Source organism: Portunus trituberculatus, chromosome 27, assembly GCF_017591435.1.
Source record: "Portunus trituberculatus isolate SZX2019 chromosome 27, ASM1759143v1, whole genome shotgun sequence".
Taxonomy (NCBI): domain Eukaryota; kingdom Metazoa; phylum Arthropoda; class Malacostraca; order Decapoda; family Portunidae; genus Portunus; species Portunus trituberculatus.
Window position 1 is genome coordinate 14,031,434 of NC_059281.1, and position 125,968 is coordinate 14,157,401.

General features: G+C 40.8%; 10 protein-coding genes and 2 long non-coding RNA genes across 17 annotated transcripts in view; 8 read left to right on the forward strand and 4 right to left on the reverse strand.

Moving 5' to 3' along the window:
* Positions 1-1,931: 1,931 nt before the first annotated feature.
* Positions 1,932-6,203, reverse strand: LOC123509930 (DAN domain family member 5-like). Its single transcript, XM_045264557.1, has 3 exons — positions 5,945-6,203; positions 5,186-5,335; positions 1,932-4,729 (listed from the first exon to the last, which is right to left on the reverse strand). The coding sequence occupies exons 2-3, from the start codon at positions 5,319-5,321 to the stop codon at positions 4,560-4,562; spliced, it is 306 nt and encodes a 101-aa protein (XP_045120492.1). The 5' UTR covers positions 5,322-5,335; positions 5,945-6,203; the 3' UTR covers positions 1,932-4,559.
* Positions 6,078-9,597, reverse strand: LOC123509929. Its single transcript, XM_045264556.1, has 4 exons — positions 9,488-9,597; positions 8,440-8,590; positions 6,504-6,624; positions 6,078-6,219 (listed from the first exon to the last, which is right to left on the reverse strand). The coding sequence occupies exons 2-4, from the start codon at positions 8,584-8,586 to the stop codon at positions 6,101-6,103; spliced, it is 387 nt and encodes a 128-aa protein (XP_045120491.1). The 5' UTR covers positions 8,587-8,590; positions 9,488-9,597; the 3' UTR covers positions 6,078-6,100.
* Positions 8,570-9,393, forward strand: LOC123509466 (extensin-2-like). The gene is made up of 2 exons (XM_045263755.1): positions 8,570-8,619; positions 8,943-9,393. The coding sequence occupies exons 1-2, from the start codon at positions 8,570-8,572 to the stop codon at positions 9,391-9,393; spliced, it is 501 nt and encodes a 166-aa protein (XP_045119690.1).
* Positions 9,598-27,079: 17,482 nt separating the features above from the next.
* Positions 27,080-42,543, forward strand: LOC123509926 (serine/arginine repetitive matrix protein 2-like). Of its 2 annotated transcripts, XM_045264551.1 has the most exons (13): positions 27,080-28,852; positions 31,010-31,072; positions 32,047-32,193; positions 32,323-32,584; positions 32,848-32,900; positions 33,045-33,246; positions 33,379-33,630; positions 33,849-34,003; positions 34,306-35,549; positions 35,656-35,845; positions 36,177-36,325; positions 36,722-36,867; positions 37,095-42,543. In XM_045264551.1, the coding sequence occupies exons 1-13, from the start codon at positions 27,704-27,706 to the stop codon at positions 37,199-37,201; spliced, it is 4,119 nt and encodes a 1,372-aa protein (XP_045120486.1). In that variant the 5' UTR covers positions 27,080-27,703; the 3' UTR covers positions 37,202-42,543. The 2 variants fall into 2 exon arrangements, with proteins under 2 accessions (XP_045120486.1, XP_045120488.1); XM_045264553.1 differs by lacking the exon at positions 31,010-31,072 and having other exon boundaries at positions 27,081-28,852.
* An 841-nt stretch (positions 42,544-43,384) lies between these two features.
* LOC123509927 (gephyrin-like) lies at positions 43,385-59,549 on the reverse strand. The gene is given in 11 exon segments (XM_045264554.1): positions 43,385-44,087; positions 44,718-44,903; positions 45,040-45,314; positions 48,800-49,040; positions 49,273-49,837; positions 50,049-50,209; positions 50,404-50,483; positions 50,486-50,549; positions 50,693-50,837; positions 56,337-56,465; positions 59,133-59,549. Coding segments are annotated over 9 exon segments (1,926 nt in total). The 5' UTR covers positions 50,819-50,837; positions 56,337-56,465; positions 59,133-59,549; the 3' UTR covers positions 43,385-43,859.
* Positions 59,550-59,706: 157 nt separating this feature from the next.
* LOC123509928 (testis-expressed protein 10-like) lies at positions 59,707-69,634 on the forward strand. Its single transcript, XM_045264555.1, has 11 exons — positions 59,707-60,038; positions 62,969-63,175; positions 63,363-63,554; positions 63,951-64,148; positions 64,309-64,486; positions 64,724-64,833; positions 65,038-65,147; positions 65,611-65,750; positions 65,979-66,198; positions 66,513-66,667; positions 69,459-69,634. The coding sequence occupies exons 1-11, from the start codon at positions 59,844-59,846 to the stop codon at positions 69,539-69,541; spliced, it is 1,788 nt and encodes a 595-aa protein (XP_045120490.1). The 5' UTR covers positions 59,707-59,843; the 3' UTR covers positions 69,542-69,634.
* A 558-nt stretch (positions 69,635-70,192) lies between these two features.
* LOC123509493 (beta carbonic anhydrase 1-like) lies at positions 70,193-72,658 on the forward strand. The gene is made up of 5 exons (XM_045263805.1): positions 70,193-70,396; positions 70,707-70,791; positions 71,149-71,288; positions 71,538-71,699; positions 71,846-72,658. Exons 1-5 carry the CDS (start codon positions 70,298-70,300, stop codon positions 72,131-72,133), a joined length of 774 nt encoding a protein of 257 aa, XP_045119740.1. The 5' UTR covers positions 70,193-70,297; the 3' UTR covers positions 72,134-72,658.
* Positions 72,659-74,732: 2,074 nt separating this feature from the next.
* On the forward strand, positions 74,733-96,986 carry LOC123509393 (dual specificity mitogen-activated protein kinase kinase hemipterous-like). Of its 3 annotated transcripts, none has more exons than XM_045263686.1 (12): positions 74,733-75,100; positions 78,749-78,933; positions 79,116-79,229; positions 79,374-79,598; positions 79,831-80,010; positions 80,593-80,727; positions 81,010-81,098; positions 81,405-81,511; positions 81,818-83,054; positions 88,302-88,406; positions 92,533-92,742; positions 92,913-96,986. In XM_045263686.1, the coding sequence occupies exons 1-12, from the start codon at positions 74,908-74,910 to the stop codon at positions 92,998-93,000; spliced, it is 2,868 nt and encodes a 955-aa protein (XP_045119621.1). In that variant the 5' UTR covers positions 74,733-74,907; the 3' UTR covers positions 93,001-96,986. The 3 variants fall into 3 exon arrangements, with proteins under 3 accessions (XP_045119621.1, XP_045119619.1, XP_045119620.1); XM_045263685.1 differs by lacking the exon at positions 74,733-75,100 and adding an exon at positions 75,357-75,544; XM_045263684.1 differs by lacking the exon at positions 88,302-88,406 and having other exon boundaries at positions 74,869-75,100.
* A 1,099-nt stretch (positions 96,987-98,085) lies between these two features.
* Positions 98,086-107,907, forward strand: LOC123509386. Of its 3 annotated transcripts, none has more exons than XM_045263673.1 (15): positions 98,086-98,144; positions 98,926-99,018; positions 99,244-99,324; positions 99,646-100,168; positions 100,473-100,593; positions 100,816-100,896; positions 101,091-101,365; positions 101,562-101,811; positions 101,965-102,116; positions 102,376-102,530; positions 102,762-102,998; positions 103,211-103,446; positions 105,208-105,277; positions 105,538-105,651; positions 105,746-107,907. In XM_045263673.1, exons 2-15 carry the CDS (start codon positions 98,931-98,933, stop codon positions 105,844-105,846), a joined length of 2,484 nt encoding a protein of 827 aa, XP_045119608.1. In that variant the 5' UTR covers positions 98,086-98,144; positions 98,926-98,930; the 3' UTR covers positions 105,847-107,907. The 3 variants fall into 3 exon arrangements, with proteins under 3 accessions (XP_045119608.1, XP_045119607.1, XP_045119606.1); XM_045263672.1 differs by having other exon boundaries at positions 98,087-98,144; positions 100,470-100,593; XM_045263671.1 differs by lacking the exon at positions 98,086-98,144 and adding an exon at positions 98,154-98,498 and having other exon boundaries at positions 100,470-100,593.
* Positions 107,908-108,064: 157 nt separating this feature from the next.
* Positions 108,065-115,724, forward strand: LOC123509388 (fumarylacetoacetase-like). The gene is made up of 9 exons (XM_045263674.1): positions 108,065-108,966; positions 109,101-109,361; positions 110,731-110,841; positions 112,347-112,468; positions 112,603-112,743; positions 112,860-113,110; positions 113,246-113,452; positions 115,058-115,206; positions 115,416-115,724. The coding sequence occupies exons 2-9, from the start codon at positions 109,278-109,280 to the stop codon at positions 115,611-115,613; spliced, it is 1,263 nt and encodes a 420-aa protein (XP_045119609.1). The 5' UTR covers positions 108,065-108,966; positions 109,101-109,277; the 3' UTR covers positions 115,614-115,724.
* A 2,443-nt stretch (positions 115,725-118,167) lies between these two features.
* On the forward strand, positions 118,168-121,614 carry LOC123509389. The gene is made up of 4 exons (XR_006676187.1): positions 118,168-118,857; positions 120,188-120,319; positions 120,673-120,803; positions 121,041-121,614. It is a non-coding gene; the product is annotated as an uncharacterized LOC123509389 (long non-coding RNA).
* A 2,447-nt stretch (positions 121,615-124,061) lies between these two features.
* LOC123509765 overlaps positions 124,062-125,968 on the reverse strand; it is a 3,118-nt gene continuing 1,211 nt past the window's right edge. The window contains exon 2 of the long non-coding RNA XR_006676279.1: positions 124,062-125,968. This exon is cut by the window's right edge and continues 88 nt beyond it. This is a non-coding gene — a long non-coding RNA (uncharacterized LOC123509765).

Below are 125,968 nucleotides of genomic sequence, written 5' to 3' on the forward strand. Positions count from 1 at the left end.
ACGGTTCTAGAGGTAGATTAATAAGATTTCTACATTACTAACCGGAGAAACACTATTGAAAACCCCACTAATCATCTCTGTGGCCTTGGAAAATAATCGTGGTGAGAGAGCGTTTTTGAATAAAGAGTGCTCTAAGTAGGCTACGTACTAAAACAGCTTGTCTTTCCCTACCACCCACTCTGCACATTTGTTTACATATACACATTATGACACGAGTTTCAGTACTAGTGTTTGAATACAGTTTGTTCATGTATGAGTATTAGGATTACTGTGTATGTTAGTGTATATTTCATCTACTCGTATTGTTAAGACACCAAATTATTAACCCCTTCAGTACCGGGACACATTTTTACCTTGAGTTGTGTGTATGATTAGACCATTTTGTTGACATTAGGAAGGGTCTATGGAGGTCAGAAGATTAATGGCCACAGTGTTTGCTATTTTAATGCCCCACATGAGTTTCTGAAGCTGTATAAAATCGCCAAATAGTAAGCAGAATGAATATGGAAACGCGTCATGGTACTGAAAGGGTTAAGATTATTGTATGTTAGTGTTGAGTGTAGTGCATATTTTGTCTACACGTAATAAGACACCGAAATATTATGACTCGTATTATTTGGACGGCAAATTGTAAAGATTATTGTATTGTAATAAGACACATGAATATTAGGATTCGTATTGTTAGGACACCAAATTATTAGGATGTTTGTATATGTTAGTATTGATTTAAGTGTGTCTTTAATTTACACTCGTATTGTTAATCCCTTCAGTACTGGAACGCATTTTTAACACGAGTTTTGAGTAGTTAGACGATTTTATTGACATTAGGAAGGGTTTATGAAGGTCAGAAGATTAATAGCCAAAGTCTTCACTATTTCAACCTCCACATAAGTTTCTGAAGCTGTATAGAATCACCAAATAGTAAGCAGAATCAATATGAAAACGTGTCATGCTACTGAAGAGGTTAAGACACCAATGCAAGGAACCAACAAACAATGCCTGGAAAATATTACTAAAAAAATGAAAAAAAATAAACGTGACTGAAAAAATGACTTAATAGAAAGGGAAAGAAAAATTACGAGTATACAAGAGGAAGAATTATATATGATTATAACCACGATAATTACTTGCACGTGTAATTAGTATGCTGTGGTTGTAATCTTCTGTTGTGATATAAAATTGTCTAATCCTGATAAATGGTTCCCTCAGTGTGCAGACAGACAGACAGACAGACAGGTGAACACATATATATAGCTATAGAAAGGTGCAAAAGGATAGGGTTTGGGAAGAGAGAGAGAGAGAGAGAGAGAGAGAGAGAGAGAGAGAGAGAGAGAGAGAGAGAGAGAGAGAGAGAGAGAGAGAGAGAGAGAGAGAGAGAGAGAGAGAGATTAAAGCAAAAAATAGAAATTGACACTAAAACTGATCTGATAAAAAAGAAAATAATGACGTCAAACATATTATTCCTCTCTCTCTCTCTCTCTCTCTCTCTCTCTCTCTCTCTCTCTCTCTCTCTCTCTCTCTCTCTCTCTCTCTCTCTCTCTCTCTCTGTCTTTTTCTTCTCTCTCTCTTCTCTTTTTTTTGTCTTTGTCTTTTCTTTTTATTTTCTCTCTCTCTCTCTCTCTCTCTCTCTCTCTCTCTCTCTCTCTCTCTCTCTCTCTCTCTCTCTCTCTCTCTCTCTCTCTCTCTCTCTCTCTCTCTCTCTCTCTCTCTCTCTCTCTCCGGGGCTGGACTGCGCTCTCTATTGACCGTCAGCGCCACTAACACCTTTCACTTACGTCAGCTGTGTGGATTGCGTCACTCCTCTGCGTCATGCGGCCTCTTCTACACGCCTCGAGAGAGAGAGAGAGAGAGAGAGAGAGAGAGAGATGGACAGCAGTATGTTTTTTTCCCCTCTTTTTTTTCCAACAGGTGTAAAAATTAAAAAGGAAAAACAGTCTGGTGGTATAGTCTGATTATTATTATTATTATTATTCATCTCGTGCGTCATATTATAACAAGTTTTTCCACCCTGGTAGTGTTAAGCTCTTATTTTGTACTGTTATCTAGCGGGAGAGATTAAAACATTGCACTATACAGACCAGCACAGATAGGTAGGCATATTAAGCGTAGTATATGATTAAACCCTTCAGTACTATGATGAGTTTCCATATTCATTCTGCTTACTATTTGGTGATTTTATACAGCTTCAGAAACTTATATGGATTAGAATAGTGAAGACTGTTGCCATTAATCTTCTGACCTTCATAGACCCTTCCTAATGTCAATAAAATGGTCTAATCGTACACAAATCTCAAGGTAAAAATGTGTCCCAGTACTGAAGGGATTAAATTGTGGATCACTCACTCGTATGCATTGATTCAAACATTCAAGAGTAAATGATGATAACAAAACGCAGCAGAAAGCAAACCCACAAGCAAACACACAGCTATTCACAGGTAAAGAAACAGGTGCTGAGACGGAGAAACAGGTGAGTGAACTGACAGATGAATGTTTAGAGTTGTGAGGCGGTAAACAGTAAAACAGATAAACAGATTACAGTATTAAAAAAAAAAAGGGACGTTTAGTTAGTATGAGAGGTAGAAGAATAGAGATTAGTCACAGGTAATGACACAGGTGATTTACTGAGGCCAGACGGTGCACAGTAAATAGACGAAAAAAAAAATAATCGTTTAGTCAGCGTGAAAGGTAAAAATTTTCAGATATTCAAGAAAGATTAGAAAATAAGTGAATACTGCAAGGCGAAGAGTAAAGATAGAAAGACAGTTAAGAAAATCAGCCTAGGAAAATCAAATAATGAAAAGAAATAAAGAAATTACAGTAAGACGATGATTTTGGACAGATAAACACAAAGATAATAAGGAACGAAAGAAGAAAACACAAGGAAGAGAAGGATGTAAGACAATGTGTGCAGGCTGGGCAGGTGCAATACAAAAAAGATAATAAGAAGGAAAAGGAGAAAAAAAACATATGAAGAAAGAAATGTAAGAGGAAGATTGTGACTAAGTTATCGAAGAAGGATCTTTCTGTGTGTCCTCGAGCCAAGGATGGGAAGAGAGGAGGGAGGGAGGGAGGGAGGGAAGGAGAGGGAGGGAGAGGGAAGAGGAAAAGAGATTAAGCAAGGTGAAGGTGAGGAAAGAAGACGATGAAATGGACGCCACTCAAGACAAGGTGGAGAGTGACGAGTGGAAACGTGTGTGTGTGTGTGTGTGTGTGTGTGTGTGTGTGTGTGTGTGTGTGTGTGTGTGTGTGTGTGTGGATGAGATGTACTGATGAGAAATGAATTGAAAAACTATGTGGTGGAATTAAAGCTGCTCTTACAAATATATGTCAAGAGTGTTGCTTGAAATGTCTAAGGGAAGGTGTGTGGTAATGTGTGTGTGTGTGTGTGTGTGTACTGGAGCAGAGTGAGTAGCTATGATGAATATACAAAAAATTATCATGTTCCTTATGTTGTTGGTGGTGATGGTGGCGGTAGTGGTGGTGGTGATAGTGGTGGTGGTTTTGTTGTTGTTGTTGTTGTTGTTGTTGTTGTTGTTGTTGTTGTGGAGGCACACGTGCTTTTCTCTGCTTCACTGGCACACACTTCAGTTTGCAACACTGTCGGATGCTATTGTTCCCTTTGGTCCTCCTCGGAAATTGTATAATGATAATAAGTAAGGTAGTGATAATAACAATAACCTTTGGTCCGGCTATTTATACACCAGACTGGCCGGCTGAGACGCGCCATCCACACACACACACACACACACACACACACACACACACACACACACACACACACACACACGACCATACCAACAATAATAATAATGATAATAGCAATAATAATAATGATAATAATAATACTGATAGTAAAGCTGATAATGATGATGAGAATAAGAATATGAATGATAAGAAGAGAAGGAAAGAGAAATTGTAATAGTAGTAGCAATAGTAGTAGCAGCAGCAGAGATAACACTAGGAAAGCAATGTCCCTAATAAGCGAAACACACACACACACACACACACACACACACACACACACACACACGGGGCAGGAGAGCGTGGCGGAAGAGAGGGCTTCGCTGGCACTTCTCTCTGATCATCTGAAGCTAATGAGTGCCGTGGAGGGGGAAGGGTGCCAGTGCCAGTGGTGCCGCGAGCCGATGACGTAGTGGCCCTTGATGCTGCAGAGGTCAAGGGTCAATCGCTCCCTCCACAGCATCAGTGACCCCCGCCGCCCACTGTCCATCTCCCTTCCTCCCACCGCACTTGCCTCTTCTTCCCCTGGTCACGTGTTTCCCTCTGCTCAGGCCCTCTTTAAGTGGCACCCGAATGACGTCACTAGCAGGTGTGTGTGTGTGTGTGTGTGTCTGTGTACCTTGACGGCGTAATGCAGTCAGTCACCACACAAAAACAAAACGGAACCAGAGACTAGGTAGGCTACACAGGCAGGCCAGTCTCCAGTCCTTCACACTAGTATTAACCTGGCGCTGCTTTACTTAGCGTTACGTTATATACAGCGTTGTCTTGGGGAGCACAGGAGGGTTTGGCTGTGTTCCGTGTTCCTCATCAGTTCCTCAACGTGACGCTGGACGACACTTGGTACACTGACACTCCACCACGTTCTTGAAGTTCTTCTCGAAGGTGAATCCATCGTCACACACCAATGGGATGCGAAGAGTCTCCATTCGGGAAGGTTGGCAGCTCTTGCATTCGTGGCCTTGACTCCACATACCCTCCTTCCGTGCTGGAATATCGGGAACCACAGATAAAGACGAGAAATGCGATTATCAGTAAAGTACATGTTTAGTTAATTGTATTGATGGATTTGATGCGGTTTAAATAATGAGTAAGGACATTAAATTACGGTGTATGTAAGTTGATGAGATGTCTTGTTAATTGTTTTTAAGAATGTGCAATGGTACGGAGTGTAGGTAGTTAAAAATGAACAAAAAGAAAAATTAAGAAACAAACAACACACTGACGAAGATAAAACAAAAAATTGAGATAAATAAAAATAAAACTAGAAAAAGAGACACATTTCACTTACCAAAGAAGATGAAGAGAAAAACAAGAGTAATAACAACACCCTTACTAACAAAGGTAAAAAAAAATAGAAATAAATAAAACTTGAGAAAGACACATTTTACTTACCAAGAAGAAGATGAAGAGGAAATAAAAAGAGTAAAAACAACACACTTACTGACAAAGGTGCGTGTGTTACAGAAGCCGAGGCAGTAGCGGATGGGGGAGGTGATGGGGTAGCGGTTGGCACAGTGGCCGTGGTTGTAGGTGGTCATATAGAACATCCCGATCGTGGCGTGGTTGTCTGTCACCATCACGGAACACTCGCCTGTCCAACCAACAAGCAAAGTTAGGCATGTATTCTGAAACCCTTTGCCCTCTCACCATCACTGCTTTCCAAAGGCTCCAGTTGAAGATACTCGTGGTTTTAAGGGTTTTTATGGTTTTGGTGATTGATTGGCAAGATTCCCAGCTTATTAAAAGGAGGAACTGTCTTGAAAATTGTCGTAGTGAGAGGAGGAGGCTTTTCTGATTACGGAAGTTAGGTAAGTTATTGACGAGAGAGAGAGAGTAGTAGTAGTAGTACTTTCTATGTTATCAACTTATATGTAGTTTATCTTCAATCATTATGGAAGTTGTCGGTAGGAGTTATTGACGAGGTAGAGAGAGAGAGAGAGAGAGAGAGAGAGAGAGAGTAGTACTTTCTATGTTATCAACTTATATGTAGTTTATCTTCAATCATTATGCTTATTTTTACTTAGATCCAAAGTTTCTGAAAAGTGTATTCATATCTGAACCATCTGATCTGTACATTTGTTTTTTCTTTCCTTTCACCATCGTCTTTGAATCTATTACTGTCATCTTTTATCAATTTAGACACCATTCATTTACCTTACAGATACACATCAACTGCTTTGTATCTGAAGGTGCAACTCGCCTTTCTTTGGTCCTGTGCTGTCCTCATCCTCCTCTTCCTCCTCTTCCCGCCTCTTTGGCCTCCTTGCTGTTTCCAGTTTTGTCACCTCTTGTTCCTGCTCGATTTGGTCAGTTGCCTCCGTCCTTCCTTCCTTCTCATCATCCCTGGGGTTTTCTGTCACGTTGTCTCTGTCATTATCCTCTTCAATGTCATTTTGTGCTGTGGTGACTTCCTCCCTGCTGCGTTCCTCCTCTCTCTGCGCTCCCTCTTCCCAGACGGGCCATGCTCAGCGGTGCCTGTGTAAAATACATTAGTTAGGCTTAAAGAATTATGCGTTTTCTTAAATGGAAGTTGGTAGGTAAATTGAAGGGACACTAAATTATTTGTCGTTATGAAGAAGAAATCATAAAAAGATAAACCACAGCAAGAGAGAGAGTCAGACAGGCAGACAGACAGACAGATAGATAGACAGACCGACAGACAGACAGACACATAGAGACATCAGACATCAGAGAGAGAGAGAGAGAGAGAGAGATGAGAGAGATGAGGTAAAGGATATACGCAAAATTCTCTATCCTACCTTTGGGGTGTGGGGGAGGCAGCCAGGGGGCCTGTGGGGGGCCGGGAGGCTGCAATAGGGCCAAGATAGTATCCACCTTCTCCTCTAAGCTGGCCAGCGACGCGTTCACCTGCTGCGCCGACTGGAGAGAGAGAGAGAGAGAGAGAGAGAGAGAGAGAGAGAGAGAGATGTTATTACTTTTTTCTTTACTTTTATTTCATTTCTAGTAATTTTTCTTTGTGACATCTTTTATTGCCGGTAAGTTTACAGAATCAATGGAAATATTATGAGTTTCTTTTTCGTTTTATTTCACTTGTGCTTTACTCATACTCTTTTAATTGTTGTTGTTGTTGTTGTTTGATTTATCTATCTCTTGTTTTTTATGTATTTTTCTCTCATTTCCTTATCATGAAAACACACACTACTACTACTACTACTACTACTACTACTACTACTACTACTACTACTACTACTACATTAACCACGAAACTAACACTAACGCTGCTGCCATGTCCAAAAAACTTGATGGGCTTCTGAAAAATGCACGGCAGGGCGTCGGAACACTTGTCTGGCTTGTGTCTATAATGGGCGTCTTATCCTCGCGCTGGCTGAATGGAGTGACGATGGCAGGAAGGGAAGACTGTCAACAAGGCCATGGAGGGTTTAAGTTTAAGCTTTTGACTGTTATTTGGTACCATTTCCTTAACCGCTTCAGTACAGGGACGCATTTTTACCATGAGTTTTTATAGGATTAGACGATTTTATTTACATTAGGGAAGGTCTATGGGGGTCAGAAGATTAATAGCCGGAATCTTCACTATTTTAATACCCCACATTGGTTTCTGAAGCTGTATAAAATCACTGAATAGTAAGCAAAATGACTATGAAAACGCGTCATGGTACTGAAAGGGTTAAATTAATCACTTTGAGGCGTGTTTACTTACTCTACAGCCACTTACAATCTTTAAACTACGTAGAAATTGCGAAATATGCCATTTTTTTATCCCCTGCTTCTCTGTTAATGTTTGTAAAGATTGGGAACTTAAAGTGGCGTGCTCTCACAATGGCACGTGTATGTAGAGTTGCTTGGTGCCTGAGGGAGATGGCGAGAGATATGTTGTGGTGTAACTTTTAACCATCCACACAGCTGACTCAAGACTTTAGATAACAGTGCCCCGTAAGACCCGTTTGAACACTCGCATAGCTTAGAGACTTTGTATGGAATCCTCTTAGATAACTCAAGGTCGAATGCGGTTTGTGTTACACTTTCTTAGGCATGGCTTGTATTCAGAAATGCTTTGCTCCCTCACCACAATTGATTTTCGGATACCACAGAGATGATTAGCCATGGTTCTCAAGACTGTTTCCTTTGTTAATGATGTGGAAATTTTTTTAATCTATTACTTTAACCATAAAAACACTATTAATCCTGTTTTCATATTCATTCTGCTTACTATTTGGTGATTTTATAAAGCTTCAGAAACTTATGTGGGGATTAAAATAGTGAAGACTCTGGCCTGTAATCTTCTGACCTCCATAGACCCTTTCTAATGTAAATAAAACCGTCTAATCACACCCAAAACTCAAGGTATAAAAATAAAAGTCTCAATACTGAAGGAGTTAAGAGCCCGGTTGGCAAAGTGACGTGATGAAATCGAGACAAAGGAAGCCGTTCTGGATAACTAAAGGATTGCGTGGTGTGCGTCACTACAACTAAGCTCCGTATTCAGAAACGCTTGACTCTCTCACCACGACTATTTTCCAAGGCTACAAGGATGATTAGCGAGATTTTCAAGAGTGTTTCTCCACTTAATGATGCAGAAATCTTGTCACTCTGCCTTTAGAACCATAAAAAAAAACACCTTGAAAAACTCTTGTAAATTTAAAGAAAGCCTTTTGAAATAGTGGAGGTGAACCATAAAAGTGATTGAGATTACGAGCTTTATTAACTCTTTACCTGAAGTGTGGCGTTGGCGATGTTCTGTTTGTCCTCCGGCTTGAGGTTGCAGGAATAGGAGCCCCACGCCCTCACTTGCACCGCCAAGCACGCCACCACCACCACCACCATCGCCACCATCTTGCTCGCCATGTTCACGCCCTGCATCAACCTGTGCCAGCCAGGGAGAGACAGTCAGCGGTGTGTGGGTGACGGGAAGGCTGCCCCGCTGACTGACTGCAAACTACACACTCAAAGAGAAAGTTAACCCCTTCAGTACCATGACGCGTTTCCATATTCGTTCTGTTTACTATTTTGATGATTTTATACACCTTCAGAAACTTATGTGGCGGTTTAGAATAATGAAGACTGTGGCCATTAATCTTCTGGACTCCATAGACTCTTCGTAATGTCAATAAAATGGTCCAATCGTACACAAATCTCGAGGTGAAAATGCTTCCTAGTATTGAAGGGGTTAAGGAAGTGTGACAAGAAGTTATCCTAGTTCTTAATAACTTATGAAGTCTCACCACCACTCCACACCAGTTTATAAAGCCTCCAACACCATTCCACACACGTTTAAAGATCCCAGTACCACTCCACACCAATTTCAAAGCATCAGCACCACTCCACATCAGTTACAAAGCCTCAGCGCCACTCTACACCAGTTATAAATCCTCACCACCACTCCACATCAGATTTGAGCCTCCAGCACCACTCCACATCAGTTATAAAGCCTCAGCACCACTCCACATCAGATTTGAGCCTCCAGCACCACTCCACATCAGTTATAAAGCCTCAGCACCACTCCACATCAGATTTGAGCCTCCAGCACCACTCCACATCAGTTATAAAGCCTCAGCACCACTCCACATCAGATTTGAGCCTCCAGCACCTCTCCACATCAATTATAAAGCCTCAGCACTACTCCACATCAGTTATGAAAGCCTCAGCACCACTCCACACCAGATTTAAGGCCCCAGTACCAATCCACACCAACATAAAGCCCTCACCAGCACTCCACACTTTTTTTTTTTTTTTTTTAAGCCCCCAGTCGGCTATCACTCACGCTGTGCCGCTGTAGTAAGACAAGGGTCCTCAGTTGCTCAGCTCGCCGTGACTGGACCAGCTCTGGCCACTCGCTACGGCTTCCAGTGTTAAGTAAAGGCCTCTCTCCCCACCTCCCCTGCCATTCCCCTCCTCCCTTCATTTGCTCGAAGGAGGAAGGGCGCTATGTGGCTGCCCTGACTCATACACTGAAGGGGCGCGGATGGGGGGGCAAGAACAGACAGATAAGATGTTGGATGGTGAATAAATTGGTAGTATAGACCAGCGATTCCCAAACTTTCTCAGTGCGTGACCCCTTTCACCTGTACCAAACCTATCATGACCCCCACATTTTATAAGCCTTCTAAAAACCTACTAATGTTTTCAATGGCACAGATACATTCTAGATATTAATCACAGCAGAGAGGGCAATATGAATTATTTATTCATCTTTATCAATATCTATTAATGTCTATTGATAATGATTGATTTAATAATATATTCTAATGAGAAGGGTATACCTGATTTTATGCTACAAGCAAATCAATACACGGGTCTGTGTGGCTCAAGGCCCATTGCATGTCTGCTTTAGCGTTCAACCTGATTCGAGCCTTTAATTTGATCAGCAGGTGAGTCGAGAAACCACTTTCACAGAGGTTAAGTGGATGAGAAAGGAATGAAAACCTTCAGGGCAAGCTTAATGTAGTACGTACAGTTGGATCTTCCATGACCCCCGAAAAGACTCACGATCCCTTTGGTGGCCATGAGCCGCAGTTTGCCAACCACTGATACAGACAGACCGGCAGAATACAGAAATGTACTTTGAAGGCAAACAAATAGATAAGTACAGACAGACAGATTGACGGACTTAAGACAAGACATTAAGTAGCTAGAGAAAAAATAACTGAAGAAGTACGCAGAGAGAGAGAGAGAGAGAGAGAGAGGGAGGGGGGTAGATATACAAACATACTATACGGAAAAAAAAAGACGTAGAAAGGGAAAGTTTGATAAATAGAATAGAAAAACAAACAGCCAGACAGACAGACAGGCGGAAACACGTGACAAAACCTCACATGTTCTTCGTGATATAAGTAATCCATTTTTTTCCCCCGCGAGCAAATAGGATTAATGTGTGTGTGTGTGTGTGTGTGTGTGTGTGTGTGTGTGTGTGTGTGTGTGTGTGTGTGTGTGTGTGTGTGTGTGTGTGTGTGTGTGTGTGTGTGTGAGTGTGTGTGTGTGAGTGTTTGCTCGGTCTAACATATTTTCCTGCCATGAATAGTTCCTTAAAGAGAGAGAGAGAGAGAGAGAGAGAGAGTTTGAGGAGGGTATACTCTGGAACTCTCTGCCGCTTCTGTAATTCCACCTATATAGTACTTACCGAAACTCATTGAAGAGGGAGATTTTAAGACATTTATCCCATTATTATGGATAACTCTTTTGACACAGTTCGGAGACTGGCACCTGAGTGGGCCTTTAAACTCTTCAGTACCATGACACGTTTTCATAATTATTCTACTTACTACTAGGTACTTTTATACAGCTTCAGAAACTTATGTGAGGATTGAAATAGTGATGACTTTGGCTATTAATCTTCTGACCTCCATAGACCCTTCCTAATGTCAATAAAATCGTCTAATCACATCCAAAACTCAAGGTAAAAATGCGGCTCAGCACTGAAGGAGTTAATAGTAGTCTCTTGTTACCTATGGCCGGATTTTCCCCCCTTACATAAATAGAAACAGTAATAAAGATAATGATGATAATAATGATAATAATAATTCGCTGAGACAGGAGCCAGGAAGCCCTCAGGTGAATGTGCAAAGTAAGACGATAGCGCCACGTGACTGGAAGAGGCGTGGGTGTGTTAAGAAGGGTGTGTGTGGGAAGGGGGCGTGATTAGATGTGACCCCTTGACCTGACTCGACGCCCACACAGCCTGACTCACATACGGATGGAGGTGATTATGACAGTATGTGATGTGTCTGGTGTTGCCCTTCGTCTTTGGTGGTGACTGGACTATGTGGTCTCTCTCTCTCTCTCTCTCTCTCTCTCTCTCTCTCTCTCTCTCTCTCTCTCTCTCTCTCTCTCTCTCTCTCTCTCGCTTGCTCTCTCGCTTGTTTGGTGTTGCCCTTCGTCTTTGGTGATGACTGCACTTTGTGGTGTATGTTGCTCTCTCTCTCTCTCTCTCTCTCTCTCTCTCTCTCTCTCTCTCTCTCTCTCTCTAGTGTTTTTATTTTCTGGCTGTCCTCTTCCTTTATTATTATTATTGTTGTTGTTGTTGTTATTATTGCTGTTTATTATTGTTGTTGTTATTATTAATGCTTGGAGATGCACGATACACATTTAACTATTGTTGTTAGCTACCAGACATGAGGAATAAGTAAGAGAAAGGATAAATGATAAGTAAAGTAAAAATAAAAAAGAAAATTATTTACCTGTAATAAAATAGAGAACATATAAATAAGAGTAAAAATAAGAAAAAAGTGAAGTGGTTTACCTGTAACATAATAGAAAACACAAGGATAAGATGAAATGCAACAGAATAAAGAAAAAAAATAACAATTCCTTTTTATAATATATCACCATCCGTATTGTTCCCTGTTGCGTTAATTCTTGTTGCAGTCTCAAGTTCCTCGCATTCTAAACAAGACATTGGTAAGAATTGTGTCAGTTGATAGTCCGTTTTCTTTTTCACCAGCCTGTGTGATCCATTGCCCAACTGCTTCCCCGCTCCCCTCTACCCGCTCCTTCTCTCCACTACCAGTCACCACCACCCAGCACCTACCTAATCCCTTCCCAGCCTGCCTCCACATCCACGCCAACACCATGCGACACGTGGCGACACACACACACACACACACACACACACTTGCTTCTCTCGGGGGTGGATTAGTAGGAACATAAATAAACAAATAAACTCTTTAAGTAGCTTCCATGGTCAGCTAAGAATACAGTAGAGAGAGAGAGAGAGAGAGAGAGAACTACATGATAAATTAGGCTCCATAACATACGAAAACCCACGTGTTTGCTCTCTCTCTCTCTCTCTCTCTCTCTCTCTCTCTCTCTCTCTCTCTGTGTGTGTGTGTTTATTGTAGTTTATCTGACGTGTATAAATTTTGCCTTCGAAAGAATCTGTCCACGATGTTCTTTCTCTTAACATAGAATCCTAGGTAATATCTGATGTATTAGCTGAAACAAATCACAACATAGACAAGTTCTATAAAGCCTGTAATAGGTTTAGAGGGCTGCAACATGTATCAGAAAGAATTACTATAAAGCGGTCACACACACACACACACACACACACACAAACACCACTTCTATATGGCTGCCTCGAGGCTCCTGAAAGTGAGAGACAAACAGGATTAACAGTCAGTGTCCCCATGTGAGCGTCATCCTTAGAGGTGACATTCCTCCTTGATTAAAGGTGAAAATAAGCCGTAGCGGAAGTCTTGTTGAGTGGGTGCATTATGGTTTGCCTCTAGTCATAACCTGTTCCTTTTCCTGTCGCTGGATTTGGCGTCGTTCGCCACCTACATTTTGTGCCTGGCGCTTCCTCATCGTCTGCACGAGCGCTAGTGTTACGTACGTACATCTGTCCGCCTGGCACAGGGAAGGGGAGGGAAGGCCGCGAGCCATCCCATCGCCCCATGGTGGTCTACACTTGCTGCTAAGTATAACACATGCTACGGTACTAAAGTACTAATTTTATAATAATAAATATACACATGTACCGTCATTATTAAATACTCTTTTCAACCAGAATATTTGTTAATGATATATAATGTTGTTCGGCAGTACTATAAACAATTTCATATGTTGATGCACAAGAGTACAAAGCATTCATTGTCTCCAGTAGAATGTAGTTCACTATACAGTATTACAGGCACGTTATCAACAGTTATAATTTATCATATAAAATACACATTTATTAATTAGAAAAACATGACCATAGATCATGATAAGAATATCGCATCGTGTCATGATGCGCACATTTGTGAATGTGTATCCAGTTTTCCTCAATATATCAACTTATGCATATTTGCCAACAATTACTTTGAAAATTATTACTTAGAAATACATTGTTTATTTTTAATTATTTACAACAATCAAACAAGGTTTTTTTCATTTTGTTATAGAGAAGGATGAGGAGAATGGCCGGTAGAGGCGCTACTGTTTGTTGTGAGTGTGGCGGCCGCGTGTGTGGGAAGAGAATTTAGGCGCTTTCTCGTCACTGTGTGAGTATCGTCCTGCCACGCATATATTTGGCCTGAGAAAACACATCAGGGACGTATGATTGCTTACATTATGGTGACAATACTAAATGTATCACCACAGCTGCGAGAGACAATATTGGCCTGTCGTCTGCTCTCCGCATGGTGCCCATATTTTGCTTTGTTTTGACCAATATTGATTGTTAATGGGATATGTTGCTGGCAGTGTGCGTTCCTACAGGCAGGGCGATGTTTGGTGGTGAGTGAGTGTGGTGTGGCGTGGTGTGTGGTGGTGAGGGTGGTGGCGGTGTGTCGGGATCTGGGTGGCGGCGTGTGTTGTGGTGCTGTGGTGTGCTGTTCCCCGCCCACGTGTGTATATGTGTGTGTGTGGTTGTGCCCAGGGCATGGCGTGCAGGCTGGTGGCAGCGTGGTGTGTTACGTAGGATAAGGTGCTGTGGTGTGGCAGGTGGCAAGCAGGTGTGGTGATAATGGTGGTGGTGGTGGTGGTGGTGATTGGGGTGCGTGGTCGAGGATGCACTTGTTGAGTCTGGGGTGTGTGGCTGGAGGGGTGTGAGGTGTTGTGTGGTTTGTTGAGATAGTGGTGAGGTGTGAAGTGCAGTGTAGTGCCTAGTGGTGTTGACCTGTTGTCATATAATTTATTTCACCTGTGATATTTTTGTTAATTTATTGCTAAATTTCTTCATTTGAATCACTTGACATTTCTCAGTTTTATGTTTTGGTGTGATGTTAGATGATACATATAATCATATTAACTTGTATGTGATCTTTGTGTTGGTTTTATTTTGTGACTATGTATTTAGTTTGCTTTTTGGAGGGTGATGGCTGACTAGGCAGCAGGACCAGAGGAGGGAAGTGCTTCATATGAGATGTGATGATGAAAGGAAATTGATCTGGCAGTTGGTGTTTCTTTGTGTAAAATAACGCTTCATTTATATTTATTGTTTCTTTTACTGATTTTCAAACAGAGTGGTTGATGAGTGGAACGTTCTCAGTGGTCATGTAGTCAGGGCTGAGTCAATAGGGAGCTTTAAAAGAAGGTTAGATAAGTTCATGGATGGAGAAGATAGATGGAACTAGGTAGCTTAAGCACACAGGGACTGCCTCGTATGGGCCTGGTGGCCTCTTACAGCTTCCCTCTTTTCTTATGTTCTTATGTACCAATAACCTTGCTCAAGATACATAATTATGGTATGTGATGTGTTCTTAGGGCAACATACTGGTGTGCTTCTCAGGTGTGGTGGTAAGACTTGAAATGTTACCAGGTCAGTTGTTGCTAACCATTGTGCAATAGTCTACAAGTGGAATGAGTCACCAGGGGGAATGTTGTCACTAGTCAGATGTTGTCATTAGTACAGTAAATCACACATAAAGGCCAAAAATTATCTGTTCTCTTTTGAGTAATAATCAAGTGCATTTTGTATATAGTATTAGGTTTTTAATGTTTACAGTTTGATTTACATTTATCATGCTGTATTGGACCAAATGTAACTTGTATGATCTGCTAGAATGAATTCTAAGATATAGTTTGCTTAGTTTAGTATATCATCCAGACATGTGATGCGACCATTTCTTTCCAGGTTTGTGGTGTCCATGGGATGGAAGTCATAGACGTAGATCTGGGTTCCAGTGTTAATTATCTGCAGGTGAGTTGCCACACTTAAAAATGTACAAGTTATTCATGTGTGGCAGTTACCATCATATGTTTTGTCCATGGTGTACTGCATTACTCCCACACTTATTGTCATCTTTCTATCCTGTTTTTAGCATTTTATATATATATATATATATATATATATATATATATATATATATATATATATATATGTGTGTGTGTGTGTGTGTGTGTGTGTGCATGCATGCGTGCGTGTGTGTGTGTGTGTGTGTGTGTGTGTGTGTGTGTGTGTGTGCGTGTGCGTGAAATATTCTTTTCTTCATGTCCTTGTCCTCATGCTCACTTTGGGGTTTTATCAATAGGAAAATATTATGTATGTCACTAATTTTTTTGTTGCGTGACAGGACCTAACAGTGAGCAGCGATGGAAGCAACCTGCTGGACATCATTGACCAAAACATTCCCGGCTATCACAGAGTCACCAAGACCGACCCCTTCCAGGACCCCACAGATGATGAGCCGTAAGTGTGTGTGCTTGTGTGTCTGGACCGCTGTAGTGAAGCCTCCCCTCCTCTCTCTCTCTCTCTCTCTCTCTCTCTCTCTCTCTCTCTCTCTCTCTCTCTCTCTCTCTCTCTCTCTCTGTAAGATCATATTCTGTCAGTCATACTTAGTTTATTCTCTTTTACCTAATTTTCCATTACATTAGTTTTGTCTTCACTTGTTTTGCTGCTAATGTGTCTAATGACTTACACTCAATAAACAGTACATGCATCCAATCTAGAGAGTCCACATCTCAGTAATTACCACCATGTATACTTATGATTGATATAGACAGATAGCTCACTCCCTCTCTCCTCCCCGGCAGACTATGCATGCGGTGCCCCCAGCTGACCACGGCGGTGCTGGGGGCGTACCAAGGCAGTGATTCAGCCATGTGTGAGGCTGTCTCTTTGGATCTCTCCCCCATCACTGAGGATTTCCAGAAGATGTACAGTGACTGGCAGCAACACTTGGGCTCCCTGCAGGTAAATACTCCACCTCCTGCTGTCATGTTTTAACCAGCCTTAAGTTGTAGTTCAGCTAAGGGTTATTGATACATGCTGCACAGTTCCTGCTTTAGTAAAGAATGAAGTAGCAAGTTTTTGAGTATAGATTTTCAGAATTTGAAAGATGGTGAAATTCCTCTTCTCCCATTTATTTACCTGTATGCCCAGCCAGATGGGAGCAGGGGTAGATGTAATTAAGGTGGACCTGATAAAGGTTTTCTAAATAGGCTTTGTCACACCTGAGTTACTGGGGCTGTTAGTGTGTTTTGCCCTTGGGTTAGTGAGAGAGAGGCTCATATTCTCAAACACTTCTGTGCTTCACATCCACTATTTCAAAAAGCTTTATTTAAATTTACACATGTTTTTCAAGGTATTTTTATGGTTTTAGAGGCAGTGTAACAAGATTTTTACATTATTAACTGGAGAAACACTCTTGATAACCCAGATAACCCATCTCTGTAGCCTTTGAAAATAATTGTGGTGCAAGAGCAAAGTGTTTTAATACATGCCAGAGAGAGAGTGCAAATTTTGTTGCTTGGGATATACAAGTAAGGTCTGAGCATGGAATGAAAGTTGAAGGCAGTGTAAATGAGCTAGTTAGGAAATGCCTTGGTTATGATGGATACTGAGAGAAGTGAAGGTACATGTGGAATGCTTGTATGTCCTGTTAGGGAGGAGATTGGTTCAACAGTAACTGAGAGAATGAAGGTGTGTGTGGAATGTTTGGTATGTCCAGTTAGGGAGGAAATTGGTTCAACAGTAACTGAGAGAATGAAGGTGTGTGTGGAATGTTTGGTATGTCCAGTTAGGGAGGAGATTAGTTCAACAGTAACTGAGAGGAATGAAGGTGTGTGGAATGTTTGGTATTTCCAGTTAGGGAGAAGATTTGTTCAACAGTAACTGAGAGAATGAAGGTATGTGTGCAATGTTTGGTATGTCCAGTTAGGGAGGAGATTGGTCCAACAGTAACTGAGAGGAATAAAGGTGTGTGTGGAATGTTTGGTATGTCCAGTTAGGGAGGAAATTAGTTCAACAGTAACTGAGAGGAATGAAGGTTTGTGTGGAATGTTTGATATGTCCAGCTTGGGGTAATGAATGGTTGATGGAGTGGTGAATGCTGTGAGGCATGAAGTGCAGTACCTTGTGATGGTGTGATCTACAGGAGAGCAACATGATCAGCTGGTGCCCTAGTTGATTGTGTTACTCAGAATTGGTCCCATGTTGACACAATTGATGTTAAGGTAATCTGTATTAGTGGTCACAGAGTATGTAGTTTTGAGGTACAATTGTGTGCCATACAAGGAACTGTGTAGTACGGTATCAGTAACCCTAGTGTGGTGAGGTTATCACTGCTGCTGTAGGTAAGACTTGTTGTCACTGTGAGTCTGAATACCATCATACGCGCTGCTCTGTGTTGTGTGATGGGAGGAGCGACTCAGACACTGCTATCTGCTGCTCAGTACTTTGCCATGCACATGCTTGTGGTCTATGCACAGGAATGGAACTGGTGGTTATCTTTTCTTTAAATCTTAGCATTATGATAATATTGTAATTTGAGTATTTGTTTTATTCATTTTCTTTCTTTTTATTATTTTATTATTTGTGCTTAGACAGAAAGATTAAAATTAATATGCATTTTATAAGAAGGAAACTTTTTGAAAATTTTCAACATTTATTTTACATATGTATTTATTGGGAGTATTATAGAAAAAGTAAATTGTGCTGACCCGTAGGGCAAGGCAGATAATCCGTGCAATGCTGCCATATCTCTTATTACTTCAAGGAAAATGGAATAACTGTTCTTTATTCAGTTTAATGCATGGCTCTGCTAAAAAAAAACTTGGGGACAAGCCATGAAGATGCCATAGGTAAATTAAATACAGTAAAGGTGTTGGTTATAAAAGTAAAAATGAGGCTGATAATTTACCTAATATTTACTATTATGTCCTCTCGAGATACTCAGTGTAATATAATGAGTGAGGAAAAGAAACGCTGACAAAGTTGTGGTGGTGTGGTGCGTATCTTGTTTGCACTGGGATGAATCCTCTTCATTGTGGCTTCAGATATACCAACTGCATCTGCTGTCCTCTTCCTCACTTGATTTGTGGGTAAAAGTGATCCTTGCAAGCTTTTTCTTTTAAGAAGTATCTATTGATTCTGTAGACAAACTCCTTGGTTTGTCAGTACACAGTAAGACTGGGAAGCGTCAGTCTCTTCTTCCATCGTGGCGACCAGATGAGAAGTGAGTCAATTTGCACCTGTGTGGTGACCTGACTCCTCCTTTCCCCAGAAAAAATCCCGCCTCGGGTCGAATGGCAACGTCCTCCGTCCTGATATGCCATGTTGTCATACATGTCCATAAAATAACTTCATTTGATGTGGTGTATAACACTTATTTGTATCACCTGCTATTTAATGAAATAGTCAGAATATTCTTAGAATGCCATTTGTTGATAATACTTTGATTAAAGGACAATGAGTAGTATAGGCTGAATGTTTTGATTGGAAATCTGCCAGAATGGCGAACAGTACAATTTAGTTTTACTATAGTATGCCATAACTTTTGCTCAGTGGTATTAGTAACCTGTAAGGCAATAGATCTGAGAAGGAAATTAATAAAGACACACTTCTCAAGAAAGCTATTTGAAGTGCAGTTAACACTCAGTATACCTGAATGGGAGGCAGACATCCACTAGTATAAAGGAAAAGAATCACACTTTTAAGTACCCTAGAAAGAAAGCTAAGACAGAAACATCTCTATCTTTATTGCCACACTGCCTCACTATCCTTCCATCCTTGCCATTTATGTGTGTCTGGTCAAGGATGGAGGAGAGGCACAGCATGGCATTAATTAGTCAATATTTCTGCCTCAGCCTTCGTTTTTGGAGTGCCACAAGGAATAAATTTGTTACAGATGTTGACAAAGGTGACAATGATTGCAAGACCAGGAACCCAGCAAGGGGAAAATAAGTGAAAGAATTTAGTGATGTTATTCTCTCTCTCTCTCTCTCTCTCTCTCTCTCTCTCTCTCTCTCTCAGCATGGTATAGTTACCAAGTCTTAAAGAAAAACTTCATGTGTTGATGTTTGGACCTTCTTTGTATTCCTTTGTATTCTACTCTCGTAGCTGAAAAGATGGCGAGAGAAAGAGAGGGAGGGGTTGGGCACATAGTTGAGAGGAGCACATTCTTTTTAACACCTTCATTACTGGGATGCATTTTCACCACGAGTTTTGGGTGTGAGTAGACAATTTTATTTACTTTTGGAATGGTTTATGGAGGTCCGAAGATTAATGGCCAGAGTCTTCATTATTTTATTCCCCACATATGTTTCTGAAGTTGTATAAAATCACCAAATAGTAAGCAGAATGTATATGAAAACATGTCATAGCACTGAAGGAGTCAATCATCCTTCAATATGTGCATTGCCTTGTTTGTCTCCCTTCTGTAAGTCTCCACACATAAAGTAATGATGAACAGAGTGAAAAAATGGATAAGAACTAGAAGAAGGAAGATCACGAAGAAATTTATGTAATGTCTGTGGGTGTTTGTGGGGGATACGTGGAAATATCACTCAAAAACACTTAAGAAAACAGACTAATAATGTACAAACTCTCTCTCTCTCTCTCTCTCTCTCTCTCTCTCTCTCTCTCTCTCTCTCTCTCTCTCTCTCTCTCTCATAACTATTGGAACTGATAGTGGGCAAGAAAAATGTGTGGTATGGTTTATTTATACCTTATGGCAAAGTTTAATGATGTGAACAGCTGTGAAGGTTTGTGGTGTTCTTTATGCTTCATTACTCTTCTGAATCAAGCTGAAATTGTCCATTAAGAGTGTATAGACATGTTTAACGCCTTCAGTATTGGACTCATTTTTACTTTGAGATTTGTTTATGATTAGACCATTTTATTGACATTAGGGAAGGTCTGTGGAGGGCAGAAGATTAACAGCCACAGCCTTCACTATTTTAATCTCCACATGATTTTGTGAAGCTGTAGAAAATCACCAAATAGTAGCCAGAATGGATGTGGAAAAGGATCATGGTACTTAAGGGGTTGGATTGGTGATTTGGCTTATAGTACTTTAATATTATCCTCTGGTCAGCACTGGGTAGGACAAGATGTGAATTTTTTTTTTTATTTATCTATTTATTTTTCTATTTATTCATTTATGTTTATTTCATTTGATTTATTTTATTATTATTTTATTTCTTATTTTATTTTTTTTATTGGTTTATATTTTTTTCTGAACTTTGCACCACAGTAAATGACCGTAAGAGATTCCATGTTTGAGGGTGACTGACCTTCATTACTTGCCTAAATTAAGTGAGTGAGGAAGTCAAGGATGAACTGGCCCTGTTTTGCTATTCATCGTCAGGCCTCCACTCGCTCACAGCTTACACAACACAGGCTACAGAATTATTGGCATTTCATCTCACACCTTATCTAGATATACCATTAATTGACCAACCTACATGCAAGGAACAGCTATGGTGGGTTAACGCCTTCAGTACTGGAATGCATTTCTACCTTTAGTTTTTGCTATAATAAGACTATTTTATTGACATCAGGATGGGTCTGTGAAGGTCAAAAGATTAATGGCCACAATTTTCACTATCTTAATCCCGACATGAGTTTCTGAATCTATAAAATCACCAAATAATACGCAAAATGAATAGGAAAATACGTCATGGTATTGAAGGAGTAAAGAACATAAGACAAGAGGGAAGCTGCAAGAGACTGTTGGCCTACACGTGGCAGTCCCTTATGAGCAAAGCTACTTAATCCCATCTACCATCCCCATCCATAAATATATCTAATCTTTTAAAGCTCCCTATTGACTCAACACTAGCATGATTACTCAGTCCGTTCTATGCCTGACTGTGCAAGATTGGAAGTTTGGTCTCACACAGGAGGGAGGGGAGGGAGACAGGAGTGAGTTGGGCGTGGGCTTCCTTAGTGAATGGGAGAGTAGTGTCTTTGCCCCCTGCTGGGTACTGAACAATGTAGTAGTGCGGAGTTGGCACCGGCTTTACAATGAGTAGTGGGCAGTGCATTGAATCCGGTGGGCGGGGTTCAAGCTGGCTGAGAGGCGCGGAGTGGTGGCTGTTAGATAAGATTCGGGGCACGTTGGGTGGAGTGGATTACGTGGAGGGCGTGAGATGAGGTTATTGGTGGTGGTATATGGTAGCATAGGATTGACGCCCGTATGCAGAAACGCCTTTTCTTTTCACTACGACGATTTTGCAAGGCCACAGAGACAACTAGTCGGGTTTTCAAGTGTTTCTCCTTTTAAAAAACTAGAAATCTTGCCATTTTATCGCTAGAATAATAAAAATACTCTTAAAAACACGAGTGTCTTCAACTGGAGTCTTTGGCAAGCAGTGATGGTGAGAGAGCAAAGCGTTTCAGAATATGGGGCTGAGTGCAGTGGTTGTAATAATGGGTTGGGGGGAGGGTAAGGTGCGCAAGTAGTACCATTGCGTGCTGGCAGAGAGTAATGGTTGGCGGGCGTCCAGGCTACCTGTGAGAGGCGCCAGTATCCCCAGGCAGTGGTGTTTGGTGGAGCACGTACGCACATCACACGCCCATGTCCGCTCCTGTAGGTGGTTTGGTGAGGTTAGGAAGTGATACGTGTGTTCTGAGTGTGCCTAGAGATACGTAAACATGACTGTGTGTGTGTGTGTGTGTGTGTGTGCGTCGTGTGTCGTGTCCTAGCCTTATCAAGTGTCTGTCCTGCTTGGCCTGTATGGTGTGATGGTGTTTACGTCAGACGGTGTGATGGTGTTATTTTCTGCTAACATGAGCGTCTCGTGGTGATTAGGACTGATTGAGGGAGTCAGGGCGATGATGATGATAGTGATGTTACTATGAATAATAATTTTGTGCAGGTTGCATACTTATAATTTTCCTCCTCCTCCTCCTCCTCCTCCAATACATTTATCCACCACATAATTTATTCAGTAGCCATGGTGAGAAATGTACTGGCAATTTGGAGGCGTGTATGTTGAACCCAGCACCTCGGGGACTGGCATCTAAGTGGACCTTTTTGTTTGTTCGTTTTTCTTGCCCTTAGCCAGATTTCCCCTCTTATATAAGAAAAGAAAAAAAAAAAAGCCTGATGGAGCGTGGCGAGGCGAAGATTAGTGGAATTATACCCTTCAGTACCATGACGCGTTTCCTTATTCATTCTGCTTACCATTGGGTGAATTTATACACCTTCAGAAACATATGTTGGGGATTGAAATAGTGAAGACTGTGGCCATTAATCTTCTGACCTCCATAGACCCTTCGTAATATCAATGAAATGGTCTAATCGTACACAAATCTCGAGGTAATAATGCGACCCAGTACTGAAAGGGTTAATTATCGTCAGTGATGTGGCCAGATAGGGGAAGAGGGCGAGAGATAGCAATGTGATGTGTTCGGTGCCCGTGTGACCGAGTGAGGCGCCTGATCAGCTGTTGACAGGCTAAGGAAACGTTTGGTGGCCTTGTTCGTGTTGGCAGTGTGCGCCGCGGGTGAAGTGAGGCTACGAGGAGGGGGCTGGGGATGCTGTGTTCACCTTAGGCTTTACTGGTGGTGGTGTTGTGGCTTGGCCGATAAGGTGTTATCAGGGCCCTGGTGAAAAGAGTTGTGTGACGTCATGGAGTGTAATGAAGTGGTGGTGTACTTTCTTCGTCCCCTCCTCCCTCCGCACGCCGCGCCCCCCGGCTGGCTGGCTGGCTATCTTGGGAACAATGCCGGCAAGTGTCAGTACGTGGGCGGGGTGACCACGGCAGGGCAGGGCGCCGGGTTGATTTGCCCGGCAGGAAGTCAAGATGGTATTAACTCTTACTTGCCGTAGTGGAGGACCTCCCGTGGACACACACACACACACACACACACACACACACACACACACACACACACACACACACACACACACACACTGCTGTCTCGTCAGAGACTGCAGCAGATCAAAAAGTGAAACACACACACATACACGGCCCGGTAGCTCAGTGGTTAGAGCGCTGGCTTCACAAGCCAGATGACCGGGGTTCGATTCCCCGGCCGGGTGGAGATATTTGGGTGTGTCTCCTTTCACGTGTAGCCCCTGTTCACCTAGCAGTGAGTAGGTACGGGATGTAAATCGAGGAGTTGTGACCTTGTCCCGGTGTGTGGTGTGTGCCTGGTCTCAGACCTATCCCAAGATCGGAAATAATGAGTTCTGAGCTCGTTCCGTAGGGTAACGTCTGGCTGTCTCGTCAGCAGATCAAACAGTGAATTACACACTGCTGTTTCGTCAGAGACTGCAGCAGATCAAACAGTGAAACACACACACACACACACACACACAGTAGCAGTGTGTTCAGTGTGCATTTAGTCATGGCTGTATTTCTTGTTCCCTAGAGTTAGCTAAGATTATCACCTCATCCCACGAAGCCTCGACTCGCTCTCTTCTGCTTCACCTCCCTGAGTTTATGATGTACAGTATATTTGTGTCGCGGGACACCAAGCAGTGTTCCTTGGTGGCACGAGGTTAGGCAGTGACAGGCCTGCTCAAAGTCCACGGCTACATTGGGACCCTTGTATTTGTTCTGCCATCATCACTATCACCATCATCGGCCTTCAAAACTAAACCCTCCGCAAACGAGATATGGTTGAGGTGGTGTCAAGCCGCACAACGCCACGCTGGCTCGCTGTACCTCGGGCTGGGAACATCTGTGGTCTGCTTGGTGGAGCTTCGTGGCGGCACCTGTGTAGCCCCTCTAGTCGGTGAAAAACTCAGGCCCCTTGACCTCGCCAATGCACTGCTCCATTTGAAGGCCTTCCTATGTAAACCCATGTTATCCACTGTTATCTTATCTGATGCTGAGATGCGGCGTTGCGTTCCCCATATCTTGCCGGATTGGTTGCCGCCTGTCTTGTATACTTCATCCCCTTGACGAGGCTTAGCGTAGCACCAGCCGGAATAAGAATACCACCACCACCATCATCATCATCATCATCATCATCATCATCATAAGCCCTGGATGTGTTAAAACCCTTCATTGAAATCATTGAAATGTACTCGCATGTGTCCTGTCACCGTTTTCCACACTTCTCCCTCCCCATCGGCCACCTGCATTAGTCACCAGCTGCTGCCTGCATGATTCACCCACCTCGCAGCCTCCAGTGTTCCATTTGACGATATTTTTTGGCCTTTCCTCGCTCCCCTCTGAGTAATTGGTGGCGAATTCTGTGCCATTGCTGGGAGTGTCACTGAATCGCACCAATGGGAACACCGTGCTGAGTGAGCCTGAATCCTTAGTTTATCTCGCCTCAGACCAACAAGTTGATCAATGATAGTATTTCACTGAGATATGCAGAAGTATTGCTGTCCCCTTTGTGAATTGATAGATGATCCTGACTCAATAACTGGTCATGTATTGTGTGTTCCCTTGATCTTGGTGTTACAGAAAGTTGTGTTGGATGATGCCGAGGTGTTAGGAAAGGTGTGTGTGTGTGTGTGTGTGTGTGTGTGTGTGTGTGTGTGTGTGTGTGTGTGTGTGTGGCGGTAGGGCAAATGCTTCAAAGGGCTAGTAGGTGCATCGAGGGTGGTGGCACACCTGTTAGCCCACCTGTTCACATCCTCCTTGCCTCTATTTTTCCCTGTCCCTTGTGCGTAGATGTGCCTCCACGCTGGCCGGCGACACGTGTACAGTATGTGTGTGTGTGTGTGGAGAGAGAGAGAGAGAGAGAGAGAGAGAGACTAAATAAGCACAAGAAGATAACATGTAATGAGTATACGGAGATAACATTTAACACTGAGGATCACAATGAGATACACAATAGAACACATTAATACTTGCATATCACCTGACTTAATGAGACTTCTGGAGGCTTAGCGTGCTTATCAGCCACACATGCAGCGATAGGAGAGCTGAGCGATGTTCCTGCAGTGCTTGGGGTGGCTACTGTTGTATGTATCTACCCTGTCTCTACTGCTGTGTTGGTGGTTTGTTTTCCTACAGGTGTTCGGTTCTGGCCACAGTTGTTAGTCTAGTAGCTTCACAGGCAAAGAAACGATGTGGCTTAATCATACTTGGCGATTCAAATAACCTTACTCTTGAGACACTACATTCTAAAGAATCACACGAGTTTTAAAAGACTTATATTGCCTTTGTAGTGATATAAACAAGATTTCTTTACTATTAACAGGAGAGACAGTATTGGGAAACCGACTAATCATCTCTGTGGCCTTAAAAACACTCATGGTGAGAGAGTTTTATAAAGCAAGCAATGTAGCGATGAGTATACGAGAGACGGCCATTATTCCGTTATTTCTTCATCTAGCGGGAAAGGAGCAGTGATGGTGGTCTCAGTGTTAGCAAGTGTTCAGACCGCGTCATTGCTCCTCTGTTACACGATACCGCGGTGTGGATGTTGTGAGTATTGTGTGTGTGAACGAAATTTGTTGCAGAGGGGTTAGGTATTAGCTCTCTCTCTCTCTCTCTCTCTCTCTCTCTCTCTCTCTCTCTCTCTCTCTCTCTCTCTCTCTCTCTCTCTCTCTGCATATCTATTTTGAACGAAGATCTGGGCTATATTTTGAATGCCCTCTGTACACACACACACACACACACACACACACACACACACACACACACACACACACACACACACTTTATTGGATCGTATTCTGAAGGTTTTCATTGACGTAGGGAACATAGAAGAAAAAAAAATTATATCTACACAGTTCCGGGGTAAAAATTATTCGTGTGGTATTAGGAAGCGCTTTTTTTTTTTTTTTTTTATTTATTTGATACTTTTTTCTTTTTATTTTTTCTTTTATTTATTTATTTTATTTTTTATTTTTTTTTTTTTTTTCTACACCGTTGATAGTATGAAATATAATAGCAGTAACATGTCATTTGATTAGGTGCCAAGTCAAGTCAGAGGCCATACATTGATGACTAACCTGAACCCCTTCAATACTAGGTCACCTTTTTACTTTGAGATTTGCGTACGATAGAACCATTTTATTGACATTAGGAAGGGTCTATGGAGTTCAGAAGATTGATGGCCCCAGTCTTCACTATTTCAATCCCCCACGTGAGTTTCTGAAGCTGTATAAAATCACCAAATAGTAAGCAGAATGAATAAGGAAATGTGTCATGGTACTGAAGGGGTTAATGTTATTGTAAAGCTATTGTTTCTGTGTCTTGTGGCCAGTGGAGGCGCGAGGCTGCTGTTCACTATTGCTTCTCTTTATTTCTCTTGTCGCGGTGTGATGTCCTATGCGAGGTGTACTAGTGTCTTGAGGGTGGTGGGGAGGAGGGGCCGGCGGTGTTCATTAATGAGTAGTGTGTGTCATGTAAGTGATAGGAAAGTCCCCACACTAAAAGGCTTGATGGAATAGATTCTCTCTCTCTCTCTCTCTCTCTCTCTCTCTCTCTCTCTCTCTCTCTCTCTCTCTCTCTCTCTCTCTCTCTCTCTCTCGTTTTTATTTTGAACGAAGATCTTGACTGTATTCAGAATGTTCCCAGTATGCTCAACACACACACACTTGGGGAATAGTAAGAACGCAGTACACTTGTGTGTGCCTCGTCGCGTGTACACGTGTTTGTGTTTTGTTTACAAGAGAAGTGTCGTCACCAAGATGTAGACATTTGAAGAAATATTGTAAGGCGATAAGAAACTCGGATAAATAAAACATTGTGTATGTGTGGCGGGGAAGTTACTGTATGTGCAAGTGTGGAGGTGCAGCAGCAGCAGCAGCAGCAGTGGCGGTGGGTGTGGGGGCTGGACAGCTGGGAGTCTGGGAGGGAGGCGGTGTCTGGCAATGTTTACAGTTGATAGCGAGCGAGAGGAGAAGAGGAAAGGGACTGAACGCCTGCACCGCTACGCAGAAACCGTGTTTTATTCCTGCTAGGTTGACGTCACGAGGAAGTGCAGAAGGTGAACTAGGAAAAGCAGAAGAGAATATGTGTAGTCATAGAAAAGTCCGTACGTGGTGGGGCTGAATGAGGTGGCCCGATGTGACGCGGCTGAGAGATCAGCAACTGGAGGAGCGATGACTGCCTGAGCTGAATCAGGAATGTTTGCTGACCGGGCATGGTGTTATTGATTGCCACCACCACCACGAGACGGTGGCCAGCAGCACACGCACACAATTCATTCATTTACCGCGTCACGCTAGAAAGTGCAATTACGGAGTGTTTTGCCTTCGAGTCCAAGATGCTTTGTGCTTCATTGTTTACGGTGGCGAGTAAGTGAATCTCAGTCACAAACTAATATAGTAAGCAATACGCCAAAGACGGAGTTTGGAGTTTAAAGTTGTCGAAATTATTAGTGGCTGGAATATTGTTAAACATCCTCGCTACCAAAATGGTGCTTTGGAGAGAGAACGCGAACAGTCACTCTCGCATCAAGTCGCGGAGGAAGTGGTTCGATCACAGGACAAGCAGGCATTACTCTGATGCGAATAAAAGATCGACGAGTAGGCATCCTCAGGAAAAATGCAAGTCTCGGATTGTGAAAACAATGGAGGAAAGTGAGAGACTACAGAAAGAAATCAGGAAAATAGAGAAACAAAATTGTGCCCAGCAGAGGCGCCTTCAAGAACTCGAGAGACTAGTGATGCAGCTCACGCAAGGCAAGACCCCACAGATAGTGCCAGGCATTCCACCAAACACCTTTGCCCTTAACCCAGACACGCCCAGGATTGTGAGAGAAAAGCAAAGGAAAGAAATGGTTCCATCCCTAGCGCACTGTGAGAACCAAGCCTTGGGTTGCAGGACTGAGAAGGAAGATGCAATTCCCAGTGACCTTGTAAGTCTCATGGAAGAGTTTGATAGAAATGGTATTGAGAATGGTGTGTATGGGGTGACTCCTTCTCACAGTGTGTCTGATGCACAAGACACTGATCTGGAGCAGACGTTAGATGTGACAATGCCAAATGAGGAGGTTTGCAAAAGCACCTCACTTGAAGGTGTCCATTCGTCACCTCTGCCAGTTTTCATCACGCCAAGCTACCAAGATAGCGCCTCTGACAGTTACAGTACCAGATATTCCGAGGAGCCTCACCTGTTTCCTCAGCTGTGCTTCACAACTCCTGCCCTCCTTACCTTGGATGCCTTGAAGGAAACAGAGCAAAGAATAGATGAACTGGACAGTGATCATGTAAACCAAGATTTTGAGCACAGCAAATGGAATGTTGCCGTTTCCACAGTACCGATCAGGTCACCAAGAGATTGTTCAGTTGGCAGTGTACTGAGAAAAAATAACCCATTCTCAAACCTTCTAACGTGGCTCCAGCAAACCTCTAAACCCAGTGCAGCACAGCATAAAGCCTCAGAGAAAGGACGTCTTCATGCCACGGATCAGCATGACTCGTCGGTCTGTAATGAGCCACCAGGGAGTCGCAGCCCCGGCCAGGACAGCGTTACACAGCACGTGCACAGGTGGAGCCAGTCACTGAGGCTGCCTTTCCTTTCCCCGATGCCTGAGAGTCTATACAGTGACAAGGAACCAAGTGTGAGTCCTGCATTTGGAATTCCTGTTTATTTTTTCATGTATTTATATTTGTTTTCATTCTGTTTAGTATTTTCTTTTTATTGAGGAAGTAATTCATGTCTTTATGAAATTATCTCGATCTAATTTTCCTTAGCTTGCTCATTTTATTCATTTATGGGTAGTATACAGGGTGTAACACGAGTTTCTGCGGATACTGCCAGAGGTGAAAGTACAGGTTATTCTATGTTGAAAATATTCTTTATACATTTTGAAGCTTTGTTTAGCTGTGGCATGAACATCAAGTATATATGTCTTAGCAACAGATGCAACAGTGGAGAAACACTTTTTCCACATTGCTTTAAGTTATGCAAAATGGTTTGAACACATTCATTGTCTTGGAAGGGAACTGTGTGATGTGACTAACAACATCTATCAGCTCACAACCTTCTCTCTGATTGCCAGTATGGTTTCCGTAAAGGCAGATCTACTGGTGATCTTCTTACTTTCCTAACTGAATCTTGGTCATCCTCTTTTAGGGACTTTGGTGAAACCTTTGCTGTCGGCCTTGACATATCGAAAGCCTTCGATAGAGTCTGGCACAAATCTTTAATTTCTAAACTACCCTCCTACGGATTCTATCCTTCTCTCTGTACCTTCATCTCCAGTTTCCTTTCCGATCGTTCTATTGCTGCTGTAGTAGACGGTCACTGTTCTTCCCTAAAACTATCAACAGTGGTGTTCCACAGGGTTCTGTCCTATCACCCACTCTCTTTCTATTATTCATCAATGATCTCCTAAATCTGACTCAATGCCCTATCCACTCCTATGCTGATGATACCACCTGCATTATTCAACAGCGTTCAACAGACGCCCAACCCAACAACAATTAAATGACTCAAGGCGAGATGCTATAGGACGCCTAACTTCTGATCTTTCACTTGTTTCTGATTGGGGCAGAGAAAACCTGGTTTTGTTCAATGCCTCAAAACTCAATTTCTACAACTATCTACTCGACATAACCTTCCAGACAACTATCCTCTCTTCTTCAATAACACTCAACTTCCCTCTCCTCTACATTAAACACACTCGGTCTATCCTTCACTAAAAATCTAAACTGGAAATTTCACATCTCTACTCTTGCTAAATCAGCTTCCAAGAAGTTAGGTGTCCTATGGCGTCTTCGTCCATTTTTCTCTCCTCCCAGCTGCTTGCTCTGTACAAGGGCCTTATCCGCCCGTGTATGGAGTATGGCTCTCATGTCTGGGGATCCACACACAGCTTTACTAAACAAGGTGGAATCTAAAGCTTTTCGTCTTATCAACTCTTCTCCTCTAACTGACTGTCTTGATTCTTTAAGTCACCGCCGCAATGTTGCATCTTTATCTGTCTTCTACCGCTGTTTTCATGCTGTCTGCTCTTCTGAACTTGCTAACTGCATGCCTTCCCCTCCTGCGGCCTCGCTGCACAAGACTCTCTACTTCTTCTCATCCCTATTCTGTCCATCTTCCTAATGCAAGAGTTAACCAGTATCTTCACTCCTTCATTCCCTACACTGGTAAACTCTGGAACTCTCTACCTGTGTCTGTATTTCCACCTGCCTATGACTTAAACTCTTTCAAAAGAGGAGTGTCAAGACACCTCTTACGTTAACTGGACCCTCCTTTTAGATTTTTTTTGTTTTTTCTCTTTCTACTTTCTTCTTAACAGGGCCTGGCAACCAGCGGGATCTTTTTTTTTCCAACACTTTGTTTGCCCTTGGCCAGAGCCCTTGTAATGTAAAAAAAAAAAAAAAAAAAAAAAGCAGCTGATTTGTTGTTGACTTGGTTATCTATCAGATGGTATTGAGAAATTTATTGGTATCATTACAGTATTGATTTTCTATGTAGTGGTTACATAATGTAGCTGTGGCTTGGGTGTCTAGTGAAGGCTGAGGTGCAGGGATGGCTCCTGTATTGCTGAATAGGATTGCACTAATATTTATTTTTATGCTGCTGTGATTTTTTTGGGTAGTGTTAGATATTATAGTCTCATGTATCTAACCACTTATTTTGTATTTGTGTGGAATACCATTAGCTAGTTTTTGTGTGTAAAGTACTATTTGCATTTTTATGTGCTTGTGTGTCTGAGGACAGCTCTTGTGTGGTGGATCACCATCTAACAGCCATTAACTTTTTGCAGGCATCAGATGAAGATTTCTTTACTGAGTTGACGTTCAGTCTAGCTGAGAAGGCAAATGGAGAGGTAGTACTTGGTTGCATGTGTAACCTAGGCAGGGAAACATTTCCCTTTCTTGTGTTAAGTCTCTCTCTCTCTCTCTCTCTCTCTCTCTCTCTCTCTCTCTCTCTCTCTCTCTCTCTCTCTCTCTCTCTCTCTCGTTATCACCATCCAGAATGCAGGGTAAGTCAAGGTTGTCATGGAAGACCCTTTTAATTCTCTTTAAGTTCAGCTTCAGTTGCACATCGTACACACTGTATCTTTGCCCTTTTAATTGCATGCTTGTGTAAGCTTTATCTTCTTGTGTTGCTGTGATTATTTTTTCCCCCCAGTTATCTGTAGAAGCATCATGGGTACTGCCAGTTGTAATGTATTGATGAAAAGTGGCTTATTGAGGTTCAGGGAGAACAGATTCTGAACCCTGTATTTGCTTATTGAAATGTTCTTATTCATCACATATTTTCTTTTGAGCCTTTCCTTTCATGAAGTAGCTGCAAAGTAGCATTATTATCTTCTGAATCCACTTGCTTTTGCCAGTTCTGGTATTACAAGTAGCAGGTAAATGTATCACTTGCTTGTTAAGCTTCTTTTAAAGATTCATTGAAGTCAAGATGTGTAAGACCTTCATGTACAAATAATACACACAGGAATCTCTCACTGAATTAAGTGTCTCTCCTCAACTAGCCCTTATTCACTATGATGGTAGCATTTTATATACAGAGTTTGTAACTTATCACTACTTCCATTCCTTTCTGATTAATTTTATTGAAGATATTGGGAAGAGAGAGAGAGAAAAAAAGAGAAAGAAATTAAATACATGGTTGATAGATGTAATTCTCTCTCTCTCTCTCTCTCTCTCTCTCTCTCTCTCTCTCTCTCTCTCTCTCTCTCTCTCTCTCTCTCTCTCTCTCTTGTATTTGCATATTTTCCATTGAGTTCCAATGCCCATTCTTTGCTAACCAAGAGGTCCTAGCCCTCACTCTGTCTTGTCTTGCCTACAGACATCAGATGAGGAGGAGCTGGTGGTGGATGAGGCAGTGTCACATTCAGTGGCTGTGGGACGGCGGCAGCAGCAGAGAAGACAGCGGCAACGCAATGAGTCTGTGTGTTCTTTTGCTGGCCCCTGTGTGGCTCCTGACTTGCTACTGGTATGTAGACAGGAAGCATGCACTACTTAGTCATGAATTCTATTTATTTTATTCCTTCAAGTAGTCTTTTATCTCTGAAAGTAACTACATTTAATACTATAGATTTATGTAATGTCTCCTCTCCATCAGGCTCCAGACAGCGGGGGGACTGCCAGCCAGGTGAGGGAAGAGGACATCATGACAGAGATTGCTGGGGAGCTGGATTGTTCCATGTTGATTGAGGAACCAGCAGTACCATCACCAGTAAAGCAAGAGAAAGAAGAGAGATGGCAAATGAAAGAAGTGAAAGGCAAGAGGGGACCATCAACTATAAAACAAGAGGTGGAGTGCGATTTGGATTCCATAGATGTGAAAAGGGAGCCTTTAGAGGTGTCTCAAATATCCATACAAGGTGAGTGTTTGCTCTTTCATGGGGAGAAATAAAGCAACTTATTATTATTATCATCATCATCATCATCATTTCTTTTTTCTGTTTAGAGTGCTAGAAAAAGAGTTACAAGATTATGACCTGCTTGTAAGGAAATTGTTTTTTATTACTCCATGTGAATTTCAACCAAAGCAATGAAAAGTGAAAGTTTGGAAAAGCTTATTGCTGAATTAGATTTATACTTTAGAATTTCAGATATCATGACTGATGTTTTATTTTCTTGAAAGGTGTTGAAGACATCGAGTCTGACAAAGTTCAAAGACAAGCCAGTGATAAAGAGGTGAGTGACATTGGCAATTGGATGGCACATTTTGGGGTTATTGTGGAAGAGTTAGCGTCAATAGGTATCACAAGATGTAGAATTAGTGTACTTTCAGTGTTGTGTTGGTTGCTGCTTCATTAAGACCATTTGTGTCCTTAACAGGAGACCCAGCAACCTTCTCTAGCTACAGAGAGGAAGGACATGAAGCTTCCAGCTGGTTCTGTTGTGTTGGCCATGGTTGATGAGGCGGGCTCCCTGGTGCCCCTCCCTCAGTTTAAAGTGAACCCGCAAACTCTGACTGATGCCCTTGACCATACCCCAGAGGAAGATGTTGATGTTGAAACTGTTTCTGAGAAAACTCCAGGTATGTTTGTTACATTGTTGTATCACTAGTATTTGTTGAAAGAAATTTATATATTTGTATTCATTAGTCATTATCTTTGTTATAGGAAGTTAGGTATTTGTTTATGTAACTTTGATATATCATGTCTTTCAGTTCTTGAGGCTGGTGATCTAGCCAGCCTTCTTGCTCAGTTTGAGGCATCAGAGGCTGTCAACACTCCAGACAGTGACAGTCCTAGACCAGAGTGTGCAGCAGCTGGAGTAAACAAGGAAACAGGAGTGCCCACAGACAGCCTCCAGACCCCAAACACAGAGATCTCTCAACATAAGAAGACTTTGCAGGCCTCGCCCACGCACCAGAATATTAAGGATGCACTTCCTAAGGAAATTATTGAAAAGATAAAAGGTAGGTTTACTTTCTTATTTCAGTGTGTGCGTGCGTGTGTGCACTTGTATACCTCTCAGTGAGTGCAGTCTTCATTAAAAAGGAAAATCCTGTCTAAACTCGCATGCATATAGTAAACCATCAAGTATGACAGCAGTAATTATTTACAAGTTCAATGATACACCATAAAATGTATGTCTATGCATGTTTCACCATCATAAATTGCCACGGTTTTCCAGCATCAACTAAGCGGAAAAGCACACAGATGTTATCAGAGCCAGTCGCAGTGCGCAAGGGAAGGGGAGCCAAGACAAAGGACTCAAGCAGTTCCCACCGCACCAAAGGGAGCAGAGCACCAGCACAGCAGCCACAGCCACCAGCTGGACCTCAGCAGGTAGGAACCAAACTAGTTCCAGCTGAGGCATACTCCTGATTCCAAACAATTGGCAGAGATGGGTACTCTCTCTCTCTCTCTCTCTCTCTCTCTCTCTCTCTCTCTCTCTCTCTCTCTCTCTCTCTCTCTCTCTCTCTCTCAGTGTGTAACAACCTTTGAATGGTATCAGGATTCTCTCTCCTACTCTCCCCCTAGTTTGTAACATCCTTCAAGTGTAGGCTTGATTAAAATACTACACTCTTATTTAATGGATATTATACTCCCTTGTAGTATATATCACTTGGTGTTTCTTATATTCACAGAGCCAAAAGGACCAGAGAGTGCCACCACCTTTGGACCATGACTACTGCTGCTCCACTGACAAAACCAAGCGTGGTAATCGAACATCCTCAGATCGTTCGTTCAATAAGCTGCCAGAGTACTACACCACAATACCCACGAAAGATGGTGATGTCAAGAAATCTGGGACCACCTCCTCTGATGATGGACAAGATGATGTAGGGAAGAAAGACAGTGGCGTAGAGTCCGGTGATGTGAGTGATGCCAGTGTGGAAATCGAAGAACGCAAGAAAGAAAGTAAAGAATTCAAGATATCCCAGGATCCTACCAATACATCAGGCGAAAGGAAAAAGGGAGATAATGGTGACAAAGCAGATGTTTATAACAAATTGCCTGCCTATGTAACTGATATAAGCAATGTCAAACCCAGGGAGGAGGAGGTGCAGGAGGAGGCTGGCACTGAAGTGAAAGCTGAAGAGAAGGAGCCTGACATCCAAAAACAGCAGGAAACCAAGAAGCACAAACGGAAACTGAATCTCTCTGAATACCGGCAGAGAATTAAGAGTGCCCAGAACAGCAGGTGTCCCTCTCCTGCTTCCTCTACCACCAGCACTATTGCCAACAGTCCCCAACAAGCCACTGAGGCTGTTGAGGGGACACAAATCCCCACTCAGACCATGGCTGAGGAGCAGGATGTCCAGGACCCACCTCAGGAGCCTGAAACTGCTCCCAAAGAGGAAATGGAAGAAGGTGAGCTGGAGGGAGACTCTGAGCCTGAGATTCTGACCAGAGTGAATCCTGGCACTATAAACAATGAAGGCTCTTCAGAGGTCATTCCTGTACGTCCAGACTCCAAAATCAAGAATGGTGAAAACACACTAGGAAGCCTGGTGTTTTTCAAAAACTCATCCACCAAACCTGACACACACTGGAAGGCAGGATCCCACCAAGGCTTGTCCTCCAGAAGATGGTCATCTTCTAGCAGAAGCAGGAGTCGAAGTAGAAGTAGAAGTCACAGCAGGAGCCCAGTCCTCAACAAGAAGAGGCACTCTCACAGACACCACCGTTCTTCCCGCAGCAAGAGGAGGAGCTACAGGGGATCCCGTTCGTCACAGTCTCCCAGGCCATGGAGGAGGTGGTCAAGGTCACGCTCTCGTTCTAGGTCAAGAGGCAGTTCCTCTTCCTCATCCCACAGTCACAGTTACTCCAGCTCCAGATCTAGATCAAGGTCCCGCTCACGGTCCTGCTCTTCCAAGACCAGAGACAGGTGAGATCCCAACAACAACTAATAGGATAATAGAGTGGAGATATGTGTCATTCAAGACTAAAACAGTTATGTGTGTGACGGCCTTCATCAGTTCTCCTTTCTTCAGGTGGGGTTACTGGCGCTGGGGTTCAAGCAGGAAGAGACACTCGCCCAGTGGGTCACGGTCCGGCTCATCTCACTACAGAGGTGGACGGTCTCGGTCTCGGTCTCGGTCTCGGTCCCGATCACCTATTTGGAGGGGTGCAGGACACTCTCGCTCACCCTCCCGTAGCCTTTCCGGCAGGTCCAGGAGGCCGGTAAGTTGGAGGCTATTAGTAGGTTGGAAATATATAATGGGGAGTGTTTGTTTGAGGAAAGTAAAGTAATACATTAAGCTGTGTTTGGCAGCCATAAACAAACAATTATGTTGCCTTATGCTGCACATCAAAAAGTATGCAAATTTCTTTGGCGAAGGGTTTAGATAATTTAAGGAAATTGATATTCCAGTAAATGAAATATATAGATCTCAGCTTGACCTGTAAAATTAATCAGTTAGTCAGTGTTGGTGTCATACTATGTAAAGGATTGTGTGACATCTATGCGTGCATGTACACAGTTACATTGCAATTCTATCTTACTTTCCAACAGGAGGATGAGAACAGAGTGAAACAGGTGGAGGAACGGCGGGTGATATACATTGGCCGTATTTCTGAGGGGACCACCAAGGCAGAGTTACGGACACGTTTTGAGAAGTATGGTACCATTGTTGACATTAGTGTCCACTTCAGGGAACATGGGTACGTGTGTGCATCCTCTCATTCATATTCACATAAGTGTATAGTGGCTGTGTAGAGGTTGTTGAAGATGGTCAGTTAGAGGAGAGGAGTTAGATGAAAAGTTTTTAATTCCTTCTGTCTTAAATAACATGGAGTGAAATCCTCCCATACATGGACAGAGTTACCACTTGTGGGAGAGAAAAACTGGCAGAGACAGCTGCCGCCTTTTTCCGTTATTAATAGACTTTTAATGTGACTTGATTTATTAAAGTGTGTGGGATATATTTGACCATATTGATTTAACGATTTTCAGCAACCTTTCCTTTCACCTTTGCAATCAATTGCTGGAAACGGTAGTAGTGGTCTTATTGTTTACTGGCATTCCTATTGATATATCGGCTATTTTTGCACCCGTAGAGACAACTATGGCTTTGTCACGTACAAAAACCGGGATGAAGCCTACTGTGCAGTTGAACATGGAAACGACGATCCAAAACTTCCTCGTTATGACCTCTGCTTTGGGGGCCGACGGGCCTTCTGCAAGGTGTCCTACTCTGACCTGGGTAAGACTATAAATGATCACTATAGGAGGTGCAATAATGCTGAAAATAAAGCTTCAAGGAAAGGTTGTATGTGAGCTAGCTAAGAAGTGATCTACCTGAGATGATTATCCTTCTCTTTAAAAAAAACTTAATGGGCAAATAGTGGAGTGAACAATAACATGAATAAGATTTACAATTACAGAGTGTAACATGAGTTTCTGCACACATTGTATTTTATCTCCCACCAGATGCTGAGCCTGCTGAATCCTATGAAGGGGGACTAATTGCAAGACAAGCCGACCCATTAGACTTTGACTCCCTCCTGCGAGCAGCAATGAAGAGAAATATGCGATGACCTTGGTGCTGCATAGTCTTTTTCTCTTTAGCGTTGATGTTTATTAGTTGACCAATGACTTGTGTTTGTAGTACCTTTTGTCTCTCACCCTTAGGGGTTTCCTGTAATGCAGCAGTTTATCAGATAACAAAGGACATCTTCATCTCTTGAAGGTAATCAAATTCTGTATTATTTAATAATTCTGGTTATCATCATCAACTATTCTAGTTTGCTATTTTAAATATTTGTTCCATTATCTTCAACTAAAACTATTGCCAAAATTATGACAGCAAAGTTTTAGGTCTTCTTTCAAGTGGGTGAACACCACAGACCCAGAAAGGTCGTAGTGTACATAATCTTAAAGCTTTACAATGAACATTATGGGAATTAGATATTTGGTGTTGCTCAAAACTCTTGAAATTTTTTTTATTATTATTGTTCATAATTGAATTTTCTTTAATTCATAAGTAATTAAGCACACTTTGTTCTATTTGCATCTTTGAATTGTTTTGTGAGGCAAGATAACTAACTAACTGCTACCTACCTAGATATTGTGATAATTTGTATCTCTTCTGTCCATCCTACAGGCTGATTTCACAGAACAGTGACTATATTGTGCTTTTTTTCCTGTGGTGCTGTATTTGGTGGGATGTATTTTATAAGTAAGAAAAGAAAAATAGCACAGTCAATCTTTGTCCCCTTGCAGCCACACACGTGTGATGTGAAGAGTGAATGATACCAGTTTGTTGATTTACACTTATGAGTGTAATACGTTCTTAATTGGCTCTTTCATCTGGAGCATTTATAGCCTATCAAACATTATTACCAGGTTACATTGGTCTGAATACTGCATTGTTTGGAATACACAATTGCCTTAGGCTAGGCTGATCTGGAGAGCACACCCCTGCTTCCTACCTTTCACCAAGACAACTGAATGGTGAGTATTCTTGCTGCTTGCCAGTATATATATATATATATATATATATATATATATATATATATATATATATATATATATATATATATATATATATAATACACGGTGGATTCAATACTTGAACTTAATTAATTCCAGATGGCTGTTCGAGTGTCAAGTTCGACTAGCAATACCTATAAATCAGGTTATTCGTTCTGATCTTAGCAATTTTAAAAAATTTTCAATGTAATTTTTTTTTTTTAATTTGATTTGTACATACTGTAAGTGAAGGTTGGTGATGTATAACATAGAAGAGGAAAAGAGAAGGGTGGAGAGGGTAAGGTTGTCAGAGGACAAGTCACCATCCATGAAAACATCTGGTGTGATTACTGTAAACCCACTAGTGGAGGGATGTGGCTCACTAATCTTTGCACTTTCACTAGATTCCTTATTTTCACCTCTAAAGGCTTATTAAAGTTTCTAAATGAAAAACTACCAACAGAACACAGAAGAATGTGGTTTTTGTCAAGACTGCGGCAGGACTAGGGATGCGCACCGGTTTATCGGGTAATATGGTATCAGAACGGGACAATAGTGGTGTTGGAGAGGGAGAGTCCAGAGCTTTGTTTACAACCATGTGTGCGGCCATTCAATTACCAGATATTTTCACCACTAATAAGCCTTTGGAGTTAATGTAAGTTTATAAATGAAAAATTACAGACAAAACGCACGAATGTTATTCTGAAGACCGCAGCAGTACAACTGGCAGAGGGTGAGGGAGAGGATAAGGAGCCTTTGTTTACATGTGGACATTTGACTATCATGTATTTTTTTAAGTATTAAATCGAACTTTTGTGTTCAAGTATTGAAAAGTTAGACCATTAAGATGTCTCCACTATATATATATTGGCAGCTGAACAGAAAGCGGGGGAGGCAGAGGCCTTGACTTCCAAATCATCGAGGCCTGTAGATACTCAACAGTTGAGTTCACTAATGGAGAATTGTGGTCCACAAACACTTATGACAACTACACTCACTGCAGCTCTTTCCAGCCTCTTGGGGAATCACAGTCCCTGCCAGAGACTCTTAAGTATTAGTATTTGTCATTTAAAGAGAGCTTGTGAACAAAGATGTCAAAAATTCTGTACATAGTAATCTGCTTCAATAATGCCAAATGTTACTCATTACTCTGGTTAGAATAATTTAATGCAGTCTCGTCAAGAGTGTTAATATCGTTTCAGTTACTTGTACGACATAAGTTGAATTTTGTCAGTTTTTATATTTGAAGTGGCCTGATTCTGCCATATGACGTGATGATGTGCCATAGGGAGTTGTTACTGTTTCTTGTTGAAGAGTGGGTGCAGCAGTGCACCTTGATATTGAGAGTATGTACAGGTTCATCTGTGACTGGTTTTGTACCATAGTTTTACAATATTTAGTGAGTGAGAGAATGACAAGTAGCCACATACTTATGCACATAATTTCCTCTATAATTAACACTTTAAAGCTTCAAAACTAAAGTAAGATGTGATAAAGCTCGTGATAAATGGTATGCTTGTTTTTATAATGGGCAGTTTTAAGAATTATTTGGAACAGATAGCATAAACTTGCAAGGAATGTTAGTTTTCATTGAAGGGAAATCTTACCATATACAGTTCTAAGTAGAGAAGGTTAGAGCACAAGTCATGCAGCTAAGACATGTTTCCAGATGATTATTAAGTAGCAGATTTAGCAATGCTTAATTTACATCTGCACTAAAGTCTTTAAACACTGTACATAATCAGGCATGTCGTCTTTAATACAAATTACAATAAACAAAATTTCCACATGACAATTTTAGTAGTGGTACAACGTCAAATGTTCTAGGCATCAGAGGGCAACTCCAATACTAGTGGGGGTTTTTGGCTTAAAAGCACATAGAGGAAAACAAAGTCCAAACACTGATATGGTTTGCTCATCTGCATTAAACTCCCAATATAGTGTATAGCTTTCTTTAAAAAAAAAGTAATGGAACACTAACTTTGGTTAAATAATATAAAATGGCTTGGTGACTGACTGTTGCTGGAGCAGATATCACATGTTAAGAGATTCAGTGTTTGTGGCACAGAACAGTATCACATAGACAGCAAGACTAATCTGGCTAAAGTAATAAATTTATTGTAGTCTGGTTAGAGAAGTAATTATTATATTTATTTTGAGCCTTTGTTGCCAGTTTTACAACTTTACATCTATATTGTTGAATATATAATGCTTGAAACACTTGAGTTAGGGTTAGAGGTTAATTCTAAATTCAAACAAATCAAGAAAGGCTGCATCTGACCACACACCATTCTAGATATAAAAGTTAACACTATCATCCTTCCCTGCCACTGATTACAAAAATGTGGCATAACTGTAATAGAGTATGGCAAACAAGGCATTAAAATTTCACTGTAGCATAACTAATTTAGTAAACAAGGCTTAAATTGAAATCAATAGTGAGCCTGTAATATTATATTAACTATTACCTGAATATGTAGCAGATGGTGTAAGGCCATTCTGATGATATTAATCCTGACAAACTTTTAATTTTATTTTATTAATTTCCATTCTCATAATAACTGCAAATTTGGATGAACTTCCGTACTGAGTGATTGTATTTCGGGTTTTTGAACTTTGACTACAAGACTTTTTTAAGATTAAGTTCTGAAGAAATATATTGAAGGGAAGGTGAAGGCAAGTAACCCCCTCTTCATGGGTTTGTTGCTGTTGAAACTAGTAACATAATTCATTCAGAGTTAAATTGTTATTGTGATGTACATGAGTAAGTGACTACTGTACTGTACATGATAGCATTTTAAGGCCACATGAAGATATTAATTATTGCATATTACCCTTGAAGGAGTTGATTTTGTTACTTTTATACTTTTTTCAGAATACTTTTTGCCTGTAAGAAGGCACCATGAATACCTAACGATGGATGCTGTGTGCACCATTACTCTCATGTTGCTGTAGTGTATCTTATGCTTCTCAAACAGGCTGCCTCTGGCTGTGAAGTGTTTGGATTAATCAGGTGGGCTGTGTAGTGACATTGAGAGGCCTAAGGTTGTGAAGCCTGTGGGAGATGGAAGTGCCTACCTTTGATTATCAAAAGATGTGGATATTTATTTATAAATGTTTCATGGTTTGCTAATGGTAGGAACATAGGCAGTTTGTCTGCATTCATTTATTGCATGCCTTACTTTAATTTCTTGAATGGTATAGTCGTACTACCAAAAAGGAAATATGTAATAATATAGGAAAAACCTAAGACATTTGATTTTTATTTCTTCAAAATTTATTCTAATGTCAAATTATCTTCACTCAGTTCAAATTTGAATTCATAAATTCTGAATCTTAAATCCACCTCATATGAAGAGCCCCATGCAATAGGGGCCAACATGCCACTATTGTAGTTTTGAAAGGTTTAGGGTTAACTTTGAACAATTGTAGCACATAGAAAAAGGCGTAACTATAAAGTATCATACATCAATGGAAAGCCTATACTGTGAGTTTACCTGAAAGAAAGAAATAAACCAAAAACCCACAAAAAGAAAAAATGGGTTTCCTTGGATTGCTGCCCAAATCAGACCACAGGTAACTGGTACTATGAATATAGCTATCAAAATTTTGTGGGTTTTTACAATGTTGTGTCAGTAATAAAGGCATTATTCATTGACACCATCACTGTTGGGCATATTACTTAACAATGAATGTGTAAGTTGCTTATGTGGTGCTGGATGGAAGGATGGAGAGGTTAATAATAATAAATCCAGGACTAAAGAACACTAAATGAGATGATAAGATGAGTGCATGTACACAGCACAGACTGAGACTCATGGTTGCCACACCACTAATTGGTCGAGAGTGGGGCGTGGTATCCCAACCATGCTCACATTAGCTGCCTGCCTATGTTAGTTGAACTCTATTGCCCACTAAAACTTGATCCATCTAGTTATTTCTAGCTGCTTTCTATACACCAAAGTTAGCAACGCTCAGCCTGGTGTAGCTCTGCTATAAGGACGATTATTGAAATTTGATTTTCACCACATTTCATCAATAGTTGGTCTGGTGGAAAACACAAAGAGCTCAATTTTGGTGGTGGTGGTGGTGTTGACCCCTATCGCACAAGGCTCCTCATATACTCTGATGGTTATTCCATTTCAATTTTGTACACCTATTTTTGTATATTTTTTAAACCAATGACAAAACAGTCATCCTCAGTTAAGAGACTAAGGTGGAAATTATTGTATGATAAAAGTATTATTGTTTGTTGTTATGGGTGTAAAGGAAAAGCCTTGAAATGCTTTGTTTCTACTGAAAACTGCTTCAGTGACTCGTATAAGTGTGACGAGTGTTCCTGTGTTGTATAATAGCAGGGTCTTGCTTTCAAGGCAGGGTGGTCAAATAAAGATTGTATATACAAACATATCAGTGTTTCTCTTCCTATCCTTTAAGGGGCTGCCGTGGTACAGTGGAACCACGTGTGGTCTAAGGGATCTCCAAGCGCACGGGTTCAAATCCTGTCCACGGTCCGAGTGGAGGTTGGGCTTTCTCACTCGGGACAAAGGTTTCCTAGCGGGTGGGCTTTGAGATAGGAGAAACCCCAAAAAGTATCCCCTTTAGCCCATAAATTCCCGTGAAAAGCCCACATGATATAAATAGGAAGAACACAGATGTTTAAATTATGTACATCTGTTTTTAAAAACAGACGTGCACACTGATGCCTTAGACAACACTGATTAACAACAGTGAGTGGTCCCCCAGCAGAAGGCACTGCACTTGCACACATACCATACACATCCTTCCTGGGTACCCATACCTCACCTCTCACTTCCTTTGCCTTCATAGTACAAGGGAAGCTTCTGCTGTATGATATTCAAGTTTCAGGTTACTAAATTATGTTATAAGAGTAAGGCCACAAATTATTTATGAAGTGAAAAATTATATCATATACCAACTCAAACAACAGTTTCTTCCACTTCAGTATGATGAACACTTAAGTGTAAATATTTTGAGGTAGTATCAAGACTGAAACATTTAACGTATGACAATGGGTTATCTTTAAGCTCACCACTGCAGAATAGAACCCAAATGATATTGACAAGGATCATGACAAGAGAACGAGCGAGAAGACAAGAATCTTTCTAGGAAGTGCAGCTTCAGAGTCATTATTAAGACTATGATGATTTAAGACTGTTAAGGCAATGCAACAGTTACCTATATCATCCAATTACTATTATTAAAGTAAGGAATTTTTAAATTCAATGACTTGCAAGGAAAAGTTTAGTAATTTGGTCACAGAAAATTGTTTCTTTCAACTAATATATTCAATGTATCAACTTGGTAATCTATCATCTTGAATCCTGATCAATCCTATACACATCAAAATAAGTATCTTCTACCTACTTGTACATTAAGCCAAGTTAAAACATGTATGACAACAGTGTAAAATACATAATTGCAATTCAATGGCTATGAATTCAAGAATTGGAAAAATGGTTTTATCTTCAAGATAAAATTTTTTGCACACTACAATAAAGATAAAACAAATAATTACTCATGTATCTAGACTACTTAGTCTTCATAAACTATAAACAAATGCAATATGATTATACATATACAAATAACATTAAACACTTACCACTCGGCAGAGGCAACCGGCACAGGAGACGTGTGGTCTGGCAGTAACAAGCAACATCTGCAGCACCATGAACTCATTGAACCTGAGGAGTCTGTTTGTGTCTACATATTTAGAAGAATAACTTCCACTGTTGATCCCTCGACCAAACTCTTGTTTTCTGCGCTAGCAGGAGGCAGCTTAAGTAAAGCTTGAGCTGAAGCCATGGAGAGGAGGCGAGAGGAAAGCTGATTGCCTGTTGAGTATGCAAGTGGGACTTCTCCTCCTGGCTGCCACGACAGAAAAGCTCTATGGTATTCAGGCCGTGGATCCAGCTGCATTGTTTCAGCCAGCTGCAATTTCAGAAGTGTTTGCAGTAAGACCAGGTAACTTGTAAAGTATGAAACCAGGTAACTTGTAAAGTTAATAAAAGCAGTTAAAGCATTAATGAGTTGAAACAAATAGTTACAGCACAGTTTTAATGAATGAGCATTAGAGCAACATAATGAATACCTAGATACTGTAAAACATGGTCTAGAACAGGGGTTCCCAACCAGTGGGTCGCAACCCCCTGGAGGTTCGTGAAGCCTTGCCAGAAGTAGCTTGGGATAATATTAATTTTGTCAATTACATTTTTTTTTTTTTTTTTTTTCCCGGTGCAAAACAAAACATGTGCTACATTAGTTCAGTGTCATTAAGTGATATGGGTGTATGTATGCATGCCTGTGAGTAAATGTGATAGTAAGACCTGAGTAGGGAGGGGATCACATGGGTTTCAAACTTTTAGGTAAGGGGTCGCGAGTGCCAAAAGGCTGGGAACCACTGGTCTAGAGTAATCAGAGAATAAGCAGAAGAGGGGAAGATTAGGAGAGGAGACCACTTATGAATTGATGGTAAGTATACAAGAAAAGCTTAATCGCAAGAGTATCTGAAAAGTGTGTGGATCAAGAAGAAACCACAAGACAACCAAACAAGGCACATACCTTAGCTTTGATGCAAATGTTCTCACACACAGCCCTCCCGCTCATTTTGCGACACAGAGGCAGAAGATAAAGGACAGAAGTGACAGCAGCAGAGACTGGATTGCCAGGAAGACCAATGATCAATTTCTTCTTGTTATGGTAATGACAGGTGGCAAAGGTGGTAGGCTTTCCTGGCTTCATGAACACCTTTAAACATGAAAAAATTGAAGAAATAGATCATGTTAAGTGGTTTTCTCCATAATGATCTTAACAATGAAGCTTTACAAAATGGTTATCATATCAAATAGAAAATAACAGGAGAAAGAGAAATATAAACAGATACCTGAGCAAAATGGATCTGAGCTTCAAAATCAGAGAGAAGCACAGGCCTTAACATATCCCTTTCTCCCATGGACACTCCCCCAGAGGTAACTAGAATATCAGCATGACTAAAGGCACTCCTTAGACTCTTGAGCAGCGCTGTGGGCTGATCCCGTGCAATTCCAGCATCAAGCACAGGGAAGCCATGCTGTTGCAGAAGTGACATAATGGTGGTCTTGTTGCTGTCTCTAATGTGACCTTCTCGAAGAGCCTCGCCTGGCTCCTGCAGCTCATTACCTGCAGTTAGAAATTTGTAGTGTCAAAGCAATTAATACATGAAGTTCATTCAAGTAATTTAGCCAAGGGCCAAAAAAAAAAGGAAAGATTAAAAAAGGGCCCACTTGAGTACTGGCTCTCTACAAAGGGAAAAACGTCAGCCAAAATTAAGGAGCAAAATGGCTCGATACCTCCCTCTTAAAAGAAGACAAGTTGTAGAAAGTCGGAAATACAGATGCAGGGAGGGAGTGCCAGAGTTTACCAGTGAAAGGTATGAATGATTGAGAGTACTGGTTAACTCGTGTTAGAGAGTTGGACAGAATAGGGATGAAAGAAAGAAGAAAGCCTTGTGCAGCGAGGCCACAGGAGGAGGGAGGCATGCAGTTAGCAAGATCAGTAGAACAGTTAGCATGAAAATAGCGATAAAAGATAGAAAGAGATGCAACATTTCGGCGGTGAGAAAGAGGCTGAAGACAGTTAGTCAGAGGAGGGAGTTGATGAGACAAAAAGCTTTTGATTCCACCCTATCTAGTAAAACTGTGTGACTGGAACCCCCAAACATGCGAAGAGTACTCCATACAGGGGCGGATAAGGCCCTTATACAGAGTAAGCAGTTGGAAGGGTGAGAAAAACTGGCGGAGACGCCTCAGAACACCTAACTTCATAGAAGCTGTTTTAGCAAGAGATGAGATGTGAAGTTTCCAGTTAAGATTATGAGCAAATTACAGACCGAGAATATTCATTGTAGAAGAGGAGACAGTTGAGTGTCATTGAAGAAGAGGGATAGTTGTCTGGAAGGTTGTGTCGAGTTGATAGATGGAGGAATTGAGTTTTGAGGCATTGAAAACTAGATTTTCTCTGCCCCAATCGGAAATCTTAGAAAGATCGGAAGTCAGGCGTTCTGTGGCGTCCCTGCGTGATCTGTTGACTTCCTGAAGGGTTGGTCATCTCTGAAAGGACGTGGAAAGATGTAGGGTGGTATCATCAGCGTAGGAGTGGATAGGGCAAGAAGTTTGGTTAAGAAGGTCATTAATGAATAATAGAAAGAGAGTGGGTGACAGGACAGAACCCTGAGGAACACCACTATTAATAGATTTAGGAGAAGAACAGTGGCCGTCTACCACAGCAGCAATAGAACGGTCGGAAAGGAAACTTGAGATAAAGTTGCAGAGAGAAGGATAGAAGCCGTAGGAGGGCAGTTTTGAAATCAAAGCTTTATGCCAGACTCTATCAAAAGCTTTTGATATGTCTAACGCTACAGCAAAAGTTTCACCGAAATCTCTAAAAGAGGATGACCAAGACTCAGTAAGGAAAGCCAGAAGATCACCAGTAGAGCGACCTTGACGGAAGCCATACTGGCGATCAGACAGAAGATTGTGAAGTGACAGATGTTTGAGAATCTTCCTATTCAGGATAGATTCAAAAACTTTAGACAAGCAAGAGATTAAAGCTATAGGACGGTAGTTTGAGGGTTAGAACGGTCACCCTTTTTAGGAACAGGCTGAATGTAGGCAAACTTCCAGCAGGAAGGAAAGGTAGAAGTCGATAGACAAAGTTGGAAGAGTTTGGCCAGGCAAGGTGCAAGCACAGGAAGCACAGTTTTTGAGAACAATAGGAGGGACCCCATCAGGTCCATAAGCCTTCCGAGGGTTTAGGCCAGCAAGGGCATGGAAAACATCATTACGAAGAATTTTAATTGTAGACATGAAATAGTCAGAGGGAGGAGGAGAGGAGGACAAGCCCAGAATCATCCAAGGTGGAGTTGTGAGCAAAGGTTTGAGAGAAGAGTTCAGCTTTAGAGACAGAAGAGATGGCAGTGGTGCCATCAGGATGAAATAAAGGAGGAAAGATGAAGAAGTGAAGTTATTTGAGATGTTTTTGGCTAGATGCCAGAAGTCTCGAGGGAGTTTGAGTTTGAAAGATTTTGACATTTTCTATTTATGAAGGAGTGTTTGGCAAGTTGAAGAACAGACTTGGCATGATTCCGGCAGAGATATAAAGTGCATGAGATTCAGGAGATGGAAGGCTCAAGTACCTTTTGTGGGCAACCTCTCTATCATGTATAGCACGAGAACAGGCTGAGTTAAACCAAGGTTTAGAAGGTTTAGGTTGAGAAAAGAATGAGGAATGTACGCCTCCATGCCAGATACTATCACCTCTGTTATGCGTTCAGCACAAAGAGATGGGTCTCTGACACGGAAGCAGTAATCATTCCAGGAAAATCAGCATAATACCTCCTCAGGTCCCCCAACTGGCAGAGGCAAAACGCCATAGGCACCTTCACTTTGGGGATCCTGTGGAGGGATTGGAGAAATAGGACAAGATACAGAAATGAGATTGTGATCGGAGGAGCCCAACGGAGATGAAAGGGTGACAGCATAAGCAGAAGGATTAGAGGTGAGGAAGAGATCAAGAATGTTGGGCGTGTCTCCAAGACGGTCAGGAATACGAGTAGGGTGTTGCACCAGTTGCTCTAGGTCATGGAGGATAGCAAAGTTGAAGGCTAGTTCACCAGGATGGTCAGTGAAGGGAGATGAAAGCCAAAGCTGGTGGTGAACATTGAAATCTCCAAGAATGGAAATCTCAGCGAAAGGGTAGAGGGACAGAATGTGCTCCACTTTGGAAGTTAAGTAGTCGAAGAATTTACTATAGTCAGAAGAGTTAGGGAGAGATAAACAGCACAGATGAATTTAGTTTGAGAGTGACTGCTGAGTCGAAGCCAGATGGTGGAAAACTCAGAAGATTCAAGAGCGTGGGCACGAGAGCAAGTTAAGTCGTTGCGTACATAGATGCAACATCCAGCTTTGTAACGAAAATGAGAATCGAGAAAGTAGGAGAGAACAAAGAAGGGGCTACTGTCAGTTGCCTCAGACAGTTGTGTTTCGGTGTGGAAAAGAAGATGAGGTTTAGTAGAGGAGGTGGTGGTGTTCCACAGATTGAAAATTACATCTAAGGCTGCAAATGTTGCAGAAGTTAATGTAGAAAAAGTTGAGGAAGGTGTCAAGGCATTTGTGGTCGTCACTGAGAAAGGCGTCTGACCTGGGGACATTTTTGGTCCCTCCCCAGAAGGGGACTCCGAGGCATGGTTTCATTTAAATTTTGATTTTCAAGTGAAGGGTGTATGTGTGGTAAGTGCATGTAGTTTTGTGTGAAGAAGAAGAGTTGTCTTTAGAGGGTAAGCTGTGACTACCCCTTTGAGTTGTGAAACACAAAGGGAAATGTTCAGCGAGATCACAACTAGCTTCAATGGAAGGTTCACAGCATCCCCTGAACTAGTGCTATTAGAACTCGCTGGGAGTAAGCTGGCCCTCTTCCCTATGTAAAAAAAGGTGTCTACTCTCCTTGAATAACCTTTAGGCAGTAATTAACAAACTATACAAAAAAAACAGCAATTAATACATATGGGTGAATCTTGTACTCTGTTGCATTTTTGTATGGTGAGAAATACAGTATTCATCATAACAAATGACTCAAAAGCATCTCAAACTGAAAACAGAAAATAATACCAGTTGAAAGGACTGCCACCACAGGTTTTCTGACTACCAAAACATTGGTGACACCAACAGTGGCCAAGAGTCCCATCTCAGATGGTCCAAGGAGAGTGCCTTGGGACAGGATCTTCTCCCCAACTCTGATGTCACACCCAAGTGGTCGAATATCCTGTCCAGTATGAGGAGTCTTCAGGATCTTGATCTCTAACTCAGTGCAGCCATCCTCAGCTTCTATAGTTACCTCTGTGTCCTCCACCTGAGGAACACACCCACTGATAAGATCTAATTCCATAATATCAGACTGAAGACATTACCCACATGTGTAATATGCCCATCTCCACCAGCATCTTCCATTACCCCAAGTCGTCTGACAATTGATACTTGACTATATGATACAAAATCAACCATTAAGTGTTAACTGACTATAATTTTCATTCCTTTTACCAATTTTTCTGGTAGAACATGCCACCAAGAACAGAAAACATCACCTGCACCACAGCGTCAGCTCCAGGAGGGACAGGGGCACCGGTGCTCACCCGCATACACACACCACTGGTCACTGCCTTCATCTCAGGACTACATCCTGCAGTTGAATCTCCCATCACTGCACGCAGCCCAGCTCCATCAGCAGCCAAGACTGCATATCCATCCTTTATTGAAGCAGGAAATGGTGGCAGTGGATCTTTGGCATGAATGTCTTCAGCCAGAACAAATCCTAGGGCATTCTTAGTGGAGAGGTTCTCTGTCATGCATTGTTCTGCTTGTGACAGAACAGTCTCTACAGCTTGAGAAACTGAAATCATTGGGTAAGGAGACTTCCTTGGGCGGCGAGATACACGTGAGACATCAGCCTTAGACTCTGCATTTTCTTGGTGGTGATGACAGTGGTGATGGTGGTGGTGGTGACCACAAGAATGGTGGTGATGGTGATGGTGGACCCCAGTAGATCCACACTTCACACCTTCAGACTGAAGCACATTGTGTGTGGCTTCCACCTCATCCTTCCACCCCATCATCAGGCTCACTGCATGTGGGATGGCTGGAGAAATAAATCTGTTGAAGGTTTGAATTATATTATTTATCACAGCTCATAAAGAATACAACCAATGCATGCTTTTGAAATGGTACTTTCTAAGGTGGTAATCATCCCTCTAATACACATGGCACACTACCTAATAACACTAGAGCTATTGGGACATGGAAAAGGGATCTTAAGTGATGTAATGTAACTATGAAAATTTACACACAGAAGAGTTTGCTTTACCTAAGACACTCCTCTGAACCCTTTCTGCTTCCCGGAAGAGTGGCTATGAGGGTCTTTCCCCGCATGCCACACACAGGCCGCGACAGCATAGCCAGTGGCGTGACTTTCAGGGATTCTGTCAGCATGCATGTGGTGAGCCCTGGGGCCTCCTTTTCTATCACCTGCACCCAACCAACAGAGTAAGGGAAGCAGTACATAGAGGCACCCATAAAAACAACAAATAAAATAAGTGAAAAACCTTAAAGTGATAAGAACTTAAGTAATCAAATAAAAACCATTTTGGACAATGTGAGAATGAAATGAATGACCTCAATTATTTCTTTTATGCTTCCAATTACAGGAGTTGTTTTCTTACTTTCCTGACAGCTTCAGGAGTCACATCTCGCTCAGCAAATCCCGTCCCTCCAGTGGTGAGGATGAGATGCACCTCCTCTTACACCATTCCTTCAGCTTGTCCTCAATCAGTGCACAGTCATCAGAGACACAACAGTACTTGCTCACCTAAGTAAATCATCATCAACCACAAAATTTTACATTCACAAAATGTCAGCAAGAGTCAAATATTGAGTTGAAGCATCCACAAGTTTAGGAAAAAAGACCACACCAAAGGATTACCCAAGCATATGAAGGCCACATTTTTTTACCTTCCCTTTGAAGAGTGTGCCGCCATCCACCAAGGCCTTGAGGTTAGCCCCACCTTCATCCTGAGCTTCACCACGAGAGCAGCGGTCACTCACAGTCAATACCCCAACCTTAATCACTCTTGGCATATTGGAGCAAATCTGTAAGCTAAACACAAACTGATATCAGCATGGCTTGTTTCATCAATTGTGGATCTGTTTCTATATTTGTAATTCACTTCAATCACAAAAAAATTTCCCTGAAGAAAAATTTACCCAATTTTAATGCAATAATAGAAGTTAAACTGAATAACTATCAAACAGTAAAAGAAAAAGATGAAATGAATACCTATGTGTGTGTGCAAGCTAAGAGTATTTCTATAAGTATACTTCACAACACAGTGACTCAGACCATGCCTAATGGACCTGCAGTAAGCCAACTCATCCAATTAACAGATTTAGTGTCCCTGCAACAACACTCTGGTCGGCAAGAAAAGCACAGAGGAACAAGAAAACCTCATCAACAGCTGGCAAGGAAAGCAAAGAGGAATGGGCAAACCTCATCAGCCAGAGGGGGTTGGCACCATATTTGCACTGTAATCACATTGGGATCCAAGGACAGGGTACTCAGCTTCACCCAATAGGTACATCCCAGACAATGCCAGAGACATTACTCATCCCTGGGTTAATGGATTACACCAAGGATAAAGCAAATGCCCCCCCACAACCCTTAACTTGTCAGGATAGAGAACCTGACTGGCCAAGCGGTAAAAGTAAAGAATAGGACCTCCCCCTTTTCCTCCATCCACCCCCCCACCTGCCCCAATTATTATTATTATTATTATGAGGTCAATGAAGGCGACCCACTGGAAAGCATAACTGCATAAACCCAAAGGCCCAGTGGGCGGCACCTCACCGATAAGTGAAAGGAAGTAACAGGAATGAACAACAGAATAGGAAGATTGGTAGAGATCTAAGAGGTAGTGAGTTCAGAGAGAAGAAAGGTATTCACACGTTTTTAAATGCTTCAATGTTACTAGAATTAACAATCTCGTTGGGAATTGTATTCCAGAGTCTAGCAGATACTGGGATAAAACACCGGGAAAATTGTGAAGTATTACATCGATTCACAGACAAGGAACGGTCATTCATGATCAAGGATTGTCTTGTAGCACGTGCTGGTAGTGAAGGGCAGGCAAATGACAATGCAACGGGTGGTTGGAATTAGACATGATTTTGAAGAAATAGGACAATGATCCAACCAAACGACGATGCCGAAGATTAATCTCAAGATTAGGAAGAAGAAATTTAATCTGGTTGAATGCTCTATCTAAAAGCTTTAAGTGAGACTCTGCTGCAGAGATCCACACAGAGTGACAATATTCAAAATGAGGCAGTATGAAAGAGTAAAAGCAATTTCTTACAATATCATCAGAGGAATATATCCGCCTACATTTGCGTAACAAACCAACTTTACATGAGACTGATGATGCAAGTGAACGCAAGTGCAACTCAAAAGTAAGTTTGGGATCAAGGGTGACTCCGAGTAACTTCAGAGACGAACAATTAGGAATAGGTACTTCGTTGACAACAATATCAGGGTGAACTGGGAAAGGTGTCCTTGATCTGCTAATAACCATACTATGGGATTTACTCGGGTTCAGTTTCATACCCCACCGATCACACCATGACAGAATCCTTGAAACATCTTGAGTGAGTACATTAGCGACTCTCTGCCTATCCTGTGGGGAAGGAATTGTCGCATATATAGTGGTGTCATCAGCATAAGCAACCATATTAGATTCAATCCCACACCACATGTCAGATGTATAAATAATAAAAGAAGAGGTCCCAGAACACTTCCCTGCGGAACACCGGATACAACTGGACTAAAAGAACTAAGGCAGCCATCAACAGTCACACGCTGCCTTCGACTCGTTAGGAACTCTGACAGAACTTGATGGACGCGGCCACCAATACCAATAGATCTAACTTTCGATAAAAGGGCTCTATGATTAACACGATCAAATGCAGAACTAAAATCAAGTGAAATTACTCTAGATTCATGACCAGCATCAAGGGCAGCTTGCATGTCGTGCGTTATGCAAACGAGAGCATCAGAAGTACTGAGACCTTTTCTAAAACCAAACTGACTAGATGGCAACAAATTATTAATATCTAAAAAACGATTGAGACGCTTGGCCAGCAGGCGCTCAAAAATCTTAGATAACACCGGGGTTATGGAAATGGGTCTATAGTCACCGGGGTGAATGGAGGATGAAGATCCCTTTGGAATAGGGGTAACATTTGCAGTACGCCAGCATACCGGAAAAGAACCCTTACGAAAAAGAGCTCTAAAAATAACTGCCAATTTTGGAGCGAGAGGAGAAGCAATCTTTTTGTAAAAAAGAGGCAGAAAACCCAAAGGATCACAACCCCCGAATGAGTCTAACTCATTAAGATATCTTAAGATTTCGGAGGACTTAAAGGCAATGGAGTGTAATTTAATGTCCTGGGGACAAGACGGCGGCAGATCAAACTCTTCATCACTTTGTTTCGAGTTAAAACGGAAGCTAAAAGATTGGCTTTGTCCTTAGAATTATGGCAGATTGAACCGTCAGTACATGACAGAGGAGGTAAACTTGAGTCCACACCAAAGAGTGATTGCTTTAAAGCTGACCACCATGAGTGTGGTTGGGAGGTGCCAATCAGAACATTTTTAAGGTGTTCATTGTACTCATCCTGTGCGCTAGAATATGTACGTTGGGCAAATAAACGCAGACGAACGTAATTTTCCCATGATTCAGGTGAACGCAGTCGGGACCATTCACAATAAGCAACCTGTTTTCCACGCTGAGCACGCCTGCAGTCATCATTAAACCAGGCACTGTCCTTGCGACGACTTCGAATTATTTTAGAAGGAATTCTTCTTTCACTAATGTTAAGTAAAACACTGTTAAGGGAATCAATTGGACTATCAGAATGTAAAATTTCCCGCCATACAATGTTGTTAAAATCGGCAATGACACCAGTCCAATTGGCTCGTGACTTTAGAAATACTTTCCGCGATATTGGCTCGTCCGGAATAGGAAATGAAGTTTGAATATTGAAAGACAAGCCAGAGTGGTCTGTGCTACCAAGGGGAGGGACGACCTGCAAAGTTACTGCAGAGGGGCGTCTGTAAAAGAAGATCAAGGCAATTACCCGAGACGTGAGTTGGGCTATGAACGATCTGCTCACAACCGGTGAGGTTACTAAAATCTAGAGCAGCCCGACCATGTTGATTTGTTTGAGAAACGGAGTTCAACCAATCCTGATGATGTGCATTAACATCACCAACAAAAACAAAGGAAGCTTTAGGGTCTGATTCTTGAATAGATGCCATAGAATTTAGCAAACAGTCATAAATAGAATCATCAAGATCGGGATTTCTATATACAGAGAAGATATAGTAGTTATTAAAACGACTGCAAATTTTAACCAGCATCATTTCATGACAGCCACACTCAAATTTGGTAATGCGTGAAGCGCTGCATGCTGGACGTAAGTATATACACATCCCCCGAGCTCTAGGGATAGAATCACGCCTCAGAAGAAGAGGCCTCTTGAAATTAGGAATCAGAATCTCAGAAACATGCCTGAAGCTCGAAACAAGAGTCTCTGAACAAAAATTATATCATATTTGGAGGACGCAACTGCAACGTCTTGCAAGTTGGCCTTTAGGCCCCGAATATTAATGTATAAGGCCTTACAACAGTTATTACGAGGACCGGGATTAGGGTGAACATCACCACTAAGGGTAATGAGGAAAATTAAATAAAAATGAAACTCCATAAAAAAGAGAAAACACAGCGGAATAAAAGGTCCACCTGGAGGAGCCGCAACACCAGGCAAGGCAATTATTATGGTATACCCCAGGTCGCCAATTACATGGGGGACCTGACAGTAGCAGTGGCAAAAGAAAAGAAGGAAAAAATCGCTGCCACCATTCATCCCTTTGTCCTGCCTACACAACGTGGGATTGCGAGAAAGAAAGGGAAAGAAGAAGAAAAAAAAAAAAAAAAAAAAAAAAAAAGTTCTGGGTCGCATCAACCATAACATAACATAACATAAATAATAGGATAACAAAGGGCCACCAGGGCCCATCTAGGTTATCCTGTATCAGTCGCACAGCGACCTCGTCATCAGTACTTAAAGATACACTTACAAGTACACAATACATTATATACTAATTCTAAATATTTGGCCCATTAACAGGGCTAAGTCCTGCAGCGAAATCCTCTACAATTTGTGGTCCCCATACATGGGGATCATGTCTTATTTAACTATAGTAAATTTCTTATAAAACTATCATGCAGTGCTATACATAATTATAAATCTAATAAATTTAAGTGCTTATCTAATCTGTTTTTAAACATTGTCAAACTAGTGCTATTTACAACCGTCTCTGGCAATGCATTCCAGAAGTCTACCACCTATGACTAAAGAAATATTTTCTTATATCTAACCTGCAGCCTTGCTTTCTAATCTTCCTGCCATGATTTCTAGTCCTATTTCCTCCTCTAAGGTAAAGAAAGATCTCACATCTATGTAGTTTGTATCTGAGAACATTTTAAATAACTCTATCATATCCCTCTTATACATCTCCTCTCAAATGAAAACATGTTTAATTCCTTTAATCTATCTCTATACTCCAGGCGCTTTAATGCTGGTATCATCCTAGTTGCTCTTCTCTGAACTGCTTCTAACATGTTGATATCCTGCCTATAGTGGGGTGACCAGGCCTGTATGCAATACTCTAAATGGGGCCTAACATAGGAATTATATAAGCTACGCACCACTTCCTTACTTTTATAACTAACATTTCTATTTATAAAACCCAGGATCCTATTTGCCCTATTTCTTGCTTCTAAACATTGCTTTGAAAATTTCATAGTCCTGTCTATCACTACTCCTAAATCCTTTCCTTCCTCTACTGCCTCTAGCCAACATCCCTCCATCTCATAGTTAAAGTTTGTGTTGTCTTTACCTAAATGCATAACCTGACACTTATCAGAATTAAACTCCATCTGCCACCTGTCTGCCCATGCTATCAGCCTGTCCAGGTCTCGTTGTATTCTGTAATTGTCCTTTTCACCCTGTACTGCACATGCTATCTTAGTATCATCTGCAAACTTTGATACTTTGCTACTAATTCCTATATCTAAATCGTTAATGTACACCAAGAAAAGAAGAGGTCCTAGCACTGATCCTTGGGGTACCCCACTAACCACTTCCTTCCACTCAGACATTGCCCCATTTAATACTACTCTCTGTTTCCTATCAGAAAGCCATTCACTAATCCAATCAACTAACCTACCCCCTATCCCATGTAGTCTCAATTTGTACACTAGCCTCCTATGCGGTACCTTATCAAACGCCTTGCTAAAATCTAGATATATAACATCTATGCTATTTCCATCATCTAACTCCTTGGTAATATATTCTAAGATATCGAGCAAATTTGTAAGACAGGACCTCCCTGATCTAAAGCCATGTTGGGTATCTCTAATTAATCTATTCTCATTTAAATGCTCCCAAATACTACCCTTAATGATTTTCTCTAGTATCTTACATACTATACTAGTTAAACTGATCGGTCTATAATTATTCGCATCATCCTTCCTACCTTTTTTAAATATTGGAGTAACATTAGCTAACTTCCAGTCCTGAGGTATCTCAGCAAACCAGAGGGAGGAGAAGTGGCACAGAGACTGAAGGTCGGATGCACGACTGTGGAATCTCTGCAAACCCACTCCTATGAAATAGAAAATAGAGAAAGGAAGGAGGAATGTAGAGAATAGCTCGGGCAAAGTTTTATGACCTCACACCCTGGGAGAGGCCAACCACCCACAGGGTGGGGTTGTAAGGTTACCACCCGTGAAAATAGCTTACAGATATACTATAAACTATTTAAGGTACACCTCATGTTTGTTACCTGAGTGAAGCAACAAACACTAGGTGGTGGATGATGGGCGCCCCCACCTACCACCAATATGTACCACTAAAGCCTTCCAAACCCACTTTTAAAACCTACAAGCCTCCCCACCAGTTAAAAAGAGAGCGAAACAGATTATGGTCATCATACAAATTACAAAGGGCTACACATGGTCGCTCGCCCCTCAAGCTCAAATTGCTTTAAATAATTTCAATCATGTTAATTCTCAATTCAGAAACTTCAACATTATTTCCCAAAAAGAACATGAAGAGGCTCTTATAAAAAACTTGTGTCATAACCCTAAAGCTCCGCACCAGTATGTGCGCAAGAAAAAAGTTTGTGCCCGACAGTAGGTCCTTTAAAGTTAACAGATAGATCATTAACTACTGACTGTTATCAGATGGCTGAGTTATTTGCTGACAGTTTTGCCTCTGTTTTGAGAACAAAACTTGTATCCTGCTCCTCACCAACATAGCGACTCCCAAATTGCACATATTGACATACAACAGGAAGACATTCGTCAGAAACTCTCTCTACTAGACCCTAACTCCAGTATGGGCCCGGATGGTATTCACCCTCAACTGTTAAAGTCTTGCCCAAATCTAACTTTTCCACTCTTTCTTATTTTTAAGAAGTCAATGTCAACAGGCATACTTCCTAGGAAGTGGAAAGTATCTCAAATTACCCCTATTTTCAAAAAAGGCTCCCGCCATCAGCCGTTAAACTATAGACCAATAAGCCTAACATCAGTGTGTTGCAAGACTCTTGAACGCATAGTGGTTGACGGTCTTACAGAATATCTTAATAGTAATGGCATTTTATCTACAGACCAGTTTGGCTTCAGGAGTGGGAGATCAACTAAGGACCAACTACTGCTTACTTACAACTCTATCACATCATGGCTAGACAGTGGATATACAGTAGACTTAATTCTGTTTGATTTTTCTAAAGCATTTGATGTTGTCAACCACACTATTCTCCTACAAAAACTTTCCTGTCTTGGCATCTCTGGTGTCCTCCTACAGTGGATCAAAGACTTCCTCACTCAGCGAACAATATCTGTCTCTGTTACAGGCGTCCCAAGCAGTCACAGGTTAATCCCCAGTGGAGTACCCCAGGGTTCAGTTCTCGGTCCTTTACTTTTTATTATCTATGTAAACCACTTACCGTCTTACATAAAGAGTGATTGCAAAATATTTGCTGACGATCTAAAGATTTATCTGCCCATTCGTAACTTGCCGCACACCCACACAGTTGTTGACATATCTAACTGCCAACGTGATAATAGAATATCAAACTCCTGGGGGCTTTCTTTAAATATAGATAAGTGTGTCACACTGAGATTCAACAGAGGCACTTTTCCAGAGCAAGACATAGGCCCATATAACACCTACTCACTCAATAGTACAGATATACAAAAGGTTAATGCCCACAAGGATCTTGGTGTACTGGTTGACACTTCTTTACACTTCCACATGCACATAAAAACTACAGTTAACAAGGCTGCAGGTCTGGCAGCAAATTTACTAAAAGCAACTATTTGTAGATCACAGAATTTTATGCTAAATCTGTTTATTACACATGTAAGACCACTACTAGAATACTGTTCATGCCTATGGAACACATGTTATCTTGGAGACCTAAAGATGCTAGAAAGTGTTCAGAGGTCGTGGACTCGACACATAGACGGAATGACTGGACTGTCCTACAAAGAGCGTTTGTTAGCTCTTGACCTCTACTCTGTACGTGGACGCCTTACTCGTGCTGACATAATAAAGTACTGGAAGATCTTCCACTCTGAGTGTTCTATCTCTCCCGAAGATTTATTCATCACAACACCACATGCACATACTCGTGGACACCGTTTTAAATTAGCTCACCAGTACAGTTCAGTGGATCTTAGATCTCGATTTTCTCATTCCGGTGTGTCTGTTTATGGAATTCTTTGCCTGACCATGTTGTTGCTCTGAACTCGCTGCCATCCTTCAAATCAGCCCTTCACAGTCATTTAGGCGACATTCTGTACGACTTTGTGGAGTAATATGCATACACACATGTGCTGCTGTTTGCTGCACAATAATATATCCTGCATTTCTGAACAGTTTCAATGGGTACACATTCCAGTCCACTCACAGTTTGTTACAATCATCCAGTAATCTACATCTAAAGTTGACAGGCGTACCCATTTTCCTAGCTACCTTTTTCCTACTCTTCATTGTATTTTTCTGGTTTGGGAGCTAAGGGTGGCTAACCAGGTGAGTAAACAACCTCCAAACATTACACTATCCCACCCAATATTCGTCATCACTAATGAAAAACAATACAGCAACCTATCAAACCTCGTTCCTTTCATGCTGCACCCGCCGTCATTAGCCCCTAAGACACACTATAATTCTTCAGTCATGGCAAAATTCAACAATCCTCGCATGCTAACCACTAGTGAAGACGCCACAACACATCAATGAATAGTAGTAAAGCTATCCTTACCTCGAGAAACAGCAGATCTTCACACACCTAACAGTTGCGATAAGGTGAAGTGTCAATGATGATAAGACACAAATGGTCTGTGATCAGGAAGGAGGACCAGAGATGGACTTGTCCCCTTGAATGTCATCAGTTGACAGGGTAGGACCGGCAGGTGCCAGCCCAGCTGAACTCGGCTGTGACAACCGCTCGGTAATTGTTACTAAAGAGAATTATATAGACAGCCTGCTAAAGAGAATTATTTAGACCACCTGGGAAAGAATTATATACACGGCTTGTGACTAAAAATTGCGTAGGTTACAAAAGAAAGAGAATTAATTAAATAGACCTGCTAAATTATATTACATAGATCACCAACAATAGAGAATTACATATATCACCAACCATAGAGAATTACATAAATTTGCTGAAGAGAATTGCGTTACATAGACCATAGAAAATTATATAGACACATTACCCAAGAATACAGAAACATACAATAGATGTGATGGAAAAAATAAATATACTGGAAATCAGAAATAACCGTGCAACAAATCAAACAAAAGAATGAAGCATGATGAAGCAAGAGTGAAGAAATAAGGAAGAAGGGGAAGGTTGCAGCGGCGAGTGGCGACACGTGAGCCAGCAGAAGGTGTCAACAAAGCGTGAGTGGCCCGGTGCTGCCTTTCAAGTTCTCCCTGTGCCTGTGTCTGTGCCCTCGCCTGGCGCCTCACGATGACGAAGAGTGCCAGGGCCAAGAAAGCCAAGAAGGCAGACTTCGCTAAGGTAAAACTGAAGGTTGGCAAGAGACTGAAGAAGGCGCAGAATGAGACGAGGGCTGAATTCAAGGCTCGTAAGATCACCCTGAAGGAGCAGCTGACGAGAAAAAGTGAGGAGGAGTTACTCACAAGGAAGAAGCGTAACATTAAGGTGAGGGATATAAAGACATGATGGTAAACGTATGTTGTTAAGCATAGTACTCTTGCTCACCTGTCATCCACGTGTTTCTCAAATCTTTCTTACTCAAAAGCTCAGAGTTTCTCAGAGATGATTTGAGTAAGGTTATAAAAAAAAGTAAAAGACAGGCAGAGATAAAACTAGCTAGAGCTGGGAGTAAAGATCCCAAAAAATTATATAGTTATTACAAGGTCAGTGATAAAAGAAATAAGGATAGGATTGGACCACTCAGAAAAGATGGTGTAGTAGTGGATCAAAATGAAGACATAGTAGAATTATTGAATGAACAATTTTCTTCAGTATTTACTAGGAAAGAATAGGAAATCCTGTTACAAACAGTGCGAGTAGTTTAAGAGCTTTAGAAAATATTGATATAAAACCGGGAATTATTAGGAAATTTATTCTTGAACTAGACGATAGGAAAGCCAGTGGTCCTGATGAGCTACATGCCAGAGTACTTAGGGAGGGTGTAGACAGTATTTCTGAAGCACTTAAGTTAATCTTTGAAAGATCACTTAGGTTTGCTGAGATACCTCAGGACTGGAAGTTAGCTAATGTTACTCCAATATTTAAAAAGGTAGGAAGGATGATGCGAATAATTATAGACCGATCAGTTTAACTAGTATAGTATGTAAGATACTAGAGAAAATCATTAAGGGTAGTATTTGGGAGCATTTAAATGAGAATAGATTAATTAGAGATACCCAACATGGCTTTAGATCAGGGAGGTCCTGTCTTACAAATTTGCTCGATATCTTAGAATATATTACCAAGGAGTTAGATGATGGAAATAGCATAGATGTTATATATCTAGATTTTAGCAAGGCGTTTGATAAGGTACCGCATAGGAGGCTAGTGTACAAATTGAGACTACATGGGATAGGGGTAGGTTAGTTGATTGGATTAGTGAATGGCTTTCTGATAGGAAACAGAGAGTAGTATTAAATGGGGCAATGTCTGAGTGGAAGGAAGTGGTTAGTGGGGTACCCCAAGGATCAGTGCTAGGACCTCTTCTTTTCTTGGTGTACATTAACGATTTAGATATAGGAATTAGTAGCAAAGTATCAAAGTTTGCAGATGATACTAAGATAGCATGTGCAGTACAGGGTGAAAAGGACAATTACAGAATACAACGAGACCTGGACAGGCTGATAGCATGGGCAGACAGGTGGCAGATGGAGTTTAATTCTGATAAGTGTCAGGTTATGCATTTAGGTAAAGACAACACAAACTTTAACTATGAGATGGAGGGATGTTGGCTAGAGGCAGTAGAGGAAGGAAAGGATTTAGGAGTAGTGATAGACAGGACTATGAAATTTTCAAAGCAATGTTTAGAAGCAAGAAATAGGGCAAATAGGATCCTGGGTTTTATAAATAGAAATGTTAGTTATAAAAGTAAGGAAGTGGTGCGTAGCTTATATAATTCCTATGTTAGGCCCCATTTAGAGTATTGCATACAGGCCTGGTCACCCCACTATAGGCAGGATATCAACATGTTAGAAGCAGTTCAGAGAAGAGCAACTAGGATGATACCAGCATTAAAGCGCCTGGAGTATAGAGATAGATTAAAGGAATTAAACATGTTTTCATTTGAGAGGAGATGTATAAGAGGGATATGATAGAGTTATTTAAAATGTTCTCAGATACAAACTACATAGATGTGAGATCTTTCTTTACCTTAGAGGAGGGAAATAGGACTAGAAATCATGGCAGGAAGATTAGAAAGCAAGGCTGCAGGTTAGATATAAGAAAATATTTCTTTAGTCATAGAGTGGTAGACTTCTGGAATGCATTGCCAGAGACGGTTGTAAATAGCACTAGTTTGACAATGTTTAAAAACAGATTAGATAAGCACTTAAATTTATTAGATTTATAATTATGTATAGCACTGCATGATAGTTTTTATAAGAAATTTACTATAGTTAAATAAGACATGATCCCCATGTATGGGGACCACAAATTGTAGAGGATTTCGCTGCAGGACTTAGCCCTGTTAATGGGCCAAATATTTAGAATTAGTATATAATGTATTGTGTACTTGTAAGTGTATCTTTAAGTACTGATTACGAGGTCGCTGTGCGACTGATACAGGATAACCTAGATGGGCCCTGGTGGCCCTTTGTTATCCTATTATTTATGTTATGTTATGTTATGTTATATTGATTTTACAATAATGAAAGAAGCAACAGGTGATTGGGTAGAGGTATGCTGGCAGATGGTGGTGGTGATGGGTGCAAGTATGCTGGCAGATGTTGGTGGTGATGGGTGCAAGTATGCTGGCAGGTGGTGGTGGTGGTAATGGGTGCAAGTATGCTGGCAGGTGGTGGTGGTGGTAATGGGTGCAAGTATGCTGGCAGGTAGTGGTGGTGGTAATGGGTGCAAGTATGCTGGCAGGTGGTGGTGGTGGTAATGGGTGCAAGTATGCTGGCAGGTAGTGGTGGTGGTAATGGGTGCAAGTATGCTGGCAGGTGGTGGTGGTGATGGGTGCAAGTATGCTGGCAGGTGGTGGTGGTGGTAATGGGTGCAAGTATGCTGGCAGGTGGTGGTGGTGGTAATGGGTGCAAGTATGCTGGCAGGTAGTGGTGGTGGTAATGGGTGCAAGTATGCTGGCAGGTGGTGGTGGTGATGGGTGCAAGTATGCTGGCAGGTGGTGGTGGTGATGGGTGCAAGTATGCTGGCAGGTGGTGGTGGTGGTAATGGGTGCAAGTATGCTGGCAGGTGGTGGTGGTGGTGGGTAGAAGAATGTTGGGAGGGTGTACAGGTGCTGCCCTAACCAAATTCTTCCTGCATTGGTGTTAGACTTAGAAGTTAGGTAGGTTGTTAACTGGGTAATTGTTTATAATATGTCCACATTCCAGACACCAAGAATACTATAGCATACTTACTTTGCTCTTACTTAACAGGATCTCTTGACCTGTGTGGGCAACACCAACACTTATGTGCGGCAAGATGGCCTCAATGGCTTGTTGGAGTTGGTGAAGAACAATGAGATGGAGGTGCTGCTGCCCAAGCTATCCCAGATTATCAGTGGCGTGGCACCATGTGTGTTTGACATTGACGTACTCATCCGATCAGCCACCATCAAGTTCATTGAAACATTACTACTGAAGGTAACCAGAAACAACTACAGTATAGCATATTCTCAGTTTTCGCAGGAAATTAGCAAATATGTGGATGTGGATGCTTGAATACTGTTTCATCAAGACATATGTGCTCATTCAGCTTATTTTACTAGTAGATAATCAAATATAGGTAAGGAGCATGTTAATAATTTTTATTTCTTTCCACCATGGCCAGGTTGGCAGTCATGTTGAGCCATACTTTAGTGTGCTGGCAACCCATCTGTCATGTGCCATGGTACACCTCAATACTGGGGTGCAGGCTGACTCTTTGCGCCTCATAAACCTCTTTGTTAGACACACCCCGACACTCCTTGCTCGTCATGCCAACACTCTCATCAATAACTTTATCAATCTCATCTCCAGGAAGGTACGTGGTTGGTATTAGGAACTCTATTGGAGTATTAGAGTGACTTTGTAATGGAACTAATAACAGTTTTCATAGTTACTGTCTTGTGTTGGTAAGAGGAAATGAATTAGCAGCCTTGGTATTGATTACACTAATGGAAGAGTGTGGTCCCATGCAAAGAATTTGACAGTACATTGAAATCCATGGAAACTGAGACAATTTTACCAAAGTACCAGTGGTTGGGACTTGAATGAACTCCTATTTAAGTATAGGTAGTACTTCTCTTTGCTTAGTTCAATAGTTGAGATTAGTATTATAATACTTTGATTTATTGAGTGATTTTTAGGCACCATAAGGATTGGTTTACATAACATTATTGTAGCATGTACTATACTGGGGTGTTGTCTATCATTACAGGCACTCATCTCACAGACGGGTCCAAGCAAGAGGGAAATGTGTGTGGATTTCACTCGCATGCTACACACTAACCCAAGCAATAGACTCACCACACACAAAGGACATGTGGAGCTCCTGCAGGAATTGTCGGGATTCCTGGAGGTCGTACTGAAGGAGCAAGGTCAAGTAGAGGAACAGGTGCCCCTAACAATGTGGGAGGTGAGCTAAGTGATATAATGTCATTATATCCACAAGTGTATTCATCACAGAACATGTATACCATTGTTACTTAAAATGTTAGGCCAGAAAAATTGTTTTTGCTTACACATAAATGCATTTGCCTCTGAAGGGGTTGACAGGCATGGTATTCTTTTCACAGCGATTGATGGCTGGCAGTTTGGCACCCACAGGTTGGGACAGCACAAGTCGAGACACCATGCAAAACACTTGGCTCTTCTCAGACCCACAACAGCTGAAAAAGTTTGTCCAGGATGTTGTTCCCTTACTGTTTCAAGTGTGGGCTGAGGTGGATCCCAAGAACCATGAGGGAATGGAAGGTTAGCAGTAGATGGATAAGTTTGTGTGATGTTAGTGATACATTACATGCATTACTTGAATAAGTTTGAGTACATATGGAAGTGTTCCACTTTTTCTGGGTTCATGCCTTTTGTTATTAATAATGCTAAATATATCAGTGTATACATCAACAGACTTCATGTAGTCTTTCTTATGCTTTCATGTTCATGTTTTTTTTTTTTTTTTTTTTTTTTTTTTTTTTTTTTTGTATATTCCAGAGGATAATCTACTGAGTGAGGAGGGAGTGAAAGCTCTGGCTTCCATCGTGAACATCATTGCTCATCTGATGAACATCACCCAATTGTGCACCAAGCAGCAGCCTAAAGAGGTCAGACTAAGACATACTGCCTGTTTCATAGTAGCCAAATATTGGAGGAAGAGATCATGAAATTTTCAGGCAGAATTTTTCTATTTTCTAGTATGTATTATGAGAATTTTGCTTTTCACTTTCCTCCATATTTACATGAATTGTAAGTAGGTAGGTACCCATATAGTTTATGTTTCTCACTTCACTAATCTTGAACATCTGCAGTGTGATTGGTTTGTTTGGCAACTTAACTCCCAGTACATGTCCAAGATAATGTCCGGCTTTCCATACTACCGTCATACAAGTCGAATGAAGATCAAGAAAAAGAAAAACAAGTAAGTATGACCAATACATACTGTCCATTGTAATGCAAGGACTCATTGCCATTGTAGAATATGTATTTGTCTTTTTATTTAGGCTTTAGGTTTGTGAAAGGTACATTGCCTAAAATATAACCCTTTTTCTCAGATGTAAACCAATATGTGACTGTATATTTTTTTTTTTTTTTTTTTTTTTTTCTTTTCTTTTCTTTCTCTCTCTCTCTCTCTCTCTCTCTCTCTCTCTCTCTCTCCATGGCATATATATCATTGCTATCCCTTGGGAAAATAATATAATTCATCACTGAGCTATATAATGGCCAGGCATTTATATTCTTTCTCTATATAATATTCAGTAGATGTTTGCAAGCCAAAAAAAAATCTGGCAGAAATTTTAAATTCAGCCAACAGAATGGAGATCAAGTATATATACCACCCACCCTTTAGCAGTTAAGATAACAGCTTGTCTTCTTGTTGGCAGACCAACTGACAAGGCAGAGGAGAATGTGGATGAACACGGCATCAGACATTGTATCCAACTCAATGTAACGTTGGCATCCCTGGCCACACAGCTCTCTCCCTCCAATCACTTCCAAGAGAAGGCTATTACTTTTATGTCAAGTAAGTCCTGCATGCCTAAGGTACAGAAGCTCCATCCATATTCTTTTATTGTACACATATAATTTACACTATTTGCCCCTTTGTTCTGTTGTGTGAAGTTTATGAACCATTCTGTCATGCCCAGGACATCACAGACATCATTCTTTATTTTTATCTATTTATTTACTTATATTTATTTTTATGATTTTTTTTGCTTTGACTATCTTGGTTTGTTTGTGTGTGTTACAGAGGTGCTGTTAGACAAGACTCATGATGGTGAGTACAACATGGGTGCAGTGGTCAAAGTCTTACTGCACCTCCTGCCCCAAGCTGATGAGCAGGAGGCAGAGTCACTGGTAAGCAGTGTATTCACCTGCTACAAGCGTCTTCGTCCCCTTAGAAAGGACCGTACTCTCCTCCTTCAAGTGTTACTGGCTGCCACACACATCACAAACCCCACCATATGGAAGTAAGTCAACATTTATAACATATTGTAACCAGTGAGATATATTAACTATCTATAATTGACTATACTATACATAACCTTTATAGTGCAGTCATTTTTTCTATTTGTATACCAGGTAGATAGTTCCACATATGATGGTTTAGACAAGGCACTACACACTCACACTTACTTATAACATTCAGACTCATATCCCATTAGAAGAGGAACAGAATGATCAGTTGTAGTGTTTCTGTTGCTTTTCCTGTTTCCTGGTTGTTTCTTACATACCGACTGAAGTGTGTGGGAAGAGGCAGAGTTAACAGCATTGCTCCTCTTAGATGCAGGAGTGTGGAGTCATGGGTGAAGCAGATGGTGGAGGAGCTAGCACATGTAGAGGTGCAAGAGGGAGTCTTGGAGACAGCTATCACTCTCAGGCTACAGAACAACACCTGTCTCAACCGCCTTCTTGCAGTACACAGGCAGCAGATAATGGGTAGGTCTTGCTATCTATCCCCATGTTATGCCACCTTACACTGCTGGTCAGAGCAGAAGGCGTGAAAGGGACCACAACTTCTGCTCGGACCAAATTTGATTCATCCCTTCTTAACCCCTAAACATCCGGCGTTATTCGCTTTATGTCACTATCTGACAACTCTGCAGCTCTAGTAGTCAAAGTAGATGATATGTTTCCTTAGTCAACATTCGCCTTTGGATCATGTGCTTGAATTTGAATTTTCTTTCATCCCCCCTCACGGCCCCTTTTTGTGGATGCGTGAGCTTACCATTGTGCCTTGTTATTACCTATTAGGAGACCTTGGAAACTAATTGGCAAGGCCTAAATCTCAGACATTTGTGCCTCAGTGAGGGAGAATAAGTCAAATCAAGAAATTGCTACGAACACTTCTTCAATAACACTCAACTTCCCCTCTCCTCTACATTAAACACACTCGGTCTATCCTTCACTAAAAATCTAAACTGGAAATTTCACATCTCTACTCTTGCTAAATCAGCTTCCAAGAAGTTAGGTGTCCTGTGGCGTCTTCGTCCATTTTTCTCTCCCTCCCAGCTGCTTGCTCTGTACAGGGCCTTATCCGCCCGTGTATGGAGTATGGCTCTCATGTCTGGGGATCCACACACAGCTTTACTAAACAAGGTGGAATCTAAAGCTTTTCGTCTTATCAACTCTTCTCCTCTAACTGACTGTCTTGATTCTTTAAGTCACCGCCGCAATGTTGCATCTTTATCTGTCTTCTACCGCTGTTTTCATGCTGTCTGCTCTTCTGAACTTGCTAACTGCATGCCTTCCCCTCCTGCGGCCTCGCTGCACAAGACTCTCTACTTCTTCTCATCCCTATTCTGTCCATCTTCCTAATGCAAGAGTTAACCAGTATCTTCACTCCTTCATTCCCTACACTGGTAAACTCTGGAACTCTCTACCTGTGTCTGTATTTCCACCTGCCTATGACTTAAACTCTTTCAAAAGAGGAGTGTCAAGACACCTCTTACGTTAACTGGACCCTCCTTTTAGATTTTTTTGTTTTTTCTCTTTCTCCTACTTTCCTCTTAACAGGGCCTGGCAACCAGCGGGATTTTTTTTTTCCAACACTTTGTTTTCCCTTGGCCAGTGCCCTTGTAATGTTAAAAAAAAAAAAAAAAAAAAAAAAAAGCTCTCAGAATTGTTCAATGTTGGACCAAAATTTATCGTGAGGGAAGAAGAGACGCTTCGCCACCACCTTATAACCCTGAAGGGCGTAAGCACAGTGTGACCCAGAGAACTCTGAACGTTATTCAAAGACAGCTTGAGGCTGACCCTCACATACATAGCAATGAACTTAAGGCCAGGAACCTTCTTTACTGGCTAGGTGATTGAAAGAAGTGTGAAAGGCGACATGTGATACCGGAGTTGCCGTGCAGTTTCAAAACCTTGCTTCACACAATGGTCACCATAACAGAAGGCTTGCATTTTGTGTCTCAGCACAAAGATTGGGACTTAGGTAAGTGGCGTAGAGTACTCTGGTCAGATGGGGTAAGCTTTCAGGTTAAAGACAACCAGAGAAACTATGTGTACCGCAGACCCGGTAGTAACCATCACGATCCACGCTACACAACACCCACATTAAAAACCAGATTCTTTGATGGTGTGGGGTTGTTTTTCTTACTATGGTCTTGAAAAATTAGTGTTTTTGTCTAAGAATGTTCGTATGAACCAAAATAACTACTTTGATCTAATTCTAGATGAGTTAGATGAGTGTATGGAAAAGTGCAATGCTGATACCTTCATGCAAGATGGTACACTGTGCCATACGGCAAACTTAATTGTTGACTGGTTTGATTTCTGCAATGTCAGCCTTTTAAAACCTTGGCCCACAAATTCGCCAGACCTTAACCCTATAGAAAATCTCTGAGCGTACATAAAACTGAAGCTAAAGGAGAGAGATACCTCCTCCCTCCCACGCCTCCAAGCCACTATTCAGGACATATGGGACAATATTGATGCTCAGTATCTCCACCACTTGGGTGATTCACTTCCCAAGAGACTTGAAAAGGGCAAGAAGGCATGAGGGCACCCTATCAATTACTAGTTTAGGTGAATACCCTCATTGAAACATATTTTCTGTGTCATTAATCTCCTTCACAGGATGTCACAGGTATCATGCCTTCCACTCTGACCAGCAGTGTATTTCAAACATTTAGGCGTCATGATATTAGCCCAGGTGAACCATTAAGATACATGGCAGCATAGAACAGGATAGACATGGGAGATGCAGTGTTCTGTCCGGCCCTTTGCTGTGTTGCCTGTCTCAGTGTGTGCTTGGCCTTACTTTAGGTTGTCTTTTATCTGCTTTTAATGGAGCTTCATTTTGTGTGCTGCTGATTGTGTCTTGATACTTCCCATTTAGAATTGATTCCCTTAAGAATGTTTTGATATACATGATATTGTACCATTGAAGCTAGTGTGAGAATACCATAGTTCAAGTGGATTTAGGTTGACCTTGGCTGTTCCATCATTTAATGTAATATGATGAAGGCAAGGCAAGATAGGAAGGAGGATGGGCAGACACTGTGAAGAGAGTGTTAGATGCATAATGGATGTCTAGAGTAAAGAAGAATGGCTGTACATTTTAAGACATAAGAGGAAAGAAGTTTTGATTGCATGGATGGAGATGCAGTCAAGACATGTATGTTGATATTATGATACATGTTGAAGAAGTTATTGATGTTTGTGTTTGAATTATGTGAACTGAAGAATGCATTGAGTTTAACAGTTTCTTGTTTCTCATCAGAAAACCTGCAGCAGAGGGAGGTGCCAGGAATGACTAAGAGTGCTGTTTCCAAAAGATTGCAACTCTTATTGAAAGATACATGAGACTGAAGTGTTTTTAACTAGTCTTGTGCCATCTTGGAATTGGAACATAACTAAGTTATTTTTTTATAATTAATAAAATCTTGTTTTAATGAATATTTGGTCATCTGATTACCTCCTATGTTAGCAATGGAGAACAGGATAGATTAGATTGAAGTGAGCTCCTTTTTTTTTGTGAATTATGATAGTTTGGACTGCATTAAGAATGGTAAAATATTTAGCTTTCCTGAAAATAATGATATATATAATATATATATATATATATATATATATATATATATATATATATATATATATATATATATATATATATATATATATATATATATATATATATATATATATATATATATATTCTGATAAGAGAAGAAATGCAATAATAAACAAAATACAAGTGCAGTCTAATTGAATGAAGGGACAGAAGAAAATAAAACAATGACAGGAAGATGAAGGAAAAATGAGTGAAGAAGAGGAGAATGAGCAGTTATATTTAGAGGAAAAGGAGCAGGAGAAACAAAATAAAGTAAATGTATAAGTGAAGCTTAGCATAAAAAAAAGAGAATGGATAAGTAACAAATAATGAAACGGGCAATTGATTAGATATAAAGTATTAACATGGACGACGAAGAAGAGGAGGAGGAGGAGAAGCGCGTCGTCTGCTTTGAGGCCGCGATCAGCTGGTGGTGTGGTGCAGACGGGACCAGACGCGGGTGCTGTTCTTCCTCTTCCCTTTCCTTCTCTTCCTCCCAGCAGGCCACCATGGGGATGACACGCATACTGCAGGGCATCATGAGGTACAGGAACACGTACAGGGAAAGAATGGTGAAGCAGTTTGAAGTGGTGCGGGATGATCCACATGTAAGTAACGAATAACTGATTGACTGTCTGTGGGTATGGGATCTTCAAGGTTGCTGGCTTCACACTCTCTCTCTCTCTCTCTCTCTCTCTCTCTCTCTCTCTCTCTCTCTCTCTCTCTCTATCTGTTGTGGTCACGTTTTTACTGTGTAGCTTAGCACGTTTGAGATAACCACTTCTCTATAAGATGTGGCTTATTACACAATATTTATTTTTTTATACGAAAATAACTACTTTTTTTTTATATTTAGTTAGTGACTATTTATTTTATGAAGCCTTTTTAATTACTGTGCTGTTTGTTGCATCATTTCAGCCCAAAGCGGTGTTCTTCACGTGTATTGACAGTCGCATGCTGCCCACCAGATTCACACAGACCAATGTTGGAGATATGTTCATTGGTAAGTGGTAGTGCTTTAGTGTACAGCAGGACACTTAAGGCTTACATCTGGCCACTCAAACCTTTGTCATCTCTTGGTTCAGTAAAATATATCGGTTTTTAATCTTTGTCTAATTGCCCAAATATCTCTTTGTTAATTAAGGAAGATGTAGTGTTATCCTGCTCCTCACTAAACACCAAACAAGATCCCAGTTAATGCTGTTGTTTTACTGTACTTTGTTCACACTTCCCACATAGGGTACGTGTACAGTGTTGCTTACATTTGTATCTTATGTATATATGTATGTAGTTTATTGGTGTGTCCTAAGCAACATTGGAATATTCTTGTAAATAATATGTTTCGTGGCCCTTTCCTCAGTGCGTAATGCTGGGAACCTGGTGCCTCATGCCAACCTGAGTGGACACGAGGAGATCACTACAGAGCCCGCCGCGCTTGAGCTGGGGTGTGTCATCAACGGCATCAAGCACGTCATTGTTTGTGGTCACTCAGACTGCAAGGTGTGCATGTTGTCTTGAATTTGTCATGTTTTCTGTGGAGATATCCATATTCCATTCTTTTAACAACCTCACTTATTCATTACAGATTTCTTATAGTTATCATTATGTATATGCTTTTTTCACTGGTTTTATTGAGTTTGGAAAGCAGATTCTATATTTGTATTTGATGGGTATATTTCTTTTGTCATATTTTTTATTTAATTGCATGTACATCAAGATATAAACATAATTACAACTCTGATAACACAGGCTATGAACATGTTGCACATGATGCGCAACAGTGACCGCACACTGCAAGAAATGCTCAAGTTGTCCCCGCTCAAGGCATGGCTGGTGCGTCATGGCCACTCATCCATCGTCAAGTTTGCTCAACTGGAAGTGTCTGATTTCCAAGCCCCATTAGTGTTTCAGGTAACGGAATACTGTCTTTTAAGTAACCTTGCAACACTTCACTGCTGAGTATATGTTATGTACACATCTACATACAACACAGATGCACAACTGCCCACACACCCTCTCATCAACACTCACAGAAGCACTTTGTTTTGGCTTGACAGGCTGAGACTCCAATGAGGCGCTTTGTTGCATACATTGACCCTGACAATCGCTTCAGTGTGGAGGACAAGCTATCTCAAGTCAACACTCTCCAGCAGCTGCAGAACATTGCCAGCTACAACTTTATGAGAGAGGGCCTCTTGAGAAACCGGGTCTACATCCATGCTCTCTGGTTTGACATCTACACGGGTGACATCTACTACTTCTCACGGCAACAGAAGATGTTTGTTGACATCAATGAGACCAACATAGAGAAGCTTCTTGATGAGGTTCTGAAATATTACACATAGTATAAAACTTCCCTGTGCTGGCCATTCCCTGGGTGACACAGCTGGGGCATTAGAAATAAACATATTTAGATTTTTTTTGCATATAAGCACATAAGTAACATAGATATTTTTATCATAGATGTGTATTTTTTTACTTAGTACTTGTACATTTTTTATTTCATAGTACATTTAGTGTTTCCAAAGATGTGCAGATATTCTTGTTATTTTAGAATGGTTTGTAGAATTTGAATATGTTTGTCCATGTTACTGATAGAAAGCTTTGATGAAATAAGTTGAAGTGGATCAGTAACAGATTTATTTAATATTTTGTTTAATTTTATTTTCAATATTTTTTATATTGAATGACTAACATAGTGTAGCTGAAATGAAGTCTTGGGCTTCCACAAAGAGCACCGTCAGTTTGAAGTTTAGTTGGCCCTGAATGAACAAGATTTGACATACAATGCAATTTTGTGATAACATTCAACACAACACTGAATGATTAGAAAAAAATTGAAGCACATGTTTATATTTTGTAACAAAGGTTGTGTGTGTTTCACTGTTTGATCTGCTGCAGTCTCTGATGAGACAGCCAGACGTTACCCTACGGAACGAGCTCAAAGCTCATTATTTCCGATCTTCGGATAGGCCTGAGACCAGGCACACACCACACACCAGGACAACAAGGTCACTACTCCTCGATTTACATCCCGTACCTACTTACTGCTAGGTGAACAGGGGCTACACGTGAAAGGAGACACACCCAAATATCTCCACCCGGCCGTGTGTGTGTGTTTGTATAGATACATTAACAAATATTTGCACAATTTCCACAGGAGACATTCCTTGTGTGTTTCTCACCAGACAGTTTTCTTTGTCTGCTTTATAGCACTGCCAAGTCACAAAATTCTCTCTCTCTCTCTCTCTCTCTCTCTCTCTCTCTCTCTCTCTCTCTCTCTCTCTCTCTCTCTCTCTCTCTCTCTCTCTCTCTCTCTCTCTCTCTCTCTCTCTCTCCAGTATATGAAATGCAGTCAGGTAATATGTTCGGTGTGGCATATTAAAAATCTCGGTATTTATATCCTTATTTTGTACTGTTGAGAAATACTTAACCATTCACTACTAAAAGTACAAGTCCAGACCAGTATTAAGTACAAGACACATTGTTATTCTTGGGCCAGGCAGTAGACACACACAGTAGTCAATGAGTGTGTGGAGTGTGTCTTGCATGTTAAGTAGGTAGAGAAAGGAAGTAGAGATGGTAGGATGGAGAGATAGGAGATTACAAATTAAGAGAGAGAGAGAAAGGGAGAGAATATAAACTTGAAATTAAAGCTAATAAGAGAGAACATTTCAAGCTTTCTCAATGGCAGCCTATCTATTGTACTAACTACCTCAAAGCACAATGTGTTGCAGTTTTCCACTTATGTTTTCATGATCTGAACACATGTAAAATTCTTGCATCTTTCCACATGGCAGCAACTGTTTTTTGCTGCCTCCTACATCAGCTACAGTGTGCAGATGACAGGGAGAATGTGAGTGTGAGTTATCTGTCTGTTTCATGTTCAAGTTGTGTATGATTAACTAACCAGAACCCTTGCAGTAATTATGATTCGTTTATACTGTGTGCAATATGTCTAATACATTATATAGCTTTTATCCGGTAGAATTTTCTTTTCACCTATAGAAATCTGGGAAATGATGAAGAAAGGCGTAAGAACACTGGAAATAGTAATAAATGCGTTATAAATGGGATAGTTAGAAGGCTTTGTAGCACCAAATTTAATAGAAAATTAAAGGCCCTCGATACTGCGTACGGTGTTACTATAAGAGATAGAAAACTCAGCGCACCATATAAGAAAAACAGTACTTCCGCAAGACGCAAGAAAGTAAAAAGGGCGTAAAAAAAAAAAAAAAAAAAAAAGCTGCCTATGATGAGAGTTGAGAAATAAATGAGCTACCGGGTTATCACCCGGAAATATTAGTCGCATGCATGTATATATCCTTATATCTACGTTTTGTGAGGAATGGGATAATAAAGTAAAGCGCGGTGAGATAAAAGTCGATATATAATAGGTCCTTTCCGTTCCTGGCAGTGGTACAAGGATATATCGATTGGATGGCCGTATTGGTGACCCTGGCTATGGGGAGGCGTAGGGTGTGGTGAAATAGGTGTTGGGAGACAAGATGGAGATATACGAGGTCAGACATTCCTCGGCACGAACATACATTGATAGGTTCTTTGCTTTATTAACGATACTATAAGGAACTTTCGATAGCGTGCTTGTAATGAAGGTTGATATATAGAATAGGCCTACACGTTTTGGGGAAAAGGGAATATTAATAAATTATGTGCTATTGGCGTGGAAATATCGATCATTTGGCAGTATTGAAGGCTCTGCATAGGTCTATACATTTTCAGGTGTAACTCAAGGTGATAATAGGAGATCGAAAGGATAAGAGGAAAATTATGGATCCTTAGCATTGATTACGATACAACAAGAGAATATCGACCGTGTGGTTAAATTGGAGATCCTGCATATACGTTTTGGGAAAGCGTGAGCTGCAGTTTGGAGTAAAATAAGGCGTAGTGAGATAAAACATAAACTTATGGATCCTCGGGGTTATTTGGTGTTACTACAAGGAAATACCGATCTCCTGATAGGATAGAAGGCCCTAGATATAAGTTTTGGGAAGTGGCAGGTGTGGTAAGGTGTATTAAGGTGATAATAGTTGGAGAGGCGAAGTGGGAGAGGTGGGAGAGGTGCAGATGGCGCGGTGTGAGGGGCAGGCAACAGATGGCGCTCACTCTCACCTCACTCCAAAGGAAAACAAAAATGGCGACGCTAAGTTCGCTTCAAGACAGATTGCAGGGTCTTGGAACGCGACTACAGGCTGAGAATGAAGCCAAGTCCCGCGAAAGGATGGCGCCTGGCTTCAATCTGGAGCTGACGAGGGAGAGGCCCGGGTCAGAGAGGAGACCCAAGCCCGGTGAGTCCCAGAAAGGTCCTTGTTTTGGTCCTGTGGGTCCTGAGACAGCCACAGGGACACTTATATATTTTGCGTCTTTTTCACCCTACAGTGGGAATTCCTTAGCTCGTGCCATATTTTCTGGTGGTGGGTGGTGGTGGGGGTGTTGTGGCCAGCGGATGGTGTGATGGGGTGTGGGGAAGGGCGTGTGGTAGGTGTGGTGTGTGGTATGGGTCGAGCAGTCACATGACGGGACACCCAGGGCACCCACACCACAGCTGGCCTAGGGTGCGGGGTAAGGCGTAGTAGGCGAGTTTGGCGGCTGAGGTTGCGCTTGTCAAGATGTGTTTGCTGCGTAGGTGTGTGTGATAGGAATAATAGCTACAGTAGTTCCAGAGCAGCCCTATCCAAGCTGTCACTGGAGAAGGTGAATGCCACAGTGCTGGTAGATGCTGATTGTCATGTGTAAGTTACTGAGGCTGTGCTTGTCCTGGTGGTTTTGTCATGTATGCTTCAGCGAGAGTTGTGTGACTAGAACATTGGCTAATATTCCCAGAGCAGCCCTGTCTGAGGTCACAGGCAGGTGAACAGATGGTAAATGTCAAGATGTGTTTGATATAGGAGCTCTAGAGATCAGCTAGGAATTAAATATAATTAGGGTTTATACCATTGTATACCACCAGAATAGAACTACATTAGGGTACCACCTCACTCCCCCCAGTTACCTTATTTGGGGAAGTTAGTCCCATATATAACTGCCATTGAGGCAGAGGTATAGAGTACTTCACAACCATACAGTGTGGATGCTTCTCCTCCTATCCTCAATATGAGTTCGGGGAATGCCATTCGTCACAATCCCTAGTGTGGACACCACTTTATTATTACCCTCCCTGTGGAAAAGCAGAGGCTATTGGAGGATTGAATCATGATACATAAACAGCAGTATTAAGAGGGACATCAGCCAGCCGGATGCACTGGCCAATACCCACTGATTTCAGTGGGAAATAGATTTCTAGTGTGCGTCCAATTTGGGTTTCTTCTGAATCATGGAATGGATTAAGGACATATTTATTGCTTTATTCTTATTATTTTTCCACTGAAATGTGAAAATAATGCCAGAAAGATTTTTATTGTTTGATAAGATAAGCCACCACAAGAACCTCAAAGAATTAATACCAGTACATGCTGAGATTACAATAATACAATTCAATCCTATTTTGAGTACATGATCTGTTACATGTGTGTTGACATACATTAAATCAGAATTGTTTTCTGTTGGTTTCTTGATCAGCCTTGTGTAGTGTCGACTGGGGAAAATCGGACCGTCCAACGAATCGGTACAATTCGGACCGCCTCATTCTTATTTATAATAAATTCATATATAAATTTCTTTTTGAAGTTTTGAGCATTTCACGATAGAAAGTAACTATTTTCACATTTCTTGTGCAGGTTTGATAAAAAAAAAATTGATACAGGAAAGAAATTACAATGATATGACTGAAAGCACTGAATCGTAGCCAAAAAAAAGTGCAGCAAAGTTTGTTTACCAAATCAGCGGTTTTGGCGAACTTTGTTGTGGCGGTCAGACGCGGCTAACTATCCTCTTCCAAATTGATGATTATAGAGTGTTTTACCTCTACTTTAACATGATTTCATCAGCAATACTTTATTTAGCTTTGTTTTCTCACAATTAACGCTCACTTTTTGGTTTAATTTACCCCAGTAAGGAAAATGCGGCGGGGAAATCGAACCGGTAGTTTTTAGTGCGCAATTGTTTATATTTTGAGAATATGCATTAACATATTGCCATGTGCCATCTTTGGCTTATGAAGGGGATTGCTTAGACTCATTATATACCCAATAATTATTATTAGGGTAATTTAAGGAAATTTTTAATGAAGACTATAAGCCTATAAAGGACTTCAAAAAGCTAGGAATTATCCGCTCACACACTCTCTACAGGCTAGTGAGCGATAGCGAGCTCAATAATGTATAGAAAAATTAATGTGGAAACCAATGAGCAGTATTTTTATACCAAAATTCAGCTTCCTGTTGCTCGCTAGCCTGCAGAGTGGGAAGGAAAATTAACGTGACAAGTCTTTTGACACCATGAGCCTATACCCTGTTTTTACTCAGCTGATCCTCTTTCGTCTGCTAGGAGTGCCCATTAGTAATATATATGCATATAATCTGCTTATTATATGCTTATGTATCACTTCATAGGGACCTTATAAAAGTACCTTTCACATTCAGAATAAATAATCTTCTTACTGAATACAATAACTTCAAGTGTTACACCAAAACATTGGCTAAAGTAGCCAAGTAAATGAGTAGGCTATGTAGCCTATGAGTAACAGTTTTTTTGTTCTACACTGTTTCTTGCCATTGATTTTGTTATTTTGAATGTGAAAGGCTCAATGTTTATGAAATAAAACTTTATTTTTTTGAGGAATTGTATCCATTTATATATATATATATATATATATATATATATATATATATATATATATATATATATATATTTTTTTTTTTTTTATCATTTATAAAGCGTGGTTCAAATTACCCCATGGGTGGTTCAGTTTACCCTGGTGGGGCGGTTCACATTACCCCATTTTTTTTTATAACTGAACCACACATTACTTCAAAGCTGAAGAATCTGCTATGAATTATTTATTTATTTTTTTTTTATTTATTATTTTTTTTCATTTATTTATTTTTTTGTTAGTGATTTAAAGGCAATAACTTGCTTATGTTTTCATAAAATTTTTGTAAGTTTATCTTAATAAATGTGGGAACAGTATCAAAGTTTGTCAAAACCTGTTCCAAATTATCCCAGTCGACACTATGTTAAGTGGTGTCGTGCTGTTTGATGTAATGTTGTTACGTTTCTATATTACTGGAACAATGAAGAACATTTCTGTGATGTACAACACCTTCCTCTGACCATAGATTAGTACCAAGTAAGTATTTATGCTAGCTAGAAATTGTCTTGTTGGTTGGAATACTGTTGTTAGACTTTGTATCCTTTGCTAACAGATGATACTACACAGACATCACCATCTGCACACTGCTGACAATTCAGGGAATGCAGGTTTACTTTGTTGGGGAAAGTTTCTGCTTTCATATGTCATGACAAATGAAATGGTAAAGCTGCAGCAAAATGTTTCACAATGTTATTGCATCTTATCAGAAAGATCTTTATAGATAGTAAGACTTGGATTGGTTATCATACCTGAAATCAAAGGATGTTGGTATTGTTTGAGGCTTAAATGTGTGTGTGTGTGTGTGTGTGTGTGGTTTCCATTTTATAGAATAAGAATTGTGTGCGAAGAAAGCTTGCACAGATAGGAAATTAGTGGTTGTATTACCTGAAGGAGGTAACTTGTCTCTGGCAAAGTAGTGGAGATACTGAGAAGGTGGTTCCCACACTTCTCACTCTTTTCTTAGGTCTCTTTTCAACACCTAGGAACTATGTGATAATATTCTTTTGAAAAGCTTACTTTGAGAGGACCATTGGTCCCTCATTTATGATCCATTTTATTCTGATATCACAGGGAGAGCAGCAGTGCAATGAAGTCCTCATAATTGTGGCATGCAAGGAAAGTAATATATCAGCCCTGATAATCTGTAAATAACCATAGTAATAAACCTTTTTTTTTTTTTTTTCAGCATTGACGATAGATAACAAACTTCCCATGCGTCCCAACACTATCTCTGGGCGACAGAGGGAACGACCAAAAATAGAACTTCCGCTGTTGTTTGAGCCCCGACAACAACAGTCTGACCTGCCTGAGCTGGATGCACATGTCAAGGAGATCACCAGAAAAAATGGCAACCTGGTCATAGAAAGCAAGGTAAGTGTTCTGGTGGTGACAATTCACTGAATGCCTCTCCCTCCATTCTTAAGATACATTCATATGTTTGCCTCACAAAAAAATCTTTACCAGTATTTTCTCTCTTCGCTATTTGTCAACTTAATATGTCTAATATGTTGCAATCAGAAAATATGTGTCTACATCAGTGTGTTTCATTGCAGAGTTATAAGAGTTCAATAGAGGACATGGAGTACATTTCCGAGCTAGGCAATGGCACCTCTGGTAATGTGGTAAAGATGCTCCACAAGTCCTCCAAGAAGGTCATAGCAGTCAAGGTTAGTTTGTACTCTGTTATTCCAGATTGTATCAATTGCTGCCCATCTCAAAGAATAGTTGGGATGGTTGGTTTTGATGTTATCCACTTTATTATTTTGAGATTTAGTTTTTAGTTGCTGTCTTCTTTTTTTCTTTCTCAACAGCAAATGCGGAGATCAGGCAACTTGGAGGAAACCAAGCGGGTTTTCTTTGACCTGGAGGTGGTGCTCAAATCTGACTGTCCCTTCATTGTGCAGTGCCTCGGCTGCTTCATCACAGACTCAGACGTGTGGATCTGTATGGAGCTTATGGCCACTTGCCTCGACAAACTTACCAAAAGATATAAGAAACCCATCCCAGAACCTATCCTAGGGAAGATCTCTGTGGCGGTGAGTTACGTCTAACTTGCAAAACAGAGCTATCAAATCATTTATGTTTTGAGGTGGTCAGAGTATACAACAGGGAAGATATGTATATTTCAGATTTGTGCCATCATATTCATAGTGACAGGAAATATTTACATTTTAAAATACTTAAATCACACAAAAATATTGCAGTGTGGATGAATCAGAAACAAACCATTTATTTGGTCATTTCCTCTATAGTTAATTTTTCTTTCAGACATTAAAAGCCCTAAATTACCTCAAGGAGTCACATGGGGTCATCCATCGGGACGTTAAGCCCTCTAACATCCTTCTGGATGAGCGAGGAAACATCAAACTCTGTGACTTTGGCATCTCAGGGAGACTAGTTGACTCAAAGGCCAAGACTCGGAGTGCTGGCTGTGCTGCATACATGGCGGTGAGTGGCGGCCTTGACTGCCCATTCCTAACTTAAGTTCAGCTAAATGAAGGATTGAACAAAGTACAGAACAAAAAAGGAAACTATCACTATCTAGTGTTAATAAAACTTTTGGTATTCCAATGTAGCACAGCATGATTTGATTAATTCCAAAGGGCTCTGCATTTAATGAAACATGAATTTAGGTAATGACATGAGAGACAGACTGTTGGTATGACTGAAGCACCTGTGTAGAGAGCGTTGGCTCTGAGTGGAGCAGGTGTGACTGTGTGGAGGATGACATTGTGTGGCTAGGGAATGAACCAGGGTATCCTCCTATTATTTGTATAAGATGAAATTTTGAAGGCAACATTTGCATTTCTCATGACAAGTGTTTGGTAAGCAGCAGTATTTAATTATTTATTTTATTTATTTTTTATGTATTTTTTTTATTAATCTATTTTTTAATTAATATTTTTCATTTATTTATTTATTTATTTATTTTTTATTTATTTATTTATTCATTCATTCATTCATTCATTCATTCATTCATTTTTTTTTTTTTTTTTTTATTTATTTATTTATTTTTTTTTTCCCTGCCAGCCTGAACGGATAGACCCACCAGACCCTAACAAGCCAGACTACGACATCCGGGCAGATGTGTGGAGCCTTGGCATTACGCTTGTTGAGCTTGCCACTGGCCAGTTTCCGTACAAAGACTGTCGTAATGACTTTGAGGTAAGTACTGCACTACATCAATTCCTGATGATTATTTTCTATGTACTTGGTTCAGATTTGTCTCCCTTCAAGCTGTAATTCCTTGCCTTGTTCATCTATCAGAGATTAAGTGCTAGAAATAAGGAGAGGGGGTATGACATTGCAGCTCAGTGGGATGGAAGGCTAGGAATCCTCTCTTCTTGTACAAATGTGTGTGGTTTAACAAGAACAGAGCACCAAGATCCCCCCTGCCTGAGATATAGATTAAAGAATGTTGTGTAATGCTGACCTCTCTCTTCACAGGTGCTCACCAAAGTTCTTCAGGATGATCCCCCGTCCCTACCAAAAGATGGCACTTTCAGCTCAGAATTCTGTGACTTTGTAAATGACTGGTGGGTAGATTGAATTTTAATTGTTGTAGATACAGTTTTTATCTCAGTTCATATTTGATTTTTAATAGAATTTTATTACTGTATCAGCTGGTGGCATAATCTTGAATATTTTGTGCATGCAGTAGAGATTATGCTTTGTTGATTTAATATGTTGTAGAGTTGACAAAATGACATGAAATAAGACAGATATCATACCTGTAATTGTACTGTATGGTGTTGTGTCAGAAGTACTTTTTGCATTGAAACCATTTCTTTTCCTTGTCTCACTGTGTATATTGAAAGACGCTCCTTTTCTCTGTCTTCCAGCTTAATCAAGGAATATCGCCTACGACCAAAATATAAGAAACTTCTCGACTATGCTTTTATCAAAAAATATGAACAGAAGAAAGTTGACGTTTCAGCGTGGTTTGCAGGTAAGTCTGGCTCTCCTGGGTGGTGGTGGTGGTGCTGGTATTTTTTCCTTTATGTATATTTTGGAGGGAGTTTCCAGCTTCTTCACTCTTTACCTCTTACTTGCATTCAAATATAAGCTAAGTTGTTATTTTATCTTTAAAAAAATGTCTATGATCTATGCTGTATTCATTGGAATTAAAAATTCTTTCTAAATTGCTACTGGAATTAAATAAAGAACATGTGCTAATAATCTTGGAGAAGACGACTTAATGATGCACAAACAGTATTTACGAAATATATACCGAACTGCGTTATTTATTTTTCAGACGTGTGTCGCGCTACGGATCAAAAAGTGCGCAACTCCCCACAAAGAGTAAGTATATTTTCTTCCCCACTACTCTCCAGGGCTTCTCGGTCCACTAGTCGACCACCAAGTGTCCCCAGCAGTGGTGGAGGGGGAGGTGGTGGTGGTGGTAGTGGTGGGGGTGATGCCACTCTTCCACCTCCCCCAGTTGCACCCAGAAGAAGAAGCCGCACCCCCGAGGCCCACAGCCACGACCGCCTCAACCACCACCCACAGCAGCAGCAGCCGCAACAGCACCATTCATCCCCGTCACACCAGCAACAAAATCAGATTCAGCATCAAACGGAAGAAAAATCACATCCCTCCCCACAAAAATATCATCTTCCACATCACTTAGAAAACAGACAAAGGGAGCAAGAGCACCAAAAACAAAGACATCATCATCATCATAGACATAAGCATCAGAATAGTGATGATGATGGTGATGGTGGTGGTAGTGGTGGTGGTGGTGGTGGTGTTAATAGTCCTAGCAGACTCTGTGATGGAAATAGCAGCAGCTGTTGCAGCAGCAGTTGTAGCAGCAGCAACGGCAGCAGCAACGGCAGCAGCAGTGATGGCAATGGCGTGGTTAGTCGCTCCCAGCTTCCAGCATCTCCCAGTCTGACCCGTGCCGTATCTGCTTCGCCATCTCGCTCTGGACCCCCTATATCCCCTGCCCCCTCCCGGGCACTCTCCACCTCTCCACTCCCAAGGACTGTGCTCCCCTCTGCCCACCCTCCCCATTCATACCATGGAGTCAGTCATACAGGGTCCTTCCCTCAGCCCCCTCTCTCAGCCCCCCACCAGTATGCTGTCCCGCCCACCACACAGTCCTTCTCACCATTCAATTACTCACCCCGGCCTTACTCTCATGTGTACAGTCAGTACAGTAACCCGTACACCCAGGTGTTGCCTCCTCGGTCCAGTCACAGTAGTTTTTATAACAGTGGGTGTGGTAGTGTGCGGGACAGCCGGGGTAGTCAGGGTAGCTGTAGCGGTAGCACTCAGTCGTCCAGCTCAGGGACTACCAGTACAACAAACACGACCTGCAGTGGGGCAGGCACCAGCGGCTCCGTCCGGGAGATGGCCTGCAGCTGGCCTACGCCTGGAGGCCAGCGGGAGGCCTGGGGCAGCTGTGCCAGTAGTCAAGGGGGGTCAGCCACCACTACCTCTGTCTCCCAAACTCCTCCCATGCACAGGAAAACACCTGAGCCTGTAAGGTAGGTGCCCTCAGCTCCCCACCCTCCAATCCTGTGGTGCTTGAGTCCAAGACCACCAAGAGCCTAGAGACAGATCCGTTTTCCTCACATTAAAACTTTGATATACAAACTTGAAAATTAAATAATTAATTGCCTGAATATCAAATTAAGTGAAATGTTAGTAATGGAATTTGGATCTATTTCAAAACAATACCAACTGCATCTTTCTTATACCTCATCACACACCGTTCTGATGTGACAGGAATCATTGTACAACATCTTGGTAATCAAAATTTCATTCTGATAAGTTATAAGGAATTGTGAAGTATTTCACAGAGTGCATTGAGATATCAATGTTTTTTACTGCTTATATTTTATATCACATTATTTTTCTCCAAAGTTTATTTCAAACATGTAATTTATATTATATTGATCACTAATAATCAATTTGAGACACACATTAAGTACTTCAGTATTGAATGACAGTAACTTGCATAAACATTGAATGAAGTACCATTTTTTTGTGTTTGAAATGTTGCGGGAATTAGCGTTGCTAGAGGTGTGTGAAGAGGTGAGAGAAGCAGGTGTGTAGTGGTTCAAGCTGCCACACCTGATGGAACTGTGCTAACATTTGTGATCCTTCCTCTTTTCATCTTGATAGATCAGTCAATTGATTTCCCTCAAAAGTTATTATACATGTGTATTCTATTTTTTACACAATAGATATTCATAGTTAAAGTTTTGAAACTTTTAAAAGTACCTGAGTATTTTTGCACTTCGACATTCCTAAAAATTACGTAACAACTTTTGTTTTGTGGGAAATTTATTGATGCTGATGAACTGTGGTACTCCATTAATAATTCACTAATCATTTTCCTTGGCATGGTGGTTCAAGAATACATTTCAAAGAAGTTGCATACTAAAGGAATCAATATAAACCACTACTAGTACTTTTTTTACTAAGCACCTACCAGTGTATACAAGATGAATGAACACAATGGGAAGTACTTTTGAATCATCCATGCCTATGCTGATCTGGTGTTAACGAGTACTTTAATAATCATAAGAAATATCAACAACCATAACAGCTCCTGGGGAACAAGATCAGATCATTACAAATTCACATGACTCACTAGAAACAAAATTTGGTGCAGTAGTCTTCATGCCAGACCAGGTGTGTGTGAACCTCTCCCAGGTGACCACAGCTGGCTGGGCTGTGGTTGTGGTGATATGCCTCTGCCTGGGTGGTGCTTGATGCCTGAAGGTAGCTCCCTCCAACCCCCCACACTCACCTGTCCACACATACATGTACATCATCCACACACATAAACACACACACAGTTTTTATGTTGTGTGCATGGAAAAGGAATGGAGATGTAGAATTGTCATCCCACAGAGAAAAAATGTTTATGAGTTAGCTATATGAGTGTGTGTGACATATTAGTATGAGTAGTTCTCCAGATTAAGGAAGAGCTGAACATGAACTGAATTACTGATTTGCTCTGATTGAAATTGTAAATAGGATCTAACACTACACCCAAATAAAACATAACATTATGGGAACAATTTTGATAGTTCTGAGGAAGTCAGGATAAAATCTAACATCAGTAACTTAAAATATTCCACTTTTGCACTGAGAAGATCATTGGCACATCCACAAAGTTATGCCATTTATCAGTTCACAGTAAACAAGTAAATTCTTTTTGTTAATTTGGTCCAGACACAACCCAAAGAGAAATTTTCTGTACCACATATGTATCCAAAGATAATATAGTCCTAACCTTAGAAGCAAGAGGGAAAGAAAAGAACACCTCACAGCTGCACAAGTGTAACACCTCTCTCATGTTTATGCCTGCTTTGACACCACACATTCTTGTCTGTGCCTTTACCTTCATTGCATGTGATGTGAAATGTAATGCCCTTTTGCATGGTTTGTTTACTTGTTAGAACCTTGTGTCCACCAGTTCTTACCAACTAAATATTAACTTGTCCTGATATACTAATGAAAGTCAAGATGAATGTCAACTTTTGTTCTAAAACTAACTGCTTGAAAGTCGTTATATTAGATTCTCAATTACAAATTATCATAGTATTAGAATTCTGGACATGCTAAATTTAATTGCAGACTTTATGTACTGAGATGGCAACCTTCTTGTTAAGGACCACTGCTGAGTCTCAATCAAAGTCAGACCTGCATCACTTGCCACAGCTGGAATGAGTGTGTGTCCTCCTGGGCAGCACATTAGCACAGTTGTAGTAAGGGTGCAAGAAAAATTTGGCTGTCCTAGATATCATTGATTTCAGCTACCAAATGTTTTTAGTTATATTTTTACTTTGGAATGGAATGTCATCACCAGTGTGTAGAAATAATGAGAAGTGAAGTAGTGACATTAAACTGAACACCCAAGACAAGGTTCTAACTGCTGTACTTTGGTGTGTGCTGCTGTAGTAGATGCACTGTGGGGCTTCCTGGGGCTGCCAAGGGGCCACACCTGCACAGTAGTTTTGCTCTTCCCCAGCCAGCCACACACCTGCTGCTCCCTACCTCTACACCACCCAGTGCCAAATGGATCCCAGTTCCCTTGCAGACAGCCATGATGTACAGTACATGTTGAGTAGATCAGTATTCAAGGGAAGAAACACCTTTGAGTATTGGCTGATGCAGGTATCAACCCTGAAGCTCAGTTTTACATGTCTGTCTTCATACATAAGGGAGAGAGAAGAGGAGAGGGAAGTGGTGGCTGGCAGGGATGAGGCCAACACGTGTACTGTAGCTCTAGGTAACCTAAGCCGATGCTTGAAGTAGCCAGCAAGTCACACATTGAGTCCATCGCCCACAACTCTGCAGCAGCTGTAGTAGTGCCTCATCCTCAAGACACCGGCTGGAACAGATGTGCTGTTGTAGAGATGACCATAGGATGTTGTAGAATGAAGTGTATATGTGTGCAGTGTGCTAGAGCCTAAGACTTGTAATACTCCATCAGCATTATTTATCAGAATAACAATGATTTTTCATTTGAATATGCACTGATGTGTGCGTGTATGTGTGTGTATCATCTCACCCTCCATAAGTTGAGCCAAGAAACAAATTATGTATTCTCACAAACTTATCATCATATCCTCAGTGACCTGAAGCACCAAATGTTGCCAGTGTCTATTTCAAGCTGTCAGAAGATTCCACCTGAGGCTGATCCTGTAGTGTAGTGTAATCAGGACTTTATAATGGTGCTTCTGAGGATGTTTATTCATGTGTATGACTGAACAGTTGCCCAAGGTAATGATCTCGTAAAGAGTGTTCCTGACAGAGAGGGAGTGTCCAGCAACTCTCCATCCATCACAATCCTGGCAGTTCATTGGTCCACATATTGATTCACAAACTTGATTATATCAGTACTTGGGGAAACTGCTGACACAAACTTGTATATTATGGAGGGTGAGACTTGCACAATATTAGCATCAGTGTGAGTGTTTCTGTGCTGGACAAAGGTTATTAATGCCAAGGAACAAAGGAACAAGTCATAAGCTCTATTTGAAGATTTAATGGCAGTTTTGGTCTATTTGTTTCTGCATATACTGCAAGATGTTCATTTTGGTTTGTCTCCCTTTGTGTGATTTTATTTTTTTTTTTTATTTATTTTTTTTTTTTTTTTGTGCTTGTAGTATTTTGTGTTTGTTTTTATGTACAGGTCTCTCTCTCTCTCTCTCTCTCTCTCTCTCTCTCTCTCTCTCTCTCTCTCTCTCTCTCTCTCTCTCTCTCTCTCTCTCTCTCTCTCTCTCTCTCTCTCTCTCTCTCTCTCTCTCTCTCTCTCTCCAAAACTGGATAAATAAAGCTTAAGTGGTACAAACCTGACAAACCTTGCCATATTGCCACATATAGGAGCAAATCATTCATTTCTACGAATCTTTAATAGTAATTTCAAGGAATGAAAAAGAAATCTTGGGAAAGTAGTTTCCTACTGTGTGTTGCTGCAATGACATTTACAAAATCTGTTCATAAAAGATCCAATCTTAGTATGGCTTACTGAAAGCTGATGTATCACCAGATATCAATGATAATAGGGTACAATACCTTTTAATAATTGGCTGTGTCAATGGTGCACACTGCAGCATTATCATGTCTTCTAAATCTTCAAAGGAAGGAGAATTTAAGACCATCAAGTCCCCAGGTGTTTGTTTCTGTCCTAGTTTTACTTCATCCTCTTATCAGTGTATCTCAGGTGTTTGGAACAGACAGATGGAGTGATACTGTGATTGGCAAGAGTTTACTGTATGGTTCTGCACTGCTTAGACTTGTAGCTGCCACCTTCCTCTTATTTATACCTTCCCACTGTCCCATATCTCTGCATCCTAGCTTGGTTGTGATTGAGTATTGCCTTTATTCTGAGGCAACATTGGTTGACTGTAACCAAGCACTTGATTCTGTATATTTATATTGAGTTGTTATCATGTTTTGTTTTTGTTGTGGTTTTGGTTGGCATTGACATGTAGACCTCAAAGTACTATATTTATGTCAATGCCTGTGACAGGCGTGCTGGTAGTCACATGTGTGGTATTTGCAGGTGTGCTCTACATAAGTTCTCCCTCTTCACCTTCCACCCTTCTTTCACTGGGGGCACGACCTCAGTGGTGTTCTGTCCCTGCCTTATGGGGAACTCCTCTGCATCAGCCGTACCATCCAGGCTTGAGGTTATTTATCACACATATCTTAGTCACAGTGTTCCACATGCACCACACACACTATAATAAAAGTGCTAGAAAGCTTTCTCAAGAAAAGCATGTAATGTAGTCAGAGTTTTTTCTGTGCTGTAATTCCCTGCACAGATAAATTTTTTGACAGGCACAGTTCAACTAATTGAAACATTTTTCTAATGACCTTAACTTATATAACATTTAGCTTGATTTTTTATATCTTTGGTAAGGATTCCTGGTATCTGGAGAATTTTCATTAACCAATAGGAATGTGCATGGAGCTAGAAATCTCTCCTTTTGATGCAGCATTTCTTTAGTGTGGTGATGAGCCTCCTAGGTGTCTCAGGGTGTCACTGTGGGTCCTGGTGTGCGGGATGCTTGGCCTTGGATGCGTTTGAGTAGTAGTCACATAGGTGTTAGTCTTATCTCACTGGGAAGGGGCAAGGCTTTGTGGGGCACCTTAAGATCATGCTGGTCCAGGTGTGCAAGGCGTCCTTGGCCAGAGCACCTCAGACCTGCACTCCACCCATGGGTGTGTGCGTGTCTGTCATGCCGCATGTGGTGGTGTCGTGTTTTTAGGTTCAACCCCGAGCCGTGGGCTCCCCGCGGCCGCTTTGCTCAGCCCGCCCACTCCCACCACTTCCGCTCACACTCCACTGACCTCACCACAAGGGGCCTCCCCAGGTACGTATGTCCCCACTACCGCCACCCAAGGACCCTCATCTTTCCTCCCTCACAGCTTCCTCTCTTGCAGTGTCTGGAGTCTCTGGCCACATTTGTTTGTGTCATGAGACAAGTATTTGTATTAAGTTGCATTCCATTGGTTAGTGAATGCTTCAGAAGTTGTAGTGCATCCCTTTGTGTGTTACCCTCCACCTCCTGCCCCTACCATGCTCCCCAACTCAGGATTAAAGTACCTTTTTTAGATTTTTTAGCACTTATACACTAGCATGGTCAAAGCTATAACTATTCATATTTTTTAATGCATCGGAAGATATTGAGATAGTCCTGTTTAAATTGCGTTCATGCTATAGGAATGCTTCTCCTGATATTCTATAGTGCTTAATTAGAAATATTTTTTAGGGGATGGAGAGTTTGGTGTGTGTGGGTGCACAGCTCCAGCATGAGGAGTGCTCAGGCTTCCAGCATGGCACAGGCTGTACAGGTTGAATATTTCTATTTGGAATGTTTATGTTGAACATAAGCACCATGTCATCTTTGTCACTTTATTAATGTTGTAATGTTGGGTGTGTGATTTCTTTTTAGGTATGATGGGGATGAGTTTGGAGACTCCATTGATGATGGAGCAGATACAATATGTAAAGCATTGATGTCTTTTCTAGACGGAATGAATAGAAAATTAAATTTGGGCAACTCCATTAAAACTGGAGTTTATCTTGCCAATAAGATTATTAAATTTTCAAAGATAATTTTCTTATTTTGGAAAAATTTACCAATTAGAATCTTGTATAATACAAGAGAACTATGATGAAAAGATCATATAAAAGCAAGAGTTAAGTAGACAATTTCCTGACTATATGTGTTGAAAATATTCATAGTTGATTGCTTTCCCACTCTGTGGCCATGGTAGTTACCTTAGTGAGTGCAGCTATGCTTTTCCTCTTCTTAAATTGACTGGTGAATGAGTATCAAGGGCAGTATTTGAGTAAGGCTACCTTTGGTCTTTGGATGACACAGTAGTCGCAGATGTTGGATGAATGTACGTTGTAATACCACAGGTGTAGAGACTCGGTTCACTGAGATGAGCAGTGCAGCTTTTCGCTGGACAGTAGATTTGGTGTACTAAAGGGAACACCTAAATTTTTCTCTTTAGGAGCTGACACCAGACTTCTCTAACTGAACTATATTCAACTATTACTATCTGTAGAATCTTCATATTCCATGAATTCTTCAAATGGTGTAGAAGATGCATGGTGGAGGTTCTGATTTGTTTTATGAAGTGGTTCAGAGAGTTTGGTAGCTACAGACACATGACACTCGAGTAAAACTCTTGTATTGGGTGAAGTCTCTTGTGAGAAAGATTCTCCTGTGACAGAGTGTGATGAGCTTGTGACAAAGCTTCTTGATATATGTACTCTGATGAAAATTTTAACCTGCTATTGAAATATCTTCAGAAATAGATTCATCATATCCACATCACTGAATATGAGGCCTTTTCCCATGTGCCCTCCTTGGTCTTCTTGTGTGAGCTGCTGTGGTGGCAAGTTTGTTAGTGATGAGCATTGGTTATCTTACTCCTTAGAAACATAAATGTGATTGGATGGTCATGGGTGGGATTTTGAATGTGTGCATTTGTGTGAGGTAATCATACTCTCAGCTTGATTAATCTTGGAAATATATAATACAGGCCAGCGATAATTTTTTACCTCAGTATTTCCAGACTTCTAATGCTAAGCCAGGTGAACACTGTATGGGGAGTGTGTGAGTGTATGTGTGGATGAGAGGTGTGTGCTTGTCACTGTGATGGATGGATGTTGGTGGTGACTGATAATGATGCCAGGATGTCAATGAGTTTGTTTGTTGACTCCCACTGCCACAGAAATAGTACTTGTATTTTGTGTATTAAATGTTCACAGAGTTTATCACAAAGTACATATTTTTATTAGTGTATTATTGATAATTAGATTTTCTTTTTCTTAGTTATATTCTATATCTATTTGTTTCAGGGATGAGAAAATTGTTATTTTCACAAAAAAGACAAGTATTTAAAAGATTCTGTGTATTAGTGGACTTCTCTTAGGTTATAATGCTGAAAGTTATTTATTTATTTTTTCAGATAGTATATCTGTTTTGTGTAAAATGATTGGTTTTATTTAGATATTTAGACTATTTTGTTTATTTTTGTATGGGGAGAAATTGAAGTATTGTTTGATCTATTTTTTGTAGTACTCCATGTCTTTGTATATATGTACATTATTTGATGCAGCAGAGTGTTGTTGCATTAGAGTCCAGCTGCATGCACAGGGAGGAAGAACTTTTGTTCTTTTAAACCACTTTTTAATTTTTTTTATTTATTTTTTTTATTTTTTATTTTTTTCCAAACATTCCTTGTTTTTAAATTTTTAAGATATGAAATATTATAGATATAATTTGACAGTGAGGTTTTTTTATTTTGTATAGACTGATATAATTCTTGTAATGAGCAGAAGTTAAGTGGATGTATAAGCCAAATGTTACTATAATAGTATTGTTTTTTTATAGAAAAGACAGCAGTGGCCTTGAGTTGACCAATAAATAAGTGTGTGAGTCACCAGGAGTGATGAGTAGGTGGGAGGCAGAGTGGCAGTATAAAATGGCTCCATTTCTATTTGACTATTGCAGTTGTTGAAATTTATGTTTTCACTTTTATTTTAGTGACTGCAGTTTCTGTTTATATTTGTCCTTTTTAGTCTGGAGCCTATTTATTAGATGTTGGTAAGGCAGTTCAGCATGGCTTGCCATATTTACATCTCACTTAGAAGAAAGTTTTAACTGAATACTGTTATGCAAAATTTTTTAAAATTGTGTTGATTTTACATGATTATTTTTGTTGATAAGTCAGTCATATTTTATTGAAATTTCCTAAAGAAGCACTGTGTGTTGGGAGTGGCATGTTTCCTGTGTCTTTGAGAACCAGTTTGACCACACTGCTCCACCCGTTCTGCTTGACTCCTCAATACCCTGGCCTGCTACATGTGTCCCTGAATAGCATGCCAGGACTACCTTGTACTGTAAAGCGTAGGAAGCTACTCTTGTTTTATACATTTGTATGTAGTGTGTCCAAAGGAAACCTTATACATGTGTTATCACTCAGTAATGCATCAAAGGTCACACTCACATGTATTTGGTTGTCCTAATCCCCTCAGTCCTGAGCTTGCACCAAAGAACATAATTTTTCTGTATAGTACACATTTATTATTTTGTTAGTATAGTAGTTTTTGATTAGTTTGATGCAATTATTCTTTAGAAGGAAAATCCTATGTTTGCAGGTGCAAATATTTTTTAGTGGTTGTGTATGTTCCCTGAGATGTTTGGATTCTGTATGTATCATTGCTGTGATTGCTGTGAGGCTTGTACATTCCTTGAACTGGTGTTTGCTCAGAGCCACAGCAGATCTCAGGTGATCCTGCTTGTCTTGACTCTTGCTTGCAAGTTATCAAAAGTCAGTTTTCTATGTTGGCCTATGATTCATACTCAAGGCAAAATTATATTTTAACATTTTACCTGATATGATTGAATGATTCTTATGATATGATAATGACATTCCATTCCATATCTAGTCAATAGCATAATGTATATTGTATGTTACAAAATTATTTTGTTAATTTTCTTGTCTGGGTGAATTTTCTGTTCTTTTGATAATGAAAGTGTCTGCATGACCAGTAAAGTTATGCACTTATAGACTGCAAGCCAGTACGTATATTACTTTGTTCGTAGTTGTGATTCGTAAAAGAAAATTGCAGACTCAAGAATTTTTTCATTTTATATATTGATTACAAAACAAATTTTACTTAATTCATCTTGTATATAAGACAACTATGCTAAATATCCATTTGGATTAAGAAAACATGTTTTGCTCTTGTCAGAAATGAAAAATCTTCTTTACTACTTTCATTATAGATATATGGACACCATAAGTTTATTCAAGAGTTAAAAGAGTAGATTTTTAAAGACTTTCAACTTAAATGTGATTTCAAGTATCGTAGATCAGAAATTTTAGTTAAAATGATAATTAATAGTTAGGTTAAAGTAGTTAAGGAGGATATGATGTTTATATTACTTGTGTGACTCCTTCTTTCTGCCCACACAGCTCCCGGTACCCTCCAACCTACCTGCCCCCCCATGTGTCCCCCCTCGTCTCTCGAAGGAAGGTGGAGAACAGAACAGCAGCCACCACAACAGCAAACGGCAGCAGCCACAACCACAGTCATCCAAGCCAAGTGTCAACAGCAGCACCGTTACCCGGCTCTAGTGCTGGCCTGCCCCCAGCCCCCCCCAGCCTCACTACCCCACACTATAGGTCAGTTTGTCAACTTAGCTACATATTTTTCCTGTGCTCATATCACTCCCATATCTTCAACATCTTTATCCTCAGGTTCCCAAAAAATCTTAGAACTTCTCAATGAAATTAATGTCTTCCTCATAAATACAGGATTAAGAATTCCACCTATCATGATTTCCTTTGTGCAGGTACACTCAGGAAGCATATTACAACAGCCGACCTTACTACACACCTGAACCACAGCGCAGAATATTTCCCCGGCTGGGCAATCCATGACCCCGAAGGGTGGATCCCAAAGAGGCCTCCCGCCCTGTCTGCCAGCCCCATCATCTCCTCAGCAGCCACAAGCGAACAGGGTAGAGCCTCTGGACCAGGCTCTCAGACCTCTTGTTCCAGGGGGGGAGGGAGAATGGCCAGACAGCACCACTACAGGCCTCGACCCAGCACTCTCTTGCACCCTGTAACCAGCTAGTCACTTGCCCGGTGTTACTTTTTATTTTGATTTTTTATTTATTGTATTTTATCTTTTTTTCTGGTAATGTGGTGTAACTTGTGGTATATGTACATTATGGGCTGTACACCCATGATAATGTCCACTGCTGCACCTTAGTGGTTGGCGCCTCCCTCCCAGAGGTGTTGGGCAGACCCAGTCTGTGATGGCCAACCCAGAGTGGGTGCCATTCTGACCACAACATTTCTGGCCAAGAGCAACTAAATCCAGATGTAATGAGGAGACAGATAACCACAGTACCTGAATTAATACATGAGTTCAGTAGACTTTAAATACAAAGTCATGAAATAAAAACACATTACTAAAATTTCAGCATAAATATTCTCTTATACTAAGAAGAGAGAACTCCATTATATAGTTATAATATTGAACCCTTTCAATTGTTTCATCCTCGTGGAGATGATATTGGAATGGTTGATAGAAAGAAAGCATCCCCAGATTCTTAGTATTAGTTATTGCAATTTGTATAATTCAGTGGGAAGATAAGGTTTAAAATATTAATTGTGAAGACATTTCCAATTATACTGCATGACAGTGGCACTTTAAAATTGCACCTAATTTTCATGATGTGCAGGAGTGGTTGGGCTGGCAGGTCACTGGGACTTGTGGGTTGTGATTCCCGGTAGGAGAAGCTGGTGAGGGGTGTGGGGGAGGAGGGAATGTGAAGCTGGTGGCTCTTCTTTTCTTTTCTTTTTTCCTCCTCACAAAGCCTTATTCTCCGGCATTATGAGGCTCAGTTCATCCCTTGTTCAACATTGGTAGGATCTGTGAGACTCCAGGAGAAGCTTTCTAGGAAAAAAATGTAAAGGGAAACCTCCTCCAGACATACCTTTGCTAGACATGGAACACTTGAGAGTTCAAATGAACGTTTACCTCAGTTATTTGTGAATTACTGTGCCTTTCACATGGATATCACCTGTTGGGCTGTGCTTGTAGAGGTCAGGCAGCAGCTGGGTCACTGCTCCACCTCTGCCTGCTCGCCTCTCCTGGGCCAGAAGTGAAAATGAAGTCAGTGCTGCGCAGCACCCACCTGGCGCACCACCTGGCCAATGATGGCTCTGCTAGTCTGGTACTGTTACCTGTGGACAGCCTTCATCATACTTGTACCTCTGCTTTTAATACTTGAAAAATAGTTACTCTTATTTGAAAGTGATAATAAGGTCTTCATGTAGATAACTCATGATATATTTTTAACTGGAATTTAAATCTATATTAAGAATATGAAAACAGTGATGCTTACAGATAAGTTAAATTAAAATATTTTTCTGTAAGTGCAGTGCAAAATGTCTTAAATCATGCATGGTGATTTTTCCTAAACTTGTATCATATAGGAAGAATTTGATATGTATCAGTAAAATGGCAACACTTGCCATGCTGCTCTGTGATGGATGTGCTGGAGTTTGTTGTGGAAATGATTGTTCTCAACATCTAAAGTCATCCTTTGGTCACAATATATGATTCCAAAGTTGTTATTTTCTCCTTGCGTCTGTGATGCTGCCTCATTGGCTAAGTTTGGATGCATTGATTTTATGTAGTGTCTTATCTCTCCAGTAGATATTTCCTTTTTGGGAAGAAGTATGATCACACACTGCAGCAGCAGTAGCATCATGTACTCTGTCTTGCCAGAGTAGAGAGCCAGCAAATACAATATCTCCCCTGATGAAACTTAGCTTTGCAAAAAAAATAAATAAATAAAAAAAATAAAAAAATAAAAAAATAAATAAAAATAAAAAAATTCATGATAATCTAACTAATTTCTATTTTATTACCAATATGACATTAATCTGGTGTCATTGCTAGGCCTTATACTAGCCAGGATGTTAGAAGAGCTCATTTTATCCCCACACACAGACGTCCAAGGAATAAAGCCTGCAAAAGTGCCTCAGGTAGTGAAGACATTGGCTTTTGATGACCACATCACATAGAAAACTAGGATTCTCTTCAAAGCACATCAAGGAGTGTTAACTAGTATTCATCATCAGCCTTGTTTAGTACCTATTGAAATGTACTGTACATAGTTTTGTTCATGTTAACTTCATTTAGCACAGGTTGTGACAGTGGAGGGTTGGGCTGGCCTCTCATTACCTTCCATGTCTTGTCTGTTGGCTCTCACCTCTTGGCTCTCAGTGTTGATCATTTCTTCTTGTCATGTCTTTATATGAGCACAAATTTTTTTTTGCTCCCATATTTTGTAGTTGTGTAGGGGAAGAAATTATTGTATAGGTATCCTCACAAAATTTCCTTTTAAAGATTGTACTCTTGTTTGTGTTCAAATACTATGTAATATTGGGTATGTAACACTGTTGTCATCAGGTAATTAGTAGTCTTCAGAAGTACCATTTCATCTCAACCCACATTCTATCAGTTCTGTTGTTTGTCACCAAAACTTTTTTTTCTTTCTTTCTTTATTTATTTATTTATTTTTTTTTTTTTTCTTTCAGCAATTATGTCTTAACTTATTTTGATTGTGGTGAAGTTTTCATGTTGATATTTTTCACTTTGGTTATAATTGTTAGTTTCTTTGATGATAGCAAGAGGTACACTTCATCCACCTTATAATAAGGGAAAATGTTGCAGTGTGCAGCACCCAGTCAGGCATCATAGCAGCACCAGCAGGCAGCAGAGTGGGTCTTGAATCTGCTTCACCTCTGGCCACTGAGTTGAAGAACCTCCTTTCAAAATATCTACTTGCCTTTACCTTTCACACGAGACCAGCTGCCTGGCTCTGGGCTACAAGTATACCCTGTGCCCCCACAGGCTCTCACAGTCATGCTGCTGTTCACTTTCATGTGTGAATTATTATGCAGCACCATCATCCTTTTTAAAACTCATAAATTTACTCTTGATTCTCTTAGATGTAAATGTGTGGGATGTTATTACATTATCATCAATAATCCAATTTTCTCTATTAAGATGGGAGACCTAGGACATTCAATTGAGCCAAATGGTAAAACAGATTGTCACATTCACTTTCCATTCAAGGTATGACATTCTCATTCCACAAAGCCACATGTGCCTGTCTAGTTTTTCTGGGTCCTGAGCAAGTACAGGGTTCAGTTCCAGGTTTCTGTGACCTTTTTGTTCTTTCTTAATTACAAACTAAAAGAGGAAGCAGAATATGAAACTCTCACCTTCTTCTGATACTTACATATAGGATCACACGAGGCTGCTTGCACGACAAAACTAGTAGTCCATAGGGTCACCAAGTCCTGACACTATATCAGTTTATTACATGGCATAAATATTTCCTCTCTCTTTAGAAACTCCAGTCACTAGTTAAGAATAGAAGCTTGGCAGAGCTCAGTGACCAGAGAAAGGCAGCTTTGTGATCCACTTCTTGCCATCAATTTATTCATCAAAATCTGTTATACACATTGTTTTGGCATATAGTTCATGGCTTCCATGGATCCAGCCACTTCAGGAAGTCACAAACATAAAACTGGATCTGTTGTTGTCGTTCCGTTTACATGGATTTTATCGGTTGTGCATTTCGTGTGGTGGCCTCCCGCCCACCAGCCAGGACCTGACCCTCAATAAGTATTATTATCCGAGGCTCAGTTGGCGGCCCACACACTCACCACTCTTCTTGAGGGTTGTATGTATGTATGTACGTACGTTTGTATGTATGTATGTTTGTATATTTTGCATGAGTGGCATAGTATTCCAGTGCTAAAGTTTGTTTTATTTATAACAATGTGTATATGATGTAAAAAATAATATTAGTTATGATAATAATAAAATATTAATTAATTACAGGCTATTTTCATGACGGCAATCAGAAGTTTGACTAATGAAATAGGTACTATTAGCTGGAAGCAGGCTTTGGGAGAAAGTTTCGGTGAATTCTTGGAAGTGCAGTGTGATACAGGCAACTTGCATACCATCCTCGAGTCGGTGTGACAGCCCTGTCATATGTCATCTCGCTCAGAGGCACGCTAGCTGATACGCAGCGTGTATTGAGCGTGACGGCATCGCTTATGAAAGGTATGGTATCCATTCACATTAAAGGACCAATCAATGCCAGACAGTTTATAGCACATTTCAGCGTCGGCTGGCGAGTTGAGCCGTTCATTTCCCTGCTGGTGGAGGTTTTACAATTCTCTGGCAACCTCTTGTGATGTGGATCTCGTAGTGTTTTTCGACATATGGCAAACCACACAATCAAGTGCGCCGTACACGCGCGACACTCAAGCAGCTTAAGTCATGTGAAATTTGACCATCTTGCAGCTAATTGTTATAGATATTCTGAATGTAGAAGATAACTAGAATTCTTAGATCGATTACTCTCTCTCTCTCTCTCTGTGTGTGTGACCCTTTTTTTTATATATTTTTCTCAAAAAATGTATGGCAGTTCTCATAAAATATATATATATATATATATATATATATATATATATATATATATATATATATATATATATATACATCTGTGTGTGTGTGTGTGTGTGTGTGTGTGAGAACCTCGCCGCTCGCACCGTCACCGACGGACGACGTAGTGGCATTGCTCGTGGCTGCCTACTGGGGTTGTCTTGCTCGACGCGGTGCTTCTCGGCCTATGAAGGATAAGAATATCAAACAAATATAAATCAATATTTCACAGTTAGATAAGCGTCATCACTAAATGATCGAAAATATACATAATTTAAATAGATTGTAGAGCTCAGCAACTCTTACGCAGTTATGTTCTTCCGGTATTTACTTAATTATACAGTCAGTAGTAAATTGGGATACATTCAAGTATATTTCCGGTATCTTTTTTTCATTAAGCAAAGCTACAGTTTTATTTAAGATAAGTACGGTTGTAAATGCAAGGTATGGGAACTTTACTGCGTGAACCGCGGCGGCCGAGGACCGAATGTGTGGTCTGTCGAGGTGATCAGCACGCCACATCCTGGACCTGCCACAGCTGGTGAGTCCCGACCACCACCCTCACCTGCCAGCTGGTGCACGGGGCCTGGGGGCGCACCTTGTGCCATGCGTGAGGCCCAGGCACCAAGACGAGTTTGTGGTGGGAACTGTGCCCTACGGAGGCGTGGCGGGGAAGGGAGGGCAGGTCATGGGGCCGCGGGGCCGGGGGCAGGCCATGGTGAGGCGGGGCGCAGAATGAGATGGTGGTGGAGGTGGTTGTGACAGCAGGTAATTGCTGTCACCACACGTGTTATATTCTGGCCAATGTGTGGTGAGGTGTAAATATGGTGGTGACAGTGGGACAGGACCACGGGCTTATGGCTGTCGGTGTCCTGTCTATTGGTGGAACAATAAGGTAATGAGCCAGATGTAGTTATAGGCTATTTCAATGTTTTATGATGGTAGAAGCCTGAGACCTGAACACTAGTACCGTTTCAAGGTGAAAGATGAACTAGAGAAGACTCTCTCTCTCTCTCTCTCTCTCTCTCTCTCTCTCTCTCTCTCTCTCTCTCTCTCTCTCTCTGCAGGTTACTATCTTTGCATTCCTCATGAAAGTAATGTTAGAGAGAAGGATCATGCTAGACGGCAGCTGTGATCAAGTATAATCTACTGGCTTACAGTAATATTTTATTTTAGTATAGATAAAAACCAGGTTGCCATTGGTTAACAAGTTTATTTTGTGACATGTCAAGGAGTCCTTTTGGGTGTACTTGTCTAGTGTGTTCTTTAAGCCATGAAGGATTTCAGAGGTAATCATTATCACTCAGGCTTCTCTCCTCCAGAAAACATGGAGGTGGAGGAGGTGGTGGAGGTGGGAGAGGATGCATTCCCTCAAAGCAAGAAGATCCGTCTGGTGGTGGTGCCAGATGCTGAGGGTGAGTGTTCTTGATGGATGGATTGGTTTTAAAATTTACGTGATGAGATGATGCAGCTAACATAATACACTCCCAGAATAAAACAGTCCTAAATCCAATGTTGTCATGGTCATTTCTTGTTGTTTTGTAAGTTTATGTTTAATTAATTGATAGATTAACTAATTGAAACATGTATCAAAGGTATCACTCAAGTGGATGAATCTAACTGATAAATTTGGTCAACAGGAGCACGAAATAGCAAGGGGGAACTGGACTCAAGTGAACAGACTACCAGCGTACTGCTGTACAGCAACAGTGGCCAGTTGGGTGAGTGTAGGCGAAGAATCTCTTTGAGTTCCATGGAATGCTTTGATATTATGGAAAGGGATTTTTGTGGAGCACGAAAAAGTAGTTGTGCTTTGTTAGGATTTATGGAGATCAGTTTTGGAGACTCGTGGAGAATGTGGCCATGGCCCCTGCCAGCCCCAGCGTAAATTTACAACACAGTGCGATGTTATGACATGTAGCTAATGTTTATTGATGATGTTTATTTTTTCAGCCATTGCTTTTTATGGAGATATCAAGCTTGTGTATTAATAGGAGACTGTATAGGATTAAATAGTAATAGTAAACCTGCTTTTTTAACAGTTCGAGCTGAGATAGTGGTGGACAGTCTGAATGAAAACATCATTGCTGTACCACTTGGAACAGATCTTGCAGACTTTACTAAGAAGAGCAAGTCCCCTCAGCACTCTGAGGATGGACCAGAGATGGTTAGGATTCTAGAGACCTCAGGGCAAACTCCCAAGAAGCCTAAGAATAGCCCAGTCCTAATGGTGCGGACAGTACAGACCCAGCCAGCACAGAGTAATGCCATTGTGACCAAGTTCTCCTCTCCATCTGGGCATATAAGACAAAAACAGATCACTCATGATAGCACTTCTAAAACATTGCTTCATTCAGAAGTGTCAGCCAGGTCACAGTCCAAAGCTAATACTGTCAGCAAGATACTGATAGCCACTGACACACAGCAGCGCTCCCACCATGATGACCTTCTTCCCTCCACTAAAGTAGATGTGCCAGCAGTGGAGGTGAAGTCCCAACTCTCAGGGTTCTCAGAGGAAAATCTTCCTGCCTTCACCAGTGCCATTGACAAGACTGCTTCTCAGGGGTTAGTACTGCATGTTGTTTTCTGTTATTTAATTGTGTATCTATTAAATTGTTTATCTATTACTCAAAGTGGTTGGATTGCATTTGATACTCTAAACATAAAAAGTAGATTTCTTGTCATTATCTCCTGAAAGACTTGGTATCAATACATATAATGCTATGGCTCTTGTTGAGCTATTGTGACAAGTAAAGATTGGAATCTGCTTTATGAAACAATGTAAATAGATTCTGAAAGTTATAAAACTGTATAAGCATCTCTTACAAAACCCATGACATATTGACTGATATTGCCCCATTGACAGAAGCATTGGAGAGGAAGAGTCTGGCAGCCCCACGACAGTGATAATGCGTCTCAACAGCCTTGATGGGCTGGAGCTTGATCCTGTCTTCCAGGCAACTGAAACCCTAGCTGAAACTAACCCAGAGGTGTGTGTGTGTGTAAAATTTGACAATCAAGTCTTGAATTCTTCATCCCATAGCTGCTGCTTTCTTTTGAGTAAAGGAACAACAGATATGACCTGTTAGTCTTCTCCCAAATTGCCTTCAATTTGTGGTTGTCTGTGTCCGTTGACAGAAATATAATGGGGAATAACATAATTTAATATCTGCTTTTGCAAAGGTGAATATTTTGTTGCCACATTGTTTCAGAGTGGTATCAACAAAAGTGAAAGCCTTGGTGTAGAGGAGGTACAAGTGGACTTCCAGTCTTCTGCTGCTGGTCAGGTGGAGGTGAGGCAGCATAACCATACATTATTGTGTTTCTTATCTTCTAGTACACAAGAATACTCATCAAGCAGCTCTTGTTTTCATCATTCTTCAAGATGCTGTAACTACTTATATAATGTAAATATTTTGGAGAATTGAAAGAGGAAATAAGAAATTAATTGTTAGATTATTCAGGTTTCATGAAGTTTTCCTCACAGGCCAACAATGGAAGTGTCAACCAGAGTTGGTTCACTTCCCGGGAAGACAAAGCAATGCTACGCTGGCGGGGACATGCTTGGCGGCAGGGCATGTGGTCCAGGGAGGAGACTGACCTGCTGCAGCATAATATTGAGCAGTACTGTGCCCAGCGGGGAGTGTCTGACCCAGGCTCCGTTATATTCAAGATGTCCAAAGAGGAACGCAGTGGCTTCTACAGAGTGATAGCAAGGGGTCTCAACCGCCCACTCTTCTCCATCTATCGCAGAGTTATCAGGTGAGCTGCAGGGCTGCTGAAGGTCCTTATGTGGTCTTGTTGAATTTTTAGTAGACTGAGACCAGATGAAGCAGTTACTGTATTATACATGTGATAATGTGATACATTGTCACAATAACACCCACAGTGATGACTGATCAGGTAGAGTCATTCGGAAAAATTCAATAACTACCATACAAACCACGCTCCTGGACAGACTGTACGACAACCACAATCACATTGGGAAGTATTCATCAGAGGAAGTCAATAAACTAAGGGAACTTCACGTGAAACACGGCAACAACTGGCAGGCCATCGCTGCACACTTAGGAAGGTCTGCTGCCTCAGTCAAGGATCGCTGTCGACTCCTCAATGAACACTGTAACAGAGGCACATGGTCCCCTGATGAGGAAGACAGACTAGCAGCTGCAGTGTATGACCTGGCTCAAGTACTACCAGGGGAGCAGGTGAGAGGACTGTTAGACACCAGCCATCTGCCTCTGTGAAAGCCAAGCCTACCAAACTTATATAACTGAGTGTTTTTCACTTGTACAATTTGCATGTTTTCATCCTTGGTAAGTGGCAGCCATCACTGAGTGTTCACTTGATACATGCTTCAGGTGACTAGTGGAATTTCTTGGGGGGAGGTGGCCAGAAGGGTGCGGACTCGGTCAGAGAAGCAGTGCCGCACAAAGTGGCTCAACTACCTCAACTGGAAGCGCACATCAGGAGTGGAATGGAGCAAGGCAGATGATGTTCAACTTATCTGCAGGTGATGTAGAAAATGTTCCTTTAATTAACTTATTTTGACCCCAACTTCTGAATGCTAAAGTTATCCATACTCTCTGTTTCAATGAAAGTAGCCATTCAGTCACTTGCATTGAAATCAAAGTGATAAGAAAGTTTTTAACATTTGAGGTGTGATCCCTTGATAACAGTGACAGTCAAATTGTAGTAAAATTGATACTAGTCATTGTAAGCTATGTAAGCTAGTAGAAACTGAGTGTGTGTAACAGCTTTATTTGGTGCAGACTGAGTGTTTGTGGAGCTGGGGACGAATCACAGGTAGACTGGACAGCCTTGGCCCGGGTGTGGCCTGCCTGCCGATCCCCACACTGGCTGCGTGGCAAGTGGTGGAACTTGAAGAGACGCCTGCCACCCTCTGTGCAGGAACTGGGGCTCAGTGGTGAGTATCCAGAGCACAGGTGACATGTGTTCTCATGGAATTAGGAATTACCTGTAAAAAAAACCGTCATGTTCATTGGGTTCGTCTCTTTTATTCCTTACATTTTTATGTCAATGCATTTTCTCAACAGGAAAGGAAACATTTATGATGTCATTTGATAGATAGAATGAGTGTGTAGTCTTTCTCTTTCTCTCCACATTGATCATTCAACTTGGAATTTTTCTCCTCCAGATATGTGTCAACACCTGTACAACCAACAGTCCCTCAGTCTTTTGCAGTCCACCTTGGTGGAACTTCCAGCCACCTTTCTTAATTCATCCAACCCAACTTCACCTGCCCTCTCTGCCCTGTCTGAAGGCAAATCTTCATCCCCTCTTGGATCCGCCCAGCAGGACTGTGTGGATCTCTCTGTCAGCACTGTCAAGCTCTGCATACCTGCTGCCAATTTCTCTCATATCATAAACTCAGGTGAGGTATCATGAGGGAAAATGTAAAGTGGAAGTGCCTTCAACTTTCCTGCTGAGCTGTAATATTATAAGATGCTTCAAATTTTACCAATACATGTATGCATTTAAAGTAAATAGGAGTCATTGATAATCTAGATTTGAATGTTCAAGTAATTGATAATAATATTCAGTGAGAAAGACTTCTTAAATAGTATTGATACTCTTGTGTTACAGATGACAATGAGGAAGACTTCCACTCAAGGCTCAATGGACTGGTGCAGAGTGCACTGTTGTCTCATGGAGTACAAGTCCGTAGCTGCAACTCTGCCTCAGAAGTGGTGGTGCCAGACTCAGCTGACACTCAGACACAGGAGCATTTCTTGAGCACTTCCTCCCAGCTGGCAGACCCCCTGGCCCCCAGCTCACCTTCTGACAAGAGCTCTCGGGCTATTGTGGTTGAAGCAGTAGAGGTATGTAATTACTGGCTCCTCTTGGTTCTGTGAAATTCTTGATAAGAGAGAGCTGCTGCAGAGCTATCACTATAATGTCCTTTCCATGTCTTGACACTCCTCTTTTGAAAGAGTTTAAGTCATAGGCAGGTGGAAATACAGACACAGGTAGAGAGTTCCAGAGTTTACCAGTGTAGGGAATGAAGGAGTGAAGATACTGGTTAACTCTTGCATTAGGAAGATGGACAGAATAGGGATGAGAAGAAGTAGAGAGTCTTGTGCAGCGAGGCCGCAGGAGGGGGAAGGCATGCAGTTAGCAAGTTCAGAAGAGCAGACAGCATGAAAACAGCGGTAGAAGACAGATAAAGATGCAACATTGCGGCGGTGACTTAAAGAATCAAGACAGTCAGTTAGAGGAGAAGAGTTGATAAGACGAAAAGCTTTAGATTCCACCTTGTTTAGTAAAGCTGTGTGTGGATCCCCCAGACATGAGAGCCATACTCCATACACGGGCGGATAAGGCCCTTGTACAGAGCAAGCAGCTGGGAGGGAGAGAAAATGGACGAAGACGCCATAGGACACCTAACTTCTTGGAAGCTGATTTAGCAACATGGTTAGTATCACATAAAATCTTCATGCTATCCTTTCTCTTACATACTATTCTCTATCACAGGCAACCCCGTTTAACGAAGGGGTTACGTTCCTAAAAAACACTTCGTTAAGTGAAATTTCGTTAAGCAAATCGATTATAACAAGTTTAACCCCTGACTTGAACTTCCACTGAGAGTAAGCAAAGCGAGAGTGCATCATAGTACGGTGAAAGGTTTAATGAAAGTAAAAATTATGAAGTTTAATATTTAGGCAGTTAAATTTAATTTAAGTCATTATAATGTACACTAATGTATGTATGTACGTAGCTTTATAATGTTGATGATCTTAAATTTATGAAGGGAGGGAGAGTGAAACGGAAAGACACTAACCGGCAACCTGTGGAATGTAAACAAAGGCGCATCATTGTACCACATACAAAACTTATGTACCACATTTCCACAAGGCTTTCCATTTTATCCATTGTAGAGTCACGAGTTCAGGTGGTTCTTTTAGCTTGCAAGGAAGATACAGTCTCACCAGCCTTCTTAATAGTCTGCTGGCTTGAAAATAGTAGAGACAGTAGATGGAGTCAAGATGGTGGCCAGCAATGCTATAGTTTTCTCGCCTCTCGTGTCTGTGAATAATATCCAGCTTCACTTCGAGAGTAAGAGACTTCCTGGTCTTCTTAGGAATGCTAGGCCACATAGCAAGGAGTTTTGGTGGGAAATTGAGCGAGTGAAGACGAGCTGTTGCTGACGCTGTTATGGGAGTGAGTGGTGCGTGTTGTTCACGAGAGGCTTGATCTTGATCTTGATCTTGATTCTACAGGTGTCCCAGGATTTCTCCTGAGGCAGGCCTTAGTATTTGCGGCTGCTAGTGTATTCAGAAGCTTGTCGGCTTGCGTGATACGGCTGGGCTTTCAAACTTGGAAAAAATTACCTGGATAAAACTTTGTTAAAACGAGTTTGGTATTCATTAAATGAGCAGATGGTAGTAAAATTAAACCTTCGTTGTAGCAAAATTTCGTTGTGTGAACCTTCGTTAAAGGGGGTTGCCTGTATTATATTATATTTTCATGTAGTAAAAGAAGTCAAGCCACCATATATTAATAGTTATTTTCCATTATTACTTCAACTGCCATTCAATCATTACTTGTAAGCTTTGTTCTGTATACATTCCTGAATTTTGCAGGACTCGCTTCCACTGCACCTGTCAGCTGTGTCTCGAGCGGGTGTAGGCCGAGCCTCTCTCTTGAGTCATGGTGAGTCTCAGCCTGCAGCAGTTGATGTCATACAAGAGCTGTTATGTTTTCTGTAAGGCATTGAAGATTGTACTAATGTATAATTCATTGTACTCCTTTAGGTGTTTAGGATTTATTCAGACTTGAGCCATTGTTATTTATAGTTTATAAGAGAATAAAAAATGTCCTTGCAAGGAAACAAGAATGAGTAAAAGATAAAATTAATACAGCCAAAACATTTTTTTTTTTTTTTTTTTTTTTTTTTTTTTTTTGTCTGACAGGAGGGCTTGGTAGTGGAGTGAAAGAAGAGGATATCCTAAGTGACAGTGAAGGGGGACACACCACAACCCTGGACCCTTCCTCCCCTGTGGTCTCCTCCAAGCTCATCCTAAATGGTTAGTGTCCATCTTATTTTGTTGATCAAATTAAAAGTTATGTATATAAATGTTGTTATGATGTGAAATAACCTTTACAACTTTTGTGTTGCAGACCCAATTCTGTCAGTGTCTGGAGAGCCTCTGGGTGGTGAAGAAGGGCTGCAAGCTGATCCTGATGACTCCCACATCTGCACAGGGTTAGCTGGAGATTAGCACACCCTTTCAGTTGCACTGCAACTCATATACTTTGCCTGACCAGCAAGAAACAGTGCAGGAGTGAGTGAGGGAAGGCAACCGTAGTGCAGCACCCACCTCGCTTTACACTTTCCGGCCACATCCACAATGCCTGAGAAGATGGAGCTATTAGGTTAACTTATTTCCATAAAAGTAATTTTATTCTTGCAGCTAGGGAACTAGATTGGTACATGATATATATTTAAGCAAGCCTGAATATTAGAATGAATTTTTTTGGTCTGTAATCAAGCAGATTATAAGCTAAGTTGTCCAGGGCTCAGGGTAACCAGTGTTGTAGTCCCTTGTCTCTCAGCAAGATGGAGTTGTAGTGCCTCTCCTGTGTGAGTCCTATTAGGAGCCAAGTACAGTACAGTGGTGCCTCACAGTCTGATAAGGTTGGGTTCTCAAGTATTATTAATTATTTAAATTAATTATTTGAAAACGAGTAATAGTGTAATAATACTTATTCACAAAGAAATTCAATACCAAACTACACCAGGATAAGGTAATATTTTTATTGCATGAATTTTTATTCTAATTAACAAGATAAATCATAGTAGATGCAACACATGTTTAATTTCCTCCACCATACACTTGAGAGGATAAGTGCCTCCAGCCTTCAGAATGGTTAGAACACTAAGCAGTTCCTCTCACTCCAGACTTGCAATAAATTATTTCTAATGGTCTTCCTTTTCTAGCTGTAAGTTTTGTTGCATGTCATGATTTACAGGAAAGTGTTTCACTGAGAGGCAGATTGAGTATACCAAACAGGACCATTTCTGCTCAAAATCTGTCATTTTACGGAGTTATCATTCAATTTGCATGAAAGATATTACATAGCTGATATACATGTACAGCATCAAAGTCATGAGTTTTCATGTTGGTGAGTAAAACACGGTTGTAAAAAGTTTTTTATTTTTATTTATTTTTTTTTTATTTATTTATTTTTTTTTTTAGCTGGGCTTGTATTCTTAAGCACTGCGAACTTAAGATTTTCAAAAGCCACAAATGCTTCAATGGGTTGTTATGAGGATATTTTCCATTGATTGTTTAGTCTTGTCAAAATTTCACTAGGGTCCTGGAAACATTCTTGAAAACCCCTAGTAACTCAAATTAAAGCCTGCTAAGTGGTAGTCAAGGTAAGAACTGAAGTGTTAGAGAATGATCCCTGGATGTTGAAGGATTCTACAATGTTATTAAGGAGAATAAAATACAAAAGAATAGAAATGTGCTTGATAACTAGTAGGCAAATAATATAAGTTTTGCACATGTTTCGTTCTCTTTTATACCAGAGAGGAATAGATAAGATGTAATGTCTTTTGTTCCTTATATGTACTTACCCTTTAGTGGTAAGAGAAGTGTACAAATATGAGATTGCATGAAAAAGGGAAGATAGAATGTCAAGTGTAAATATTTCATAAAATCAAGACTCCCTAAACTATGTAAAGTAAGCATTAGTCAAACAGTGAAACACCCTACATGATACTGGAGAGAATGTTCCCTCCTTGTACTGTGGGAACAAAGTCTTGTTTTGCTTTAGTATTTGACCACTGATGTTTGTGTGTTTGTGCAGTGAATGGAAATGAGTAATCAGGGAAGACAATCTGTTATGCTGAACCATTGTAGAGAGGAATTAGTGATACATGGGAGGATAGTGAGATGCTGTAGTTTGATGGATCACATAAAACCTTTTTGCCTCTTAATCATCATAGTAAATGTAGATTACAAAACATATATTTTAGTGTATACATTTTTTTATAGAAGTCGTGATTGATCTGTGTTGTTGCTCTTTCTGTCCGTAGTGTTTGTCCTCCACGCATTCCATTAGGACAGAGTAGGTAAACTACTCCCTTAGACACACCATAAGCAGAGACCTGATTCCAATAACCCAGTCAATGGGCTGTGTTTGGGAGGGAGTAGAACGTACTGAATTAAGTAGTGTATTCCTTGAATTCTTGTAAAACATTTAAGATGTATTATGAGGAACCACTATGTTGTATACATAAATATAAATTTGTTAAACACTAAAGTTCGAGAAAGTATAGACTTTCTTTATTCCATTGTATAATATGAAAAGCAGAATAAATTATGTAACTTTTATGTGAAAGTAAAATAGAAGAGCAAGTTCTTAATGTGTACTATGCAGTCTTGATCAAGTCCGTTGTGGATAATTTGTGACATATCCTCACGAATCTCTCTCTCTCTCTCTCTCTCTCTCTCTCTCTCTCTCTCAACATAGGATGCTCTTGTAAGAAAGTAATCCATCCCCTCTGGGCTCTGCATGTACGTTCGTCCCACCACTACTGCAAAATTACCCAGATGACTGGTAACGAACAGTACTGCTGCTGTGACGACTTACAGATACCTTTTACGACCATTCTGAAACGCTACCGTATGTGCCATAATTCTATTCTTACGTTTCTGACATACACGCTTGCTGTCACTTGAGTTGCTGGGTCCGCGTACAGGTGGGTTTGGACGGATGCCAAGTGCCAATTACTTTACCGGACATGCATCTAATTTACCTATAAGCGTGTGTTTGGGTTCGCTTCTGTGTTTTACTAAATTACGTTAATCTTAGAAATGGAATGTGAATTCGGAAAAGTTCCAAACAAGTTGTCACAGAACCAGGCCTAAGGACAGAGGTCACGGGCGAGGCAATCTCGATCAGAAAAGATTATAACCTCTAATGCTGTTTACAGACGAGTAGATTGTAGAGCCTCGGACAGAAAGGAGCAGTGGCAACGTGGAATCCAAATCATATCAATGCTTAAATTTGTATGTTTATTGGTTTTTCTTACATGATTTTATATATTGTCTACCAATCTCTTCTGACTGCGCTGTATTCACGTGTATCAATAAGCTGCTTATTACATTCGCAGATGCAGAGGCCATACTACTAGAAACTGCTCGGCTGTATATGAAGAACAAACAAATTAATAGTAAGAATAGTAATGGTGATATCTCAAAAACCGCGTTTTCCTCCAGCCAGGAATCTGAAGGTCAGGCAGGTTGTAACTCCACCAATCACAGCACAGGAATAGCGACAAGTCACCTGAATACACCAATCAGAGAATGGGGCGTCGCGACACACCCCCGGTAAGAACCCTTCCTCCTCTCAGCTGTCTACAAATTATATAATTATATTAGGATCTGCAATCAATTAACAATATGAAGTGATGGCTAAATTTAAACATCATTCATAACTGGATGGACCTTGGATATTATTACAGAGAGAAATGGGTCTGTATTCGTGTATGAAATGTATAAAAGGGCGACCTCTGACAACAAGTAAATGCTACACGTGACCACCACGCTGCTGTTGGTACTGCAAGCTGCTGAGAGTCAGTGGTGGTCCAGCAAGCAAGGAAAGGTATACGTCAGTCGTTGAGCTGCCCTTGTGTTCTAAAATGAAGTCTTTTGTGGAAGTCAGTCCTGACAGTCACTTTCCCATTCAGAATCTTCCTTACGGAGTGTTCTCCACAACTGATAATGTGAGTATCCATCTGTAATGTCTGTAAAATAGCACACATGGTAACTTATGCTGGGTGATGTCTATCAGCCGGTCTATTGTATATATTGCTTTCCATTACTACATAAATTTGATAGTTTAATACAATAATGAAGAGATACAAGAGCGTTTTTGTCAGTAAAACCATCGTGCCACCACTGTATATGTGCCTTGACAACTAACAAGTGTTTGCCCATTAACGCATTTTTGTTTGGTGCTTCACGCTTTTAGACGCTTCATAATTGTTTGTTTACGATACATTGTAAAAGCGTAAATTACTATATCAGTCTCACTCATCATGATGGCATGTATAGGACGATGCGATGCTGTGTTGAACATAACGGGGTTGTCCTTGGGCGGGGAGGGACGAGGAGGGGAGCTGGGAAGTTGGTAACCAGGCGGAGGTTCATTAGTATACAATAATAATTGTGAACTTTGCCTGAAGCGGCATGAACCCATATGCGGGAATTGCGGTTGGCTAACACCTTTATTTTATCTTGCGCCAGAAAGCACCTGAGAGAATACATCACGTTTAATAGGTAATGTGTAGTGAGGACATTAACTTATTTTGTGTCCTTTGGCATTCAGGTAAATTATGAAGATGGCTCGTTGATGCAGTAATAGGCAAACTCGCACTTAGATATTAGTAAGAGCAAGTGTTGATTTTATTACAAATGACTACAAGAGGTAACTTAGTGAGACCCCGACAGTCACAGGTGTGCAAGGGGTTCGAGGCTGATACCATGCACCTTTACTTATCGCGCCACCTTCCAGCTCTATTTATTTATTTATTCATTTATTCATTCATTTGTTTGTTTTTTCTTGGTAATGTTTGTGGGAGTGGTGATGAGTAGGTTGCATGGTTGGTTCCATTGTTGGATAGCGCAATGGTTTTGCGGTATATGAAGGGAGAAAAAGAGGTTTGGTTTTCTCATCGTTCGCACGCTTAATTTTAGCACATATAGTCACACAGTACGCACTCGCACATTCATACGCGGGCATACAGACGCACAATTAAGATGTCCTCCCACGTGCTTACTCTTATAGCGCCTCGCTCTCCATAACGTGACAAAAATGCTAATAAAGTAACCATTGCTGTAACCATTATTGTATGGAAATCCATTGTAAGCCATGTATAACGAATGATCAATGGGACTAGCATGCCTTCAATTTGTCCCGTGTCCCTTCAATAAACCTTACTCAGGATTGTCACCTCAATAAGGCAGCCACAATTGCTATTAGTATGCTTGCTGGTGTTTAGATTGCCCGTGTTGCGCAATCATCGCCGTAATGACTATTTATTTGTAGTCGCCAAGTGTGGAATGGTGAATATGTATGTACTCATTTTACAGGCAACTCATCGTCTTGGTGTGGCTATTGGCGACCTGATCCTGGACCTGTCCGTCATCGCTCATCTCTTCACTGGGCCGCTACTCAAGAACCAGCAGCAGGTGTTCAAGGAGGTATGGCTGTTGAAATACGACTATTGGTTTGGATCACTTACATCTCTTAAGTCATGACCTCCTTGTATGGTTTGATCCCTTACGAGTGAAGGCTAGGAATTCTTTCTTTTAACTTGAATGTTCTTACTGAATATGTTTAGACTTCAGGGTTAGACCAAGGAAGTTTAAATGATAGGGGAATAGCATAATATGTCGCTCCGCTATCCAAGTAAAGCCAGTGCGGGGAGCTTACCTGGTCAGGCCAGCTAGATGTAGATTGGGAAGCTTGGCCTTTGTATTGATACTTCCCTGATGTTCTTTCTTATCTTTTTATTCTACCCTGCTCATGAAGTTCTTCCGCTGACTTTCTCTCTCTCCTCTTCCACATTTCATACACTATTTCCTTCTTCCCTTGTATCTTTGATTGTCAAAAATTGTCCTATACTATTTTCTTCTATATGTGACCTCTGCAAAGTTGTTTTTTTTTTTTTCCATAGCCTGGATACCACCACAAGAAATGCTTTGAAGCCTCACAAAAGATCCTTTTTTTTTTTTTTTTTTCTTCCTGTCTTTTAATCTCGGGTTGTTAGATCAAGCTTAAAAAAAGACTATTGATGCCGGTCTATTGTCATACATTTTCTTTTCCACTCAATTTTTTTTCCACTTTTTATATATTGTTAAAAAAATTTTTTTCTTCCTTTTGCCATTTCTTACTATCCCAGTCCCTAATCTTATTATTTTTTTTTCAATTGATTTTGATTCTGAACGACTGTTGTTGTTGCTGGAATCCAATAATTTTTTTTGTTGTTGTGGCCTTTTCTCCATTATCCTTTTCATCAGCTTTTTTTTTTTTTTTTTTTTTTTTTTTTTCATATAATTTAGCTGGTTTTGCCTTATTATTTTCTCCATAGTACTAGATCTTATCTCTCTTCTTAGTATTGGGACTTAAGTATAACTTGGTGCTCCTAGGATGATTGCCCTGTAAACTGAATTTTCTACTTTTTGTAATTTCATAATTTCTTTATTCAGATCTAGATCCAGTTAAAATTGTGGACAGCACAATGCTTTTCCAAAAATGTTTTGCCAATTAGAATGTAGTTACAGCATTATGCTATTACTGGGAATGTTAAATTTGGTAATTTCTTTGCCTTTTAGTGGAGTTATCTTTGTGGGTCTTGAAGCAATTATCCTGTTATCCTTAGTTTTTTTTTTTTTTTTTTCCTGTTGTTCTTTCTTATTCAATATTATATTGCTACTCTTGTCTTCATTTATTCTGAAGCCTGTGTGGTTGCACAGGTTAGTGAGTGAAGCTATCATCCTGCTCATTTCTTCTGCCCTTGTCATAAGTAATCTGTCATCTGCATAGAATAAAGCACTTGATTTGAAATTTTCATTTAGGAGGTCCCCTTCTTTTTTTTATTTATCTTTTATAATGTAGGTCAGTATCTTAAACAGGGTAGTGGAAGCTGTACATCCCTGCCTAATGTCACACTAGTCAGTCATATATATTTGTTTGTTTATTCCAGTCCACCTTGAACAGCTTCATGGGCCTGAGTCCCGCTGCCTGGAGTGAGGCTCGCACCACCATCCAGACACTGCTGGCCCATGACCAGCCTACGTTGAGGGATGACTGTCAGCTGAGAGCTAAGTGAGTCTGTAGAATATATAATAATCTTCATAAGAAGTCCTGTTTTCATATCTTTTATGTATTCAACAGCATTGGTCCTTTCAAGTTGCATAACAAATATAACTGGAGTAAGAGGAGTAAATGTGTTGTTTCAGGGCATTGGTGCCTCAGGCTGGAGCAATGATGTATCTCCCAGCTCACATTGGTGACTACACAGACTTTTACTCCTCGCTGGATCATGCCACCAATGTTGGGACCATGTTCAGGGGGAAGGAGAATGCACTCATGCCAAACTGGTGAGAATCTTCAAAATCCATTTTCACTGGGAAGTTATCATTCTATAAAGGAATGTAAGATGCCTACTAGTACTAAGAATTGAAGTGATGATTATTGAAATTCCTAAATATTCCAGGAAGTACCTGCCAGTTGGCTACCATGGGCGAGCCTCCAGCGTGGTTGTGTCTGGCACTCCCATTCACCGGCCTAATGGTCAGACAAGACCCAAGGATGATGAGCCACCTGTGTTTGGCCCGTGTCGCCTGATGGACTTTGAGTTGGAGATGGCATTCTTTGTAGGGGGTGGCAATACACTGGGAACGCCCATCAGTGTGAAAGAAGCCCATAATCACATCTTTGGCATGGTGGTTATGAATGACTGGAGTGGTAAGTAATTGCTAAACCATAAAATTCCTCATTTTATTTTAGAAATTCATTACATAGTCTGTATATTTATGTCCATGTAAGATTTACACGATTATTGAGATGACAGCATTCTGATTTGACAACTGTCATTGGTAGCTCGTGACATCCAGAAGTGGGAGTACGTTCCACTGGGCCCCTTCCTGGCCAAGAACCTTGGCACCACCATCTCCCCGTGGGTTGTGACCATGGATGCACTCAAGCCATTCCTGGTGGACAACTACACACAGGATCCCAAGCCATTCCCCTACCTGGTTCATGACGAGAAGTACAATTTCAACATCAACCTGGAAGTTGGTATCAAAAGTAAGTTTAAAGAAACTGTGTATCATTATTGGACACATTCATACATCTTTCATGTTACTGCTATATTTTAATTAACTGAACCAAGAAATTCATTATTGGTGTGAGTTTTGTAATACAAGCTGGCATGAATATAGCAGTAGAAGGTAGCAAGGGATGCAGCATTGCAGTGATGAGAGGGCGAAGATGGTTAGTTAGTCAGTTTACTAGCTGGACAACCTTCATTAATGTACTCGTAACATGCACAATTAAGCATACCAAACATATCATACCAATACAGACTCATACTTCCTACGTCACTTTTTCTCCCGAAATTCCTTCACAGTCTCAATCATCCTTTCACTCAGAAGAGAAGATCACTACCCAGGCTGCTATCATACCACCTGTCAAACATCAAGGCCTCCTTCTCCTTGTACTATTCTCGAGTACTTTTTCATTCTATATCATTCTTCCATATATTTGGTTACACTTCACCTAACTGTCTATCTCACTAACATTTCCTCATCCCATTCAGTTCCCACTCTGCCTCCTCGTGTCAAGATCCATTCACGTTCATTTCTATTTCTCCCATCCATTCTCATCCCCTATACAACTTGTAATCTGCTCTTCTCTGTCACTCATGCACCTCTTCGTCCCTTTGCTTCCACTTTCATTCCACAGATACACCTTTTTTGCTATCCTTTCATCATATATTCTCCATCCTTATCTCTTACCTAAGTGTCACTTTTATTAGTCTTTCCCTAAAGTGCTCCATCCCATATCACCTCTCAAAACTTCTACTGCTGTACACCTTATGTGTCATTCTAGCTACTCTATTCTGCCCTACTTCTATTGAACTTGTCATTTTCACTTTCATTCCGTGCAATTACATGTATACTATACATTATACCAGGCACAGCCACTCTTTTCCACACTTGTCTCAGCACATCATATTTACTTTTTCTCATTCTAGCTGTACTTTTCAATTACCCTACCCACTGGTTCACTAAACTTATCTTTTCATTTTGTCTTTTCACACCCACTCAGACTCGCCCACATCCCCAAGTACTTATATTCTTGTGCCTGTTTCAACTCTTTCTCTCCAATTTTCCATACTGCATTATGACCTATTTACTATCATAGATCTACTTTTCCCACCAATAAACCTGACTCCAAAGTCTCTTCCATAACATCCAACAAACTTTGCAACTTGTCTGCTGATTCACTCATGTGTGCTTCTTTATGTGGATGATGTAGTGGTCATGAGTGAATCAGCAGTGAGTTGCAAAGTTTGTTGGATGTTGTGCATGGATATGGATATAGTGGTCACACCAAAGATGCACTTGGGTGATGATATGGGCCCTAATATGGGTACCACTATAAATAAAATTGCCTGCACCACTAATGGGTGGAAGCTGAACAGTGCTTCCTATACATCCTCTTCAAGTAAATCTACAGGGGCTATAGGCCATAACATAAATAAAATATATATATATATATATTCCTAACATTCCACAAAAACTTTTCTTCCATTATTCATTTCCTCTAGCCTAGCCTTGAATCTCAGTGCTGCTGGGAAATAAGCAAATGTGGGCAAGCTATGATACTAATTTCTTGACACTGGCACAGGTGCAGGGAGTAAGCAAGCCGGGACAGTGTGTCGCAGCAACTTCCGTTACATGTACTGGACCATGAAACAGCAGCTTGCCCATCATACTGTCACTGGATGCAACATGCGTCCAGGAGACCTTCTGGCGTCAGGCACCATATCGGGACCTGTGAGTGAAAGATCTTTTAAGTTTGTGCACTATTTAGAATAGTAATCTATTTGATGTCACATGTTCTGTGGCTGGATTAACAAAATTTAGTATAGCAGACTTTCTTGCTCAATTTAAATTGGAATCCATGTTTTGAGATTCTGACAGAAAGTGAAGCAGACGTCAATTTCCTGGACCACTAAGAGTACTTACTTTTTCGTACACAACAGACTGAAGATTCCTTTGGCTCAATGCTGGAGTTGTCTTGGAGAGGCAGCAAGACGGTCGACATTGGCAATGGAGAGACACGGAAGTTCCTTCAAGATGGTGATGAAGTTGTCATGACTGGATACTGCCAGGGAGAGGGATACAAGGTTGGCTTTGGACCCTGCACTGGGAAGGTTCTCCCTGCTATCTCCATTAATTAAAAATTCAACTAAGCATGGGTGGTGATTTAACTTTGGTCATGACACTGATGCAATAATAAAGAGGGAGTTGAACATCAATTTCATGTGCTCCTAGGAATGAGAGAGGAAAAAGCAAGCAAGGGAGGCGGTGGCATAGTGGATAAAGTGGTGAGCATGGGATCGTAGGTTCGAATCTCACCACATACCGCTTTGAAGCTATGCCATTTGTTGAGCTGAACAGCGCTTCCCACATATATTCAGGTATGCCTACAGGCGCTATAGGTCACAATATATATATATATATATATATATATATATATATATATATATATATCTGTAACACTCTTGTGTTAGTTAGCTCAGTCATCCAACCTTTTTTTGTGGTGATGCTCTCAATCCTTGGACCCCCTTCATTTGTATGTAGTTTTCACATGTGAAACAAAGGTGCATTATTAGAATAGGTAAGCACAAAAATGGATTTTTTTTTTTTGCAAAATGTCACACTAAAAATTTAGAATCTCAAAGAAATCCATCCTTTCCTTGTAGATGGTAACTCTTGCATTCCATAATTTTTGAAAATGTAGGATATATTAATCTGATGGTAATGAATGTATTATTATTATTAAACATTTATACAGAGGTCCTCTTTTAGTATACACCTAGGTTAATGCATTTCTGGCTGCATGTGCACCCTCACTTTGTTTCCATTACTACTTGTACAATGGGCAAAATTTCTAAGTATGTGCACTTGGCGAGAGGAATTTTCATTCTTAGAACAAAAATTGTGTTAAACCAAAACCAAAAAAAAATAAATAAAAAATAAAGAAATAATAATTTAATAACAGTAATAATCACATGCCAAATATATAAATTAAACATTACACAACAAAGAATCAATGAGACCGACGCTGTGTTCCAGCTTGCATGTGTTGCAGTTTCATATTTCAAGTTTACTAAGAACTATGATATTTTTTACCTTTGTAGGTTGGTGATACATATTTGTGATCTTTCTAGGTTTGGAATATGGCTCCTAAAAATACGAAGGGTGTTACAGGTATAGTGAAGGACAGTAAGCTTATCAAGAAATGTAAAATATTTTCGCTTCAAAAGAATGTAGACATTATAGCAAAGGTTGAGGCAGGTGAAAAACTCCACAAAATAGGCAGATTTGACACTGATAAGGAGTCTACAGTGCATAACATGGTGAAATATAAAGATACCATGAATACAGTACTAGTGCAGCAGGGATCACCTCGTGCTAAGGATAATATTGTGAAGGTAGCTCATAACCCCCACCTTCCCCTGTAAGCTCACTGTCCAGCCATTATATGTATGTAAGCTTTGTTGTATGTGGAATAATAATGTTTTATGTTTCAGGAATGATCAATTTGGGGACAGTAACAAGGGGGGGGTCTCGGGGTCTGTCTTGGTAGGTCCCAGTTCCAATCTTATTCGATTAGTGCGTTTTTAATATATGCGCACATTTTCTCGATCCTTTTCCCGCGCATGAAGGGGGGACCCCTGTATATTATTTTTGCTTTTTATATCTCCCCTTTCTTTTTGACATCTTATTCTTCATACACTAATACAACCTTGACACTTGGCCACACAAATTATGGTTTTTATCTCTGCAAGCAATCTCATCAAGTACAGTCTACTGCCATGAATGAGTGGTAGTGTACATGGGAGAGCAGTTATATGGAGAATAGAGGAGGTACAGTATGCTGATGATTGAGAGCTAGCAAGGGAGGAAGTATTATTATAAGTACACATGTAGCTATTTCAGGAAAGTAAGTGGGCAGGAATTTTGAGGTGCTTGATGAGTTTGGGAATGAGATGCAGGCAGTTGAGAAAGAGGAGGCTGAGCGAGTACCAGAATGCATGGGCAGTAAATACGAGCCATCAGTGAGTGGTGAAGCAAAAGACAGTGAATGCTAGAGTTAAGAGTGAGAAATGTAATTCAGTCCGTAAGAAAAAGGTGTAAAAGATGGCAGAGAATATTACGGATTCCTGAGGGGTGAGGCGATGCTTGACAGTGAGAATGTGTCGAGTCTGAAGGTAGAAGAATAGAGGCAGTGATGACTTAACCAGCTAAACAAAATGGAAATGGAAAAATTAATGAGGAAAGTGAATGATTTCCTGACAAAGTGATGGAAAGTGACTTAAATGAGATTAGAAAGAATGCAGAATACATGTATTTGGTAGATGGGGGCTGGGAGTGCCAAGGGATACAGGAGGCAGTCAGAGGGGACACATATGGGCTGGAGCACATTCAGGGAGAGGGTTGTTAAGGGAAAGTTAAATTTCATCAGCAAAATTGAAGGGATGAGTGACGACAGATATGGGCAAAACGGGTGTGGAAAGAAGGCAGTAACACTGCACTTAGGAGAGAGAGAGATCAAGAGGTGGAAGAAGAGGGAGAATTTAGAAGAGGACTGGGAATAGGCCCCAAGGAGGTGAAGAAAAGAACAGAAGACAGTAGAATGGCTAGCTGGTGGACAGGAATGGAGGGGAAGTCAACACTAAAATTATATAGAAGGAAGGGGGAAATTGAGGCCTTGCAGTGGCATGTGGGAGACTAGGGAAGCAACTTACTGGCAAAGGAAAGGACCGAGACGCTACAGGTAAAAGCCAGAAATCGGGAGACGCCAGTCCAGCAGGACTGCGACTTTAGTACAGGGGAGAGGGAGACGGTGGATTCGGGTGGAACACTACATATAGTAGAATGTTGGAGGTTTGAACTATGGTTTGAGCAATGACAATGGGTTTGAGAGGCAGAGAAGTAAGTTAATAGCGGCGCGGCAGTCGTAGAGGTCATAATAAGGCAAGAGTGGGAGACTAGGATAAGGGAGGAGGATGCTGGGATCATAAATAACTGTGCTGGGCCTGTGGGGGAGTAGGGAGGAGAAAGAACGCCTGTCTGAGACAAGTCATGCAATCAATGCCTTCCTCATGGAAACATGGGAACTGCGTAGGACAGCGCAGCAGACAGGCCGGGGCTTACACATAAATGTATAAGCATTTGAAGTGGTATTGTGTCTTTGGCTTGTGTGTTTGTTTTTCCTCACAGGAAATGGGAGAGGCCAAAATGGACCCGCGGCAGAGACAGTACCTCAGCGTTTAAAAAGGAAAACAGTCCACAGAAGAAGAAGAAGAGGGCAACCATTGAGCTAGTCTCCTGTAAAGATATGTGTCCCTACTCTGTCATATTTTCCGCCTTTCTCGGCGCCTCAGCTGTCATGCAGCCCCCTGACTCGCCACACAGGTAAATGAGACTAATTACTTCTCAGGCTCCTCAAGTAACAGGTGTCATGACAGATACAAGACAGTAAGTTAGGAAAAGATAAAGTTGGGTTCCCGCCAACCGTGTTTGCATCTCAGTTTCTTCGTGTTTGTACATGGAGCTGTACCTTTTAAGTGAGGGCAAAACTGTTCAAGGGCAACATAAGGCGAATAAAAAGGTCCACTTACTTGCCAGCCCCCTTACATGCCCTAGAAAGAAAAATGTCTTGAAACCTTCCTTGTAAATGAGGTGAAGTTGGGTAAATGTTTAGTATCTGTCCTTGACAGCAGCGCAGGCCACGCTGCATGTTGTGATGGCACACACACACACAGTGTGTTGTAGTCTCAGTCCTACTCGAAGATCGGAATATAGATCTGAGCTCGCTCCGTAATGGGGAAGACCGGCTGGGTGACCAGCGGGCGACCGTGGTGGTGGTGAATCACACACACACACACACACACACACACACACACACACACACACACACACACTTACTTCCTACTACCTAGTATGTACTGTACACTCACTGTGCTTCACATCTAGTAGGTAGACTAGCAAGTTTTTTTTTTTTTTTTCGCATGGTGAGCTATTTCTGATTCGTATTGATGCTTTTGAAAATGAGCTCATCGCGCTAAAAATAGTTATAATAAGTTTAGGTTAGATTAGATTAGCTTAGGTTAGTTTAGTTTTAGGGTTAGGTTAACTTAGATTAAATTTGTCTTGGTTGAGTTGGGGAACCAAAATAGACCAAATTTGCATTTGCTTGGATGGTCTAAGGAGGCAAAGGGCATGGCAAACAAAGGACCTCTTGTCAATATTTACCACAAGAATGCAAGAGATGCAACATCCCAGCATTGAGAAAGAGGTTGATGACAGTCAGTCAGGAGAGGAGTTGATAAGACGAAAAGCTTTTGATTCCACCCTATCTAATAAAGCTATGTGAGTGGAACCACCCGGTACATGTGAAGGATACTCCATACATGGGAGGATAAGACAGAAAGACCCTTGGACAGAGTTAGCACTCAGGAGTGTAAAAAAAAATTGGCAAAGACACCTCAGAATGCCTGACTCCATAGAAGCTGTTTTAGCAAGAGAGGAGATGTGAAGCTTCCAGTTTAGATTATAAATAAAGAACAGACTAACCATGAATGATAAACAAAGCTATCATTCATATCCCTCCAGAAGATAAACTGGCCTAATATCTTGTAACCAAACCTTTCTCTCTCTCTCTCTCTCTCTCTCTCTCTCTCTCTCTCTCTCTCTCTCTCTCTCTCTCTCTCTCTCTCTCTCTCTCTCTCTCTCTCTCTCTCAGATTCCAGTCATGAAGTTTGTGATGGAGCATGTGAGCAAGGATTGAGGGTCACCACAACCAGCCTGATGGTATCAACACCAGTCCATTCTCCCTTATTTCTACCAAGGAGGCAGGACACCACGTCTCATGCAAGTAAGGTCATGTGTGTGCGTGTGCAGTGAAACAGTTCATGAAATTTTGTAATGAAGAAAAGATGAAATGATTGAATTGTAAGATGTAGAGATTCTCAGTTTTTCTCTGAACTTTGTTTCTGTCAAAGATGAATGTGATCAATCTGTGTTGTATTGATTTCTTTATGGAGGCATCTCTGTCTGAGGAGAAAGGAGAGATGAGTGGCTGACTTGTATTTATTTGTTAGCTGTTGATGAGTGCAGTTTGTTTGTGTTTGTGAGTGGTGTTAGTATATGTAAGGAGGAATGAGTGGCTGTGTCACATTTTCCCTGGGTGTTGGTTGAGTGCAGTGAGGGTTTGCGTTTGTCCAACAGGATGTGATGCACCAATGGCGTGGCATCAAGGGAAGCGCCTCTTTGTATCCTTGTCCAGCACTTTATTGTACACATGAAGGTGCTCCAGAGGTTCAAGAAGGGAGTGGCACACACACTCTGCTGCAGTCCAAGTAAGCAAACAAGTTGTCAAGTAGTAGTTATTTTGAGACTGTTGCGAATAGTGTGGCTTTGCTGGGCTGTTTTTTTTTTTTTTTTTTTTTTTTTTATATATATTTTTTTTTTTATATATACCTTCTTGTACCACAAATGTGATTATAAGTGAACAGTTTTGACAATTTCAGATTGATAAGATGACATGAAGGTAAATGATTGCTAAACATGAACTTTTGTTGACTCCTTTCTTTTAGTTGCAGGCTTTTGGAGGTCCAGCAGCACACTGCACTCTGCTTTCATAAATGTGTGTGTACAGAGTGCAAGACAGAGAGGGGCAAGGATGGAGGATGCTTCAACATTCACAGCATCATTGGTTCATGCTTTCTTTTTCGTGGAGAGTAGTGCACACAGTTTTTAACCGAAGGATTATATGTCATCATTCATATTCATTGATTTCATGACTTAACATTGTGTTGACCTTTGTGCATCAGATCACTTCATTACATGTAAGTGTATATTTAGTTACAAGGAGTAATGGTTTATGATATTTGTAATGTATAAAAAGTGACTTATAAGAGATCTTCCATTATGAAAATTTGTTTAAGAGTGTTTGTTTATTAGCATGATTTAGTTTTGTCTGTCTTAACAGTCCAGATTGTACAGACATGAACCATCGTCCATTGCGGAATTGCAGTCAACACTGCAAGGTGTGTGTGTGTGTTGTATTGTATTGTACAGGCTTCGAGCAGGGCTCATAGTGTCCTGTCTCCATGTCTCCATTTATCCAATTTTTCCTTAAGGTTATGCACACTATGTGCTGTAACAACTTCATTATTCAAAATTGTATTTTCCAATATCCTTCACACTGCCTCATCCTGATCTTTACATGACCTCTTGTCCTTCTATCTTCTGTTACCAGCACCAGGTCTTCCTTGTCTATCTTTTCAATGCCATTGACTATCTTGTACATTGTCTCCTCATTCTCTTCTATCTTGTAATGTTGGTAGTTCCATTTCCTTCATCTGTATCCATTCTAATCTTCTTATATATTTTTTAGTGTGTGTGTATGTGCAGCTTTGTGGGCAAGTATGCCAGTCATTCCTTGATGTCAATGTCTTTCATTCAGAAAAAAAAAAAAAGGTTGTGTGTAATTAGGTTTAGATACATTTTTGAGTGAGAATATTTAGACTGTAAGATCTGTAAGGTTGCAGGGGCCATATTCTACAAATTCATAGCTAATGACATGAATGTAACAAGACAAAATGGTGCATTTTAGACACAAGTCCCTCAGTGATAGGCTCTAACCTTGTGACTTGTCATAAGTGCCAAGACAGGGTTCACCTTGTATTACCACCAATCACTGTCTTAAAACTGGTCAATATGGTGAGAACTTGGCTGCATGTACCATAGCATGATCCCCAACAGTTTTTATTATTAATGATAAATACCCGTAATGATGACTAAATAATGTCCTTCTTTGATGCAGTAATTTACCATCATATATAACTGCCGAGAGGGGTACGATCAGTTTTCCCTAAACTCAAACAAACCTTGCTCCGCGTGGCCTACATGTGTCATGTGTCAGGCTGTTGGCCATAATCTGTTTGTCATGTTTCTTTTGTTTGGATGCCCAGTGTAACTATTCCCAAAGTAGTAATATGGTCAAAATAATTTTGAGGAGTTATTTCTTTATATATATATATATATATATATATATATATATATATATATATATATATATATATATATAAGTTGACAAATAATGAGCCCAAAGACCAACAGTGGAGTGATGGTCAGGCATTGAGACCTGAAGCTAACTGTGTAGAATGTGGCCCCAGAATGATGGTCTTTGTTTTTTTTATATTTATGGTGACAATATAATGTTACAAGGGACAACATGCTGTTTGAGAGCAACACCATTGTGAAATGCTTGAAAAATAATTTAACTGAATTGATAGTCTCTCCTAGACTTTTGCAATGAAAATGCTCTCAAAATACTACTCTTATGTTCTTGTATTCATTTTTCTGTTTTATCAGACAAATGTATGGATGGCAATGATGGGTGGAATGATGTAGACCGTTCATACAGGGACTACTGCCATTATGTGCAGGCCTCATGGTCCCTCTAGCAACTTTCCTAATTTTTGTTTCTCATACTTTTGAAATAATTTTGTAAGTTGAAAATATTCCCAGAGTAATGTGATGCTTGAAAAAATTGTTCCTAGTTGCCTAGTTGAAAATGTAAAAAATTGTCAAAACTTGTGCGAATTGTGCATTTCAGAATTGTGCATTTCACAGTAAAAATTATTCTAGGTTGAAAATTGTAAAAATTAAATAAGTTGAAAATGTTGTCAAACCTTGTGTGAATTCTGCAGTTTCATTGTAAAAATTAGTGCGAATTGTGCATTTCACAGTAAAAATTATTCTAGGTTGAAAATTGTAAAAATTAAATAAGTTGAAAATGTTGTCAAAACTTGTGTGAATTCTGCAGTTTCATTGTAAAAATTATTCTAAGTCGAAAATTTTGGTAGAGTTTTCAGACTTACACAAAGTTGTGCTGATTGTACAAATTCTGCTATTCCACTGTAAAAATTATTCTGAAGTTGAAAAGTTGTGCCGATTGTACAAATTCTGCTATTCCACTGCAAAAATTTGAAGTTGAAAATTTTTGTAGAGTTTTCGGAGACTATTTGTATGTGTTGATTAAATAAAAAGAAGGAAGGGAGACTCTTCATTGTATTTTTTTACCAAAATACATGTGCTCTTTCTCCGGAGACTCTTCGGAGTATTTATGACTTAGTAGGTTTTTGCAGTTTTGTAGGGATTTTTTAGGGTTTTCAGTTTTGTAGGGATTTTTTGGCTGTTTTGCGTCTTTTCTGGCAGTTTTGTTGGCATTTTTGGCTGTTTTTGCATTTTTTGGCAGTTTGTAGGCATTTTTATTTTTTTGGCAGTTTTGTAGGCATTTTTGGCTGTTTTTGCATTATTTTTCTACTTTACGCAGTTTCAGTATTAAAGGTGTTTTTGCATGATTTTTCCACTAACAAGGCAGTTTCAGCTTTTTTAGGCATTTCGCTGCTATTTTAACCGAGAGCTGTTCACCTGAGAGCATCCTCAGGCTTTTTTTTTTTTTTTTTTTACTTCCATCAATGAGAAAGGAAAGTAGTTTGAAAAACGAACTATATATTATAGGGTGAATAGGGTTAAGTTAGGCGAGTTTTCGTTAGGTGCGTTTTGTAAGTACGTTAGAAAAACGAAGGGAATTACCTAAAACAATATCAGTTTCCTTAATTATGATTTATTAAGTATTAACACCAGTTATGTAGAATAACATTACACTTATGCGAGTACATTCACATTAGTTGGAAGGATTAATAACATACGAGAGTGATCGGCAACATGTATAGCTTAGGTTATATGGAAGGAATAATTCATGCGAGTACATTCACATTAGTTGGAAGGATTAATAACATACGAGAGTGATCGGCAACATGTATAGGTTAGGTTATATGGAAGGAATAATTTATGCTAGTACATTCACATCAGAGCTGACAAGGCAAGGTCCAATTCCTCCATGGACGATGTAGCGACACGAGTTGGAGCCTTTCAGTACAAGTCAGTTTCTTGCCGTAGGTTGAGGGTTAGAACACGCTGGTTTGGTTTTCCCTTCAGTAGTGGCAGAGTCAGTTTCTTGCCGTAGGTTGAGGGTTAGGATACGCTGGTTTGGTTTTCCCTTTAGTAGTGGCAGACTGGCAGAGTCAGCTTCTTGCCGTAGGTTGAGGGTAGGACACGCTGGTTTGGTTTTCCCTTCAGTAGTGGCAGGACCTGTAACGAATAATTTTATATCTGTACACTTTAATCATGAACAACCTTCGTCCTTATATGTAGGCCAGATGGGGTGTGGTGTGGTTGCCTGTTATGTTTAGTACATCCCATTTACCTACCACTACGAATACTAATTAGTATAGTTACCACCAAACCTCACTTTACAAAACTTCACCGGTATTCTCCGTTCTATTCAGATTTCGAATCTTACGAATCACCCTCGTTAAATTACCTTTAACACCAAGACCGAACAATTCGTGATAGCCTATGCCTCCAATGAAAAAATATAAACGGCCCAGCCCTTTCCTGTGCCGGACCACACACGTCTTCTGAAGACGCAGACCTGGAGATGGACTGCTATCACATGGACAGTCAAGGAGCAGGATGCCGGGTGTTCTCAGACGCTTGGGCGGGTACAGGTCGGACTCGAGCGCTGCTGTGGCTGAGGAGCTGGCACTGGTGAAACAGATTAGCTATACCAAGTTGGTAGTACATAGGTGTAGTACGTAGAAATACGGACGCCGGTGCCAGACTTGTGACGGGACATACTTCATCCCCTGATGGATGCCCGAGACTTATTTGGCCCACGTTTAGGGGGTGGGCGGCATGACCCGACTTCCTCCCTTGTTGTATACACTGCTGCTGCATGCAACAATAAAGTTAACAATGAAGAAACATCCTTCACCTAAATGAAAAAAAACCATCCTTCACCTGCTGTCATCAAGTCATTATGTCACGTCTAAGACCTGCGTACATTACTTAAGGATTTAACTTGTGTGGTACTGTACCTCGCATGTGCACCAAACACGCCGAAACTCAATACTCTTTTGTTCCTACACTTCCTGCACCAGATAGTGACATTCATGGATAATTGAACAGCACAAAATATTCTTACTGGAATACACAGCCTTTCAATCTTTTACACAAAAGCCTTTTTTGAAGCTTTTACACAAAAGCTTTACTCGCATTCGAAAACAGCTTATGTGGGTTGCCGTGCTGTTTCAACACGCGGGCTGAAACAGCCAGCACCCAACGCAATATCTAACTAAATCAACAACCCTACTTCGTCACCCAACCTGGTGCAGCTACTCTCAACACAACCTGAAATTACCCAAGTTATCAAATGCGAGTGAAAGCCATACCCTACACCCACCTCAGACCATAGGTTTGGCACTAGGGGTTTCCTACCCACACTTCCTCTCCGGTGAAAAAACATGTTAGCCTATTTCTGCCATTTAGAATTCAACATTCAGTTTTACAGTAACACTGAAGAATGCACAAATCTCTAAATAAGATACCTGGTGAGAGGACGAATTCTGGCCTGGGTAAGACAAACATAACTGGCCGTTATGAAAGGCAG

Bases quoted from the DNA above. Each gene is read 5' to 3' on its own strand.
- LOC123509466 (XM_045263755.1), top strand. From the start codon at position 8,570: ATGTTCACGCCCTGCATCAACCTGTGCCAGCCAGGGAGAGACAGTCAG. The intron at 8,620-8,942 runs GTGTGTGGGTGA...TAACTTATGAAG, and splicing joins CCAGGGAGAGACAGTCAGCG to TCTCACCACCACTCCACACC.
- LOC123509388 (XM_045263674.1), top strand. From the start codon at position 109,278: ATGAAGTCTTTTGTGGAAGTCAGTCCTGACAGTCACTTTCCCATTCAG. The intron at 110,842-112,346 runs GTATGGCTGTTG...TGTTTATTCCAG, and splicing joins AGCAGCAGGTGTTCAAGGAG to TCCACCTTGAACAGCTTCAT. The intron at 115,207-115,415 runs GTGAGTGAAAGA...CGTACACAACAG, and splicing joins CAGGCACCATATCGGGACCT to ACTGAAGATTCCTTTGGCTC.
- LOC123509930 (XM_045264557.1), bottom strand. From the start codon at position 5,321: ATGGTGACAGACAACCACGCCACGATCGGGATGTTCTATATGACCACC. The intron at 4,730-5,185 runs GTAAGTGTGTTG...CCGATATTCCAG, and splicing joins TAACACACGCACCTTTGTCA to CACGGAAGGAGGGTATGTGG.
- LOC123509493 (XM_045263805.1), top strand. From the start codon at position 70,298: ATGGGGATGACACGCATACTGCAGGGCATCATGAGGTACAGGAACACG. The intron at 70,792-71,148 runs GTAAGTGGTAGT...CCCTTTCCTCAG, and splicing joins TGTTGGAGATATGTTCATTG to TGCGTAATGCTGGGAACCTG. The intron at 71,700-71,845 runs GTAACGGAATAC...TTGGCTTGACAG, and splicing joins AAGCCCCATTAGTGTTTCAG to GCTGAGACTCCAATGAGGCG.
- LOC123509386 (XM_045263672.1), top strand. From the start codon at position 98,931: ATGGAGGTGGAGGAGGTGGTGGAGGTGGGAGAGGATGCATTCCCTCAA. The intron at 100,594-100,815 runs GTGTGTGTGTGT...ACATTGTTTCAG, and splicing joins TAGCTGAAACTAACCCAGAG to AGTGGTATCAACAAAAGTGA. The intron at 100,897-101,090 runs GTGAGGCAGCAT...TTTTCCTCACAG, and splicing joins CTGCTGCTGGTCAGGTGGAG to GCCAACAATGGAAGTGTCAA.
- LOC123509928 (XM_045264555.1), top strand. From the start codon at position 59,844: ATGACGAAGAGTGCCAGGGCCAAGAAAGCCAAGAAGGCAGACTTCGCT. The intron at 63,176-63,362 runs GTAACCAGAAAC...CACCATGGCCAG, and splicing joins TTGAAACATTACTACTGAAG to GTTGGCAGTCATGTTGAGCC. The intron at 64,149-64,308 runs GTGAGCTAAGTG...TTCTTTTCACAG, and splicing joins TGCCCCTAACAATGTGGGAG to CGATTGATGGCTGGCAGTTT.
- LOC123509929 (XM_045264556.1), bottom strand. From the start codon at position 8,586: ATGCAGGGCGTGAACATGGCGAGCAAGATGGTGGCGATGGTGGTGGTG. The intron at 6,625-8,439 runs GTAAAGAGTTAA...CTCTCTCTCCAG, and splicing joins TCGCCAACGCCACACTTCAG to TCGGCGCAGCAGGTGAACGC. The intron at 6,220-6,503 runs GTAGGATAGAGA...TATTTTACACAG, and splicing joins GCCTCCCCCACACCCCAAAG to GCACCGCTGAGCATGGCCCG.
- LOC123509926 (XM_045264551.1), top strand. From the start codon at position 27,704: ATGGTGCTTTGGAGAGAGAACGCGAACAGTCACTCTCGCATCAAGTCG. The intron at 33,631-33,848 runs GTAGGTTTACTT...ACGGTTTTCCAG, and splicing joins AATTATTGAAAAGATAAAAG to CATCAACTAAGCGGAAAAGC. The intron at 36,326-36,721 runs GTACGTGTGTGC...TTGCACCCGTAG, and splicing joins GTCCACTTCAGGGAACATGG to AGACAACTATGGCTTTGTCA.
- LOC123509393 (XM_045263686.1), top strand. From the start codon at position 74,908: ATGGCGCTCACTCTCACCTCACTCCAAAGGAAAACAAAAATGGCGACG. The intron at 81,099-81,404 runs GTGGGTAGATTG...TCTGTCTTCCAG, and splicing joins TGTGACTTTGTAAATGACTG to CTTAATCAAGGAATATCGCC. The intron at 83,055-88,301 runs GTAGGTGCCCTC...TCGTGTTTTTAG, and splicing joins AAAACACCTGAGCCTGTAAG to GTTCAACCCCGAGCCGTGGG.